Here is a 120902-nt window from a genome sequence, read left to right on the forward strand (position 1 = left end):
TGAAGATACCATCAGTACCCAAACTTATACTCCATTGTCTGCGTGTAGAGCTCAGACAAGCTCACCTGGTGTCGCAGTGCCCCATGCAGACTTTTCTGTGACAATGGGAATTGGATGCAGTTCATGCCAACATGAACCTTAAAGTTCAACACTTAAAATGAGAAACTCAGGCCTTGTTTACCAAACATACTGGTATCTCATTGGCAGGAAGAGTGTTTCATTTACAAGGGTGAAATTAGCACAGGAAAAAGCACTTCCTAAAAAAGCAAACTGTACTCAGATGTATGTTTATTAATGTCGTAGACAGTAATGCATAACAATGAGCCGGCAGTCACCTTAGACCTGTGAATTACGGAAAACAATTACTACTTTTCAGCCTGAGCTCATCACTCTTAATCCATAAGCTACCATAGAAACAATTTTTATGTAAGCAAAGGAAAATAAAGCATCATTCAATCATAGCATCCACTCGTTTCCTTACTTTTAATAACCAAGACAGAAAAAAGTGACTTGGCAAGCCCAAGCTGATGCTTCATCCTTATAAATTCCGTTTTTTCCCAACTTGGCAACACTTACAAGGTAAAAACATCAGACAATATCCTGTAGTTTTTGCTCTGGTCAAAGTTATCTTAGAAGAAATTTTTTAAACTGTAAAAATAGAAATGATTGCAAAGAATTTTTTTTCTCTCCTGTATTTCCTTATGGCATGGATCTATAATGATCTCTTATTTGCTACTGTTAACTTCTTCATTCTCCTCTGGTTTATGTTAAATAAAAGTTTGTGTTTTCCTGCAATATTACTAGAAGATTCCTTAAGTAAAGTAATTTTAACCAAGATAGCAAAGATGTTAAATGCTTCAGAAGGTAATATTTCTCTGATGTAATCTTTAGGAATCATGAATTACAAAAAGACAATAAAGGATAATAAGCAGCAAGGTGCTTTGCACATGTACACCAGTGTCTCAGTAAAGTCAATACACAGAAATGGACAGGACAACTCAGTGATCATAATGAAAATTCCTTGCCCCTGCAGTCATTCAGTTTTCAGTCCAGATGTCACAATTCAGGTTCCAGTAGTTCTCTATGCCTATGCTCCCAAACAGTTTTGTAGCAATAAAAAATTCAAGGTCCAATACCCTTTAGACATACTCAATAGCACCCAATAGCAAACTTCATTAACTATTAAAAATTCTGTAATGGCACTAATTTCATCCTAACTACTTTACATAAGGCTTGATTATGTCTCAGTGATTAGTTCCATATACATCAAGCATAATTTAATATCATTACATGCATTAGTTTTTTTTCCTGAAGGTGTTAGATTGTGGACATAGGTTTATATGTGAAACCAACATGATTAAACACATACTGATTTTTAACCACAGAAGATATGAGAACGTACAACTGCTAGACTTGCCCTTTAGAAACCTGGGATTTTGAAAAGGATTGTGTGTTTTGGGTTTCTTTGTTTCTCGATTTCAGTGACAGCAAAAAGCAGACCACATATCTGCAAGTTATCAGATGTTGAATCTTCTTCAGGTAGCTTAGACATTTCCACTTTATCTTAGTGGGAGCTGGAAAAGAATGACACAGTGCCAATGAAAAACATGTATTAAGATGTTTCATAAAGAAAAAACAGGAGTCCTATGATTCAGTTTAGACTCCTGGTTTTATGGTTTTGGAACATACATGTAGAACACAAAAGAAAAATCCAGGTTTATTGTAACTGTCATAAAGAATATGAAAAGCTGTCTGTAACCATATCAATATTAGCATTGCTCTGCAGTTGATAAAGTTATTATCCAATTTATTTCCAAGATTGATAACTGAAAGCCTGAGATGTTACAGAAGCTTTAAATACATAAAGAAACTTCCAAGACTGAGTCGTTCTAAGAGTGCAACTGCCTAGGATTACATTTTTTCCTCTAGATTTTTTCATAGGACATGGGCTAAAACTTTGATTTGTGACACAACATAGACATGTAGCAGGTAATATAGCGTACAGTGTGAATGGATTAAATGAATAACTTTTCTGTCTTGTGTGAAACTGTCTCAGTCACAGCTCAAGCAGACTTAAAGATAACTTCCTTCTAGTGATATAAAGCTTTGCTTCATATCCTCCTCAGTTTCATTAGCAGCAAGAATGAACTGCATTAATTGTTTGCTAGACTTGCTGGCAATTTTAGTCCTGATTGATGACCTACTCTTGCAGTGCTCAATAGCTGTAGAAAATAGATGTAAAATGTTTGTCACTCTGGTGTTTATCACAGCTGGTTTGATTGTTTATAAAGGGAAAATGAGATATGTAGCAGAAAGAAGTAAACATTTTTATAGAGTAGTGTAAACTTCAAATTATCAGTCTGTTTGTGGATGCTTAATATCTTTGAGTAACCAAGATGTAGCCGCTTCTGAATATTTTGGGCAGGCTTTTAACTCCATTAAAACATTCCATGCCAAAAGATCTCAAAATTAACTCCAAAAGAGGAATCTAATTATTTTCCCTTTTGTGTGTGAAATAGACCCTATCACAAATTTTTCATTCTCATTTATTTTAAAACCATTTGCAAATGAAAGAACAAAAGTATCTGTGCTCTTATGCAAAGTACAACCGACTCTAGTTAAATGTAAATGATACAATAGAGCTTATGCTAATGAAGAATTGCAGCTAATGGCAATATGTGAATTTGTGTTCCTAAAAGTCTGACTGACCTTTTCTGTTCTTCATATTCTTAGGTTGTAAACACTGCTGAGGCAGAAACAAGGATTTTGTTCTGTCTTTGTGCAGGACCAAACACAAAGAAAACCTTGTGGGTGGCTTAAAATACCATCAGCATTTTAATAACAACTTGTATACTTGATTACATTAATTTAATTAACAGTTATACGCAGGTAAAGTAGTATTTATGTGCAATGTGTAACATTAATCACTATCAATGTAATGAATACTGTATTTTTTACTGTAAGCAAAACCTTTGGTTTGACTCATCTTAAAATTTCCATGGATAAATTCAAAAATAACCTTGTGAGAACTGAAGAAGAATCAAGCTCTTTAAACTTAAATTTATTCTGTATTTATTTGAAATCTTCATTTGGATATCTGTAGAACAATCATTCATACCTTTTATCACCTTAATAATAAACATACCATTTACATGAGAAAATATTTATTTTTAAATATATCGTCTCTCTTGTATAGATTCATTGATTTTCTGTGAATGATGCAAACACTCATATTCAGGATATGGTATAATTGTTCTTAAGGAACGCTTTCTTAGAAATTAAAAGTTATCATGCTCCTTTCCTTTTGTTTCACATGCATGTTTATCATAATGAGTTTTATAGCTTTTATTTGTTACAGATCTTAGTATTCATAACCTCCAACCCCTCACAATTAGTGTCACTGGGAGGAACGTAATAAAGTTTTCTGAGAAGGTGTAATTAGTTTTGAATGAAAGCATTGGGATTTTTTTTTTGTCAGTATCTTTAATACACTTAGCTTCTCAAAAAGGTTTTACAGCTGGCATATACAGAAACAAAAACTCTATGACTCTTCACTGAGACTTCAAATTTGAACAAGTAAGTCTAAGAAGGAAAGAAAGCAAATCAAAAAAGAATAGTTTCTGGTACAACCTCAAGCCCTCTGTCTTACTCTCCTATAGTTATACTAATCTAATAGCAAACAAAATACCAGATCTTAAAGTGGAATTAATAGCTTTCAGTCAAGACTCCTTCTCCTCACAGTGTCTAGACATTCGCCAGTGTTTTTTGGAAGACTCTGAATACAAATTGTAAACCTTGTTCAATAATGAATAAAATATAACCCTTCATAATAAAGACTCTGAAACCTCATGCACATTAAAATAATTGGTGATACACTAGTATGTGTACATCTTTCATAAAAATCTACCCAAAGTTTTGACCAACATATTTTATGTTTTCTTGTGAATATTGGGATAGCTTTATTTAAAATAAGCGACAGTGCACTTCTGCAACTCAGATGGATTGAAGGCACAAATGCAATGAGGAGACTTTACATTCTCCAGATCCCAAAGTGGTAGGACTATTCCGAAAGTGCTGCTACCTATTTCCATTCTGTTCAGTTGCGTTTCACCAACCATGCATGTTCAAAGACACTCTGGCTAAAATTCCTAACAAATACTTCTAGTAAGCTCATTAAGCTTGGAGCTGAAAGATGCAAAACAGTTATATCATAAAACCCTGCCATATATCACAGGTGATTATAAATCAAAACTATTAAAAACAAAAATCTAGACTCCTAGGGTGAGACAAGAAAAATCATTCAACTAAAATAAAAAAGGGGTCTACCTCATTTCATGAACTCAAGAAGAAACATGCAGCCAGCAACATCATCATAGTGTTTCAGTTAGCAGAAACAGTAAAAATATACTAGACAGAAATAAAATCCCATTCACAAAATATCACCTATGAATTTTCATTAAAAATTATCACCACAATTGTCTTTTTCTCCTGTCCTTATAATGGATTTCTAAGCTGAAAAGGAGCTTAGAAATTGGCTGCCTCAGCAGTCATAGAGGTGACTGAAGGTCCCACTTGGGGGCAGAATAAATCTATCAGTAGATGACCAGGGAAGTGTCCTTGACTCCTTTTCCTCTGTACACACTTCATTTTACCCGTTTTAGCGGGACATAAAATGGAGATTAATAAATATCATACGTCATGAAGAATCACATTTATTTTTAACTTATTAGATTCAATTGGGGTAGATTAGCTACCAATTCAAGAACTGTTTTATATAACTAAAGGTAAATAGTAGAGGGAAAGGTGGGAGGCTTTGTAGGTTTCAAAACCCAGGTCACCGAGACAAGTTTCCTGAGTTTCATCACAGGATTCATAACCCTCTCCGTTTCACTTTCCTAAGACAATACTTTGTCCCAGTCTCTTTTTACATAACAGGCTTAATTTTCCCTGCTCACCCTACCTTATCTCTGCACTGGCATTCACAAGGTTCATACCACAGATAACTGCGGAAACACCATGATCTATCTGCTTGCTGCTAAAAACAAGCAAAAATTAAGCAATAGTTAGAATATACTATAAATAGGTCTTAACTGGTCTACTTCAACACAGCTGTAAGTTTCAATGAAAATTAACAGAACACAATGGACTTTATTTCTACAGCTGTGTGATCAGAATAAGCCCCAGATTTCTCGGCAGATCTGAAGCCAAATGTACTGCACTGAGGTAGACCAACTAGTATATAACACATGACAGAGATTCAGGAGTGAACCTTCAAGTGCTATTCAAACATTTTCAAAGGGATATATGACAAATTAAATTTATTCCTAGGAGAGGTTCAGTCTAAATATGCAATTACTATTTAATGTATTTACTCTGGTTTTACCAGAATTTATCAAATGCTTACTCAGTATGTCTAGTACAGGGACATTTAGTGGTAAGCCTGCAGCCTCTTTGTGGACAAAATGTACTCATTTCAAGCAAGCAAATTAAAGGGAACGTTAGCTGAATTCACTGTACAATGTTACAGGAAATAATTATATAGTGCAAACTCAGATGTCCTATTCTGTATAAAACCTCAAATATATTCTGTTTGAATCAGTAAAGTCATAAAACTCCTACAACAAATGTAAGGCACAGATTAAGTGGCTAAGGATTCAGGGTGTTCTTGTATTTTTCAGTAGTCTCGGGGCAAGATTCATCCTTATTGTCATTTATTGGCTCTTCATCTTTATGTAAACTCACCAAAATCAAAGGGTCATAATAGAGAGAACAGTACTGCTTCACACAAATAGTATGAATGGATCCTCAGTGCAAAGAACTGCATTGGCTAGTATCTGCCTCAACACAACTAAAGCATGCAAGGTTAAATTGCTACCTGCACGCTTAAAGAGGAAGATATATAAAAAGAACTATACCTCTACTGAGAAATTAATCCATTTCATTTTTTATGAGGAGACTGGATGAAGGCTGTGCCCAGAAGATGCACAGACATGCCCATTCTTTGCTATCCCAAAGGGTCCTTTCTGTTTGCTTGCCACTGAGATGTATGCTATTGGCGTCAATTCCTTGTATAAAAAAAACCTGTTCCTCACCCTGTGCTCCATGACTTCTTTGTATTGGATGAGTATATGAAAGCAGATGGAAAGTAACAACTGTGGCCTGCAGTCCAGAGGTTTTAAGAAGAATGATTCAAAAAATCGTGATCTATTAAAATAATATGCTCAAACTCATAGTTACACAAAAAATAGCTGATAATTTCATAAAAGATAATTTCTTCTCCAGAAGTGAATGCTGAGCTCCAGAATTAAAGCTAAACTAGCCATAAACAAGATACTTGCATTACATTGGAAATACCTAGAGCAGTGGTCCTACAGAACATACATGTAGCAAGACTAAAGTTCTAGTTTCACAAGCTGCTCAGAAATTCTTCCCTTCTTTTTATTTTGCAGCTACAAGCTTGCTGCTCACATGACATGCTCTAAGTCTCCCCACCACTAAAAGTGACGTACCTTGTGTGTCAAAGGAAATTTGATGGAAACTGCTGAGTATCATTTAGACTCCACCCAAACCTGGATACCTCTCTCTGTAGAAGTGGAATCTGGGTCACAAGACATTCAACTTTTGCATTATCATGGACTGATTTGTGAATTTTAGCAGGTTTCCAAATCCATACAAATTTCTCCAGCTTGGAAAACAGTGCTGATACACAGATTGTTGCACGTGTTTCCTTTAGCTCTCCTGGCCACTGTTATCAAACATACCACTTATCTGTCACATGAACCTAGAATATTTTCTCACTTTTTGTATTTTGCTTAATAAAGAATGAGATGATAAAACTTGCAGCAGATCTGTTTTCCATTTCCAATAGTGCCTGCTTATTAGTACTTCTTCAGAAAAAATAAAATATTTTCTGTCTTTGATCTGTTTTTTAAGCATTCTGTGTTTGAACAAAGCAAAATATTATTTAAGATGTGATATGAAGTCTGCCTACTGAAAGGAGTAGGAGTCTTCCTGTTGTTGAAATCAGACCCTCAAGGATATCTGGCTAATACAGAATTACCACAGTGAGTGAAAGAAACAACTCTAAGCAATTCAGTTCAGATTTACTGCATTAATAAACCAGTATTTAATTTGTGAATTTCCTGGAAGAAGGAAAAGACCTCAAATACGCCATCTTTGGATGCCGATAATTCTTTCCTTATATTCTGCTTTTTCATCTACAGGGGTTAACTGGAAATGGAAAAATACTGAAAGTGAGTCACATGGGATCAAGTCATTTCATTAAGAACATTTGCTAGCAAATTCTGCAGAAAGACAAATTTTACTATTTCTCAGGTCACTCTTTAAAGTCTACTGCTACTGCCATTAGGATGAAATAAATTACAATAGACAATATTTCTATTTCCTTATCATATCTGTTTTTTATCACTGAAAGAAAAACAGTCACTAAAATCACCATAAAACAGAGGAAAACTTTTGAACATGAAAAGCCTCATTGAATTTGCTGGAATTTAGTTTATTTCTGAGAATACACACATTGTTTAACCTATTTGTTTAGACAAAGCAAAAGGCAGTCTTTCTGGTTCAAATTATTCCTGCACAGGGAATTGTCTCTGAATCTACAGATTTTTATTTTTATATTTTTGTATGCAGAATCTTACTGCACAAAGTCATGCCAGAAGAAGTTGTAGGACTATTTTCTGAAAAAACAAGAAGACCATTTTGGTTAAAATCCTAATCTTTTTTTCTTTCAGGGTCTATTAGTTTATAATGACAAAGTTTAACAGATTCCAAAATAGAAAATCATTTCCTCTCAAAAGAAAAAAAAGAAGTCTAGTGAAAATTAACACATTTCTAACTATCATTGGAGTAACCCAGAACAGCAAATACTAAAACCAGATTGTTAACAATCAGAGTGAGTTTACTGTCAGTACTGTCTCCAGGGTGGTGTGAGAAGCAGCCCATAGGCTGTGGGGGTGAAAGGTCTGCTAAAAGTTGAACCTGACCTCCTGTGCAGGAGCTGGGCTGCGCTTTCTGAAACTGAGCTGAGAAAACCTTTTCCTGTCAAGTTAAGAGATGGTTGGTACCTGCATTCTTACCGAGCTTTTCCTGAAGGGCCCAGGTCTTCAATTAACACCCTTTCATCAATCAGCTACCATTCTGCCTAGTTTGTTCACACAGGTAGCGGACAGCAAGCCTTGTCTGTGCTGAACTGTCCAGGCTGTGACTCAGCACCCAGCAAGGAGGTTCTTGCTACTGGCAGGCTGCCACCGCCGCTGATTTCACTTGAGAGGATCTACAGTAACAGGAGGAGGCTGGACTGCTGCCCACAGCCCTCTGCAGCAGAGTTAAAAACACTTTGGCCTACATATTCAAGCACATGCAGCCTTGACCTGTATGTGCACAGAAGTGGAAAAGAGTATAAATCAGGGTGCATATTGCAGGGTTTGCAAGCACGCGGTCAGCAGCATGCATGCAAGATTAACCGTGTGTGTGCAAAATATATCTAACAAAGTCATGGATTTAAGTAGAAAAATATTTGGATATGAACAAATCTTAACTGAGAAAAGAACAGAGGGAACGATTAATTTACTTGATAACTTAGCAAAGCACAGGAGGCTGATGCTATTGACTTGTCTGTCACTGGTCTTGCAAATTAGTCTAAGGAAAAGGGCAGCAGGGAATTTCATTCAGAATTCAGACTTTGAAATGTCTTTTACAGACAAGAACGGCAGAAATTCCAGTTAAATAAAGGCACTCATCTGCAATGGTGATGCTCTTTTAATTACACCAAGAACAGTCTCTTCCTCTTCCCCACCAGAGAGAATTTGATAGTCACTCAGCATCACCAACATCTCTGCAAGACACCTATAACTACAAAATCATGAAGAGAAAAAAGCAGAATGTGCTCACAACATCCTCTACTTCTGTCTCAGACACATCTTCCTAAAGACATCAACAATCATGACTAACGCCTTCTTCATCCAATTTCATTTCCACTTTCTGTCCCAGCTGAGCTGTAATGGGTAGTAACATAAACACATTATAGTCCTGCTGTTATTTCAACCTAGATTGATTTAATGGGCATCTTGACTCCACTGTACAAATGTATCGGTACCAAGACCTCTATTTAGCTTCCTTTATACTGTTATTTCAGAAAATCTGCATCTGTTAAGTCTCTACAACATGAGTTTTTCTAGTTTCTGCAAGGTCCCAATTTGTTTAATTTTTCACGTACATTTAAATTTTCTGGAATTTTTAATAGGACCTCTCCAGTTCTCATAAAAAAACAGCATACCCTAGAACTGACTCCATTGTGCTAAGGAGAAAGATAATGTCCCATATGAGGCTGTACATTGCTTTGACCTTAATTCACTGAAGCATTTCTACTCAGAACAGTACACATGCCACATTTTGAACATCAGCCATATGTTTAAGTCCCAGTGAAGTTTAAATAGATAGATTACCTGAGACTGAGATGTTTTAAAGCCATCAGCATAAAAGTGGTTAACAGTTAACATTATGGTGGATAACTTCAGCGCATCACACAGAATCACACAGAGTCACGTAGGTTGGAAGAGACCTCCAAGATCACCCAGTTCAACCTCTGACCTAACACTAACAAGTCCTCCTCTAAACCATACCACTAATATATATCACCATATCACATAATGCACATCTAGAAAAAAAACACTTGAATTATTCTATTTTTGTGCTTTCTCATAACATAAAAAAGACATAAGTACCACAGACAACCTAAAAAGATTTCAACTTTTCAAGTGTGTCACTGTGTTAATGTAAACGAGCTAGCACAACTTATGAAGGGTAAGACAGAAAATAAAGAAAACATTCTATGAATCAAAAATTTTCTATTAACTGTAACAGCTGTGGCCACCATATTTCCAAAGAACATATAACAGATGCATAAAAAAACAAGTTGCTATTACATAATGAAAAAAAATGAAAATAATATCTAATTATATTGAAAGACAGCAAAACTGAACAGATGGAATTAAAAGCACATTAACTCATAAAAGGGAAAAACAACCTGGTATTCTTAAGCTATCGGATAGTACTGGGACCAATGTCATGCAAAAGCAAAAAAGTAATTGCCAGGAAACTTACAGTATCTGCATTTGAGAGTGGGTTTAAAATGCAATAAGGTAGAAGTCATCACTATAGTGGGTCACAGTCCAGTTAACACATATTACAAATGAAGTTCCCTTGTACACAAACACAACAAAATTATTTAACTTTCAAGTATTTATTTTTGCCCATTTTAAGATTTAACTGTTAATTATAGCAAATATGAAGATTTGTCTTATTACCTACAGTTTTAAAATCAACAGATAACCGCATTTTTCATCTTTTTGTTTGTAGCATCAAAGTATATAAATACCCTTTATTTCAGAAAAACGTTTAAACAGGTAACTGAAGTCATGATGTGATGTGATGTTATGGTGCCACCTTGTGAGATTTCATCAGAAATGCCTCTAACGGGTAAGCAAACAAATACTAGCCCTGGGAAAAAAGAAAAGGAGATTGTGTATTTCAACAGCAAGCTACACTGCAAGCTTACCAATCATTACAAGTTCCAAAGTAGAGAGCATTATCACACCTACAGAAATGGCAGAAGGATTAATTTCTATATTTTATCAGCTATTTCAATAAGTGTAACATGTTTCAGCCTTTGAAAGATTTAACTTTACAGTAGTTGGAATAATGAGTAGAATGGAAGTTAATGTGCTTAGCCCAAAAATTCTCAAGGCACAACAAAATGCGTCAAAAGTTTTAATTGTTATGACTTTGATACAGAAGCCATGTAAGTGACAGAGCCCTTCTATTAACTGTTAGAACAGTAATACATGTATGATTGTCTTCAGGCCGCAGTACCTAAACAGTACTGGAATAAAATAAAAAGAACATAGCTGATTTCCAGCTGAAGAGGAAGGAGAAATACAGAGCTGCATTCATGCATTTTATGGGAAAGATTGCATAGCTCATTTAGAAAAAAATGTCTTTTCATGTCCTTAGTAATAGTGCTGTGCTTCTTTAATTTCTTCATAGGTAACAGATGATCGTATTCTTCTATTCAACACTATCAGCCCATAGAATCAGTAAAATGCAAGACTTCCTTTGAGATTAAGGACAGTTTTAAAGTTAATCTTGGAAAGAAATGAATCACATATGCAGTTATCATAAACAAAAGGCAAATATTTCAAGTTTCATAAGGACATGACAATCCATAAAATATTGGTTGAAGGTAAGCACCAAACCCAGCACCTGCCATTTCAGCGACTGAAAGGCAAATCTGGGATGTGGTTGTCTTCAACACTGGGAGTTTGATCTTGACTGCAGTTCTTTCATGTAAGAGTATTTCCATGCAAGACCCCCAGCTGTACACCACAGTGATAGAGGCATCTCATTATTTAAGGCCCATGCTTGCTTTCTCTTGGAAAAGTCACCCAAGTTCATCTTCCTGTCAATCTTCTTTTTTTTTTTTTTTGCTTTTAAGAATAGTATTAAATATTCATAAATATAAAAACTATGTGGAAATACCTTTAATAATACTCTGATGATATTCTGCCTGTTTTTAAAAAAATAACCACAACCCAACCACCTTTGCCAGAGTACTTGGCCAGCAGTGAAGATAAAAATGCAACTGTTCCAAATATCCTGTAGATCAAATGATACTTCTCTCCCTTTGTGCACCAGAATTATTTCAATACTTTTTGCGTTCTAAGAAGCCACAGTTAGAGGACAAAAGTCCCCAAGGCGCCTGAGATTCAGGAAGGCTGGACTGGCAAGTCATTTCTGATAACACCGGCTCACAGAAACATCTTCAGATTCTTATGTGGAAAGTACTGCAAAGGAAAGAAAAAGATTAAGAGAGATACATAAATTTGTCATTATATACAATGCTTTCATTAGAGTATATAAAGAAAGGTGCTGCATAACAAATCTGAATCTCTGGTCTTCTTTGTCCTGTCTCCTAGCAAGGACATTTGAGAAGATGAAAAATTGAAGCACATTCTCATTTACACTGAAGTATTTCAAGATGAAATGCATTTTTAAACCTACTAAATTCTGCTTCAGAAAGTACAATCATTCTTTTACTGAATGCCTAACAATTAGGAAGATCAAGTACTAAAATATAAAAATAAAAATTAGAACAATGATAGAATGAACAGAGACTGCATTTAGAGAATTTCTCATTTTGAAATCTTTTACTTATCAAAGAGGCAGATCTAATACTTTAAACTTCAGTTTTATTAGAAAGCTTAAGATCTTTTGGACAAGGGAGACATCTTCTATTTACAATCACGAATTGTTGATAAAGACATGAACAGACTGGCAACAAAACTACTCAATGACTTCCATACATCTATACCATCTCAACTGCAGAAATCCTGCTCTACTGTTCTGGTTTCAGAACATGTCAGAAGGACAGATCTTCCCATAACCTAGAAGTCACCTGCAGAACATTGAGCTACAAATGCAAGGATTACTAATATTCAGGCATAGGCAGGATGCTTGGCAATGACACAACAGTCAATCGTAAGGCCTGATCTAACCTACAAGAACAACAGCGAAGTGTTCAGGGACTCTTTTCATCTGTAAATTACCACCATTTCAATGGACCTCTGCTTTGTTGTGATAGGAATAATCTAATTTTTCTTATGATTACAATAATACAATATTAACTCGAGAAAACTGCCAGAAAACTACCACTGATTAAGTCACTTGGGCAACTGCTTATAACATTAATATATCTATTAATATCTCTATTATATCTAACAGAGGAAATGAGTAGCTGACAGAGCAAAATGTTAACTCTCAATAGGCAAATGGACAAATCAAGCACCTGGCAAAGCTATAGAATGTTGGATAGGTCACTATATTTTCCATTGATTTTGCTAAGTTTCTCCTCTGGTCAGGCACAGGCAGCGCATGAACAGAACCAGTCAGTGTGTTGTTATACTGCGAATTTTTGTAGACCCACAACTATAGTACTTATGGGGGAATGATCCCAAAAAGTTTTTCTTATCCTATATAGTAAAAAAAAATAAAAAATAAAAAATACTCTGCTTAAGTGACACTTCAGACGTCAATATTTGGAAAATAGTAAACTTACTCAAAAAGCAGAAATGCACTATAATCTTGAAAAAGATGTAAAAGTATTATTGAAATTCAATATTCTGAAAACCTGACTTTACAGAAACTGTTCTGCTGAAGATCCTACAGTGACTCCTCTGGCTGGAATGCCAGCATTGTAAGAAAAAAGCATATACTAGTATGCTCATCCTTTCCTTGCATTTTGCAATAACAGTGAATAGATACAGGACGGCGATGCCACTTTAAAAACATACCAAAGGTAACCTTCTGGTCTTCTAGCATAGCAGCATCACCTCCACAATTTCACAGAATAGTAGTGAAACAGAATAGTAGTGATTCATCTCTCCATTTCACAACTTCATTTTACAGTCCGCGTTTAATTGAAACTGAGCTCCAAGCATTTCTCAAATGTACTGTCCCTATGTGCAAAGTATCACACTGTCAATTAGACCTAAAAGAACTTCAATTCTAGTTGCAGACTGAGACGGTAAGGTTAGCTAAATCATCATGTTTCCTTCAATCATGTAAAGTTTCATTAGCCAGTCAGCAAGAAAAAACTCTGTGTCTAGAATGACCTCTTTGTGTGTACAAGGTTCTCATCACTTGTCTAACTATAGAAATTCAGAGGTACTCATAATATTTCTTTCAGATAAAAAAGTTTATCCCAGAGCACAATATACAATGGGATATTCATATCATAAGAAAAATTAAATCTTAGTGCAGGAGAGATGGTCCCAAAGATCTGTGATGCGGATATAACAATATCTGAATCTGAAAATGTGCAAACATCTTGCAGTCTTTAGACTGAGCCAAACCTAGATGCTAGCACTGGAAACCTCAAATCTTTCTGTAACAGAGAAAAGAAAAAAATACAAGAATATCTACTTATTTTCTGGTTTGTACGACAGCCATAGAGTATAGATTAATTACTGACGTTACAAATTGTCCCATTCTCTGGGACAGTTAGAATCCATGATTGGCCAATGCATTTATGACTATCAGTTATCTGCAATAACAAGTTTTCTCTCACAAAGATTTACATCTCTTGAACACATTAGATCACAGGGCAGAGCACAGTACTGGATTAAATCAATTATCCATTGGCTTACTTATTGGATATACAGCAGAGTGCCATTTCCCAGTTGCACTTTTGATATAGCACAGCATTTGGGTTTCTATGCACATCACACTAGGTAGATAAATTTATCATTTCTCTTGCTAAGGAACAAGACATTTTGATTATTTATCCATGATTTGCACTGTAATAGAGGTAATTAGCACAACACATCCTACAACTACTATCAGTTTTCAGAACTCTTGAGAAACTTTTCGGGATGGTAAAAGATACAGGGAAGGCTTTTCTACTTGCCCTCTAGGTGATAATCTCTGCCCAATGTTGTGACAGTGCCTACAGTGTTACAAACTGGATGTTTCCTTCTTGACTGATATCAGAAGGTATTCATCACGTTTATTTACATGCAAAAACTGTAATTTTGGTTCCTATATGGAAGAAAAGAACTTTAGAGGTTTGGAGCATTTGAGAGGCTGAAGTGTTCTGGACATACGGTTTTGGATTATTTTCCAGGGAGGCTGCAATATGATTACAGCTATTTGATTTGAATCAGGAATTCACTGAAGGAAAGCCTGTGGTATGTATACAGAGGAAATAAAATTTTATGTTCACAGTAGTCCCCAGGAACTTCATATCTTGAAATTTATTCAGTCTGGGTGACACTGAAATGCATAGAAAGCATATTGTAATGCAAAGAGCTTACCGATATTAACACTTCAGAAAAAAAGAATAGTAAACATTTAGTTCAGAACTCAAGAGATGTATAGAGACCTGCACTAATCTAGGATATTTAAAATTTAAGTCACATTGGCAATATCTACATTCTAAAAATAAAATTTAAAAAATCAGCATTTGAACACATTTTTACAAATGACACCTTAAAAAATTCATGTAAATCTACTTCACTGGAAAACTGTTTAAGGTTGGGTTTTTCTTGATATTTCTATCAGACTGTCGTTTTGGCCTTTGGAGATAAAGCATTTTACTAATGAGAAACTGAAATACATTGTGAAAAATACTGATAAAAATCATTTCTTGTCATTGTTTGCTCACTAATCATCTCTTATCAATTTGTCAATAGCTTTGACTTTAATCCTTAGAAACTAGATCATCTGCAATTTAGGACAGGTCTTTTGAGATGCACATTTCTTGAGAGAGAGCTCCAGTCACATCAGCTTTGGGTAGGACTAGAGTCATGACATGGCCTGTTACATAGGTAAAGGCCCACAAAGGTTTCACAACAGTGCATATCCAATGAAATCTTTGTTTTATCTGTTGTTTCTGTCTAGTTTTGGCACCCCCAAGGTGGTGTTAATGCCATGGTCTTCTCAAGCTCCATTTTAAATTGTTATAGTATGTTTCACCCCTGGGCCTTCAAATAAGTTTAAACTTCCAGGATGATTTATAAACCAATTTCCTGTGGAAAACGTACCCAGTCTTGTAGAACAGAACACTTAGCTAGTGCCAGTTCAGAGTGCAAACGCTTCCATTAAACTGCAAGTGGCTTCTTGATAACAATTGAGTGAAATAAACCTACTGCAATCAAATTGTCTGTACTAGCGATTGTCATTATTATTTACAGCTTACTCTACATTCAAGAATAAAAGCCAAAACTGTATACATCATCTTCCCTGGTCTACAATGAGCAATATTTTCTTCTAGTCTTAAAAAAAAAAAAAAAAAAAAAAAAGTGTCATCAACAGCAGCAGCACAAATCAAGCAACAGACTTTACTGCGTCTTCATTTATTTGACAGCAGCCCAAAGCTTGCAAAGACTGTCTGTAGGAGATTAAACCTACATGGGGCCATTAGAGGTTTGAGAAACAAGTGGTGAGATAATGAAAATCAGTCAACACAGAATGGATGAACTTTAGCTCATAGCAGGTCAAAGCCTGGATCATAGTGCCAAAATTAATGGTTGCTGTATATATTATATGCTGTATATATATTATGCATGATAGTATGGCAGCTTAAAAGATAATACATTGAGCTGTGTGAAAAAAGTGCTTCAAAATAGGAATTACAGAAAACCTTTAAAGGTAAGATTCTTATCAACAGGGTAAAGATATTCCTCCTCAGTAATTTTATACCTCATTTTAATGATGATGCAGATTTTATAGTTGGACAGATCATCTTATAAAAGTTCTCAGTGTCTGTCAGAAGTCAGGTAAGCACTGGACCCATATAACAACAAAGGGAAAGTAATATCACCTATGGCTTAGCAGCAATCACATAGTGAAATAGTGGCAAAGCCACAGAACAAAAAACTTGCATCTAAGCTTCATAATCTTTTGTTTTAATGAAGTGGTTTTTGAAGACAGGAAAAAGGTAAAGAATAGAGTAAGAATTTCTTTACTGATAACAAAAATCATCTAGGGTTTGGAAAAGCATTTAACATTTTTAAAAGGATCCCATATTAGGTACCCATGTGGTATTCTAGGATCCAGTATTAAGAAATACTGTACATAGTCTCTGAAAACTGCAGTTGCCCAGCATCTCCAGTTGCTCACTGGCTATCATTTTCAAAGGCGGCCATTGCTTCGATGCATTGGTGTCTAATTTTCAGAGCTGCCGAGCAGCTGAAAGTATAAATCAATAGGCACTTTGTTTTCCCTGAAATTAAAGTTTGGAGTGTATTCAGCTGGGCACAAAATGTGGAGATACACAAAACCAAATTAAAATTACTGCTGTCTCTGGACATGTGTAGGTTGGTGTTTCTTCCATGCATCTGCTAAAGACTTCAAAAGAAACAATTTGACTAAGATAAAAAAAAAAAAGTTTTCATATTTTTTTGTACTATCAAGAAGATGGTTCAGGCATAAGTTTAGCATTCACTTGGCAGGGTAGTTCATGCCTGCACCAACACATCAAAAGCTTGTAAAAGAAAAATAATTATAACAGTCATTCCAGTGGGTATGGTGGAGAATATTCTTCTTCTCTGCCACCTTCTCAGGAAATGATTTGGTTGCACAACATCCACAGCTTGGATTTCAGTCAGCAGTTTGCAAGCTTATACACCACAGCACTAAAGTCAGTCATGGCACAGGAAACCTCTGAAACTACAGCTTCTGCTGAGTCTTTACAACGGTCTTCAATTCTTCACATTTGATCTGTGCTATCTACCAGATCTGTAGGTACATTTCATGGCCTTTTCATTGCTTAAAAGAAATTCTACCTGATCCCAACAGTTTCTTTATGGAGAACAGTGTACAGAGAACATTTTTTTAACTAGAAATATGTATAAACACAACATTGGAATGCATACTCAGCTGAACCTCACCATAATGATATGTACATGTATCTTGTTTTAAAAGAATTCCCAGAGACACACTTGGATTGTCAAGTAGTGCCTGATGTGTTTCTATAGTATAGAAGACACTCACATTGACTTGTAACGTATCCTCTTGAGATGCTAATGTTTCCTAGGATTCAAAGGAATGGTGTCCTCATGCTTTACATATCATTTTGTTACAATGCCTCTCCTCAGAAATTTAATTTACCAAAGAAAAACTCTTCTGTTTTCTTCAGGACGCTTCAAACTTGAAATCATACCATATACCTGCCTGCAGTCCAGATGATTGTTAGATTCTTATTTTCCCAAATGTTAGAACTTATGTTATTGTCAATTATCACCAGTCACACTACCAACTTGGCAATAATGTGTATGAACAAAGACTTTGAATTTTTTCAAGTTATCATGCACTTACTATTAGATGAAGATAACACAGCCCACTGATATTTGGTGAAAAACAGACCTAGGCTTTAGCTTCAGCCTACACTGCCAATAGATTCAAAATCCAAATTAAACTCTTCTCAGTCTTGAAGTATCTTACTTTTGCTGGCTGTTCCACTGCAATTTCTTAAAGAGGCTCTATCCTTGTATTACTTGAGTAAGTCTTATCCATAACTTATGTAGAATGTTTCATTAACATGTAAAAATTAGAAGCCAATGGTATTTTTATAAAAGTTCTCTTTAAATATGAAACACGAAAGAAAAGTTCTACCTTAAGAGAACTGGGTTTTGTCTACAGAACATTAAGAACAGACAGAAATCAATTAAAAAATAGTAAAATAGTACTTTTTTTAAAGTATTATTTAACAGCACATCCAAAAAAACCCACAGCAATAGATCATTTTAATCAGTTTTCTGCTACCAGTATGAACCTCTAGCTCTCACCTTCTCAATGAGAATAATCCATGTTTCCATGTAAAATGTATTTATGCGCATTTATAAAATCTACGTAGCCTTCACCAACAAAGCAATACTTTGGTATTTTCCATTAAGGGAAAAAAAAAAAAGGGAACTAAACCTGCCACGACACTTAACATGTGTAATTTTATGAATAAATTTAAAAAAAACTGGCACATTGGACACACTGTGCCACACTACACAGTCATCACCCAAAAAGAATACCTGAAAATACCTAGTGACATACTTTTTCTTAAGGCAATACCTGAGAAAGTCTGGTGCTTTGGAAATCATGTTTTCAAAATCTGCAAATCCTAGCTTCCCATCACCATCCATGTCAGCTTCTTCTATCACTTTCTCACAAACTAAAGTGATTTCTTCTGCTGTTAGCTCTTCTCTAGTTAGCTTATTGAGGGTTTTTTCCAGGTCTGCTTTACAAATGAAGTTATCTGTGTTAAAATCTAAACAGTAAAAGAAACAAAGAAAAGATCACCAGCAACTCTCACTTTAAACAAGCAGGGCATACAAAAGCATCTCAATACTGTACCATAGATCTTAAAGGCATAGATTGCTTTCAGCTCTCTGGGAGCCATTTCACTGAGGACAGAGAACATGTCCACAAAATCATTGAAGCTGAGGCTCCCCTCTCCATCTTCTGAGAAAGATTCCACAATTCTTTCCTTGAAGGGATTTTCCTGTAAAAACAGAATTATACTTTTTTATTATTTATTATTTAGAACATCAACAAAAACACAGACTCCCTGCAAATAAACAGTAGTCGGATGCTTGAGGATCACTTTCTGAAGACAACTTCTTTCTCCCAAAGCGCATCCAAAAATTGACATTTGCACGCTTTGGCACAAAGTGTCAGTAAAATATACTGCCACCACACCACTTCTCACCCAGATTTTCTCAGTTCAATTGTTACTAATTGTTTCTAAACCGATGGTCACCTCATTTCTCCAATGTGAAACACCCGTTTTGTAAATGTTAGGATAAGGCCACTAAGACTGTGAATATCATTTGCACATAACTGGTTCCAGACCAGCTGTCAGACTAACAGAGCCTAGAGGATTACTGCTCCTGCATTAAGATGTTAGCAGATACAAACAGGGAGTGACACAAGAAGGGAACTGAGAGACCAAGGTGGAAAGTCGATGAAACAAACAGGGTCTTTACATCACCTGGTAATATCTGGCTGGAGGAACAACTATTATTTATGAAAGCATGTTAGGAAGTAAAAATCTGTGCTATCCATTCTGTTTGATATGAAATCATCAATCTACTCATTAAAGATGTAGAGGCATACCCCCAGTAGCATCTTGTAGAAGGTTCTTTCATTTTCACTGTTACCAAATAAATAAATAAATAAATGATATCCAACCTCTGCTTGAACTCTGGTTGAATTCAAGAGTTTTGAACTCAATTTCCTCTGTACAGAGATGATTCTGAGATTCTATTCTGCACCTCACCAACCCAGCTGGTGACCAAGCCACTCTAAAAAAGCCAATATTCTATAACCATAATAAATACAACAGTCAGGAAGCATGAGAAAAGCTGCTTTAGTACTCTGAAGTCCAAAAACTGTTTTCATAGGAACAAAGCAACAACTTTCCCACAGCTATATAAAAATCAAGATGAATTTGTAGCTATGTCTATAAAACTGGCAAAAATTAATTCAATTGGATAGGAATAAAACCAATGAACATCATCTGGACTGCAAGCAGCATCTCATCAAGTCTGTTCTGTAGACCTTGTCTGAAGCCAAGAATGGCAATTAAAATATTGATCTCCTATAAATGCAGTCAGCTTTAGTCATTATTTTTAATATGCTTGCAATGTTTTGTTTGCTTTTAAAAGCAGCAGTATTGTGAAAACTCAAAAGTTCACTCATATCCATTTCAGTTTTTCCCCACAAAAATTTAACTAACAAATATTCATAATACCTTCCAATTATTTTAAATAAAATTCCATAAAACAGCTATATTAGAGAGGTAAATGGCCAGAAAGCGTTAATCTTCAGTTTACTATAATTATTTATTGATAATACACACACAGCACATATGCTCATACAAAACACAGTATTTTCTGTGTGCCCCCGGAGGCTAAGTACCAACAGCATGTACAAAGCAAAGTTACATGAACAGATTGATGCTTTATATTCAAATATCCTTCATCTTACAGGAGCACAAACTTCCTTACGAGAATTGGGTTACTTACTCTAATATGCAGCCACCTCTGAAGTTAAATTCAACAACTGTTTAATGGTGCACAACAGCTTAAAACAAGAGCTAAAGATAAAGATATCCAATTGAAATCACAGGGGGATCTTGGAAGCATAATGACATTTGTCACACATACACATAGATAACATTTAAAATATATTTCGTTACAACCTCAAGTAATGAAAACTTTGACATAGTTCTAATCTACCAAAAATTTCAGATCAAGTTTATGAGGGAAATGAAAATTAATCTAAGCCAACATGGACTGAGATATCATAAGGCAATTTTAAATAAAACTTGTGCCTAATCTTTCTAGCTCATGCTAGTTAGCACAACTCTGACTTATTGCATTTGAGGACACAGCCTGGTAGAACCCAAATTTCAGGCAGATACAGATTTTGTAGTTTAAGTTCCAATAAAGAATTGTAGCTAAGTTCCAGGAAAACCATTGTTCCTCTGTAAGTGTTATAAAAGTGCCTGTTGTATGACCACTATGCGGTTACATAACAGGCTTCTGAGCCTCAGCAGTGACTATTAAAGTATGCTCCCCTATGGCCTCTTTCATGTGCCAGTTACATGTTACATAGGGGCACAGACCAACATGCCATTTATAGATCATTTTAGCTTTTAAGGATTCTTATTAAAAGGCTAGCATAACATACAACAGCATAAATGCTCCAAGAGAAACATGAGGTGTGACTGTGCACAAGGACAACATTTCAAAGGACATCCAGTTCCTGGAAAGCAGCATTTCTTTCTTCTTCAGGTGATTGGTCATGTGTGGACTCTTACTGTTGGATGACTCCTTGCAGTGTCTTGCTCCAGGATGCAAATACAGAGAAGTGGTTAAACATTTGGTTATGTGGCCTGGATTGAAAAAAAGCTGTCCTGTATCTACATACATTTAGCAAGACATACAGCCTGGCAAGTATAAGAACATGTTTTGGCAGCCTTATCAGCTAGAATTTGAAGATACTTTCATGCAGAAGCTAACAGGCTATTCATATCCTCAGAGCATACCTGATTTTATCAGATTTCTCTTCACTGGTATCATAGGACTCAGCATACACTAACAACCTGAGATGCCTTTGAGCTTTTCAGTTTGCACTCTACAACTACTTCCATGGTAGAAAGTGATTGGAGTCTGCCAAAAGCCATATAACCATCCAGTGCCAAACAATACAAGCGTGTTTGTCAATCTTTTGCAGATGAGTGAGGCTCTCAGAAACCAAACTTGGAAGCGTAATTAATCTCTTGGGACAATCAAGATTTACAGCATAGCCTTTACCAGAGATTTTAAGTACTGCTAAATGCCAAGATCTCTCCAATCTTTCTGGCTGAGATAACAGCCAGAAATAAGGCTGTTTCAAAAGATAGCTGAAGTAGCAACCACAGAGCCATGGTCTCAAATAACAAAGCATTAAGGCCATCAATACTAAATTCAAATTCTGCTACATTGTTTAATGAGTGAAGTAACTCCACAGTACAGAGCATGGCTACAGATTTCAAAAGGTAGAAAATTAATGACTTCACTGTGCTCTGAACTTAATATGAGAGTCTGAGCTCACTATTCAGATGAGGAAAATACAGGCCAATTAAAATGAGAGAAATTAAATACAGATTAAAAAAGGGGGATTCCTGAAAATAAAAAGATGTCAAGATCAAAAACGCAACAGGGTCACAGCCGTAAAGAGTTACAGTACAAAAAATAACTCCCCAGAATAAGCCAGGTGGCTGAGAGGAAGTGTTGTAAAAGGATACAAAACGATCCCTCCCATCATTTGCATGATGTATAGAGGAGGTATAGGTGTGCATCAGTGGGTACCACTCAGAGCATCTGACTCAAGTGCTTGGAAGTACACCTGCCTGGGGTATGAATATACATATAGAAGGCCACTCAGTGGAAAAATAGCTGATTCTATAGTTTCAAATGGTCGGTTTATCGTAAAGACAAAGCACGATTCAGTTGGGCTATACAAGATATGACCAGTTTCTTTCTCAAAGGACACAAAACAGCGTGTCTGTTAAACGTGTAGTATTAGGAAATGCTCAGTATCAGGCTGGATGAGAAAACATGTTAGATACACTGCCATTCTGAACTGCTGTATTGTTTTCTTCAAAACCAACTCCATCAGAACATGGTGGCATGGCAACAGCTGGAAACTGGCATCTTATTGGCAGCATAGGGCAACAAGCAGGGACTACACAGAAGCAAATATCCCTATGAGCAGTGAATATAAAACCCAGGACTTTCTGCATCGTAATGTTAGTCACAATCTCACTAATATATTGCAGTTGCTTAAGATAAATTATCTATTTGGCATGTCAGAGGCCTTGAAATTACAGATAGGTCAACAATCAATTAAATGGACCTAAGCATACTTCTTAAGTAACTCTTTGCCAAATGGATCTCTAAAGTCTAAATGAAAAATAAAATCTTTCCTCATATTGATTTCTTTCCTTTAACTTTCTCATATTGTGTGTCTTCAGGCAGTATATCTGCGGTTTACACAATGGAAAGTATTAGTTTACCTTCACAGATACTTTTCACATCCTTTCTGTAATTTCATTACCTCTACTCTGAAGAGCACAGATTAGGCTTCCATCATATTTAAAGGAAAAGCCATGGGGGAAGGGAATAAAGTGGAAAATGATACGGTTCCCTCATAGATTGTTTTCCTTCAAGCACTAATTGTTTAAAAAAGAATCCTTTTACAACTAGAAACCTACATTTATCTTGTTAAAAAGCTTTTTCAGTCCTCTCATAATAAAAATGAGAGTGGAGACAGAAACCATAAAGAACTGTTACAGCTAAAACTTGGCTGTTTTGCTGATTGCTGCTGTTTAAGTGGCTTGAAATCATCTTCCTCAACATGCCATCTATCTTCTTAACCATAGCTTTTTCTACTCAATTGCGTTTCTAAACATTTTTAATATGCTGTTACATCTATTCTGACAGAGACTTAGAACACAATATGATAAATCATGACTGTTAGTTTTCTAAGACTGTGATTATAGGCCTCATGCTTGTGATTACAGTTAAATCTTACTGTGGCATTTGTTATTTACACCCTGTTCTCTCACTTCCATCAGAGACTCAAGGAAAGCACTGTGTTGTCCTTTTGCCCTATCTGTTTTTGTAATCATCCTGCAGCTTGACCGCTGAATTTGAAGCACTTTGTCCACCTATCACAAGCTGACTGCATTTTCGAAATAAGGTGCCGCAAGTATAACTATAACAATTCTCTTTAGATCAAGATAACTAAACTAGAGAGGCCGGGTAGTCATTACAAAATGCTCAAGTTTCAGGAGTTACTCCTAAAAAATAGAAATGTTTTTTTATTAGACAAATATTAACATAAAAATGGCTAAATTGTTCATTACTAGACATCCAAAGGAATGGCTGGCACTATGGAAGAAACATAAAAAGTGCAAGAGCAAATTGTCCCTGGAGCAGACAAAAGCACATTTCCATATTTTTATTTATTTATTTATTTATTTTAAGTCTAACACCTTCCTCAAAAATCAATTACAATTTTTATTTATGTTTAGATTGTTTTATTTATGTCATCCCAACTTCTCTACAGCAGCTACAATGTGCTGCATAAGAAAGTCCTGCACAAACCAAGGCTAAGATACAGCTAGATTGATACATTTACATCTTCAACAAACAACCATATCTGTCTGTACATGCTTAATAAAGCTCTTATGCTTATTAAAACTCCTAGAGTTTCTAATGAGAAATGCAAAATGCATTGAATTTCAGTTTTGTTAAGTATTGTAGATAAAACAGGTGAATGGAGTAGGCGACCTTTTGAGGTCTATTTCAACTACAACTTTAAAAGTCTATAAAATTTAAGCCAAAGTGAATTTTACAAGGTTTTGAGCAATTGCACCTGTGCAGAAAGCAGAGATGTAAGACAGCTTGGCAACAAGCTTACCTATTTAATGATGATTGCACCACGGTCATGAGGGCCAAAAAAACAAAGATGCCAGTTGCATATGGGATTGCTGATTCTTGCAGAACATAGTAGTCCATCATGGCAATATAAGGCATTGAAACAAAACCTGATTCACTACAGCAAGAAAGTGTAGAAAATACTAGTATAGAGCATCAATAGGTACAGATTTAGAATTTAGAGAAAAAACGGCCCTCACTTGTTACACTTGGAGTGCTCAGGGTTAACTTGAGAAACACTTGTTAAAAATGACCTTCAGAAAGACAAAAGGAAAAGTCTAAAAGGCATAAAGCATCCCACAATAACTAGAAACAACTAACAGGATGCAGGGACAAGGATGTCAGGATGAGCTAGAGGCAAACGTTAGCCAGAGCAGGGTGAGGGTCTGGGAAGACAATCAACCTGCTCTCTTGGGTGACACCATCCATTACACAGAAAACTTTAAAACTTTTAAAACTGAGGACAGATCTTTACTTAGCACCAGTGCAACAAAATCATTGGAATGACTTCTAAAACTCAATCCTCTTAAAATTATAGGAAATTATTTTATTTTTATTTTGAAGCAGCATGTATGTGTTCATGTTTAAACTTAGAAAAAAACAGGGTGCTAACACTGATTCTGAAGTGTGATCAATTCTCTGTTCCCTGTGTGTCCTTTTTTTCCCCTGACTGATTCCTGTGCCTGCTGGTCATTCTGTTTCAGTAGTGTGTGGATTTATGAACTACCTCACTCACCGCTGCAGCTAATGACAAGGCCTGTGAGGATCAATGAAGTTACTGCACAAGCCAAAAATGGAAAGCAACAGACTGTAAAGTGAATGAAACAAAAACGGTTCCCCTCCAGAAAGCCCTTTTATGACCTCGTCTTGACGCAAAGATTGCTACGCTGCCACAACCAGAAACAGCCGTATGCCAACTTGAAGGTTCTTACAGTCAGAGATTTATACATCACAAAAACGGCAACCACACATGTAGTCCTGCATCCTACAGAACACGTGTGATCTCTGTGATCAGGTTACATTCCCACATCTAGTTATGTGGAAATGACAGGGATAATGCAAGTGAAATCAGCTGTGTTTTGAAATAAAGGCATCTTCCCTTTTTACATGGCCTCATACTCAGCAATTCGTATTGTTGTGACAAATTTGCAGTATTAATTAGCATAATCTCAAATGTTCTCATATGCCCTTGAATGAACTTATTAGACTTTTGCTTGTGTAGCCAAGATTGTCAAAATTAGAGGACAGAGACTCCAATGGAACAGATGGAGTAAACTCGATCTGTTAACTTCAGTGTAATGGTAGAACTAATCAACTTAAAGTATCTGCCCCTTCTTTATTTATTTGTTTCTTGCCCTGACTTTCAACTTAAGGACCATGAATTAGTGAAAAATTCATTGCCAATTTAAGTTAGTGAAGATCGTTTTTTCCTTTGAAACACAGACATATTTAAAAACATCCTGGCTCAAAACATTAATGCGTGAAGTAAAGATATTTCTTTATAGTAGCAGAATCTAATTTAGAAAAGTGCATTATTGATTCTATCCATTTGTCAGAATCTGCAGTGGTATTAAGCTCAACATTGCCAGTAACTAGAAGTGTAATGTGCATATGAAAAAAGCCAGGTGCATTGAAATTATCACTAATTTTATTAGAATTCAATAGACATTTAGTTTGTTTGTTTCTATTCTGAGATTCAAATGTCAGTTTTGTCTTCACCTTGATGAAAATTTACTGAATAAACAATATCGATTTATTTAGCAGTCTGGGAAAGTTGCAAAGGTTAAGGACATTTTTTCTTTGTGTATGATCTGAAGTCAATACCTAGACTGCTTGGAAAATGAACTATAGGTGAAAGACTTGTTCCCCTGTCTTTATAAGAGATAGGGAAATGCTTCGTGACCAACGCTGGCCCAGGTTTATGACTGAGATCTTAGGTGACATTTTAAAACCTTTAACTGTCAATATTTTGAAAGACCCTGGGAGGTGGGGCAGATCCAGTCTCCTCTTTTAACTGTTATTTTACTGGAAACAAGCTCACCAGCTATGGAAGGTACTCCACAAACTCAGTTCCTGAAATGATTGGTTTGACAGCAGTATTTCTAAGGGTTTTCACAGCCTTGGGAAACTTGGGAGAGAATTATTATTAAATTTGACACTGAGTTTTGTCCTGCCACTTGCATGAAACCAAATTCAATTTGTCTCAGGACAGTCTATAGCTGGGTCAGAAAGCTTCACAGATTTGAAGGGGTGAAAGAAGATAGATTTTGATCCACCTTAAATACACCTATGCAAATTTATTACACCACTACCACCTAAATATGTTACAAAAGTGACATACGCTCTTGTATCACAAAATCTAATCATGGGTCAACATAAAACCTATGTTTTATATCTCAGCTTACGCACCACACTGTCATGTAAAAAAAGCAGTCCACCACTTAACATTTTCACAGAACAGCTGTTCCCTAAGTGTCTCATCCTTTATCTCTGAAGACAAAAAAAGTACGTGTGATTACCATCACTTCTTTTCTTTTCTGAACTGTAGGCTGAAATCAGCCTGCCAATGTCTCACAAAACAACTACCAGCCATCTGGCAGCTAAGCCCTTCAGAGTTACATAACTGAGCCAGAAAATTCCATATCACGCTCTCAACATCCTAGAGATTCTGCTTTGATAACTACGTAAAACTTAAGGAATAGTGAGTCTCCCCACCTGAAGTGCCAGTACAAACACCTAAGATGCTACAGTGATGAAAGAGTTGCAGGCATGACATGATAGAGATATCAAACTACTTGCAACAAAGAATGAGTCAATCAAAACCCCTTAAGAACCATGTATTTTAATCACAAATCTAAAAAATCAATATTTGTGCATAAGCAAAACACAGCAGATGGCTTAATACAATCAGGATACTTCAAGATACTCCCATGTACTTGACCACATGAAGCACATACTATTTTATCCTGCCAGCTACTGGAAAAGCTGATGAGCTTATTTTAATTTTTATTCATATTGGTAAGACCATTAGTAACTTCTGCTATTGCATCTCATACAAGACTAATTTGCATTTTTATATACAGCTGTCCATCCAACATGTCAGCAAGTCAGAAATATATTCATATTTTAAGATAGGTTCCAGGTAACTGGCTGGTTCAGGATAACTGTTAAGAACTGATCCTTTAACTAATCTAAAGCAAATCTCACTGGGACATTAAAAACAAATTCAACTCATCTAGGGATCACCTCTAAGAGAGAAAAAAAGAGTAACCATCAAAATCATCAGTCCATCCAGTCCACCAGCCTAACTCTAACTGGAACCAGCAGCAGATGGAAATAAAATTCAGAAAGAAAGAGATCAGTGCAATGAATATGAGGGACTTCTGAGTTACAGAGATAACATCCAAATCATAAATCTAGTTAGTAATCTGTGGAATTATTCTCTGTACGAGCACTTAAATAGTTTTTGAAGATATCAGTGCTGTCTCATCCACAATGTGGCATCGGGTTCTCATTGTTCACGTGTTGTCAGCCATCTCTCTAATAACTTCTTGCAGTAAACTCCTTGTCTTTCTGAAAAGTAGTGCATAATTGCGCTCAATTCACCTCTCACCACTCATCTGATCCCATCATAACTACAAAAGATAAAGCTTAGAGCAAGCCTTCTACTTTCCAACTTTTAGCTCCATTAGCAATTTAACAATATACTTCAGTATACAGCCTAGGGGCCTAATTAGCTCTGCTTGTGCTAGCTACTTATCTCAGGCTACCAATTTAGATGCCTAATTATGTTTTAAACAATCTAATTCTAGATAATCAACTTAGAAATCCGTGTTGCTATCTCCAATTTAGACTCAATTTGAGAGAGGAAAAATATAAAAAAATACTTTGCATTTTTGCAAAGTATTGCTAACTTGTCCTGTTGCCTAATTTTCTTATCTGTACAATAAGAAAAGAGTATAAAAACATCTGTGTGATGCAAAAACTTGCAGTATATATTTATGGTATCTGAACAGTTAACATATAGTAAGATATTTTATGCCAACTGATGAACTGAAAAGAACATTTCAGCAAGATCTTTATACCATCCATTTTCAAGCTCCATGATTACTTCTCCGGATGCACTTTCTTCTTCATTAACTCCATAGGCACATAATTTAGGCTCTTTCATAGATATTTCAACATATTTACACACATAATATTGTTTAAAAAAGGGTTTATAGAATGCTGCTGCTGTTACAGTTTCATACATAAACAAACCTTAAATTATACTACTTGCACATCCTTTTCCTAATTGATGCTGAGTACTGTAATGGGTGAAGAATAACTTTTTAAAACTGTAATACCTACATGATTTAGTAAATGCCATACATTTCATTAGAGATGAGATAAGAAGGTCAGCTTCATAAGCTGCAGAGGAGGGAATTACACCAATAGCCCTGGCAGTCAAGGACACAGACTTGGAAAATGCAAACAGCTGATACAAAGCTAACCTGTAGCTGAATTCTAATTTTTATGTAGTTTGCATTACATAGCTCTAGGAGTTACAAGGGTGAACAGCTTTCAACTGGCTGATAAAAGAAATATTATAATAACTCCGGGAAAAACTCATTTCACATCTCAGGTTTCAATTTTGTAACTATTTTAACAATAATGAGGTACATACTAACTACATTCCTATACTATACAATATTATTAAGGAAAGTCATCAGCAAAACAACCCACTGGCTTTGAAAGGATATATGACGTGAAGAGAGTGTTTTAGTTTTAGTTGTTACTAATTTCCTTTAATTTCTATCCCAACTATCTCTTCAAGGGAGACATCCACCTAAATATTTTCCATTTTCCGTGGCTGGCTTTGCCCTTGAACAATAACTGGAAGGGGAAAAGATACCAAACTTATTTGACACTATCTCTGGCAGGAAAGCTTTAGAGCTTATCAGAATACAGTTTGTAAGCAGTCAGAAGCCATACCTTTAGCTCAGGCATGTTTATTATAAGCTGCATAGGTAGTTTAACATCCGGGTCCTTTGTATAGTCCATGGGCACAACGTTTGGTGCCATTTCATGGTACCGGCCATGCAACCTGTAAACAAGTAGAAAAAAACAGTCATTTTAAATAACCCATTCAATTCATACAGTAGAGAATCCTAGATAAACCTAATCTGGAAGAGACCCATGATTATCTAAGTCCAACTCCCAGCTTCACAAAGGAACACCCAAAAACCAAACGCTGTGTCTGAGAACGTTGTCCAAATGCTCCTGAGAACGTTGTCCTCTGGAGGGCCTGGTGCTGTGACCACTTCCCTGAGGACCCTGTTCCAGTGCTTGACCGCCATCTTAGTGAAGAACCTTTCCCAGTTATCCAACCTGAGTAATCAAACAAATCTGGCTAATCATTATCTGTAAGTGCATAAGACTGACATATCCAACCCCCATCTTTTTGGAGATAGAGGGCTTTGATGTAGTATCCAGCACAACTGCTGCTAACACTGACACGTACCTTCAGTTTTTTATTAAGCAGGGTTTCACACCATTTGTATATAATTTTTAAGCACCGGATTCCTACATGTACACAAGAAGCAGGCCTGAACCAATGTACTAACACTGAGCAAAACCCAGGGATCAAGATACAGGCATGAAACTGAAAAGACAAATAACATGCCATCTACGCTACGGACAACAGCATCTTGCAAGACCTTACTTCTCAGTAAAAAAAAAAAAAAAAAAAAAAAAAAAAAAAAAAAAAAAAAAGCCCTTTACCTAGCTGTGCCTCACTAGCAAAGTAGATCTAGACTTGTAATTGTAGCACTGTCACACAGACCATTTCCATTTCACTCCATTTCACACAGTTTTGCTTCATTCTTGTCTGAGCTTATTCCTCAAAATGGTGTATTTTAGAGGCAATAAGCAAGTGTTTTTCCTAGAGAAACCCTCAGCAAGCTATTACAATGATTAGGTTTTAGCTAAAAACTTTGCTAAAGGACACAGAATGAAAGCAAATAGCTTTGCTCTGCTGCCACAGAGTATAATAAAACTCCTTTCAAAAAAGAAAGATGAATGAGTTCAGGCCAAAAGTGCTGAGCTGAACAATACATTTGCTGACAGAATTTGCTTAGTTTTTAGATTCACAAAGAGAAATACACGTTTAGGGACAGGAAGTTGGTAAAAACCACCAAAACAAGAAAATAACTCCCCAGTAAGATGTCTCTGCTGTAATATATATATATACACACACATTCCTAGGTATACACGTGAGTACATGCAATTTCTGTTTTATTCAGCAACATCCACAAGAAGTCAACATCCATTTCTACAGAAAGCTGTTAGGACAACCTGTTCCCCGTCAGTCCATTTACAGTTAAGTCTGTTTTGCTTTTTCTCTGAAGCAGAGCATAAAGGACCTGCCAGGCACTAACAACTAGAGAGCCTTCCAGAACACTGCCTCAGGCTCAGCAGGACTCTGTCAGATGTAGCTAGAAAGAAGACAAGGGATGGAAAAACATGCAAGTAATTAACAGCAGATTTGTGGGAAGCTTTCTTATCCTGTTCTCCTCCCACTAATTCTCTCCCTAATTCACCAAATCACACAAAGGTCCATAGGAATAAGAACTTTCCACCTGAGTGGATTTCACACTAAAGCATCCAAATGAGCCTGTAGGAAGTGGCTGTGATCCAGGCTCCTGCAAATAAAATTACAGCAATAAAATAGTCTTTCACAAGCTTTTATCTGTAAGGATCCTACAACTCTATTTGAGATAGCTTTATTATATGGCATTATCACGATGAAAAACACAAAGGTTCTGAAACCAATATGCAGTATGTTACACAAGCACCATTATCCTTCGCAATAAATAAATAATAGTAATTAAAAAAAAAAAAAAAAAAAACAATAAAACCAATCAACAGAACACCACAACTTTTTTTATTTTTTCCTCTGCTGGGAAGTTGTAAAGACAGCTGGAAAGTTATTCAGGGACACCACACGCCATTTCATGATAAACTAAGCACTAGATTGCCAGTCCCTCAAACAACTTTGTGGGTAACTGGTAGAAAAACAGAACTTCTGCAGCCCCTTATAGGATCCTGAGAAAGCCATATATCACATAGTGTGATACAGTCCCTTTTGCATGAATTTTAGTCAAACTTCCATGCACTTGAGTAACCTGCATTACACTGGGTGAGTACTTACTTTTTGGCAAGGGAACTGGACACTTCTCATCAATCATTCTATAACACAATGCAAAGATCAGTGGACATAAAGGTTATTTCCTCAGATGACTACTTGGGTTAGTCTAGAACCACAAACCTCCTGCATGCAACAGCACTACATCGATCAGCCACACCACGGCCATACCTGGACCAAGTACTAAGACCAACACAGAGAGCCAGCTTCAGCAACCATCTCCCGAGAGCTGTGCTGATTGCCACTGTACACGCTGCTGTGCTGACACATTTGACACAATAACATTAATTACTAACTGGAAATGGCATATGAGTAAACCTCCATGCTAAATGTTCTACTATTCCTTCTGTTTGTATAGAAGCAGAAGGCACTTCAGATGATGGCCTGAATTCATACGGAGCTGTGACCTGGCTTTGTGTCCTTTCGTTCAGCATGTCCCCGAACAGGAAGCATATCTGAAAATAATGAAGTGGCTTTGGCTGTCTGCCTTAGTCATAGACACATTTATGCCTTATAAATAGAGCAATGTGAAGCTTTGCAGTGCAATCTAAACACACATAGATTTGGAAAGGCTGCCCTCACCATGCACGGACCATTAGAAATGCTCACAAGCCCAGGGCCTGCAACAAGCCTCACTGCCTTTGCAGCAGTGACTACAGATCCTGATGTGGTATTTGCCTCAAGAAATTCTTCCAGATGCCTGCAAAAGCATCTCTCCATTCCTGGATGCACTCCCCCTTTGTTGCCAGAATGCTGTATTTATTCTGCATGGAAGGAGAAGAAAGGCTAGTAGCATTTGTTAGTGTTTTCCTTCCCACAGATTAGAGTAGAAGAAATGTAATGACAAACGTCATAACAGACAAATGACACTGTTTCCTCAGATTTTGGTGTATGTTTAAGCTTAATGTACCATACCCAAGGACCAAGGCTGTGATTCTCTCACAAATTAATTCCGTCCAAACCCGAACTGCTGATGTGCACTTACAGACTGTTCAGGCCTGCCCATCCACTCACCTCCTTTGCATAAGCAGTAACACTTAGGAAACTGCAGCAAGGTCAGGGAACTGATGTGACTGAAAATACGGAAGTTTCACAGCTCCTTGAGGTAGCTCACAGTTGCAACTGCAACACTGCTTGTGCAAGTAACTGAGGGTATACTTTTTCTATTAATCAAACAAGGACAGATCAAGACTTACCCCTGTAGACAGCAGAAGCTGTTAAATCAACCCAGCTCAGTGAGCAAAATCAAAAACAAACAAACAAACAAAAAAAAATCAAACCACTACAGCACCCTACGTTTGGTTCTGCTATTTCATTCTACCATGTGAAAGTGTTTTAATTGGCAAAAATGGTGGGTCAGATTCCTTACTCCAGTTCTCAAGGGTGTAACACCCTGGAATCACAAAAGGGCATGTGCTAGACATGGCGGAAATGGGATCTCTCTAAGCTCATAACGGAGCCTCTAGCTATACCTGAACAGACCTAAATAAATAAATAAAAAATTTCTAAGCACCCTGCAGTGATTGTTTTAATTTGCTATTGAGCTCGGAATGAAAGTCAGATTGTCCTTGAGGTCACCAGCGGGTATGCTGAGAAACAGAGAAGCTCTTCCTTGGCTTGATACACATCAATCACCACCGTTAAATGTTGCGACATTACAGCTAGCTGGGCTGCTTCTGTAATAAGAACTCTGCACTAAAGGAGTGCTGAAAACAAAAGATAAAAGCTGGTAATGGCTCACTGATTAGACGGAAGCAGAACCTTTAAAGCAGCCTGTAGAACCTAATACCTTAAAACATCTCACCAAGTCTGGTGCTGCCTTCGCAGTACCAGTCACTTCATTTTTGGTATGGAAAAAAGAAAAAAAAAATTCAGGAATATCTATCCTATTTTAGGCTAAATAACATGAATACATTCAAAATACATATGAATGTAACACCACAAATCATAAACACCCCAAAGACTAAATTCTAGACTGCTCTGCATATTCACAGAAAACGAAGAGCAATACGGCAACAAAGCAAGGCCTTGAGTGCTGATGAGCAGTCCCACAAGGAGCTGTACTGGGTCTGGCTGGGATGTTAACTTTCCCTGCAGCAGCCCATGCAGTGCTGTGCTCTGTACTTGGAGCTAGAACAGCAGTGGGATCACAGCAGTGTTGTGTCTGCTGCTGAGTAGTGCTGGCACAGCATCAGGACCCCCTCTAACCCTCCTAGGGGGTGAGCAAAAATTGAGAAAAGAAACATCACCAGGGCAGCTGACCTAAACCAACCGAAGGGATATTCCATACCATATGTTGCACTCAGCAATAAAAGGTGGAAAAAGGAAGAAGAGGGGAGGGGTGGGCTCTCGTTATGAAAACTTCAGTCCTCCTCCCAAACACCAGCTACATGCATTGTTGAGGCCCTGCTTCAAGGACGTGGTCAAGCATCGCTCATTTGTGGGAAGCAGAGAGTAATTTCTTTCCTCTGCACTTCCACATAGCCTTTATTTGTTTTGTTTTTCCCTTTCCCCCTCACTTTTCCTATTTTCCCTTTAGTTAAATTGTTTCATTAATAATAATCTTTCCTTAATAATTATTTTTTCCCTTTAATTTAATTATCCTTATCTCAACCCGTACGTTGTTCTTTCCTTTACATCTTCCCCTCCTCTTCGAAGGAGGGGGAGTGAGAGACCAGTTGTGGTGTTCAGCTGCCTAGCACAGTAAAAGCACCACAGGAGCTCATAGGAGCCACACCTTAATCTAGCCAAATGTCAAACGTACAGAATGGAATAAACAATGAACAGCACATCCAGAGAAGCACTCTGTTGCTGTTCAGCTGCACTTTCAGTTTCCCACCAAAATCAAAGCTACTGGCTCTTGTTCAGATGTATGAGTTATGTGGAAAAGCTGCAGAACAGCTTCTGGGAACATGCAGGAACACTTCAGAGATGAGCAGCAGCAGCGATTTGTCTGCCCACAGCCCTGGGAACGGACAGATTGGCACTTGTGAACTCCCAGAGATATGGACAGCTAGAAGCAAAAGAAGCACCAACATTCAAGACAGAATCGCACAGACTGCAGGGAGAATGCAACATACTGATGGCAAAGCCAGCAGCTGGGAACTGATTTTCAACTGCTGCCAGTTGTTGTAGCAATGCAAACTGTTAGAGTGCACGCACACTTGTCCTACAGCGCTGTTATTGCAGACAGTCAAACGTGGGGTCTGAGAGCTGGGGTGCAGATGACTCTCCATAAGTCTGCCACACACAGAAAAAGTTACCGCAGCTCGAAGAGAAAGAGGTTCGTGGAATCATAGAATATCCCGAGTTGGAAAGGACCTATAAGGATCATCAAGTCCAACTCCTAGGTTCTTCAGTTTGGGGCTGAGAAACGAGGGACTTTCAGGGCTGTCTGCAACTGGTTAAGGAAAGATTCCTTTCACGGTCTCAGATTTATGCCACCGGGCTTAAATGGCAAGGTTTTTATTCTCTTGGCAAAGCCCTTTTTCTCCAGAACTGACAATATGGGCACTTCCCCTTTCTGCACGTGGGCCCCAAACTTTTTGAAAGACGAGATGTGCTAGGAAAACAGAAGCTGTGTTCTAGCTTCTCCCTCCATCTGCACAGCAGCTTGCTCCCAAGGGAAATGCATCTCTAGCCCTTTCCCATATTTGTTCCCTTATAAGGAAGGCTTTCCAGACACTTGGAAGAAACCCCTGCTTTTCTTCCCAACTTCACTCTCAGGCAGGTTTTGGGTTTTAAATCCATCATATAGCTGGATTGGCCAGAATTGGCTCCTCTGTACCTTATCTTTTACCCCTCAAACACACGCCAATGAACACGCAGAGAAGGGAATGCAATGGAATTATAAATGTTCTTCTGCACGAGAAGGTTCAAAGCTTTGCTGATTGTCCAGATAGTGCCCAACTTGGTAATTTAGTGCCATATTCTTCTAGCAGCTGTCTAGCTAGGTTAAGCCAGTCTCAAACTCTACAACTCTAATTTACAGAGTTCATACTTTTTGGCTAGGACAGATATCCAAGAACACCTGTGTTTGAATGCTTGGGTATTTGCCAAATTGTACTAGTCTAGAGGGAGAAATAGAAACAGACGGGTTGGCTAGCAGATAAGCATTATTACTGGAGTAAAAGCTTGGCTGCTAGAAAATCAGATTTACATTTCTCAGGAGGAGAAATACTGCCTTATAGGAGACAAGCATTTGATCCCATCTACAATCTCAAGACAGGCATGTTATATAAACAGATTAATTATTGCCATCAATAACATGTTTTTCCAACCTTTCTTCTTTCTTGTTTTTCCTCCACAAATCCTCTTATTCCTGTTTCTCTCTACTGGACCTTTCCCAATACAACAAATCTCTTTTGAATGGTCATGCCCAAAAGTGGACAGTCTGTTCACACTGAGGTCCCAGAATGACATGCTGACTAGAATGGAATTCTTCCTTTTTACACACGATGTTTAAGTTAACACACCCTAGAAGTACCCCCTGCTCCCATCCCCCCCCCCCCTTTTTTTTTTTTTTTTACAAAGGTATCCAGGGAGGGTGGGGCGGTGTCAGTTTGTTTTTTAAATTTGCTTAGATCAATTAATCCCCTTCCCATATATCTTAACTACTAATGCCATTTACCATTCTGCATTGACAATTTTTTCTCCTATCTATTGACAGTTCGTAATACTTGACTGTATGAATTTCAGTGCAGACTGTTGGTGATGATCTTGGACTTTCTCTCTAATACACTGAGCATGGCTTTAAAAGGTAACGTTGATCTTCATAGTGTCTCCAATCCCCCCTCAGCTCAATGCTTCTTGCAGTTCTTACAATTTTTTTCAAGTGTGTTCACTGGTACCTTAGCCAAGAGGTTAGTGCACTCATACAACAGAGGTAGAAAAGGACTAATGTATGCAGGAAAATGCAAAAAGGCTTTACTACAATAAAGATATGTTGCATCTGTTTCTTCTCTCTTATCCACAAGAGCAGTCACTCATGAAGGAGGAGATTTGCTTTTAGCAAATCCACAGTGGCTGCATCTGAGCACATATTATGTTCTAGGCACTTAAGAGCTGATCATCAACTCAGCGGTCTGGCATCTTTCCATACACTGAGGTTGCGTCCTGCAGTCCTGGTGTAATCTCCACATTCTCAGGCAAAGTGGGGTATGCTTTCAAAGCCCTAACACACACCTATCAACAGAATCAGTAAGGATTCTGAACGTTTGTCAGCTGTCCTGTAAGTATTTTAGATAATATTTTGTCATTGATAGTACGTACACGTCTACATTATCCACAGATCTTCAACATGCTCTTGCCCTGGGTTCATTTAATGAGTTGTGTTAAGCACTTCTCCAAGAGACTTTTTAGATTTTTTGGTGATAAACACTCAACTGAAAAATAATAAATAATTATTTGTTTCTTCTCTTTCACCAGGCATGATTATCTTTTCTGCAGTCCATTAACGTAGTAGTTTTCCCTCCTCCTAGATCCATAATCATGGGCCACGATGATATTTTCATTTCTTCTTCACCTTAACTTAAATTGCACTATTTTCTTATAGTTTATAAACATACTTCCTTCCACACCTAGATTATCGGTCAGGAGAACGTGTCCTCCTTTGACAGCAGCCTGCATTTATGTTGACTTAAACTGATCATGGTACCGAAGTCTTACAGTGACACTAGACTAATCCAATCTAACATCTCACCTCCACTGAAATGTAGAGTCTTGCTCTCCTTTACTTTCCTCATTTTCAGTCCCATTTTCCTGTTCTGGTTCTTGTTCCAGCTTTAACACTCACCCTTGAGAGAGCTGATTCAGCTCATTAAACCAAAAGAAGAGAAATCTGTTGTTTGGGCTTTTTGATAGTTTATTTTCCCGCACGGAAAGATGGATAATATCACTTAGCCCATTTCACCTAATTGCAATCTCATGCTGTTTTGCATGAGTTTAAAGTCATCTAAATTGGAGCTGCCATATTTATTCCTTCATCCCCATCTAAGCAACTGTGTCCCTTTGCTTGTGTCATCACTAACACTCATACTAATAGATGGTGAACCAGCCAGGGAGGCTGACTTCAGCCAAAAACTATTTGCCTTTTTTTTTTTTTTTTTTTTTTTTTGCTAAGTCATTTGTTTACATTTCTGTGCTTTTTAGAGAAGCAGCCCTTATTCAAATCTATCAGGGTTTTTCTAACTTAAATACTGTTTCCCATAGTCATCTCTTTATTGTATTTAAACTGGTCTATTTAAATGCCAGGTGATGATGACACCTCTCATGGACACCACGAGCTTCAGGAAGTATTCAGACCAGCATTTTCACTACAACAGAATGCAAGCCCTATAACTAAGACCATTTTTAGCATTCTGGAGGTAAAATAGTTTGGTTTATTCTTACCAGGAGGAGCTTGCAACCTCAACAATCAAGATAAAAGGAATATTTTCCTCATACTTAAAAGGCACAAAAACATTAAGACAGACGAATTAAAGAGGCAATTTGTCAAAGATGCTTAGTTGCTTACATAGATTAGTGAAGGAGTAACAAAGCAAACCAACAACTTCCAGTTCTACAGTCCCTATCCCATGCATAGTCACCATGTCAAACTTTATTAGATAAATAATCATTATCTTGTTCTTAAGCAGCAGAACCTTTGCCACAGTTCAGTGCTCCTTCCTTTATCAGGAAGTCTTATGAATCGCAGTGACCTCCTCTACTCTGTCACACTTACCATGCGAGGACAAAAAATCATAAATCACCTGTCTGCAAATGCAGTTTCACATTACACAGCTCTGAGACACACCTGAGAATACTGTTACATAAACATTCACAAATCCAGCTCATTTATAATTGCTATTTTTAGAATGTTCTGAAACATTCAGTGCCTTGATATCAAATTTCAACAAGTTTTATTTCAGTATCATGCATCAAGAAAAAATCCAGAATGCATGTAAAAAAAAAAAACCTTAGGACATTTCTGTGAGGAAATCTCTCTTCATTTCTGTCAGTCTTTACCTGCTTGTCAAAACTGCACATTGGAAACTTCTCTACTACTATTTTTTTTATCCACTGCAACCCAGAAAAAAAGAGAACAAAAGTTGCTGACTCCTCAGTTCATAGCCAGATTTCACGATGCTGTAACATTCCTGCTTGCCTATCATACAGTGACATTTTCTGACTTCAGAACACCTTTTCCTGAAATCTGCAGCATATTTTTTCAAAGTACACTTACTGTGTTCTCTCAGTTGCTCGTGATGGTGTAAGTTTTCATTATGGAAACGCTGTTTTCCAAATGTCAAAGTCTGTGTACTCAGATTAACAAGTTTCTTAATTACATCTTCTGGGGAAATATTTGATTCCTTACTTCCTTTCTTTCATCAGCATTTCTTTCATCAGCATATTACAGTTGTGTGTCCATTCTCCCCCTGCCAACATTACAATCTTGCTAGAAAATTAGTTGTGTTTTGTGTCATATTCTTTAATTTGGGCCTGTATTACACATGCTCTAGACTCCTATTTGTCCACAAAGTTTTCTGTAGATGTACCTTAGATGCACAAATACCAAGAACAAAGGTATGTAAGAAATTAGCTGAAATACCACCAAAAAATAAAGCAACCCAATTTTCACCTCAACAGAATTGCTGAACATCAGTCTTACTGAAGTTTACTGCTAAGGCAAAGAACACCTCTCACAGAGACCACATCTATTTCTGATCTCAGAGCAAAGCACTTTCCAATGTTTATGAAAACAAAGGCTGTTTCCCTGATACTGTTTATGTCTCAGAAGCTATTCAAATTTGAGAATCTAGAACATTATGAGCTCCTAAGTTACATGCCATATCATGCATCCTAGATACATGCCACAGATGTAGTCTCACTCCTTATTAGGACAAAAATCCTGAGCAAAAACAAACAGAAAAGCAGCAAATTCTATTCAGAAAGTCACTGACTCCCTACTATTCAATGTCTTCTCCCTAGAAAAGCCTATGTTATTGACGTTAACCCAACAGACATCTTTTGCTTACATACATTTACATATTATACATGTACCCTGAGCCCCATCCTACATTCATTTATGCAAAATAACTGGTTTCATTTGTTTTCCTCACCAGTCAGAAAAAAGCAATTTTGTTTTTTCCATGTGATGACAGAAAAAATAATACCGTTTACTTACCGAAGGATTTCTTTCCGAGTGAAGAATGTGCAATCCTGTTAAAAAAACAAAATGTATTACCATACAAAAGAAATATTGAAAGTGGGTGCAAAGGATTACTTTTTAATGTTTCGGAGAAAACTGAGAGCTGGCAGAAAAACATTAAAGATACCATTTATGTACCATCTGGTTTTGATTTGGAAAGCAATATATGCTATAAAGTAACTCTATAGAAAGCAATGAATGTTATAATATAATTGAAACATCCTAACATGTTGTTTTATTTTGTTTAAAGGGGAAGTTATGCCCTGTATTCAAAACTAGAAACACTGATGATAATGAAATACTGGATGATCAGTTCTGCACATTGCTCAGGCCCTGAGTTTAGAGAACATGCAAGTTTGTGTCTCAGAGTTACTGGCTGATGGGAGGGTGGGAGCGCCAGAGTGCTAGATGCTAGTATAACCAAACCACAACACTCCTGATGATTACCTGCTTCTCTCACAGGCCTGGGTGATGTGGCAGAGCATACGCTTAAGAATTCAGCTCCTATCATAATAGGTTTTCTCCTTTAATGCAAACATTTAAAAAATACATCCTAAAATCAACTAGTGACAAGATAACAGACAGACTTGTTATGCTGTACCTATAAGCACATAGAGCTACTGCACCCTCACCCTGGTCCTGCTCTTCAGTCAACTACTGAAAATGCATTTTGTCCCTAAGGTGAGAATTAATCTGGCTAAATGCCTGCTTCTTCAAAGGGTGAGGGGGGGGGAAAGCAAATGATCACAGCTAGCTGAAGCAATCAACCAGCTCATCTCAGGTATCCAGGTACGGTATCAGTCCTGCCTGGTATCAATTATTGAGTTTGCTTGCTCTCCTCTGCACCAAGCAGGAGCAGAAGCAGCTTTCCCTTCTGTGTATTGTGTAGCAGAATAGTGTTACAAGGCAGGATAGGAAGGCACACCGTGAGCTGCCAACAAAGATGTCACATTGTCTGGAACCGCACAAAGTGAAATAGGAGCCAGCTGGGTAAGTCTTCATTAATTCCAGCTTGTTCACCACTTACAGTCAAACTGCCACTAAAGGATGCATCATTTACTAATGAAAGGCAGGTGCAATCTCACAAATGATGGTGGTGCCCTGAGCAGCAATCATCCTGTAATTATATAGGCTTGAGAAAACAGCAGACACTGTTACTTAACTAGAAAGCTGACACAGAACTGATACACAGATAGAGATAAAGACGAACAAGATGAGTTACCCTTCACCTTCTAGAACTCTTGTGAGAGCACCACTAAAAACCACAGCAAGATGTCATATCATAAACCTTTTCCAATGAACGTCCACATTTATTTATTTTTTTAAATCTGAGTCACTTCACTTCTTTGACAGCAAACACTGTATTAGTTTTATCAAAGGAATTTTTTAGTACTGTAATCTAAAAACATGGACACTGGAAACCTTTATAACAAAAGACAACACAATCCTGTTTCCCTGTAATAGCAAGTATTTGCCTGACCACTGATGCTGACTGCAGTATTCCAAATACGCCTGACAATTACATGGCATTGTGTATTAGGGGTGTCACAAAATTTACAATGATTTCTGAGACCACTTTCAGAGAGCTTAGAGCTATTCAATGTCAAGGCACCAAGGTCAGGACCGTGGCTTCTACTTCCAACCCACAGCAAGACCTTACACACCACTTAAAAAATGCTTTGCCTGGCTGATCCTGAACAGCAAATGCAAAAGCCATGGCTCCAGCCTCTGAGAGGGAAGTCCAGCCAGCTCTCCTGCTTCTCTCAGCTAATTTCTGTTCTTCCTTTATGCTGACTTCATGCCAATGAGTAGTGTAACTGCATCAGAGAATTCAGAGAAGGAACTAATGTGTTTGGAAACTAAACATCCAAAAAGGGATTCGTTTTCAGCTTGGATCACCTCCTTGTTGTGGCTTGGAACAATGTCACTAATTCTAGCACCAGTGTTGAGAGAAGAAACTAAAACAAGTCATTACTGGTGGGAGGGAAGAGGTATAGGACTACCCTTTTTGTTGGAAGCACAGCCCCAAGTTGGATTAAAGTCACCATGGAACCCAGGTCTAAATATAATTTCATTTTGTATTTGCTGTAACTCCATCAATTTAATTCAAATCTAATTAAAGACTTTTGGCCAGAGAAACAAGGAGGTGAATCATCCAATTTTCTTCTGGCTACTTCATTCATACAGAAAACACAAAATGATGGACAATAAATAGTAAATAAACATGTCAAATTAAGTCCCTCATATGGAAATGTGAAATGGGTCCTGGGAAGTATGCATATGCCTACATCAATCTTCCTTTAAGCTATGAATATCATGGAACACATTGTTACCATGTAGACGGTATTTTAGTCTACCACTGATTTACAAAGCAATCTGCCTTATTCTGTTTGGACACTAAAGCCATGAGGAGTTCTGCTAGAAAAGCACAGGCTAAACACTCAAAGGAATGTGACCACAGCTTTCATAATTTGTATCAGTTCTAGATTTCCAGCAAGAACTTATCCTGGAAATGGAGGCTTTTATTTCTAATGCTACACAATGGCCTGAAAAACTACTGCTAACAGGAGGTCCCCTGTGGGTTTCAGATTATTTAGGACAGAGGTCTTGCCTTGAAAGATTACCTACTCCTGCACTTGAGAGAATACCCGCTCCTTTTCTAAGATCAACTATCCCACTTGGTCTGTCCTTGTGCCCTCAGTAATTAAACTAATTAGAAGTGTGACAAAGGAACACTGAATATATATATATATATTTTTGGAGATAACACAAATCTGCAATTACACGCTTCCTTATGGCTAATGACGACTGAAAAACAAAGCAAACAATTTTGTCCATTGATTTCAATTAGATCATTAACTCATATAATGGAACTTGATTCTCAAATGTGGCATTTAGGTAGCTTAACTGGTTCTTAAAATATTCTGCAGAATAAAGAGGCATATAGCTGGTGTGCTTTGGTTTTATGGGTGGCTTTGCTCTTGGCTGGTGGTGTGACCTTCTGCTAGTCACACAGTGCTGCTCAAAGCTAGATTAACAGTCTCTGCTCTTAAAATTTCCTTTATAAAACAGCATAATGTAAAGAGTTTAGCAAAACCAGAACTGGCATTTTATTCTTTCACCTGCTATGTCAGGTGAATGCAAGTTTAGGACAAGATGGTAACAGACAAACACAGCAGTCCACTACCTTGTCTACTAGTCTGTAAGACTTCACTGCAAACTCCTAGATCAGTTCTACTTTATGTTTAGCTCTACAGGGATTTGAGCAAAAAATAGGAGTAGAGTTAACCGTGCTAAGAATGCTGATTAATCAGCATTAATTTTATGTAATGTACACATACAGAGTGTAATGTGCAGTATTATTCTGGAACTGGACCATGTGTAATTTGTTCTGCAAGATCTACTGGCTATCCCAGAGAGCAGAATGCAGTTTATGAGTTTTAGCAGTCCACTGAATAAAAGATTATCACTTACCACCTTTAGAAGCAAAGATTGTTGTGCATAAAGCACAATTTTCAAATAAAATTAATTGTACATAGAGAAGGGCAATATTTATCTGCAGGATGGAAGAGAAGAAAAACTGGATAACAACCAAATGAGAAAAGGGCAGCACTCAAATGTGCAAGTCTATTGCAAAATAGCATTTCATACACCCATTATATTTCTCTTCAATAACAATAGTTGTATAATTGTGTCATTTATGTGCATAATTTCAGAAAGGCAGGATTAGTTTGATCCTGCAACAGCTTCATCAGAACATTTTATAAGTAAATAAATAATACAAAACAGTCCTAGCAATATAAAAGTCACTTCAAATTAGAAGGAATCTCAAACAAGAGCCAACAAGCCACAGATAAAATAAACCAACAAATAACAGGAACTTTAAAAATATCCTCAGTGCAAGATAGATTACATACTTCTAGCTATATTACTGAGCAGCTTTTAAGAAAATGACAAGTACTGAATGCTGCATTTTAAATATTAACATTTTAAATATATATTTCAGGGGTTTCGCTTGTAAGATCACAAATGATCTTTTGCACTGTGACAGAAGTACTCAATGTGCCTAAGAGCCTTTAAATGAAACACCAAGAAAACATCACCTTATGAAGCAATCAGAAACCAAAAGTTAAGAAGACAAAAGGTGATGGACAAAACCTATTCTCATATAGGTAGATGCTCTACTATTAATTTTACTCTTGTAACATTTTTACAAGTGCAGTACTTTATTATTTTTGGATTCTAATTGCCATACAAATAAGAGTGGTATAGAGCTGTGCAAGACTGAGGCATCAGTACATTCATGTATCTTCGTCACTGTAAATACAAAGTTACTGGAAGCCAATGAGACTAACACCAGCCTGGAAGTCGCACATGTGTGCAAGTACTTCAGTAAATCCCAATTTAAATGCTAAAAAAAAAAAATAAAAATGTCACAATCAGTATCTGCACTAGTTACAGTACTGTTATATGGACTTTTATCTTGAAAAATGCTGGTTGCAGCAGACAATATCACTGGAGATTTTCACATTCTCTTTATTTGTAATCATGTTGCTGAACTACAGCCAGAAAACCCCTAAAATCCCCACCAAGTTTCAGTAAGCAAAACCTGCAGCCACAAGAAATAGTTTGTGTATTTGTACTGAGGCACTGGAGTAGAAACAGCTAGACATAAGGAAGTACTGATGAAGAAGCAAACTGTCAGCAAATTTAATTTGGCTCAATCCGTATATGCACCAAACAGTAACATGAAACCGGAATCAGACTACAAGATAATTTCACAAATGCTTCTTCCATCATTATGCTACTTAAAGTTTGCACATTAAAAGCAATTCTTTATGAAACTGAAAAGTGCTTTTAGCAGAAGGTCCTGTAGGACCTGTGACAAGTAGGCTTGTTGCACTTTTGCCCCCAAAAGGGTACATTTTCATCACAGATCCTGACTAAGTCAAGCACAGCTTTTTAAAAAATCCAAAGACAGCTTGATGACCTTTTTTCAAATTTAAAAATGGCATTTACTGACATATAATGTAACTTTTTTCTTCTGGTTTTGCATATTTCACGATATATAGTCGAATCCCACTTTGACCAGAATTTTAGTACAAGGAAAAAAGTTAGCTAATTGACAAATTCTTGTTTAAAAAACAATAATGTTATTTTTTCAAATTACTATTATTTTTTGCAGTATTGCATAGAAGACAACCAACTGGCATAAATACCACTTTCTTTTAGTGCTGTATTAAACATATGGGGAAAAAAAATCTAGTAATTAACAAACACAAAAAGAATTGACTTAGAATAAAAACAGTAATACCTGGTATAAAATATTTGCGCCCTACATTCCTTAAGTTATGTCTATTAAGGAAATAACTGGAACACAATTTGTGTCAAATTCAGGCCACCTTTTCATGTAACAGCGAAAGCAGTGAGATTGCTTGAGGAGTAGTTTGTTCAAACTCCAAGCACAGCTTCTACACATTTCTTACTCAATGTAATCATGTTTCTCAGTGAGAAATGCAGTGCACTCAGGCCAATACATGCACCTGATGTTACTGCTTTGGTTTATGTCTTAATTTTCTCCTGCTCCGATTATATTTATATAGCACAACTCAAGGTAAAATTCCTGGTTAATTTACTTTTCTCATTATGGAACTTGGTATCCAAAAGTTGTCCTGTAGACAACTTTTAAAAGCTTAAAATTAAGACGTTATTTGATTGCTAACACTTACCTTTCCCCTAGTCAGACCTTGGTCAGATTTTGCATTTTATGTAGTAAGACAACAAAACAGTCAAGTACTCTAAGGGCACAGGAAAAAGAAATCCCTGACAGAAATCATTTTCTTACATGGCTAACATTGTAACGAGGTGAATCTCAGTGAGGAAACAAATGCCTGCAAAAGCCTAACTCCTTAGATTTCCCTAACATTTCACTAAGCCTATGCCTATGCAAATTTAAAGAGCTGTCAACTAGAACAGGAGCTAAATAAGTTTCCAGGTGATATGACAAGGTGTTAGAAGATTTGCAAGTTGCCAGTCCTTCTTTAGTTAATGTCCTTCTACCTATTCTGAGTATAAAAAAAAAAAACAATGAGAGGTTTAATGTTACTGAGTTCTATTATTCATCTCTTCCAAGAAAAGCTTCAACTGGCTCTCCCATCATCACTCTTTTAGGAGGCTAATTAAAACAGTCATCTATTTTAAAACATTGGTGCACCTTGCAGCTGACCACATTTACATTTCATTTAAATATAAAGGTTGTGCTAAAAGGTGACCCTACAATATGATCATTTATATATTACAAAGTTTTCATGTGGGCATTTCTGAAAAGTTTAAACAAATCAGGTAGGGAGAGTTATTTTATTTCTTTAATATCATATTGATGATCTGAGATTACTGTATGCTAGCTTTTCATGCAGGTGATTTTTCTGCAGCTTAACTTTTACTCCTGAAAACTAAAGTAATTTGTATGTGGATTTACTGTACTTTAAGCAGATTAACTTCTCACTTTTCCATTTTCCTCTTACTATCGGAAGCACCTTCTATGAAACAAGCTCTTAAAACATAACCTGAAAAAAGACTTCACTGCTAAAGTAACATTCAAATGCTGTAAATCCAGAATAACTTGTGTTGAAAGACAAAAATGGTGCAAGTTACCACCAAGTAATAAAATGACCTTAAGCAAATAAATTACAAGTCTAACCATCAGGAGAGGGAGTTTTTGAACAGCTTTCTAATAGGTGCTGATTGACCCTCTTGCTTCTGACATACTGATATGATTCAGTAACCCTGAGTTCTATGATAAGGAGCAGAGCATCAACTCACAAACATCAAATTCTCAAGAAGTTGCCTAGCCCCCATTTGGGATAAGAAAAGGAGTAACCCATCTTTCAGTTTAAAACTTATTTATAAGTATATACCTGGCTACACACTGGGGCACCTATATGCACAACAGGTTGTTGCACATCATGTTTTACTAATGCTAATGAACTACAAGTCCTCCTGTAACAGAGAAATCCCACAGGCTGACTCAATCCAATCGCCCTAACTACTGCAAGGCTTTGAGATCAATTACCCAGCATTATGAAAGGCAGGGGCTGCAAAAGCCATTAGAGGAAGGCAATTTCTAGATGAAGAATAATGAATTAGGGATGACATTTCGGCTCTTGCATTTGCCAGTTTATGTCAAGAAGATAACATTAATTACATTTGGATTTTGTTTTGTTTCACTGCAGTTGGGCTCTGTTCTGTGTTCACTTTTACTGGTAGCAGAAGACAGACATCAGTGTTTTCAGAGATCTGTGATTTCCCTCTTGCCTATCTCACAGGGATGTAAAAAAAAAAAAAAAAAAAAAAAAAAAAAAAAAAAAAAAGTCTGTTTAGAACTTTGGCAACCCAGTCTGCAACTGGTATATTACAGTGACAGACTGCTGGTGAGGATGAGATGTGTAAGGAAATGGAAATTAAAGAAGCTGTCGTTGTATGAAATGTGAAAATGGAGCAAGAACAATGACAAGTATAAAATCCTGATACCAACAGAACTAGGAAATTAATAAGAACATTTAACTTATGCCTTATTTTCACAATTGGATAACATTTTAGAGCATTTTTAACCTGTATGCCTAAACAGACTTGATGTGGATAAATACTTACACCTGTGAAATGTCCGTGTTAGCACTAACTCCCCCCCAAAATTGGTATTTACAATCATAGTTTCAACTACAGGGATAGAAGTCAAAGTTCACAAAGGCAAATACAATGTTATTTACTTTTGTGTGCCTTGGATCTGTCCTTCGGTTATCAGGAGAAACTAAATGTTGATTTCCCACACTGTTAATTCTGTCTGTATTTATCACTTCTTGTAAAAGAACAGAGTGATGCAGCCAGCCCTGTCTGCATCTCAGAACAGGTACTCAGTGCTTCCGTCTTGAGCATACTTCTATTTTCACATATTGCCTCACTTGCTTTTTCATAAACTTGTTTTAAGTGCCCACTGTGCAGAGAGCTTCTCTCAAAGCATTTCAGTAAGATTTAGAGTATGCTAAAACATGAATGAAGACTGGAAATTATTTATTTTCTCGAGTATTAAAAATTCAGTTAAAAAATTGATGTGACAGAAATGAAGTGCCACCAATAAACTACCTCCAGAAATAAGAAGTGTAATTCTTCTGTCAAGAAAGAAACTACCATCCAGGAGTGGATACGAGCATAAAAATACCTATTTTAGATTTACATTAGGTATATTTCTATGAGTCACTGTTAGAAGTGAAAGTAGATGTGTCCTTTTTTTTCCCCTCACACCTAATACAGCAAAGTCAGCACAGATTAAATAAAAATGTTATAGATACACTTCTTTACAAAATGCTCAGTAAGAAGATTGCACCAGAAATTCCCCTTAAGCAAGCTGGTCACAGATTTCACACTGTTTCCCAGCCAGGACATGAGCGATTTGACTCCTCTGTACACAGAGAAGGAAGAATTAGACTGGGCATATTGAACAACCCATCCTTATTATACAAGTATGAGGAAGGAACAGTAAAATATATACATGCATGCTAAAGAGCAAGTTTTTGTTTCTATTTGCAAAAACACTCCCCAAACAAAAACAAAACAAAAACCCATCAACCCACAAACATGCTGAGGTTACTCCTTTCCTTTCAAACTAAGATATCTTACCTGGTAGGCATCCAGCTGTTCATCAGTAAATATTGTCTGCTTATTACCCATCTTAGAAGAGGAATTCTTCCTTTATGCAAATGCATCCCATTAGAAGTAGCTGGATTCCTCTGTGTTGTAGGCATTTAGAGCATGTATACACTGTGAAAGTGCTGAAAAAATCCCAAAGCCTGCATTGAACTGTTTTTGCCTGCACCTGTCCAGCGAGGAAGGAAGCGGTACTGGAAAATCTTTGCAAAGGCTTGACTTCAGTGTGCCAGGAAGAGAAGTGTTGAAGTCATAGGCAGGTGTCACCCCAAAACAATGATGCCTATTTTCCCCTTTTTCAGACGCTTTTTTAACTGACACAGAGCTTTCACGACTTAAAAAACAAGCAGGAAGCACTTGAAGAAATCAGCTCTCTACTGCCTCAGTGTCTCCTTGCTCAGTCTGCGAGTTCAGGGTGCTCTTGCTCGGCACCTTCACGTTTCAGAACAGCTCTGCGTCACCTGATGGCGCTCGGTAGCGCAGTCATGTAACGCACACGCGCAGAGCAAGGCTAGGAACTGGAAGAATGGAGTAGCAAAGCAAGCGTTTCTGCAGTCATTCTCCCCTCAGATCAAAGTACATCCTCATCACTGCTTGGATCTCACCTGCTGTAGCATGCTGCCAAAGTGGGAGCCTCCATCCAGCGGTGTTTAAGTGCCCAAAGCATCCTCACAACACCACCAGGTGCCACGTGGGTTCCACAGTAAACATTTGTGTTCACACTGCGGCTCCATCAGCCCTGGCTACCCAGGGTATAAGCTCGCTACCAGAGGTGCAATACTCTCAGACAGACCAGGAAACGCGAGTATTCCTCTCACGTTAAAGAAACAAATCCGGAAAGTTTAATTAAGTAGCTTAAACAAAAGTTAATCTGACTCTTTCGGCTCAGGCAAACAAAGCTGGGAAGAAAAAATACGCTACTACAGCCTGAAAGAGAGGTGCAGAAAATGCCGCTAGAGGGCTCACAGCATACGTTAAAACAACACGACCCTCCTGTATTTCCTGGAAAGCGAACAACAACAACAACAACAAAAAAAAAAAAAAAGAGCACGTAAGAGATGCAGGCAGGCAGAATGAATGAATAAACTCAGAAACAAAATCATATTATCTAACGTCTGCAGAAGGATGAGCTCTTATAATACGACCAGGAGGAAAGCTGGGTGAGAAAGGATGTGAAGATGGAGGCAAGACCTGTTACAAATAAGCCTCTTCAGCCTGCTCGCTGCCCAGTCGTAAGCATAGGCAGAGCAGAAGTTTTAAAAATGTTTAATAAAATTCCTTCCTTTACCTATAGCTCTGACCATGGTCGTTATTCCTTCAGCAAGTTAGTATATTTAGTATCTGGAGAATTACCTTCTGCTTTTTTCCTACATCTAATGACCCTGACCAGATAATGGCATCGGATAATAGGAGTTGAGTTTACCTTCACATGCAACAAGGAACAAATATTTCACAAAAACACTGAAAATACATCTATCGTATACAGTGTAATGTTCTATGAAATGTGTTGGGTATGTAGTAAAAACATCCAGTGAATGGGGAACAGTCTCTAAGAGACCATTTATTTAGATTGCAACATTTAGAAATGCAGATTTGATTAACTGTAAACCAGCACTGCCTGGTGCTACTAAAACACAGTATTAACATATGTACAAAATTAATTTACTGGGATGAGAATGCATTCAATAACACTTGTTATTAGTGTTAGCTAGCATCAGAATTTTATCAGTGACAGAAATGGACACCACCAACAGAATATATTGCAGCAGTTTCAAAATAAGAAAAAGCTACACTAATAAGGGTAACACAAACTGAATGACCGACCTCCAATCAGATCAACAGTGCAGCAAGCATCTATTCAAATAGCACCCACTTGAATCAACCATTCGCTACCTGGCCAAACTGACCTCTTTTTTATCTAGTCACCAGTTTTTATTTTTTTCACCAATGTATAATGGCGTTGGATTCTTCTTCTGTTCCAAAGAATTACCCCCAAGACAGAATATAAAGAAGAAAAAAGCAAAACATACAAATTAGAGTATTTCTATTTCAACAAACTTTTTGAAACTGAAATCCACCACCCATAATGGCCCTTTGAGATTAAGAAGTTTAAGAACTTCCAGAATGTCCCAGTTCTTACACACCCTCAACTCTGAATAAGTTGTATCACTGGCTTTAGTGGTTAACCATAACATTAAGCACGTTTCTTACTCATGATCTGGTGCTACTGAAATGCACCAACTAGCAGCAGATTGCAGTCATATCAGAACAGTACATAGTCAAGTGATCTGTGTGAAACAGCACTCCTTTCACAACCACCTGATTCAAGCTGCCTGTCTATGCAAATCAGATTAAATATAAACGACCAAACTATCCTCAATGCCATCATACAGAAGTGAATCAACACCAAAGATGGATTGGGCTCCCTATCTTTTCATCTTGTGACTCGGCATACTTGAGAGTGTTATTACAGTGGTAAGACTGACATCTCATTTCTTACCTGCTGTTACATTCTTGGCTTCTTGGTCCCACTGTATCCTAGATGACACACATCAGCCAGTCTTTAGAAACCAAAAATTAAAAATAAAAGAAGAAAGGCTAAATGGAAAGCACCAAGTAGATATGACTTACTTGTGGATACAAAGCAGGCTAGAAGTAGAGTTCCTGAAGTTCACACATTCCTGTTTATTCTTTTGCACCCTCTTCCCACTCTGTCCTCCTCCACTTTTCCATTTAAAAATGCTTTGATTTCATTCTAACATAGAGAAAGTACGTAAGAAAACTAGTATGGCTGAAAGGGATGATTGCTTTAAAAGTTACAAGTTCTTGCTTAAAAAGAAATACATCTTACAAAGGCAATGGCACCCACAGAGCATATGGACAGAAAGCAAACTGTTTCTCTGCATATTCTGAAGATTTTAAATTGTTAAATACCTTTAAAATGTACAGGATTTTTATTATTATTATTTTTTTTACAATAACTTCCAAATACTGATTTTTGAGGGCTCCTGTATACTAGCTAGCTATTTCTCAAGCGTGCTATAGCAGTATCTATATTTCATCATGTAACGATCTTGCTACACTAACCAGGTAAAATTTCAAGACAGCATAAAGTACAAACTCTTTTTCACTCCTATCTCCTCATATATATCAAAGCTCAGTTAAATTTTTCAGTTTGCTCTTTTTCACTTCTTCTGTTTGTATTTTTCAATGATTAGTATAATCTGCCAGTTGAGCGTTAAGCAATATTTACTCCTAGCACATTACTGCCACAAATCAATACTTCTCTATATACACAGCAGACTCTAATCTTAATGTTATCAGTGCCAATTTTGCATCACTTCATGGTATTTGAATTTCCCTAAACTGTTTGTCAAAGGGACTGATTGTAAGCTATTTAGCAACACACAACGTATACCTTACAAAGTTGCAAATTAAGTTTAATGAAGAGGACAAAATATATAAACATAGTAGTCTTGCCATTATACTGGCCATTATAGCAGAGATTATGCTTATGTAGCCACTCCCCATCTATTTCAGAAGTTTAATTAATAGATCAGAAAATAAACTATCAACCACATACACCAGATTTAACATTTTATAGCAAGGCGGCTGTCAGCTGCAATTGCTTAACACCCATCTAAGGCTGCAATCTGACCCCAGCTGTAGGGACTTGCCTCCACAGCCCAGGCAGCTGAACAGATCGTTCTCACAGTTCTGAGTCCCTTCAGTGTAAAGTCTTCTGCTTTGAACTGTTGCTAGCTGTGGTTGCTAAACCAGGTGACTTTGCTCTGATTTATTAGTAGAGGTCTAGGTTTAACAGCCTCCAATAGATAGGTCATCCTACCTTAAATTGCCTCTATAAATTATACAGCAGGAGTTTGACTGTAGTCTAAGAACGAAAGCTCTTATTCCTCCAAGGAAGATCAAGCTACCGTGAACCCTGGCCACGTTACCTCTGAATGCCTCATTCCATGGAGAATTTTCGCATCTGCACACAGTTAACAAGCTGCATATGAGCTGCATTCACTCCCAAAGATCACCTGCTATAAACTTTCTAAGTTTTCATACACAGATACAACACAAAGTTAGGCTTTAGACTGGGGAAAAAAGAACCCGCAGGTTTTTGTGCCCATTATACCAGATACACCAAATCCCCTCCTGCACAGATGCTTCCTTGCAAGTTACCTCTTTGTAAAGTTCCACTCTACTTGCAAAATGGTTTCAATCCAAAAGGGCAGCCTATACAGTTATGTTGTTGCTACTTGTCATGAGTTAAGTTAGGGCAGAATATTAAGAATTAAAAAGTTACCGATTTCCTGAGGTGACATTTGATACCAGGAATTCCTTTAAAGTAACTCTCAATAGAACGAGGGTAAAGAAACTACTGCTATCTCTACAGAGGCATCTTTTGCCTAGGGAAAATAACTGGTGTTTTTATTACTGTGTTGTTTGGCCCTTCTCAGAAGGGATGCACAGCAGCCACTCTTGTGCATCTTGCTTGTTATTGTGGTGTAATTAGAGTAACACCTACGCTGCTCGGGGCTTTAAATCAAAGCTGACACAGTCGTTTGTTCCTATAATTAGCTTCTTGAACTCACAACAAAGCAGCTGACATAAATTGTGTGATAATTAAAAAAATAAAACAAAAAAAAACCGTGCACACTCTGGCAGTACTGTTATTTAAGACAGCAGAGCCTACCGTGCCGCAGCAGGCTGCCTCCACACAACCGTTTGCCAGCAGACCACACGGAGGCTGAGACGATTCCCCCATCTCCCGGGGGCCAAGCCCCTCAGAGGCCGCTACCCCTCGGCTGGAGGTGCCTCCACGCGGTGCCAGGCTCCTAGGGACGCTCAGCGCCCCCAGGCACATGCCCGCAGTGGCCTCTCCCCCTCACCGGGAGCGCTCGGTGCCCCTCAGGGCGGCACCAGGGACTGAAGGGCTCCAACCACATCCCGCCACCTCAGCGCGACCACCGCGAGCGCTGGGCGGGAAACGCAGCGCATGCGCACGGCGCTGCCGGGGCCGGGCTGCCCGGGGCGGGGCGGGGCGGGGCTCGTCCCGGTGCCGGTGCCGGGCTCCTCCCGGTTGCGGGCGCTGTGGCCGTGCCTGCGGGGCCTGCTGGGGCGCGGCGCCGGGCGAGCCATGGCTGCAGCCGCGTGGATGCCCGCGGTAGGTGCGGGGCCGGGCCGGGAGAGCGCCGCCGGTTGTGTCGGGCTGAGGGGGAAGCGCGGGGCTGCGACTGCCGGTTCTGAGGGGAGCGCGGGTGGGGCGGGCGGGGAGGGGGCCGCTGGGCGCTGCGGGGCGACTCCCGCTGCCGTGACCTTGAGGCGGCCCGGCCCGGCCCGGCCCCAGCAAGATGGCTGCGCCGCCCGCACGGAGGGAGGGATGGCGGGGAGCGTGGCGGGGCTCCGAGCGGCCGGGCACGGGGCTCACGCCCTGAGGTGGGACCGAGCCGCTCCCGGCGCCGTGCTCGGGGTGTGCCGCAGCCTCCGCCCGAGGCCCGGTGCCCGCTGTGCCCGTCCGGGGCCCGGCGCGATGCGGGGCCGGAGCCGCGCAGGCAGCGGCTGCTCTCGCCATGGTGAGCGTGGCCGTGCCGCGTGCCTCGGGAGGAGGCTTCCGCACCCCGCTGCGGCACCAAGGGCACGGGTGTGGGGCAAGGACTGAGGCACCCAGCGTGCCCTGCAGGAATCTGCACCGCTGGAAAGCAGCTGTGGAAGCGTGACCTCAGCACCAACGTACTGCGGGTGAAACAAACCTTTCGCTTTGCTATCTTAAGCCGCGTTGTATCATCTCCTCAGCTGGAGTTATTGCGGCTGCTTCCCCGCTGTGTGGCACCTGAGGACTCGGGCTGCTGTGCAACGGCTTCCCCGCACCTCCAGGCACGGAGCGGCACTGCGGCACGGCGTGCCTGGCCCGGCCTGACCCTGCCGGGAACACCCGTGTGCGGAGTTGGGTACACTGCTTGTGGGCAGCTTGGCAAGGCACCAGCTGCTCGCTTTCGAGTTGTGTGCTGGTTTGAGACTGGACTTTAAAGTGACAGGACTTTAAAATGCATAGTCGCTGCACTATTGTTAACTGTTTAAAATCCCTTTGGTGCAATAAGTTAGCAGCTTCTTGTTCTGTGTTTCTGCAGGTTTCACGATTGCTAGGTGCTTTCAAAAACCAAAAACAGGTGACCAGAAGTTTTGGTAGTGCTGTGAGTATGATAGTACCATTTCCTTTTTCTTTTAAGAAGTTTCTCAAGAAAGAGCCCCAGAAATTGACCTTTATAAGATTGCTGCTATTAATTTTATCTTCTCAAAAATAAGGCCAGAATAAATGAACATACAGGCTCTTAATGCCATACTGGATGTATATTGGTTAATCACTGTCTTTGGCTACTTTATATAAAAGAGTAAGTGCTAATTTAAAAGACTCTACTAAAAAAAAAACAAACACCTTTTCCCAAAATATGGGTGTCATAAGCCAGTCTTCTGAAACTCATCAGGATATAGGCAAATTAGGAAGGTTGTTGAGAAGCTTCTCATCTTTATTTTGCAGACATTCTGCTACACGCTGGATTTACTCTAAATCTTGCTGCTTTTAGAGTACTTTGCGTTTACAATTCTGCCTTTTCAAGGCCCTCTTTAATGTATTTAGACACCGGCTGTGTATTTCCCTGTAGATGTTTTACCTTCTTTTTGTGTGTGTTTGAGGTGCCCACAGGCCTTTTTTCAGTGAAGATGGCCTTGAAAACTGCTCAGGCAGAAGCAGGGCTCAGCACCACTGCATGTACCCTTAAGCAGGACTTAAGTTTAAGGAAGAATTGTGGCTCTTAACTCTTAAGTTTTCTAGAACTGATGGTGGAGAGAAGAAACTGAAGTGTAGCTTGTGTCTTACACAGTATAGAAAGTTGTAGAAGGTAAGGCTCCTCCAGATCTGTTTATACCACATTATTGTTTCAGATAAAACCTTCTGAAATTCTGAGTATCCTCTTTGGAGGAGGATGGCAGCATATCTTGTCATTTGATTGTAGTTGGGATTTGACACGTAATGCTGTATCCGAGCTGCCTTTTTGTAGGTAGTAATGATTCCTTACAAAAATATTGGAAATTTATAAGTAAAATCAAGACTTAGGGCATGGAGGATGAAAATAGCAATGATCAATATATTTTTTAATCAAAGCAGAGTACTTTCTTCCCCTGTTATCCAGTGAGCCTAGGGTTTGTGATTTTTTTAATCAGTTTGAAGATGACATAGGAGAGAAAACTGAGAAAATCATGGCAGAAAAATAACTTGACAGGATTAAAAATGAGTGTGCATTTTTTAGAGAACTGCTTGAGAAGTTTAGATATGTTTTTGTTTTTATTTTCTATAAGCTTTACATAAATTAAGTCTTTCCTAGCGTAGGTCAGTATTACACAGCATGTTGATAATACTGGAGATGTATGGAAAACAGATGACAGTGCTGTCTCCTCTCCACTTTTCAAGAAGAAAGCATGTTGAGATCACTTATTTCAAGGAGCACTGAGCAGGAACCTGTCTTTCAAGTTAAATCTGTGTTCTAAAATAAGAACAGTAGGCAAATCTTAAAAAAATTCTCTTAAAATGCTTGCACGCTCCTTTTGAAAAAAAGCTTGTCATTCTTGCTTCTCTGTTCAATACTGCTACCCTTCATAGTGATTTTTGGTAACTCAAACTTTCTTTTCTAGTAGTTACTTGGTTTCTGCAACTTATGAAAATGTTTCCTGCATTGAACATAGCATTCATTAGCTGTGCTACTGGTATTTCTTTGCCTAGGTACAAACAGTAACTTTAATCCCAGGAGATGGCATAGGACCTGAGATTTCTGCTGCTGTGATGAAGATCTTTGATGCTGCCAAAGTAAGTCTACTTGTCTTGCTGTGAGCACTGTAGCTTTAACTACCACAACAGACGTTATCTAGGTTATAGTTACAAATGTTTTTAACTTCCAAACGATTGAGTCATGTTTAAGCTATTAAAACTTCTTGGCAATACAAACAGTCTGAAGCTTCAGATGTTAAAAGATAGTATTGCAATATGGCAGTGTTTGAAAGTGTTAGCTGGCAGAGTAGTAGTGACTTGAGAGCAAATGTTGCACTTAAGTTCTGGAAATGTCAACTCAATGTATCATGTGAAATCATCTTGTTGATGTAGCAATCCTGAGCGACTGATAGGACCTTCTTTGATCCGTTGTGACTTCTCAGTGCAGATCAAAGCATATGTGAAGGGAAGGAACTATTTTATTATTAGAAACCTTACTGCAGTTATTCTGCTGCACTGTTAAATTGCATTCACCTTTTGTGATAATGAAAACAGTCCAAGAACTGTTTTCCTACTTATCCCAGGAACTTCAGGAGAATTTGTATCATTTGCTTTGAATAAAATAGTGCTCTTTCCTGAAGAGCTGTTAAATTGCTCCCTGTTAGCAATAGTGTCAAAGCATATTCACTTTTTGTTGCAACTGTCCAACTTAGATTTGGAAAAGGTGAAGTTATCTTTAATTACACGTGAAAGCTTTTAATAGCTATGGCTGTTTTGGGGGAGAGAGGCAGGAGGTATGGCAGAGTAAAACCTACCTTTGTGTATGAGTGCAGGTTTTCAGTCCTTACTCTGATCTGTTCATTTTAAAGGAGATTCTTTTTCTAGTATGTTAAGCCTAGATTGGTTCTGTTTGCTTATGTAAGACCTTGCACCTTTTCCTTTATGGCCTTCCCTGATGAACAGGTGGCAGCCTGTTTCCTATTAGAAGAATCCCATGGTGAACGAAAATTCAGAAAGCACTGTGGAACACTTGCAGATTCCATTTAGATAACAGATATATCCATGTTATGCACTGTCTTTCAGGCAGTTTGTATGATCAGTTCTCAATGATTTCCATTTTCAGATGTCTTGTGCCTCTTGAATACAGGGAACTTGAGAACTCTTTAAAGGTTAAAGGAATTAGCATGTAAATGCAGTTCTCATGCTACCTGTATATCGTTACTAGGGAGGCATCTTGTGATGGTGAAATTTGTGCTGGTATAGTATATTGATCGTACTATTTCATTTGCAATTACTTGTGTTTTAGAAGTTCTTATTCTCAAGTTCAAGCATCTAATGCTTTCTGTCACTCACCAGAGAAAAAATGTTTAGGAAGGTTTGGACAAAATTCCTCGAGCACCTTGTTGTGAAAAATAAGCTAAAAGTGGAAGCAAAAGTCTTGATATTGAAGTTAATGTAGAGAAAATGTGTTTAGGCTCCTATTCAGTGGGAAGAGAGGAATGTTACAGCTATCCAAGGACCAGGAGGAAAGTGGATGATACCTCCGGATGCCAAAGAATCCATGGATAAAAACAAAATGGGATTAAAAGGTACTTGGGGTTTAACACAAAGGTATTAAGTATTGATTAAGGTGAGTTTGGGTTAAAGCAAAAATCCTTCATCAATAATATAATGGCTAATTCTTGGGGACAGTCTGTCAGGTTGTCTTCTGTAGTCTTAAAACAGTTTGTCATGTCAAAGCTGTGTCACAGATTTTCTAGGACATATGTTAAAGGTGGGCAGTACTAAATATCAACTTTACACTCTAAACAGAATGCATTTCCAAGGTAGTTGATTTACAACAGAATGTAATAATTATACTCTCAATTAATAGTATCTTCATTTCAGTAAAAACCTTTTATAAGAACTCCTGTTCCACGTGAATGAGGGAAACAATTTGGCCTTTGAACAGCTGATTTATATCACTCTGTAGTATTTTTGATGGCACAGAGAATTTCTGTGGCATTTCAGTGTAAGGGTTACAGAGGAATTTGGAGTTCCTCTGTCAGAGTGCCACAGAACTTTACCTAGAGTTTCAACTCTGAAATTTGTAGAATAATATTATCATCTCATTTGTCTTATTATTTCTTGCCTTCAGGCCCTTTAAAAACCCCAATTGCTGCAGGACACCCATCAATGAATCTGCTTCTGCGTAAAACCTTTGACCTTTATGCAAATGTACGTCCCTGTGTCTCAATTGAAGGATACAAAACCCCTTACACAGATGTAAACATTGTCACGATAAGAGAGAACACAGAAGGCGAATACAGTGGAATTGAACATGTGGTATGTTGCTGGAAATGTTGTATTTCTGGAGGGTTTCTATGTTTTGTTAATAACTTTGCCCATCTCAGTCGTTTCTTACTGAGAGGCTGAGTGGTGTTTTTTAAGTTCTTTACCCACAAAAATGGTCTTTTATTGTGGTATGCATTGTGCAGACTGTCTTGCTGAAAATTCTACTATTTTGTTGTTCCAAAGTTTGAAAAAATAAGCTTCTGTTTCTACTAGCAATGCAACTGTTGTCTTTCAGATTGTTGAAGGTGTCGTACAAAGTATCAAGCTAATCACAGAGGGAGCTAGCAAGCGTATCGCAGAGTTTGCTTTTGAGTATGCCAGAAACAATCAGAGAAGCCACGTTACTGCTGTACACAAGGCAAATATTATGTATGTTGAAACTTCCTTTTAAGAACAACAAAAAATAATAAGCTTTTATAAACCGCTTTAAATTTTCCTCAAATGTCTAACATTAATGCTAGCAAGAGTAAGTAAAATGTTTGAAGTAAGTGCCTCATAAGTAAAATGGACAATATTGACCTACTATTAATAGGTCTGGAGTGACCTATTAATGTTTGTATTCTAAATCTAATTGTAAGACTAATGTTTGTATTAGTAAGTCTGTGGGAGTGCTGTGACTTTCTTCCCACAGCTCTTACTTTAAAAATAAGCTAAGAAAAAGAATTTAAAAAATGAGGATGAAAATAGCTAGTGTCCTTTGTAGCTTCCAAAGCACTTCATAGTGAACTGAGTCACACTGCACGTGATAGATAGTACATGTCACCCATCTGTACAAATTTAGTAAGCCTTTAGTAAAAGAACAAGTTGGTTTGGGAATTAATGCGTGACAGTCAAACTACTGCTCCAAAAACATTTTAGATGGGAATACAAAAGGGTTAACTTCTTTGACTGTATCGTGTTAAAAATGTTTGTATTTAACATAAGGGATTAATAGTCAGCAATTAGGTGTCTGCACTCTAATGTTTTTCTTTATTTAAATTCCTGTTGCACGCATTCTTTACCTCAATATTTTGTTTACTTTTCAGTAACAGCCATATTCTCTCACTTAATTGCAGGAGAATGTCTGATGGGCTTTTCTTGAGAAAATGCAGGGAGGCAGCAGAAAACTGTAAAGATATTAAATTTAACGAAATGTATCTAGATACTGTGTGTCTGAATGTGAGTATTTATCTGGTTTAGTTATGGTTATTTTTTAGTTTACTTTCTTAGCCTTAATAAAAATATACTTCTTTCTAGATGGTTCAGGATCCGTCACAATTTGATGTGCTTGTTATGCCAAACTTGTATGGTGACATCCTCAGGTATGGAGATTTTGATTTAAACTAAATCAGCATGTAAAACACTGTTCGAGAAAGTTAATCCAGTTACATGCTAGCCAGATGAGTGACTAGTTTTTGCATCCAGAGTTCTTCATGTTGTGGTTTAACCCAGTCGGCTGCTAAACACCACACAGATTCTGAATAGGAAGAAAGGATGGTATTATTACACTAATATTATTACTATGTAGTTGGAATGAGCTATATGATGAGAATATGCATATTACTAAAAGAAAAAAGTTTCTGCAGATAGAGGCTAGGAATATTACTCAAATGGGGTTTGGTGTAGGAGAAATTCCTCCAGAAGCGTGAAAAAAGTTAATGACTCAAATTGTAGCACAGAATGCTTGGGCAGACAGTAGGAAAAACTTGCTATTTTTAAGCATTAGGAAAACTTACATAAGATGACTGTGGGAATATCACATTTAAAGCAAGCTATCCATAGAGGTAAATGATTCTGAAGATTGAAATGTATGGCCTCTTACTATCCTACCAGCTTTTGGGGTTTGTATTGTATTTTTTTTTTCACTTTGAGATTAAATTTCATATTTAAAAAACATTACTACAGTTACTTGATGTCCTGAAAGCCAAGTCAATCAGCAGACATTTTTTCCGTTCTGTAAAAATGTTTAAGTAGAATGTAAACTCAATTACTACTGCTTAGTAAAATTAAGTATCTTAATCTGAACTTTTCCAGTGTATAACAGAGCACTGCTTCTCTTTGCATGTCCAAGGAGAGATTGAAGAAAACAGCCTTGGAGTTTGATTAAAAGTTAAATGACAGCTTAAGTCTTTAAGTTCATCTCCTGTTTTCTGTACAGATGAGTGTAAAAGTAACTGATGCATAAGAAGAAATGTTCATTCAGCTTTTCTTAAGATAGCATTCTCCCTCTGATAAGGACATCTGTCACCTCTAAGAAAAATCAGACTCCAAGTAATGCTTCTTGTTTTAAGAACTGGTAGAGAAGTCCACAGGGCCCTCACAGCAGACATTGCACTATTAATTGCAAGATGTCAGATCAGTTTGAGTCCCATCATCGGTACTATTTCAACTTACTTTACCTAGTTCAGCATTGCCGGTTTTAAAGTTCTTGTGGAAATTCTGTCAACTTCATACTTCCAAAAAGCTTCAATAAATTTGAGTCTTTTTTGAAGAAGTGCACTTGTGTCACTGGAGAAAGTCACCCCCTGTGCTTTTTTAAAGCATGAGCATAATGCCAAAGGTTTCTTGGCCTGAATATACAGAAGGAATCTCCATCCTGAAGCATTAAATACCTTAAGTTACAAGTTTAGACCGTATCTGTTTTTATTCTAAACTATAGTTGATCAATTTAGGTTAATTTAAAAGATAGTTCTGCAAGCTCATCCAAACTTATCTGCTTTTTATTCATCTACTAGGTACCTTGTAGACAACAAAACAGTGTGCTAAAATATTAGAGTTTTAAGAGCCTTATCAGTTTTTTCAGCTTTGAGGGTAGAGAATGAAAACTGTAGGCAGAGTTGGTTTGTCCTTTCCTATGCTAACTTTGGAGGAAACTACATGCAAATTACTAATGTCTGATGGTCTGCTGATGTCAGATTTATGACTTTCAGGCTGTTCAGTAAAGAGAAGGGTAAAGCCAGTCTTGTGCCACTTGGAACATATTCCTTAAGTCTCACACAATAAACTTTACTAGTATTTCCTTAACTGAGCAAAATTATTCAATTTTTTCTAGAAGGTCTTTATATACAGTAAGTGGTTCTGTGGCTTCTTCAAGGGAAATAAGACTTAGATATGTACGTATGTGTAGATAATACATCAGAATTTTTGGTAGTTCTTGAGGCTTTTACAGATTTCTTGTGCTTTGAGTACCTTTTGTTGTGCCTGTGTCTTAATCAGCTTTATTTTACTATTTAGAATTTCCTTTTTGTTATTCCTTATTGAAACTTCTCTTGCTAGTAGTTCTGCAAGTTCTCAAATGTTCCAGTGGAATACAAGTGGCTAACAGGATCTATACTTTCATAATATTATTCTTAGACTGTCTTGTTAGAATATTGTCAAAATAAAATGAGAATTAACAAAGCTATTTTAATACATTGCTGGGAAACAACTATGTGGAAAGAACTTGTGGATTTTTTTTTTCTAGTGACTTGTGTGCTGGATTGATTGGGGGTCTTGGAGTAACACCGAGTGGGAACATTGGTGCTAATGGAGTTGCAATTTTTGAATCGGTAAGTCTTCTTATTAGTGGTCTAGTAGTAATAATTATTTTGTCTCAACTTGAGAATCTAAAACTCCCATGACACATAATGTGACTATTAAAGTAAAAATTTTACTCAAAAAACAGAATATGTATTACATACAAACTTGTGCATGTTCTTTTATGGACTATTTGTTCAGTTTTAAGTTGGTCGCATACTAGAATTAACTAGGACATTTTTATCAACATAGTAACTTTGTAACAGCAAGGCTCACTTTTCTTTTCAGGTTCATGGAACAGCACCAGATATTGCAGGAAAAGACTTGGCAAATCCAACTGCCCTTCTTCTGAGTGCTGTAATGATGTTGCGTCATATGGGACTACACAAGCATGCCACAAAAATCGAGACAGCTTGTTTTGATACAATTAAAGACGGAAAGGTAACATGAAGATGTGGAAATACATAAAGTGAATTAAAATAATATTTTATCATAGCTAAACTTAGAACATCAACACCAAAACAGCAGATGCCCTGCTTTGCTGGCTTGAATCTTGAGCAGTACTGCAACTGTTCTCTTATAGTAATTATGTTACCCTCAGTGGTATCAAGTTTGCTCAGCTCACTATGAGGGATACTCTGTAGCTCTCCTTGTGTCTCAATTTCCACTAGCTCTAAAACTAGAACTGTATCTCTGTTTTTCATGAAAGGGATTGGACATTCAAGTAGCTAGTGTTACTTTCCTTGTGAGGCCTGTAATACATTAAAATCAGGACCTTAAAGTGAAGTATGCTCAGTTGCCTTTTACAGGCTTAATCACTCATTTCAGTGCTGACTGTAATACTTCTGCTCCTATTTTTCAGGTCACTTATTTTCTTTTTCACTCCTAACTACTTTGGCTCCTTTTTGGATTACTAAATAACAGTTAAGGGCAAAATTATATCCGGTATTTACCTTTTCCCTTAACACTGTATGCAATTTCCCTTGGGCAGTAAACTCTCTCCAGATTCCATACCCAAAGGGGATTGGGGAGGAGGGGGGAGGAAAGAGTTCTGCTCTGAAACCTGACCTGAATTTCTGCTCAGAGTTCTTTTGGTTCACTCACCTACTTTGACTTCCACCTTTTCGAAACATAACTGGAAAGATCCTGATGATTCTCTTTAAAGAGGATTAGTATTTAGCCATGCTAGTGCAGTTATCTGGGGCAAGAGCATGAGAAGCTGCTTTGTAATTAAAAGTAACAAGCATGCTTAAACAAAAAGCTGTCATCATTTCATAAGTGGTCTGTTTGCAGCTACCTTGCTGTGTGTAGGAGCCAGTTAACAAACAAACAAACAAAAAAATAAACTTACAAGTGAATAAAGAGGTGCTCCTGTAAAGTTTCCATTTACTGCTCTGGAAATGAAATTCTCCATCTGCAGGTCAGTAATTCTACAGAAGATAACAGTGCAAGTTTTGTGACATGGCTACTTGTTTACTAGTCGCTTATGATGTTATGATTACATGCTCACAATGGAGAGAATCTTTTTAAATTGAAAAAAGCATGATGCAATTAAAATTACAAGATTCTAAAATAGTAACATTTTATTGCCTCTCATGCTTGCCGTTTCTTCCCTTCCCCACCCCAAGCTGTTTAATTGGGATCTGTGTGTGTGTGATATAAGGGGAGAACTAATGATTTTTAAATTACCTCTTAGGCTGCTTTAATCTGACTAGGTTGGACAAGCAACGTTGCCCACTTTCTTAAGTATTATTTTACAATCCTCATGCTGGCAGACAGGAGTTGTACTTGAAGAAAGTTTAACTGTCTGTTTTTCCATCTCTTAACTAAGCAAACATGAGACAATTGTTAACGTGCAGCATTTTGAGAGCTGTCCGTGTGCTTTTTCCATGTGGAGTTCCTTGGAAAAATAACCCCCCCAAAAACCTTACTGAATAATACTCTTAATTAGTTAGCTTTGTGCTGAGTCCTCATATATGGATTTTACTTCCAAAGGACAAACTTGTTAAGGAAAAAAAAAGTTAATACTTAACTTGAGAGCGTTGGCCAAATTTGCTTTCTTCCTGTAGTTAAGACAAAATCTCACACTGAGATAACAACGCTCCATGTTCGTACTCACTTTTCTCTACTGGCCTCAGTTTGCATAGTTGTTATTGATGAAAGCTATATGGAATGCAGAAAAACTCATATGTGATGTAGTCTCTCATTTGTATTCAGTACCCATGTACAACATGTAGAAGATAAAACGTTTAATGGGGGTAGTCCTGCCTCTGCAGTTTTATTAATACCATTTTTTCTTCCTTCAGGTCTTGACAAAAGACTTGGGAGGTAATGCAAAGTGCTCAGAATTCACAGAGGAGATCTGCCGCAGAGTACAGGACACAGACTAAACATCTCATACGGCTTGTAATAACTCTGAGAGGATGCATCACAGTAGTACGTTGTGTAACCTGGTATCTATATGCATATAACTTTTGTCTCTTAAGAGAGCAAACGTTTTAGGAAGGGTCTCTTCATTAATAAACTTAGTCCAAATGGCTACAGAGGATACTTGTGCCTGCTTTCGTTTGTTTCTATCTGGTGAAAGTTTTCATGTAAGTAAACTGTTTTCTTTTCTTGTAACTGTCTACCATTTCAACTAGCTGGTTTTCACTTTCCACAAAGCAAATTTACGTGAATATAATATTAACAGAATCAGTGAATTCTAATAGCACCTTAATTCTTAAAGCCTACTTTTATTGGTCTTACTGAAACTTAAATGGCAGATTTTCAGCCTAACAGTAGCACAAGATAACCTTTATAAAAAGAAAAGGGTATGAAATAACAGCAATTTTGCATTAAAAGCAATGAAAAAACACTTCCAGATGGTCTGATTCATGAAATACAGCTTTGCCTTTGAAAGTCATGAATAAAGAAATGCAAAAATCTAGAGATTTAATTTATGTACATAAAGAAACAACAAACCAGCTAGGTGTGAGAACTAATACTAACAGAAAGTTGTTTTTCACATCTGTACCAAAGTTGTTCTTAAATGTTTTCCTCTCTCAAGCACAGTTTAATTTATAACAGAGTTCTAAAGAGAGAAAATTATAAAAACTTACTTCTGCCATATATTGTGAAGGAAAAGTACTAACTTTGCCAATTTATACTAAATATTTTATGGCTTCTGCTGTATTGCTTTTTTGTGTTGTACTTTGTTTTTATGCAGTGTATCTCATTGCACTGACTAGTAATTTTAGTCTATAAACTCGGAATGTAAGGGACTGGTCCTAAAGGGATTAAGACAGAGTTAAAGGCTTGGCTCTGGTACCTACATTTCAGAAATACATTTCATCCCTATTGGAGGGAATCTCAAATTCTTTTTTTCTTACTGCTTACTAAGTCCAGTAAGCATAAAAGCACCTTTTTTTCCTTCCCTCCTTCATCACATACAGTTCCTCATGAGTCACTCTGACCGACATGTCTTAGGGTATGCTTTCCATTAGCATATCCTACAAGGAAATGCACATTTTTACAAGTCGTGGCTATAGCATGGGATTATACCTAGTGCCAGAACCAGACTTCTTAAAGCTTTATTGTGTTAATAGGTATTACTCCTCTTAGTTACTTCTCAGTGAGACTATTTAGGCTGGTTGTTTCAGACTTGAAACTAGTTTGGGTAATGTCTGTCTTCTAGCATTGCTCTATATAGTAAGCATCTCAGCTATTTTATACCACCTAATGCCATGGTGGTAGAGGGACAACAAGCTTTATTCCTTATGTACTCTGCTTTTGGTGAATAGGATGACAGTTCCTTCTATGTTTTGCAAGCTGCTGGCTGTGTTGTTTCCTTTAATATTGTTTAAGAACTCCTGAAGTACCATTACGCACAAAATAGGGAAAAAATAAAGTTTTCCAAGTCCAATTGCTTGTTGTTTTTGTAATCCTAGATTGCTGTCATGGCTTGTGTATTGATCTGATTGTTGGTACTTGCAACAAACTGAATTTACAGGATGTTTAAGACTGATCATGGAACTTTCATAGAGAAAATAGCCTGTTCTGCAAGGTGTTTTTTGTGTTTTTGTTTTTAAATCAAGAATTGTAGTCTCTGTTGTTGTTCGCTATTATAACTCTGCCAAATATTACTCACTACCAGACCCTTTAGCCCTTCATGTGATGTGATTTATATTTTATAAGGGGAAGAAGAAATACAGTTCCCCTTTGTAAGCATTAGTACAACATTAATATTGAAACACAATGATACTGTTGCAATACAGATAAACTTTCCTTCTAAATATTTTTGCTTTAAAGAGTCCTGTGAACTCTTTAAACTATGATTTAGAACACAAACTTATTTTTATGCGAGAGCTCTTATATTACCTAGTTTGTCTTTCACTCTTAGGAAGCTATTCCCCCAACTTCTTGGAGTGCTTGTTTTTAGGGGAAATAACGCTTATTTCAACATGGATTTAAAAAGTGATGACCTCCTGCTTTCAGAGAAGTCTCACTGAAGTCTAGCCCTTCAGAAGAGTGTTGGTTAGGCTCCAAAATGGTATGCTAGTGAAAATTTGCTTCTCCCTTGGACAGAAGAAAAGAGGCCTTGTGACTTATTTTTTTTAATAATCATCTTTATCAGTGGAATGGTATAACAGTTTTGTTTAACACTACTGCTAACTACTGATCTACTGAAATAAAACATGAGCTACAGCGAACCTCCTACAGAACAACACAAAGGTAAATCACTGCATAAAGATTTTCCTTCTGTTTCAGTCTAGAGGAATTAATTAGTTATACCCACTTCATACATAACATGCAGGTGTCTTTAATCTTGTTCATTCAGGACATAAAGTAAAAGCTATATTAGAAAAAGGACACACTGTAGATGCTGCTATACGAACAGGACAAACTCTCACGTGAGTATCAGAAATAACTAAATTAATAGAGCAGTTTTCTAGTGAAACTAGACTACATAACAAAAACAAATTTTCCTTAATGCTTATGATTAGGAAATACTTTCTTTAGCTCACAGGTCTTCCTTAATGGTTGGATGAAAGACTTCTTATTCTTGATAGAAGGAGTCTACTTCTTTTCTGTATTTCTCAAGCACAGTGAGCCGTTTTAACTTCATTGTCGGACCTTAAGAGAAGATGTTAGTCACAGCAGCAGAAACAGAAACAAAAATTTACTTTGTTTAATCTTTCATTCATAACATTTCCTACTGAATAGCGTTGCATGGGAGAGTATCTACTTTGTTAGTGTAGATTTCTGCTAAAGGAGAAGCAATTGTATGTAAGGTTGCCTCCCGCTAGTGAGCACTTCAAAGGCAACTGTGTGTAAGGGAGTGATATCTGACTACTTCCAGGTGTCCCATTGCCCGCCCTGACCCCGAAACTAATTAAAAGGCTGATAGTTTTGAAACCTTTTAAACAATTCCCAATTTATTCCCAAAAGCCTGTGTTTGGGGCTCTGTCAATCCTTCACTTTATCCTCCATTTTTTGTTAGGATGACCTTTTGGTATCATTATTGTGAAATTGGATTTGAATGCTCTTAGATCAGCAGCCCCATTACAGTGTGTGCTCATTAGGATAAATCAACAGATCTTACCTAGTTCTCCCCCAGAAATGGAAAAATCTCTTGGCAGAACTATCCATTTTTGAATACAATGAACCCTATTTGTAGCACTCATGTTGACTTTGTTGATTCCCTCTTGAATGGCCTGGTAGATTGCCTGATCCCTTGTAGCTACTATCTCTGAAACTTTAGTGGCTTTACTACCACTCTTCTGGCAGAATTCTCTAGCTTGCTCAGTGAGGAGGTCAGTGGGATCTGATGTATCTGGATCCAGTACGCTCTAGAATATCAGATGAAGAAAATCATTAAATGCTTATTCTTACAAGGCATTAAATGTTTATTAAATCAATGATCATTAACTGATCACGTTCTCCCCAGCTTTTAAAAATCAAAGCAGCCAAACACCAACACCCAAATATTATTTAAGCCTGAAAAAGCAGAAATATCTATCTATAGATGGTAATGCTTTATTTTCTTTCTACTTAGCTATCAAATGCAAAAAAAAAAAAAAAAAGCTTAAAAGCAGAAGACATGAACAGACCTGAAACACGTCAATTAAAATATGTCTAATGACCTTGAATTTCTACCAGACCTACCACTTATTTCATCATTACAGAGAAGCATTTAGCTCAACACTGCACTGTTTGTCATTGTATCATCTAACCATAACAAGTTCAAATCATGATGATTTGGTCTGTAGTTCCCATGCATTTTTTTGTTGTTTAACCAATGCCCTCCTATCAAATTTTGTGTCTTTCTACCAATGGTTCACAATCCTCCTCATTTTGTTAGGTGCAGGTATAACAGTTTCACTGATATGAGTATTAAAACTAACGTACTTTTAGGGTCAACAACATGGACAAAAACTTCTTTTTGTCTCCAATCACCATGGCATTACTAACAATTGGGAGTTCTTTTTTCACAGCATCTTCAATTGGAACTGGAGGCACATTTTCACCTCCAGCTGTAATAATCAAATCTAGGAGAAGAAAAACAAACAAACAAACAAACAAGGGCTATTAGTTGAATTCAAATAAACTCTAAAGAACAGGTTAATTCCTGGATGGATCCACATTTCTTATTCTGACATGCAGAAATTCGTAGTTTTCAAAAAGAACCAAACCTATTAAGTTGTATGATTCTCTTCAAAATAGCAATGCTGATAATTTCGAGTATGTGCTCAGATTTTCAATTCTCCCTCCACGTAACACATTTGCTCCCATGTACACACAATGCAAATTCCATTATAACAAGCTCCAGATACAGAATAGTTCAGTTAGAAGGAGACCTTCAGAGATCATCTAGTCCAACTGCATATAGGATAATATATTTTTATACGATCCAGTAACCGTTACATCTCATAAGTTGTATGATACATACCTTTTCTCTGAGCAGTCATCTCTTCCCAACTAGTGTAGGATTCACTCTTTATTTTACTGTTGTTGATTCACCAAAAAGCAAGTTCATGGTTAACATCATATTTAATTCTTAGAGTCACCAACAGGGGCCAGACAAAAGCAAGTTACTACTACATGAAGGCTCCACAGAAGCAACATGGAAAGAAGGGAAAGGAATGTGAGGAGGGAGAGGTCAAGATCTGGGAGAGGAAATTCACAGCGGAAGCAGTCATTCCTGCCCTACTCTTGACATGAGAGGAGTATAATGACAGACTGGAATCTTAGTATTTTTGAGGTTTGTAAACAGTGGTAGGGATACTGACCATTGACAAGGGCATGTATAACTATTTGAATGCATTCATTCTTAAGTATAATACACCTATTTACTGAAATTTTCATGATTCAGAATTATCCTATTAAGTTTCAACCCTGTTTTCATTACACTGTTGAGTTCTCCCTGCCCTCAAATAATAGTCTTGGCAGGGTTTTAATAAGTAACATGCTTCAAGAAATAAATAACACAGGACAATGGCAGACCAGTCCTTTGTGTAATAATGCAGATTATATATGAAAGATTGGGTTGATTCCCAATCCACTGCCAGTGATAAAAGAATTTAGATGCAATCAACGGAATATGACACCCTTTCAGCGCTCACACGTGTTCTTTACCATCTCTACTGCTCCTGAACAGCAATGATCAGAAGTAACTCCCAATCCGTACTCCACATTCTGGTAAGGAGTACACATTCATCTCATAATTACAAATGTTATTTCTCCCTAGTCAGCACAGTGAGTGCATTTGAGGAAGCATGACGTGTTTATAGAAAGAGAGATTTCTGCCAAACCACATAAATACAGCAAAGCTGTTGTGTATCCAAACTTGTAAGGTTTTCTTTATTTCCTTTCCTTTTGCCCTAATGCCATTTTTTTCCTAGTTTTTCAATCTGAAATGTCAGCTTTTTCCCAGCTGATCAGGAAAACTGTAATAATTGCAATAACTTTTTGCACAACTATACAGATACTCCCTGTATGGGCTCCTCTAGCAAAATCTTGGTGCTTTGCAACTTCTCTGGATCTCAGATATCAAAAAGCAACTTCTACTGTTTCATGCTTAATATAATGAGTCCTAAAACTTGTAAGAACAAATCAACCAAACAAAGAAGTCACTAAAAGAAGAGCTTCTTTACTACCTTCTATTACATTTTACCTTATTTGGACTTGGATTTAAAACTTGAATGAAACTGGACAGACGCTTATTTTATCCCAGATGTATCCTACCCTGTAATTTAGAGTAATCGTTATTAGTTCAACAATCAAGGAAGATGCGAGTGCAACACAAATGTTATGACAGAATGAGACTAGAAGATGTTAATAACTACCTGAAAGAAAAATGGATCAGATGAGAAAGCAAATTAAAATCAAGGTAACTGTATTTGGTGCAGGCTATTAATAGCATCTACTGACATCCTGATGCCTAACAGGCTACTGTTACGACAAATTCACTCATCCATGTTCTCTCCCTAGTGATTCATCACATATTCTAAGATGATGGTTACTCAGTTTTTAAATCTTCTTCTGTTATGTCTACCATGACAAATCTCACTCTACAAACACACATTTTGAAAAAGTGCTTCCACAGTACCAACAACCAGTGTTATTCAAGCAAGACTTCAAGCTATGTACTGTAATAACACCCAGGTTTATTGCTTTAGCTCTCCCCTCCACTTTCAAATTTCAATAGTGGCCTCTGCAAACAAATTGCCTAAGGCATCAGAGGAACCTAGCTCTGACCTCCAGCAATAGCTTTTATATAATAGAGGGCTGTCTCCTGTTACTGTCTAAACATTCTAATGTGTAATTACAACAACTGGGCAAGATTCAAAGGAAGAGCTTAATGGACCATTAGAATCAAAGGCAACACATTAAACCTGCATTATTATTTTATATGACTTAGTAATCATGAATAAGGGCCTGGGAAATGAAAAGCCTCATTGTAGGAACGGAATTATCCCCACCTATCACAGATTAGAGGAAAACCTTCCCTAAACAAAGTATGCCGCAGTTTCATCATAGGAAAGTTTATTTTTCTTTCCTGTTAGACAAATTCTGCTGGCATTAAAAGAAAAACACTTATTTAGATGCACCACATCTGATATATGACTGAACAGTGATGAATAGTTACTACGAATATGATACAAGATTTTGCTTATTACCTTTAATTCTTCCAGTGACATAGAGAAAGCCATCCTCATCTAGTTTTCCTAAATCTCCAGAATGCAGCCACCCATCCTCATCAAACGCTTCTTTTGTTTTGTCTTCCATATTTAAATAACCCATGAAAACAGTCCTTCCCCAGAAACAGATTTCTCCATTGCCTTCTGTGTCTTCATTCACCAATTTCACTCTGCAGCCAGGTACTGGTTTGCCACAGCTATTGGGAAAGAGCAGCAACACACACAGGGAACACAGCAATACTAAATTTAATATCGGCAGGACATCTACAATACCAAATCCCTGAACCTACCAATGTATTAGTGTCAGTTTTCAGTTGTGTATCTTGCCTTGTGCTTCCTGTTCCCCCCACACACACCCTGCGCTGTACCTTTAGGCATAAAAATACTTTTCTCTTTGAGGCCTCGTATCTGAAAGTTATCCTGCCATGGGCCAGGGCTATGCTACACGTCTGATTTAATAACTATGTCCTACATAAAATGCTTTAGATCACTTTCAGTGCTCTTGACTTGGCATGCTATGGAGGAAATGTGTTCAGTTTCTGACTTGAATGTTTTGTCTCCCAAACTCACAACAGACTGGCAATGCCTTGAGAGAAAGTAAGTGGTAAGATCATTGCTGAACTCAGCAAATACTTTTCTCATAATGAAATATAACACATAAAATTAACTATAAAATTACCTGTGCTGCCTGTAATTATATGGCCCAGACAGGCAATGTGGGCCTGTGGTTTCACTCATTCCATAGGCCTCATATAAGGTGATGTTCAGACCCAAGAAAAAATACAGTGTTTCTGTATTGAGTGGAGCAGCACCACAAAAGTGCTTCTGACAGCAAGAAAAACCCAGAGCGTTGCGTATTTTAGCAAGCACCAAGTAGTCTGCTAACCTTGTCCAAAACTGCTTTAGGTCACTGCTGAGTACAAAACACAAAAGAGGAAGAGATAGTAGTAAGTCAGATGAACCAACAGAATTTCCATAACAAAATCAGATGCAAGTTTTGTTTAGAGATATATTTGCCTTTTGGTTTTGTGTGTTGTCAGAAGTCACATCAATAAGAACAGGAAACTTATTTCTCCTTGTTTCATTTATTTAGTGTCTTTCATTGCAAGTGAACTCCAACTCCTAAGGTGTCAGAATACTGCAAATTGAAAAAGAGGCTACAAAAATGTACTGCATAAGACAAAGTTCTGGTATTCCTGATTTTTTTATCAGTTAAATGAACATTTGAGAAACACTAAAATCTGAAATTTACACAACTTATCTGAGCAGTTGGAAGATCAGACAAGGAAATCAGTACCAATGTGCAGTATCTTTGGAAATTCCATTTTCAGTAAGTAATTTCACACTTCATATTTCACATTTTAAGAACTTTGGAACTGTGAATTAAGTTAATATTTGAATTTATACAATATTCAGTATCTGTGTACTCTTATCCAGGAAAATACCTGTTATTCAGAACAGACTATTTAGAGCTCACAGAATTCAGGGGGTTGGGATAGTCCCTGAGTTTGTATCACGATGAGGTATCCTTGCTCCCGTGGTGCATACTCCAAATTGTCATGAGAGTTTATGTTTGGGCTGCCCTCAAAATGAGAATTTTCCCCTTCTCACACGGATCCTTCAAATTCATGCCCTTTCTTCATACCAGTAACTAGTACTTGCACAGTCACATGGTAGGCTGGACCTCTCCCAGCTGAAAACTAGCCAGTTCAACTCACAGAAGACACAGAGTTCAGGGAGGTGATAGTGGAAAAACATCCTTGGAGAAGATGGAGGGACCCATTTAACAGTCACTTGGGTTTATGATTAGGCTACTGTAATTGATAACTATATCCTCCCTCTTACATTATATTTGCAGTGTTGTTAGGCCAAATTTTACCTGTTTATATTTCGAGAGTCTCACTGAGGCTTGATATTTCTTTTAAGCAGACAGCTACTTCAGGGATGATGGAGATCTCACTCGTAATAATACTTACCTGCTTGAGCAGTTCAGGTTTCTCTCTAAGCTAACTGACATAGCCCATGACAGCATTTTCCTCTTCAGAAATCCTGACTGAGCAGAAGCATCCTTCAACTTCTCCATGACTTTCTCCCACACTCTGGGAACTCCCATGTGAGATGTTGGCCGCACTTCTTTTAGTGTGTTGATCAAGCTGCCCTGTTAAAATCATTTCAAAACGTTGCAAAAGGTCCACATAAGTGAAAAAGAGGTTTGGTGATACAGTCTGCATCTTGCAATAACAATATGTAGAACATCACTAAACATATAGGATATGAACAAGGACTGCTGAACCTATTTCAATCAGGTATACTCACTAACATGGATCTGCTCTTACACATCAGGGGAAGCATGTACTCCAAAAGGAAAAAACACAGGTGGTTTAGTTCCATCTGCCTCCCTTTCTCCCCCAAAAATCTTATACTTCTTCTGCATTAGAGGCACACTTCTGCCTTAATTAAAGCTTACAGACCTGGACTACCAGATATATATACATTCAGAATATTTTGAGTACAAATTGTTAAGTTAGCTGTTAAATTACGGAAAACACTGGAACTAAGATCTTCTCAGTCTCTGTTGTATCATTTATGCATTTATGAGCTTTTTGTGGGGGGAGGTAAGGGACCAGTTCCAGGTACACTCTTCTTATAGCAGTTTATGGACTCATAACTACAAAGAGACTCTTTTCTATGCAGTTTCGCCACATGGGTAAATGGAGTCCAGGGCACTGCATCTTGAGTCTAAAGGATTTTAGTTTTCCATAATTCTTAAAATAATGGACTCTCCATCTTCTGCACCTCTTCAAAAAACACATTTCCTCCTTTGGATGTTTTCTAAGATGAAAAAATGCAAGCTTAATCAGGTGCAATGCAAGGCAGATACCTTGAGAGCATCTGGCTCAGCAAAGTAAACTTGTTCTCCCCATTTGATTCCAGTCCACAGGTCATATATCTGTGCAGCTATGTGGCTGAGTGGAAGATAACTGACTATGGACTCTTGTTGGACCTCTGCAGGTTGCATATCTCCTGCTCTGCTGCAATGTGCTGATGTCCAAGTTATCTATTTAAATAAAAAATAAGCAAATTAGATTTGTTTTTTTCTTTTAACACAAACTAAGGATCCTTATGCTATGCCAACAAACCTATGACAAGTCTGCTTACAGAAATTGCCGAAGACACTTCAATCTTTAACAACATACCAGATGGCCATTCCTCTGGTGCCATCCAGCCAAAAGCAAGATGAACTCATCTAGTAGCAACAACAGCCTGCAGATAACAGAAGTAAATGCAGTCTTTCTGCTGCCTGACCTGCTGTGAACACTACCAACTCCCCAGGTCCTAGTGGTGCACTAAGTAAGGCAGCTTCAGCCTGGATGGACAAGAAAACTGATCAGCCCCTTCATTTGCAAGTCTCCTACTGTGCACGCTTTCTATCTAGCTGGCACTTTTCATCAGTGTATGTCTATATGTTTACCTGAAAGAGAACAATAAATACTCAGTGATCAGTGAGCTCACAGGACAGTTGAATATCTGCAAGAAGCTCATCACATTGTATTGATCACCACATGATTAGCAGCTGTATCCTGTTCCTCTGGAAGTCTCTGGGAGATTCACCACAGTGGTTCACAAGTGACATCCACACACACACCTCCCATAAGCAGAACTACATACGTGAATAATGGTTAAGATTCACTGCTTGACTTCTTAGTGAAACTGTGTTTCCCCCTTTTCTTCCCAGTTCTTTACGTCAGAAGATGCAGCCGAAGGATGATAAATACACGTATATTCATTAACAGAATACAGTATATGCAAGATCCACAAATATGTGTGATGGTAAGAGGAAAATAAATATATGCATATGCACAGCAGAAAAAGAGGAGATGGCTTTTTCAGAGGAGTCTAATCTAAACTAGGTAGGATAGGACACACAAAAAAAGTTACTCAGCACAGCAGGGAAAAGATATAAATTGTGCAATACCTGCTCTCACGGTACGTTTCAGCCAGTTGCTTTTCTTCAAAATAAATTTTAAGGTTAACATGAGAGTAGGTTTGGTCTAAAAAAAATAGCAATTCTCCAGAAAAGCTTTTAAGGAGCAGCATGCTGTCAGGACAGGCCACTCCAAATTTAGGTGGCAGCATTGGTCAAGGAGCTATTGGAGACTTAAACACGGTAGGCAGAATGGGATGTCTTTGAAACGTAGATATATTGATTGCTTATCCTCTTTATCCTCCAAAGCCTCACAGCATGCAGGCATGCTCACAGTAGATCTCTGTGGGTGCATATGACTGACTCAGCATTGGTTTTACAGATGGACAGTGGCAAACTTTTTTTGACTAAAGAAGGCAGCAGCAGTTACAGGCAAGGAGTGTTTTCCACTGTTGGTCAACATAAAAATAGCCTGTTTGTGATCATCAGCCAGAAATAGTTTGGCAGCTAACATGGAAATGACACCAGACTCCTTTGAGACAGAAGAGCATGGAATTTGCAATGTCAGATCAGTCTTTTTGTCTATTGACTACACTATGTTCTCCTTCCAGATATTACTGTGCTGATTCCCTACATTTGGGTGAATTGCTCACTATCTGTAGTAGTTTCTGCATTCTTCTAAGAGGAGAGGTGACAACTTAGGCCAGCCCTTTCACAGAGTAAGTGTTCAGAGAGGCTCTCTACCACTTCCCACTCCTGCTCAGCCACCTTAAGTAAAATAAATCAACTACAGTCCAGATCTTAGCTAGTAGACCTATGGAGAGCCATTTTTGCAGTTGGCTTTGCTGTTCTCCATCAGTAGGCAATTTACTATTCACAACAATACAGCTAAAGTGATTATGAGTACTTGAGTACTAGGACTTAAAATAAATAAATAAAATTTGCAAAAGTAGTCTGTCTCAGGCTCTTACAGCAGCTGGCTGATGCATACGATTTGTTTTAAGATGACAAAACATCATTGAAATGTTATGGCTATATATAAATTATTTGCAGAAGTAAAGTACTGTATCTCACAAACAACCCAGCAAGTAACAAAACGCATAGTCATAATCTACATTCGTATTTGTGAAGTGCTACTTAGAATGTAGTTTTATTCTTCACTGTGCTTAAACATAATCAAAATCAGATGACTCCATTTTGAATATTGCTTTGTAGTACACTACCCATGTTGCAAAACCAGGGAAATTTCAATGCTCTTCTATTATGCACCAGTCATTTAAAAAACAAACAAAAAAAAAACCACCAACAACAAAAAAACAGGAATAAGTATCCTCATACTTTGCTATTTTTATACTAAAGGAGGAGTTTAAATTACATACATTGTCATGACTCAACATGGCTCCTTTTGGCTTCCCAGTTGTTCCGGATGTATATATTAGTACACAGCATTGATTCGGCTTTTGGGAGTTAATAATATCATCCAAAGTAGCATCAGATATGTCATCTCCCAAGTCCAGAAACTCTTCCATCTAGAGCATGTAACAGAAAATAGAGGGTACTGTGAACCTCCTTGCAAGTGGAAAAGATGAGGCACCTTACCAGCCTAAAAAGAATGGCAGAAAAAGTTTAGTGCCTTACTCTGGACACATTTCCAAGACAAGTTTACTTCAGGTCTTGCCTATGTAAAGAACATAAGACTAGCGTATAACTTTATGTGGAAACGGCAAACAGACTGTCTGAAATTATGCTGCTACATGTCTTCCCAGTGCCTATGAAGGGAATGGTAGTTCCATTCCTCATCTAAGACAGATGTTACGTACAAGTCGTAGAGGATAAAATTCTGTTACTATCTTACACCTAGAAGGACTGTGATTCTTATTTAAAAGAATCTGGATCTACATTTTAAGAGCACACTTATGACATTCAACTTATAATTCACCGTTCTTGTACCTAACTATATAAAGCAAAAGAATGAAAGCTTCTGTGCAAAAGCATCATCATCTAGATGTGTGAGTGCTTGCCCAAATTCCCTGCTATTTAATAGCAAACAGAACATATAATGCTGGTCACAATCTCCATTCAGATTTGGCTCCATCTAGAATGAGCTAAGCTTTTCATGATGGTGGACTTTTGTGCAGCACAAATTGGTCCCAGAAAAATGCTGAGCCTGATCGTCTATATTTTATTGGTCGTCCTCAGATGCATCTACCACATGCACCTGATATCCTGCTGGGTATGCCACTGATTTCAATGCAATGAAAACTAGGGTAAATAAAAATTAGTCAATAACCCAAGAGTCAATTTCCCATTGAGATCCAATGATTCAACCAGTGCTACAAAACTGTATTATCCAAGAGCAAGATGCAGCACCTCTGTTCCACAATGATTTCTTGGAGATATATCTAGGACCACAGAGTAATGAAGAGGATGACGCAAAGGACAGCAGAGGTTAACACCTCCCCTTGTGCATGAGGGGGAGTTCATTCCTTCCTTCCTCTGCTCTTTGCTAGTGTGCTACTAAGGTTACAATAGCTAACCTCTGTGGCACCCAGACTTCCTTTCCTTGGGTGGCAACACTGTCCTAGCATTCTGCTAACCACCAGTGACAAGCTTCATACGTTCTTCCACCATATCATCTCTCTGGGAAGAGGGGGAGTACAAAGCACAGCTCCATAGCAAGAAAGGATTCGTCACATATTATCTCTGCCCACACAATACAGCCATATCTATTTCACCAGCTCCTGGAAAGCCTGGAGGTGTCAAGGGCGTAATTGTTTCTATGTGACTTATCATTTGCTCCTGTTTCCCTGACCTTACTGTCTTCTCATACCAGAATGCGTTAATCACTTGTGCATCTGTTGCCCAGGCTTTATTTACTGAACAGTACCTGCAATAGCGAGTGTTCCCTGTTCGGGAGTATGAAAGGTACAAACAGCCACACACATTACTGACTGCATTTGGCTTCTGGTAACACGCGCTGATAAGAGAACTAAAGCTTGGCCCCTACTGCAGCAACTGCTCATTACATCTCTGCTGTCAACTTGTAACATAAATGTCTTTCATCATATGCCATGTGGTTTGGGTGCCCTGCTTTCCATCCAAGTTATAAAACCATTTCTGCCTTTGGTGATTTGATCTCCAACTTTTCCTTTACACAATATAAACTAAGGCAACTGTCAAGACTTTCTCAAAGCTACCCTTCTCCATTGAGAAAACATGTCTGACCTGGCACTTGAACAGGGCGGTTTTCTGATGTATCTTTCAGTAACAGAATAAACATGCATTACTTCTCTCTTCCCAAATTCTCAAGCATTTAGGCTTCAGCAACAGAATGCTGTTCCAGAATTAACTGCTAGCCTTATTCCTTTTACTATGAAATATAAGTAGCAAAAAAGTAACATTTTTATTATACTGGGATGTAAAGCATACTCCATACTGATATGTACAGTGTTGTAACACTGGTTACTGTTTATAAAGTTTATGAAATTCAACACAGCATAAGTATTGCTATGCTGTTCCCTCTTCATTAAGAGGTTTTTCAGACTGGAATCTGATAATCTGAAGCCAACTAAAAAGAAAGGTTTTGTAGTCTTATTACATTAATATTTTCAACATATTGAAAAAAACATTTTTACAAAAAACAAGTCCTAACATTTCTTAAGTGCTGGACTTCTACGACTCAAATTTCTGATCCTGCATTTGTCCTTTTTTCAGCTTTCTTTTTTACCGTGTGACCCGAAGATTCTGGACATGCTAAGAAAATGCGCTCTGCTTTGTGTAGCTTGTAATAATTTCTCTTCACCTGTTGCCTGACACCAGAAATATTTGGTGCAAACATGATGCAACTATCATCAGTAGAAGTACAGACATTTTCATGTCCTTGGATCCAGTGTAACCACCCACAATGCAGCTTTCGCTACAGCCAGTGTACAACTTATTTTTAATGGTTTGAGAGTACATATTCCGACCTGAAGCCTACAGGTGTTTTGTTAATCCAGTTAAAGAAAAAAAAAAAAGAAAAAAAAACATTACAACAAAAGACAGTCAAGCAAGGTAACTAATTTTAAATGTCAAGCATCAAAAACCAAGTTACACTTAAATTCAATAGAACGCGCTCATGAAGCTTGTGAATGCTTTTGCTGGAAGACAGCAATGCATTCTGAATGGCAGACATTCCACAGATCAAACATAGTAGAAATTCATTAAATAAATAATACCCTAATAATTGTAACTCTGTTCTAGCATTTCACATACCGTATACAGATTTGGACATCTCTCTGGAATGGAGTCCTTGTACAGCACAACTGCTTTCAAGTGTGGCAAACGATTCCAGATCTGTTAGGTTTTTTAAAAACAAATTTATAATTTGTTATTCGTATCTTGTGTTTTTCCCCACTGAAGTACTGCCAAAACTGTAATTGGGTCGACAGTCAGAAGAAAGCTCCTGTTTCCCTCCTCCCTCAAGTATTCTCCCCTAAACTCACAACCAACTGGCTCAAAAATAAAAGAGGGGGAGGAGGAGATGCTACACAGTCTGCTAATCTGCTAAGTCTGGTTTCAGCCAAAAGACTTAAATTACACCAAAAAGGTTCGTCAGTATCCTTTCTCTTATTGCATCAAAGGACATCAAAGGCCAACCGTGTCCTGGGGTGCATCAAGCACGGCATCGCTAGTAGGTCGAGGGAGGTGATTGTCCCGCTCTACTCTGCGCTGGTGCGGCCTCACCTCGAGTACTGTGTGCAGTTCTGGGCACCACAGTATAAAAAGGACATGAAACTGTTGGAGAGTGTCCAGAGGAGGGCTACGAAGATGGTGAAAGGCCTGGAGGGGAAGACGTACGAGGAACGGCTGAGGGCACTGGGCCTGTTCAGCCTGGAGAAGAGGAGGCTGAGGGGAGACCTCATCACAGTCTACAACTTCCTCGTAAGGGGGTGTCGAGAGGCAGGAGACCTTTTCTCCATTAACACCAGTGACAGGACCCGCGGGAACGGGGTTAAGCTGAGGCAGGGGAAGTTTAGGCTTGACATCAGGAGGAAGTTCTTCACAGAGAGAGTGGTCGCACACTGGAACAGGCTCCCCAGGGAAGTGGTCACTGCACCAAGCCTGACTGAATTTAAGAAGAGATTGGACTGTGCACTTAGTCACATGGTTTGAACTTTTGGGTAGACCTGTGCGGTGTCAAGAGTTGGACTTGATGATCCTTAAGGGTCCCTTCCAACTCAGGATATTCTATGATTCTATGATTCTATGACATATCAAGGAACAGTCAAGCTCAAGCTGAAAGTTGACCATAGGTCCTGTGGTTCCCAATAAAGATAGAAGAAACCATCCCCAATAAAAACTGTTAAACTGCTAAAAATAAATAAATAAAATGTTTTATCTTCCTAAAAGAGAAGAAAAAAAAGGGAAGCAATTTGCATATTTTAAGGATAAATAAAAATATAAAGCTGCAGGCTTACAGTCTTTCTCTGCTTTGGATGGCCTTCAGAGAGCATTAATTTCATTCAACTTTGTGAGACCCAGTGGCTCATATATATCTTTGACTTTATCACAGAACTGAACTGATCAGTCTGTGCTTTTACAAATGGAGTGGCCTGGCGATAGCCACTATGCATATATCATTAGAAGTATAACAAGTTATACTTTTTTTTTTTTCTGAAAGAAGCAAAGACTGAAATAATAGCTCCAAAAAACCCTCAGATGGATACAGCAGTGATTGCCACAGCTGTTTTTTCCTATTTCTAGAAAGAAACATGTATGAACCAAACCTCTTGAGCTCTACAATTCCTATTCTTCTATGTTGATGACAGCATAGCCTGGTATTTGGTCAATTAATTTTTGAGCCACTTCATACCTGCATTATCTTGTCCAGTTGTTTCCGATTTTCCACAACCATGATGTTGGTTTTGCTATCATAAGCAATGTAGTGGCAGGCCTCTGGTGAATTGGTTGTATATATTCCTGTGACAATTCCTCTATATCCAAAATTATATATTAGAACATATATTTATATACACACATACATGCATTTAACATCCAGAAAGAGTAAGAGATCACATGAAAGATGAAAATATGAGGATGTGGAGGTACACATCAGCACAGCTATCATGTTTGTTTCAAGTATTCAGATATACTTGGATGATATATGCAAAATAAATCCCTGAACTCTATGCAGTAGGAGATGCTGTAGGCTAGGATTCATTATTTTAGCCTACTTGAGGCTACAGGGGAGTTAGCTCAATAAGTGGTAAAACAAAACAGAACAAAAAACACCATGTGCTCTTTTTGTTCAAGCTGCACACAGATACCAGTTTGAATTTCACTGGCAGAGAAACAGACTAAGAGGTCAAATCCAAATTGTATTAACACGTATCAGGACAGAAGGAATCAGGCTAGCGAGTATTTTATCTGTCACTTCATTCACTTGAAGATATCGTGTATCACTGACATAAAACTGGGACTGTCCTCTGTATCCTACATCTTCCAGTAAGAGAAGATATGTGACTGTCACAATTAAGTCCATAGCAAACAGGTTCAATTTATGAGTGTCCGGACTATTCCAGATACACTCAAAGCTATGAGACTCCAGTAGGTTGCTGAATAGGCTAATCAGCTGCAGCACAACTTCCAGGATGTGACACCAAATAACAATTTGCTACATTTCTAAACCTCACACAACTGAAACCTTGAAATCCCTACACAAAAGGGAAGCAAATCCTACCCAGCAAAAACAGCTCCAACAGCTGAGATGAACCATTCCGGAGAATTAAATCCAAGGATTGCTACGCTGTGGAATCGTTCAAGACCAAGCTAAAAAGTAATAAGGATGAAGTTATACAATATAGGCATGTTGGAGAGAAACATACAGCACAATTTTTATTTTTTGTCTTAAGACCTCATGATGAACTTTGTACCTATGCCTGAATGAAACAGTGGCATTTACCTGCAACGATGGAAATATTATCTCTTTGACTGAAAACAATTTTAATTATCATTTATTTATTTATTTATTTGAGGAGACAAAGGGAGAAAAGGGAATTGGTTGTGTTTTCTGTACCTACCTTCAAGAAGCTCTTGGCTGCTTTCCTGGAAAAGCAATAATACTCTGAAAAAGTTATCTTCTCCCACTTTCCATTCTTTCTGCTTGCCAAAGCATTAAGAGATCCGTATTTTTCTAGGCTCTCCTTGAACATCTGATGAACTGTTATGGGAGTCTGCGGACATGTGTTATCTATTCTCAGTCTGACTCTGCCATCAGCAAAGGAAGTCCACAAAGTCTCTGGAAAATAAAGCATTATGAGGGTATTCTCCTAGTGAAAAATACTGTGTGACTATACCAAAAGATAAGAGGACTGAACATAATTCCATCGATTCCCATCTTTTGAGAAAAGGGCTTTCCAGTTTTATAACTTTAATGAATATTCTATGTAGACAGAAAACTATTTCTTATACTTTGTTCTGTGTCTTGAATAGAAGTGCTAACATCATTCAGAATTATGCTGATCTTCCATGGTACAGGCACACCACCAATTTGTGAAGACTGTTCATGCTCAGCACAGCACAATCCACTATCCCTTGAGCTAATGGAGCAGCTCTTGAAGCAGAAGGCTATGTGGCAATCTGAAATCCCTGTTCCTGCCCAGCATCCCAGCTTCTTTTGCTCATCCTAGCCCTTTCTTCCCCTCTGTTCTACCCAGCTGTTCTGCTCTATCCTGCCCCTACCCCCCCCCCCCCCCCCCCCCCCCCACTGCTTTCTACAGTTTTTTTTCCTGTGGTCATCTGCCCTATGTTCTAGTATATTTATCTATGGATCTCCACTCACCCCTGTCTTGTCCCATTACCACATCAACTTTTGCCTTCTGCTCTTGCCTTTCTCATGCTAACCATCTTTCCACCATTCACTTAAAAAAATAAAAATATTTTCTACCCATTGCTGACAGGACACAAACAGGGAACACCACCAAAGTCTTTGCTGCCAAGGACTGTAGGTGTCCCTGGCATTCACAACAAATGGCTGCCTCAAAGATCCTGCTTAGCTATTGCTGACCCCGCAAGAAGCAGGCTTAATATCAATACGTTCTTTAGAGAACTTAGGGGTTAGTAAATTGGCAAAATTTACGTGTATTCTTCTTAAGAAAGACAAAAAGAATGCTCACAACCCCCCTGCCAAACAGCTAGTTCCCATCCTTCTGGATGAAACAGTACAAGAACAGTTTAAGAATATTTTTTTCCTTAGATTTACTTTCATAAATGAAGCTGGTTTGCTGCCAGCATTCAGTGAAACTATTTCTAAAGATTTCACTGCCCCCATGCTTTGTCTTAACACGTAGAAAGCATTTGGAAAAAAATACTTAACCTTTCTACCCCTTCCCAGGCAAGGAGATACTAACCCTGGTGCAGAAAGTAATTAGAAAAGTCAAAGCCATGATGCGCGTCAATCTGGGATTACTGTTCCTGACTCATATTATGCTGCATATGCAGCAACATATATGTTCCTGACCCATATTATGCTGCATTCGTGACTCACACCCTAACATTTGTTCTCTTGACCATCCTGACAAACAGAAAGTAATAATGACAGAAGTAAATACAAATAAAGCTGCTTAATCTCCATGTGCCTTAATTTTCTCATGTATAAATTGTATATAATGATTTCAAAATATAGGTGTGGAGCTTTACCAAATATTCTCACGTGTCTTAAGGTCAATGGATAAAGGGCACCACAAATCCAGGCAGCAGTAATGGAGGAGGTTAGGTAATGGACAAAGAGACTTCATTGAAGTGTAAACAGTGGCACCCAATAAACATTTAAGTGTGAGGGCAAAGCAGGTGTTTCTGCTTTTAACTCCAGTCCTGGTGTGAATAGGATGAAATGAAACCTGTCAGAGAAGGAAGCTACTGGTAAGCCAAGTGCTTATTTTCTGCACGCACACAAAGCCTGGGTGAAAAACCCTCTATGATGTTCTGGCTTCTAAACCAACGAAGATGGGAAGGATCACAGGTGTGAGTGGGCACAAAATCATACCATACAGAACTAAATTACAACATCTCAGTTTACCTCTTACAAAAAACTCTTCAAAGTCTCTTTCTCGCTCTCTCCAATGGAACTAAAAATATTAACAGTGTTCCTAGAATAACATTGCAAAAGTTGCTGAATCACAATATTTTCACTGCAGATGTTCAGCAGATAGTAGTTTCCAGACAGGAGAGCAAAAGATCACATCATTGCAATATCTATAAATGAAAACCAAAAGTGTACTTTGAAACAGGGAATCGTTTTGTTTTTATTTAAGCAAATTTTCCGGTGTCAAAAAGGCTTCTTTGACTCACACCAGAAAGCCTAAGAACAGAATCACTTTCACAGAGACTCAACGAGCCACCTTAATAATACAAAATATATACTGCAAAGGAATATAAACTTGAACACTCATTCAGTATCTGTATTTGCATGTATTTGCAGGTAAAGCTTAAATCTAAAAATAGTCCTTAAATCTAAACCTAAGCCAAAAATAATAATAATAATCTAAAGATTGCTCTCCCACGGAGTTTCTAAAAACAGCAGAAAATGAACAACATGCTCTTGTACGTACACAAAGGGATATTAAGCAGAGGGCTCGTTCTTCCCAGAAAGAGCCTGGGAAAGAATGCCTGGCTAAATACTGAATGAACTGATTATAAAGTGGGAAAAGCAAAATAGGTGCCCTGCCTCACTAGCAGCTGAAAGCTCAACTGCAATGCCCATGATAGAAATGAACTCATCACCTGAAACGAAGTGGAAATCAGAATAAAGATCCTTTAAATAAACTATGAGCATTGATGCATTATACATCTGTAGGTTTACATAGAACATAAAAAGAAATAAGACAGGATTCCACCTCAAAGTACTTAATGCCACTGATAGTTCTCTATATGCAAGCAGAGAGGAGTATTTGTTCCTTTCCTCTTTCTTCTAGTAACTCCTGCTATCTGCATTACACTCTGTACCCCAAAAGCTTCTTTATTCACTAACATATGACCTCAGCTCATGTCCTGCACATGAATTCAGTTAGTCAGAGATGGTGAGAAAATATCTGCTCCTAGAAAACCTATTTTATTAGATAAAACAAATGAGCACAGATTTTATTCAGATAGGTACTCACCTTTGAATATCTGAGCCCCTTCAAGTGTCCCTATCCCACCCCCTCAACTCCACCATTCTCCTCCAAGGCACAATTCCTTATCAGACTAATTTTTCCATGTACCATTGTCTTTGCAGCTGGAGGAAGAGGCAGCTCAGAGTTGCTGTATACAAAGCGTGTAACAGGATGATCATTTCTGCCTTTTGTCTGGGAAATTGTTCTAATTACATCTGATAAATTATTCTGAATTTTAAGCACACAGTGTTTCCAGTAAAATTAAAAAAAATCACTATGAAACTTTACAGGAAATAAAAACAGTTTAAAACTGTTTTCTATTTAAAAAGTACTTTGAAAGTTTTCAACTGATCTTTCGCAATTCAATCCTGGACTTGTGAACCATCTATAAGTGAATTCTAATTTATGAGTTCATTTGCTAATAAAATATTTCCTACCAAATTTGAAATAATACATAATATAAACATATCAGAATTTTTCTATTTTTGTAAGCCAATTATTTCTTTCCACTCTGTACGGCTGAACAGTTGCAAGATGGTAGAGGCTGTCTCTTCCAGACTAGATACCAAAAGACTGTTTTTAAATAGGCAAGCAAATAGCAAAATGATACACTTTTCTCACATGCATAGTATATCTGGCTGAAATGCCTGCACCTTTGGAATATATGACAGAATGTGTGCTATTAAAAAAAAAATAAATAAATTGCAACTAATCCTATAATTTAAAGCTAATACCTGAGACCTCCCCTCTGTTCACTACTTGTCTTTCAAGTACCCTGGTGACTGACTGCCAAAATACATTTTGGAATGTAAATGAAATCTCATGGAAGAACTCCAAGCTGTAGGAAATGCAAAAGAACCAAGGTCACCTTTCACACAGGGAAACAGGTAATAAAGGCTGATTGTGGAACAGCCCAGCTGCATGACCTCAGTTCAAATGGTTATGCCATGGATGTGCCTGAGAAGCAGAAACTAAAACAATAATTAAATTTCTGCTTGAAACTCTTTCAGTTTTAACTCACAGAACAGTATCTTGATTATATGCCACTTCCTGCAAAACATCACTCTGCTCTAATGACAAGAGAAGGTATTAGGCTCTTAGCTGGAGGCATTTTTTTTAATGGACAGTTGTCATCCCAGATTCCACAATTGTGATGCCATCACATTCTGCTGACAATAGAAATACATCATTCCTCCTCTCACCCATTACTGTTGTTAATTTTCTTCAACACGTCTTTGGCCCTGAAAAATAAACTTATTTTTAGCGAAAGCTGAAGTTGAATAGACAGAGACTGGAATAAGAGAGCTTGGCATCTGCACCAAATTTTCCCTTGTGCCAATGAACAGATTAAACAGAAAAATACAAAACTGAATTTCAAGTGAACCTGAACATATGAGCCAGAAAACATGCACAGTGATACTTTAAAAAAATAAAAATAAAAGAATACAGCAACAACCTTTCCCTGTTTCCTGTATATAGCTTAAACTCTTAAGCAGAAAAAACTGAATAAAATAGACAAAATATTTTTAAATTATCCAAAAACCACAGGAATGTTTTAGTTCATGGAAGCTTTTACCGTTTCCAGTGGACAAAAAGGGAACGTCTATGAATCATAATAAAATATATTGCTCTGCAGATGCAGGAAGCTGCTACCAATGTGGATCAGAGATGAGAGATATCCTTCAAAGAATGTTTTTACAAACTGACATGGAAGGAGTGATGCAGCAGAACAGACAACTACGTACAAAACAAGCTTTGTAACAATTGTGACACTTCTAAAACTGATGGTGATGTACCAAAACAAAGGTGTGTGCATAATCACAAGGAAACATCACTCCATAAACATTGCCCAGGCATGCAGAGATAGAAGGTCCAAAGTCAGATGGAGATGAAACTGGTAAGGGACGTGAAGAGCCACAAGGGCTTCTGCAAGTACATTGGAAGCCAAAGGGATACAATGGGCAACTTACTGACATAGGATGTGAGGAGGACTGACAGACTCAGTGCCACCTTTGTCTTGGTCTTTACTGACAAGGTTTTCTGAGCTCCTGTGCCCAGTGGCAACAGATAAGAAGTTCTACCTACCATAGCAGAGGAAATTCCAAGTAAAATCCTCTAATGCAGAATTCCGTGTTACACATGCAAAAACCTCCCTGGGCCCAAACGGGATTCTTCAGGCTCAGAGAGCTGGTATCATGCCATCCCTAGGCTGCTCCCATCATCTTTGAAAAAGCATGGCAATCAGGTGGGATCTCTAATGACAAGAAAAAGGCAAATGTCACATCCATCTTCACAAATAGGAAGAAAGAGTACTTGAGTAACAACAGGACAATCCGAATCACCCCAGACTGTGGGAAGGCTATAGAACAAACCCCCCTAGAAATCACTGTGAGGTATAAAATGGTTACTGAGACCAGCCAGAATGGATTTACCAAACCCAAATCAAGTCTGTCCAATCCAACTGCCTTCCACCATGAGATGACTCGCTCTGTAGGTGGGGAGAGGAGAGCTGTGGCAGGTCATTTACTTTAACAAGGTCTCCCACGGCATCCTTGAAGGCAAACTTGGAACGTTTGGACCAGATGGAGTTGGAGTAGCAGGTGAAGCAAAACCAGGCAGGATAATTAGTCTTGGAGAACAGCGGTCAACATTTCCAAGTCTAGCTAGCAGTCAATTACAAGTGGCATTCTTCAGGGGTTAGTCCTAGAAACAATATTGTTTTAATGACTGCATTGCCGTCTTGAGCAATGGAATGCTCCCTCACCAGCTTCAATGACGACACTCCACATGAAGAATTGGTCTGGCACAAACCTCAAAGCCCAACAATGGTAAATGTTAAGTCCTGTACATGGGCTAGGATAACCTCATGCAGCAGCACAGACTGGGTGCTGGCTGGCTCAGCAGAAAATTCCCTGTGGCTCCTGGTGGAAAACAAGCTATGTAAGAGTCAGTATTGTGTTCCTGAAAGGCTTGTTCCTGGGCTGCATTAGCAAGATAACAGCCAGCAGATCAAAGGAACTAATTATTTCCCCCTACTCAATACTCAATGAGGTTGCCTCTGGAGCAGTGTGCAGCTTTGGAAGTTCCAGTGCAAGAGATCCTGACAAACTGAAGGAAACCTAAAGGAGGACCTCTCAGATGTTCACAGGACTGGAGCACACCTCACACAAGAAGCCCTTGAAAGAGATGGGGTTCTTCAATCTAGAGAAGACCAAGAGTAAATATAACGACAGTTTGCTACAGACTGGAGGCAGGGCAGGTGGGCTATAGAGAAGGCAGATTCCTCTCAGAGACACACAGTGGAAGGACAAGAGGCAATGGACATGAGATGCAGCAAGGAAAATTCTTGCTAGATAAAGAAAAATAATTTCACAATGCAGGTGGCTAAGACCAAGAACAGTGTCTGAGCGACTCTGAGAGGAACCCTTGTCTTCAGAGGTTTTTAAAACTCTGCTGAATAAGGGCATGAGGTCATCTTTTAGCAGGAAGCTGGACTACCTGCCCTCCAGAGGTCTTTTCCAGAAAGTTATTTTGCAATTCCATCAGAATATAACCAGCATGCATGAGTTCTCATTTACTTTTACACTGGTTTATAACCAATATAATGCTTGCTGCCAAGAGTGAGGTTATTCTGGTTTTATACATGCACTATTACGAAAACCAAAGTGTGGCTTGGTTTCACAAGGATGAGCTTCTATAAGGTGGTGGAAAATAAATGGTAGAAAATTCCAAAAGCAACTTGAGGTCTTCATTAAACATATTTACATCTGAAATTGCAGAACTATCAATTATAAAAAGAGACAGTTCACAACTACAAAGCATCAGAATCTCCTTTTCACCTAACATACGAAGCAAACCCACTGCAGCTGAAGACTGATTCATCAACTTAGAAATGTACCTAAGCTCAAATAAAGGAACTGCTCAATTAAGATGAATGGGGCGTGACTTGTGATTGCAGAAAAATTATCATGGAACAGCTGGAGTGGCTTCTACCCTTTGTTGTTTGCCTCGCCTTTCTTCAGATGCCACAGGCACCTAATGTAGGAGTGGCTGAGGTGGCATGTACACTCCTTCCTGAGCACCGTGGTTTATAGACCAGAGTACTACGTAAACTGGAGCCAGTAGCAACCTCTGGGAGAGAAGCGGGACGGATAGCTGGTGACAGTAACCAGCGTCCCAGATATATTCTCTTAGAAAAATAGGTCAGAGCCTTCACAAGCACACAAGAAGGTACTCTGCAGAATCACAGCCTCAGCAATAATCTATGCACGCAGCGTGTCTCCAATAGCTCAATAAAACATGCTAAACATCTAAAAAGAGAAGGTAGTTGTCACCTTTACCCATACAAATTTCTCCCCTGCTTACTAAACAACAAAATGCAAATGGCTGGCAGTGCAATTCTTGGGAAAAAGAAAAAAGACAAGCAAAAAAAAAACAACAACCAAACAAAAAGCACTGTTGTGGATTAAGGAATTGCCTTTTTAACAGTATATATACACACGTATGTATACAAGTGCATATTCATATGTGTAAAGTCTGCAAATCAGATTCCTACATAAATTTGTTATTTCTTCAAGATCTGTTTGTAGTCACTACTCCATTTGTCTCCTAGTACAAATAACACCATATTTAAACAAGCACATTTAGATAGCAGTCTCAACAAGGCATCAGAGAGCTCCCTTGGGGCTGCAAATCTTCCAAAGCAGCTGCTTATATTCTGCTTGCAAACCTCCCTTAAGCTGCATGGTAGCAGAGCTCTTTTAATATAACACTGCACTTGGTTTAAACTTGCAACAGTGTGCATGTGCTACAATACAATGCAGAACTGACCCAAGGACAGGTACTCCTTCACAGCCCCCAGTTATTACAGCATGGCAAATTCTCGATAGCTACTAGCTGGTAAGCAGGCTGTAATGCCAAAGAACACCAGGATGGGGATGGCTTTGCTGGGGATCAGGCTACTTTTCACTTTTATATAACAATCATCTCAAATACAGACAAAAATCATGAGAAGCTACTGAATTCATGCAAGTTTACAGAAAACTCCTGAAAAGTTTCAGTTGCCTGATTCTTTTTTTTTGGTGGGTTGGGGAGCGGGGGGTTTGCTCTTCTTATCATAGCCCTGAAAAACAGACAGTTTGCTAAAACAGAACAAACGTTACATGTAAAAATTCTAAAAGGGGTTCCAAGTTTCAAAAATCACCTTTCGTGTGCTTACCTGCTGGCTCTTCTTGGGTCCCTTCTCTTGGGTCTCCTCTCTCATCTTGGGTGTCCTCAAAACAAGTCAGCAAATCTCTGCAGATAGGCTGTGTATCTGTAGATATTCTGAAAGGAGATATAACTATTAAAGATGTAACGCTTAAACCCACATACTAATATACCCAAAGGAAAATAAGAACACACCTGGCATACAGCTGCAAGGAGAAAATACACTGCAGAATTATGGTTTGTTGGTAAGATGCTCTATCAACACCAAAATGTTGTAAATATCTGGACTTTGGCTGCAACAGTTAAGGCTGGTGTTCTGCATAAATCATTTAAAGTTATTAGTACAGGGACAGCATGTTCCCAAATTCAACTACCAATTTAAAAGGGAATTTCCTATATAAAATTTTTATTTAACTAAAGTGTATGATTACAAAGGTAATATGTAAAAACCTCTACAAAACACACACAAAAGATTTGAGAGTAGAAGTCATTTTAGCATGCCAATTACAACAAAACGAGTTCAAGTTACACAGTGCTGACCAGCCAGAACTCAACAAAGCATACTCCTGTGCAACTCCATTAGCATGAGGGTTTTTTGAATGACAGTACTTCCTGACAGGCTGGGATTTAATGGTGAGGTACCATCCTATCAAATAAGACCCTGTCAGCTGCCTGAAGTCAAGAGACCAGCCCGCCCCTGAGGCAAAGGCACAGCAGGCTCAGGCTGGCTGGCCCAGAGCCTGGCGCAGATCCCAGAGCAGCTCCAAGTGCCTGCAGCTACCGCCCTGTGCTACACCAACTGACTGCTAGAGCATACTGAAGCTCCTCTCACGTATCAGGTGAACCAACAACCGAAATCAAGAGTCTGAACATTCCCTGTAGTGGATTAACAAAGGGAAAAATTCCATTCGTTGTTTCCAAGACCGAATCAGCTCCAGTCATTTCTGTCTTTGCAAACCAGCAGAAGTAATGCATGTGCAACAGGGTACGAGCACAGCAGTGACTGAAGTAACTGACAGACCTCCCGAGCCCTTGCTGTGGGTAAGGATTCTGCAAAATAAAGGCAACCAATCTGAGCTTGCTGGCAGAGCAGTTAGCCTACGGAGAAAAAAAAACAAAACAACAACAACAAAAAAAACCTTTGAACAAATCCAGTGAATACAGCACTGTTTCTTCTTGGAAACAAAGAAATTTAATGGAAGAGCTAAACCTCCCCACTCTGATCATTATGAAATGGCAGTCCTCATGTGCTTAATGTTATACATTAGGAAAAACTGTTATTAGTATGATACTGAGTGTCTGATTAATGACAGTCCATGTTGTGACACTAATTTCTTCCTTTTTTTCTTTTTAAAACTTCAAGAAACTTTGGAAGCACTTCCACAAGCTCTACTTTTTTTGCCCTGATACTTGGAATTTCTGCATACATCTCACATCCTAGGTCAAATACAGTCAGCTCATTTCCTGTGCTTAACCTTCTCTCCTGATGAAAATACTAAGAATAAAACCTAAAAGAATGAATAAAGTCAACATTTAATATGATAATGAACTGATGATTTCTATGGAGAGCAAAAGTAATTCTTACTTTAACACACCTCACAAAATACACACATTGTCCTATACAATTTGGTTAGAATCTTTTCTCCCGTATTTCAAAATGAGGAACTAGTTCAACATATTTTGGCCTTAATTCTGCAGAGTGCTTCCTTAGATAAAAAACTGTACCAATGAAATCTGAACTTTGTTACACAGCAGTCAAATTATCATGAAATTTAAGGGGAAGTTGTTAAACTCTATGTGTAGTGGCAAACAAACAGAAAGCTCTTATTCTTTTTGTATTCTTTTGTATATTTTATCACAATTGCTCAACTTCTGTAGCCTTCTCATTGTTAGATTTTTACCAGTGAGCATTAGGGTTTTTTTGTTTGTTTGTTTTAAAGTCAGCTTTCTATAAACTTGCAAAAATATGAGCAGTTGATCAAATGATAAAAGTCTGTGTATATTGTTGATATATTATTCAGTACAAGTTACTTTTTTAGGCTTCAGGATATTTAGTCACAACCCCTTAAATATATACAGAAAGTCAAAATACTTTAAGTCTGGAAATCACATTCACAACTGGTAACAAGGAAGGTTTGAACAAACAGGTTTTTTTGCAGTTTAAACAGTCAGTAGTTTGGGCTACGTTTCCATCCAGAATCCACTACTGCTGTCAGGATTTAAGATGATGCCACCATCTCTTCCTCCCTTTCCTGGTATTTCTAATGCAGAAGCTTCTCCCATTGCACAGCTGCTCAGCTCTCATCTCATTCCTGAATCATGTTGTACTACATGGATGGCGTCACCATACAGTGAAAACATTTTTATTAATAAATTTTGTTCTCAGGGAGATTCTTTGTTATTTTAGGGAGAAGATTGTGCAAATCCCCATTTGCGCAAGTATTTATTTCTCAAACACACTTTTGTTGCCTTATGCTTTCCCAATTATTAAAAATTAATCTTATTTTAAAACATGCAAATGAGACTGAACTGGAAAACATGCATTTTTTTCTAAGGCAGAAACCTCTTCATAAATTTCATTTTCACCTTTCATTGCTTGCTTCTTCTGAGGATGACTTGTAAATTCTTATAGTTTGGTTGTTTAATTTAAACAGTAATAAAGCAGGTGAAAAAAAAATCTTTCTTCCAATTAGTCTGTGACCAGTGTTATGAAATATTTGTCTGTTTTAACAATTGGACTTTTTTTTTTTTTTTTTTGCCCCCTAAGCTTTTGTTGCATGGGCAACCTAGCTATATATAGCAGGGCAACCTAGCTATATATAATACACCAGCTTTAATCTACATTGGAGCTGTTTTTGGCAGTATGTTTCGGGTCTGCATCTGCACTTTCCAAAGTACTTTTCATGGGGTGTTAGGCATTTTCAACAGGTCACTTGGCCATTTTAAGTTAAGATGGAATCATTAAGTAATCACTTGACAATTCTTTTGGCAGCAAAAAGCAATGGGCCAAATTACCTCTGGGTATCTCTGAAAACTTGAATAATCCTGGCATTTTGCCCAGAAACTTCAGCCACTAGCCATCACCATCTGGATCCCATTCATGAGTAATCCTTTCCCGATTTCCCATGCGTCTTGCAAGTGCTGACTCCAATATTTTAAAACAGAACTCTGGGGAGAGGATGTGGGAGGGAGCACAGGACAATAAATTTAGAATCATGAATCTGTCAGAGATCTAGACAAAGACTGTGAAATTACTCAGATTCAAATCTGAGTCACACAACATAACTTGGCCCCCAGGTTTGATAGCTCATCAGATAAATCAAATTATGTGAGCAACACAAACAGCTGAGTAGCAAATACTACATCTCCTGACTGAGAAGCTATTAATTATTTCCTAAAACACTTTTAAATGGTTTCTCATCTTCTATTGCATCAAGAAAAACAGACAGTAATGGCACACAATACTAATTTTGTAAATCCTAATTTTGTATCACATGCAAAATTGTTCCTATGTTAAGGAGCAAAGTAAGGAGAGTCAGAAGATGTCCTTGTGGTCCTTTACAGAGGCACTGCTGTCTATTATGAGTGGTCTTATTTACCAATTACTCCTCTTTTTAAATTAGGGAAATATTATAATACATTCCTTATTTGTTCTATTTAAAATTTCCCCTTCTCCTTGAAGAATGGGTTACATTCGGGTTTTAATTAGTTTCATGTCCTTATGAGACTTAAAAAGGGGGCAGCCCAGATATGTGCCACTCTTGCAAAAAGGCTCAGCTGATTAAACAATCAGCTTTCTTCTCAGAGTGCACAAGAAAACCACCTTTCTCAAGTTACTAATATAACTTCTTCCCACACAAAGGTATCTTTAAGAGCAACACAAAAGTTTAATAAAGAACAACGAAGATAAGAGCTGAGACCTGTTTTGCCATATGCCAGACTTGACACACACCTTCTAGTAAAGCCTATCTTTGTTTGCAAAAATAAAACTTCTTTTTATCTTTTGTATGACTAATTTCCCTCCAAAAAAAAAAAAAGAAACAAAACAGGCCATTTATTTTGGCAAGCAGACTAGTTCTACAGATAGCTGAGAATTGTGTGGGTGAATAGGAAGGAATACATCAGCCTTTTTACTCTGTTCTACCCTACCCAGCAAAATCCCCCACCTGAGCCTGAAATCTTCCAGTAGCTGCTTCTGTACAGCAATCTGTAGGGATTAAGGCAAAGTTAGGTCATGCAGAACTCATTATTTCCTCTCTTTCTCATTTTTGAGGTCATGCTGATTAAGTTTCAGACTAACCGAAGGTCTTTTTATCTCTGCACATTTTTGCTAGAATCTTATATTTTTGTCTAGTTTTCTCTACCTGAAATCCTACTGCCAGCATGAAAAAAGAAACTTTGCCAAACTTCAAACCACACCAGGGGAACACCACCACTTAGCAGGACAACAAATATGCACCAACTTCTTCAAAAACAAGAAAGCATTTAAGCAAAGGAAACTGAACACATCAAAAGCATTCAGAGTTCTGGTCTGACATTCTTTCAATAGAAATTCAGAAACAAACCATATGCCAAACATTTTTTATTGAAATGAAGTAATACATAAGACACTTAAACTTCCTGTTTGCAATGGTTGAAAACCACTATATATTTTAGAATTCTTGCAGCAGTTTTTTTAAATAATGGAAACCCAGAACACCTTCTTTATTTAAGCACGTCACAAGTAGAACCATGCTTGGACTAAAACAGAGGCATTGTTACTAATTTACAAAAATCCTACCTTCCTCAGGTCAGTGTGTACATATATCTACACCAATCCCAAATCAAACTGTTTCATGGGTTTGGTGCAGATTTAAGAATGTCAATCTTGTGTTAAATATTTTACTACTGCAAAAGAAATATATATATATATTATCAAAAGCTTTCCAAGATTTCTTCAATTTTTTTCTTTTCCATAAAGTCTTTTTCCACAGTTTACTCCTGAGTGTGCTTATCTGGGATTACAAAGCCCTGAATAGAAGAAACCATTATGATAAAATGGACCCCGGCCATCTGTTTACCTGAGAGGATCAAGCAAATCTTTCAAGCAATGTAACATGTAAGTTCTTATCTAAGTAAAAGTGAAGTTAAATCTAACTTAACAGAAAGAAGTCTACCTAATACGATAGTTCAGTACATGGGAATCAATAATTAGTACTCAGTGATACTGACAAACTTACAATAAGAAGCTAAAATATTTCCTTTGAGATTTGTTCATCTATTCTGAAAATCTTGGGCATTTTGAAAAACTCTAAATAGAGATGGGGAGATTTTCTCACAGGAAATATGATTACAGCAATGGAGTAACAGGAAAAGGGAAATGTTTTTTCCCTTTTGTGTTGGCTACCTAGGACAAAAAGAAGAGAGCAGCCGATAGGGTTGTCTTTCATGTAAAAATGTAATATCAACTCTGAAGTAAACTCTTTTAAAAGCAAGTTCCCCACTCCCTGCTCAAAGAGATGGGATACATTTTAAGGTATCCCATGATTTAAGTTCAGTTGCCTTTGATGGAAAGATGATGCTCAACCACAAAGGCAAATTACGACCTAAGGTTTATTCCCTCAAATTTAGCAGGGAAGAGAGCTCTACATTCATAGCTGCAGCAGGGTATTTTTGAAGGTCCATTCAAAGTACATAGTATGAATGGTAGTATGTGCAGAGCAAACAGTACCGAACTTTTAGTCTTTGTTGCTGCTCTATTCATTGGAGACACATGAAGGGATGGTTCAGGAACATGACCACTCTTTTCTTTAAGACTATCAGAATTTTGCTATTTTATGGTATTTAAGAATGTATGTAATCTTACCACATGGTTGGAAAGCCATTAATCATTCAATTTACTGCAGTATAAGAGTCTAGTATCTTACCAGCATTTTCAGCTAGCATTCCCTGTCTTTACTAAGCTGTGAGCAACCGAGCCACAGGAACTCAATGTACCTCTTGTTGGAACTGCTATACACAAACCTCTGCTGAGCCCATTTCTGGGACTCTGCGCTATAAAATGAACACTACACAATTAGATATAGGCAAATAGGATACAAGCAACGTAGTTCATACTGAGTGAAACAGTTAGGATTAATGCCAAACTAGAAGTTAGCATAGGAGAGTAAATCCATTTAGAATCTTCATTACAATTTTCTCTCATTTTAGCCTCAAAAGATACTTCTTATTCGGAATCAGATTGAGTCACTATTAAGAAAGTAAGGTTCTTGTGGACCCACATGGTGGTAGAAGATGAATTTAAGTCGTGAAAAACTGGAAAATCAGTTCATCAATATAAATACGTAAACTACTTTACCCATTTTCATCTTGTGATTTTTTCGCAAGAGTCTCTCCACTGTTAGGCATGCTGACAAACCCTCTAAAGCTGGTGACAAATATGCTAAGAACTGTGAAGGTTGGGCATAAATAAGCCACTTGAACAACAGAAGAAACCAACACTAACTGGTTATTTGTTAGAAAAAAACAACACGTAATAAAGAGGAGGAGACTACAGCTACAAAAGCTGTTTCTTTCTGATTTTAGCATGCTTGAAATGTCGCAGTGCCTGTGAGCTGCTTACTGCTAAACTTTCTTTTTTATTCAGTTTTCTTTAATTATCCATGAGAGGAATTTTAATGAGCCTACAATGCTTTAAGATGCAAATCATTTCTTTTGCCAAGATTTTTAACAAATTAGTTCACAGAAGTTGAATCAATTCTGATTTTTATTACCTCTATTTTCAAAAAGGAACATTCAGCGAAGTTAATTTCTTAAAGAAAACACAGATTAATTACATTAGGAAATGCCTGCAAGTCAATTATACCAATGAAACCCAGTACTGCAACAGCCAAGCACCTCCTCCAGCATCACAGCTACCAGCACTTCATTCACTTCACCAAACGAGGCCTACCATATATTGTAGGAGTTTCTACACATGACTGAACCAATTAGTTCCCAGGATGTAATAAAGTCCAGTTTGTCCACTTAGGCTACTTCTCTACTAATAAATAAAAGCCAGGGAATAGCTCAAGCCACCCACTGTGAGGATCTTCCCTGCAACAGCTTTGGTCTGAGCCAACTGGTATTTCCCCACACAACTGCCACAGACAGAGGGGTAACTTAAGCCACGGGCAGTTACTAGAAGACTGTGTTAATGGCAACCCTTCTCAAAGGAGAGAAGGATGCAAGCTGTGCCCTGCCATTTCCCTCAGAGCCGCAGAACATGCTCAAGAATGTTATTTACTGGTACAAAGCCACGTTGATTAGGAAAATGTAGGACTAGTATACTTTATAGATGCTTTATAGATTGATATTTTATTCCAGAGTATTTGCACCATATCCAAATGCCTAATTACTCATAGTGAAATTTGAAATTAAAGGAAAAGAAAGAAAGCTTCACAGTGGGATTTTAAGTGCCCTATTTTCACCACTCACAGAAAGTCACTTTGAAAATCCCTGAACACAGAACAGGGGATATTTCAACTGTAAAAAACACTTTACCTCACAGAGATATGTTTTGTTCTGTTTTTGATCAGGGCTGATTTAATTCCTTTGTTCTGGAATAATTCTCACTTTGCTCCAAGGACTGTTTTCAGAAAGCCCCTTGATATCTTACCTGAGCTTGCAACTAGCTTTCCAGAAGTACTTCAAAGAAAAAAAAAGAAAAAGAAAGAAAAAAAAAAAAAAAAAAACACAGATTTGAAACTCCGTTGCAAGAAGTCTCACTTTATCTTTTCTTCTGGTCATGTGAAATGTTTTCCTTGCTATGTTAGAGGAAGGAATCCAAATAGATGATCACATTACCTTGTATAACTTGTATCTTGGTGTTGAACAGCTAGTCTCATGGAAGAGAAATGGCTGTTTATGCTCCAAAACTTGTGCTTTCATTTAATAAACAGAAGAAAACATTTCTAAATAGAGTATATAGAGAAGAGATCTCTTCTATAACTTAATTTTAACTACAGAATTATGAATGTCATGCTGTAAGAAAAAATTCCACAATGAAATTGTCTTTGCTGTCCTAGTACAACGTTTTTCAGTACTCTTCAAATACATCTAGTAAATGAGGATAACTTATGTAAAGCTCAGTAAGGAATCTTGACCTTCAAACAATTTTTACATGCTGCAGTTTACACAATGCTGTTGTTAGCACAGTGTTTTCTTTGATGCCTGTATGCAACACGCATGAGATTGTGCTCAACTCACAGACTGAATTCTTGCAATGGGACAGGCTGCTTCTTCCAGCTGCAGGTGAAGCTTTCTGCGGATTGACAGGCTCACAAAGCTATGAAGGAAATGAAGAGGTGAATAAAGCTCATGTGTTGTTTATGTCCTTTGTTTTACAATCATGATTGGTACCTTCCAGGAATTAGTGTTAAGACACTGTCGCTGCAAACTTGTGCTGTCACAAGATCCCAAACAGAAATATTACACACGCCAAAACAAAGCCGTGCTGTTACCATGGCTCGTAACCAGCTCAACCACAGTGCAGAGATCAGCCGACAGGTGGGTGGAGTGCTTGGCACTCCATTCATATTTGGGATGGGGTGTTTCAGGTTTAATTCACACTGTTGCCATGGCAACATAAAGTTGTCCATTGCTGCGTGCTCTGTCATTTCTTCCCTAAGGCAAGCGTGTTTGTCTCACTACAAAACTTATGTTCATTTAAAACAAGTGGAGAAATATACTAATTCTGGATGCTCCTTGCTGTTTATCCCAGTTAGTTTAAGCAGGCCGTTGATTCATGCAGCTGAACAACTATGCGTGATTGGCTTTTTTTTTTTCTTGATTTCGTGACTGGTAAAAAAGCTTCTTAATGTAGAACAATGGTTTCTGGTAGAAGCATGATGCTAACCTGGTGGTCCTATTGTTATTTCAGACTTCCAGCACTGAGTCTAAAAACAACAACAAAAAACATAACCAGAAAAAAAGGTCTATAATACTTTTTCAGTTCCTACTTCAAAGGCTTGATGACATTAGAACAAAACTCTAAGCCCAAACAGTACTTTGGTTATGCTGCCAGTAACTCTTACTAGATAAATGTGTACTAAACCACTCCTGGAAGATCAACTAATTTAAGTTAGCTTGGACTAAGCAGTAGTTAAGAGTAGGTGGTTCCATAATGAAAAACCCTAGGCAAGCAACATCTTTCTAAACTCACGCATATGTCTTCTACCAATTCACTTCTAATGAACAAATTCTGATTAAAAATAAAATTAAAAAAGGACAACTTTTACCCTTAGATGAGTTTCCCTACACTTCCAGAACTGAAGAGAATTTATCTGCACTCAAATCAGCATCTTCTTTACCATGAGGGTTGTGAGGGACTGGCACAGGCTGCCCAGAGAAGCTGTGGCTGCCCCATCCCTGGCAGTGCCCAAGGCCAGGCTGGATGGGGTTGGGGGCGGCCTGGGCTGGTGGGAGGTGTCCTTGCCCATGGCACGGCAGTAGAATTAGATGATCTTTAAGGTCTCTTCCAACCCAAACCATTCTGTGATTCTACAGTCTCTAGGCTAAAATGAGGCATCTACTTCACAGACATTGGGCAGGAAAAACACAGTTTAACCCACAAAACACTTCGCTATCCACAAACATATCCAACTGCCATGTATTTGTATATCAAGAAATTTCCAGTAGCAATCTCTAAAAATGTTTTCTCTCATTGGCCATGCTACAGTGACAGGAATTTCACCTTACCTTTCTGAAAAATGCACTCTGCTTTTAAGGAACTGTTCCACAATCAGAAAAAAAACACCACACCACAGACCAGTTCCTGTAAAGCTGTTGGAGCATCTATACCCAAAGCATCAAAGTTTGCTTTCAACTACAGTTTGTACAGATGGAGGAAGAAAATTGTAAGAAAAAAGCAGTTGTGAATGCACACAAGGAAAGAGCTATTTCTGAGCACCTAGAGAGAAGAATGTGACCCATAAGGTCAAAACAACTGTTGGTTGGTGGACAAGCACATCTAGAAACAATTTTGCTGCTTCCTTCTGAGGAAAAGCCTGGTTTAGACTGCAAGCAATGTACAATCTCACAGTTACTCACAGGTGTTTATGTATCCAGTTTCAAATTGTATACAGGCCCAAAACACTCACAGCTGCACAGCCTTAACCAATTAAAATGGTACTATGGAAACAGGTCTCTCTTATTCACTTTGTATTACTATCACTTGAAGTTAATTACTTCAGATTGTCATATATTTTAATTAAAACTTGGCTCTGAAAAATCCTCTGAAGATGCTAATCACTCACTACAAACTGCCCTAACATCTTAAAACAATGCCATCATTTCCATTTTCTTACAGATATTAGTCTTTTACTTTTCACCAAGAACAAAAATGCTTTCCTAAGAGCTGATTTCTGCCCAAATTATCCTTTCAATATTTCATTCTGTGGAAAGAATTCCAGTACCACTTGAAGTCCACTACATGATACTGTTCTAAAACTTTCTGAAGCATATCTTAAGAAAGACTAAAAACTATAGGTTGAGTATGTTATTTAAAAGGTATTTTTCCTAATGCACTGTAGAAATCATGATATCTGTTTAGGTTTGGATACTGGAAAAATCCAGCTCAGCAGCAAGGAAGGTTGTTGTGATTCAGATTTCACCTTTGTGAGGGACAGCTGAAGCTCCCTTTATGCAAATGTCAGTGCCTTTGAAAACACAACTCCCAAGCACCCAGATTTACCTTTTTTGTTTGTTTGTTTTTAGGTTATTCTTGGAACATCTTTACAAAAAGTCAAGGGTGCTCAAAGAAAGCCCTGCTGCAGACTGGACTCTGGGACGCCACTTCCAGCAACAGCTTAATTGTTTAGAAGGCACAGTTCACTACATATGGTGTGGCCAGGTAAGAGAAACAAACACAAACAGAGAGATTCTGTGAGTATTTCATAAAATGCATACTTCTTACAACCTATAAAGATGATGGATGTTCCAAAAGTCAGGATGGAGGGAATGTTTTGACTCATTTTGTGCTAACAGTGAGAATACCTATTTTAAAACCAAATACAGAGTCCCCTGGTGGTTAAATGAAACAGGCAGTAGGAGCTAATTATTCCCCAAGTCCCAGTCCAGTCCAGTCTTCTTGGAGAGAACAGAGCTTCTCTGCTTTTTTTTTTTTTTTTTTTTTTTTTACACCTAGACACAGACTTGGTAAGTAAGAAGTGACAAGGTGATTCATAGTGTTGCATGCAGCAGGAAAAGAAGGAAGGAAAAGGAGAGCAAGAGATCGGGTGTTCATCTGAGAAGCAGGTAAGCAACCGCTGGTGAGGAACAACCAGCTAGAGAAGCATTGTGCTCCCCTCAGGTACCGCAATCACTGTGGTTGTCAGAGTAGAGGAATGCAAACAATAGCGATGGACTGACACCACTTCCATTTACTCGAACCCCAAACACCAGCCCTTGCTACTTTCCCTGCTAATTCTTTGACTAAATAATGAGTTAGGTGTCCCAGCTGGCTCCAAAGATGGAGAAAACGAATGCTTGATAGTAACTATAACCTGATAGTTGATTAAAAGAACACAAAGCAAGAGGCCCAATGCTCTTCAGCAAAAACCCACAGCAGAGCAGCTTCTGGCAGGGTACTCACCAACAGCTGTGACTGTGAGCGCACTGACCAGAGCTCTGAGCTGCCCTGTCCTTACAGAGGGTTACATTTACGCACACAGGGGTTCCTGCCCCCCGCAGCGATGCACTGCCTGCCTCTTTGCAACTTGCTTCAAATTGACCTTTGAAATTCAATTTTTGGTGAATTCACGACGTGCTTGCAAAGCCTCTGGAGCATTCAGCTACTGCAAACCTGTTAACTGGTTTAACGTTACAGCCAACTTATCTTCAAGGTAAAAACCATTGAAGATTATTTTTTTTCCCCAAAAAATTAAATTCCCACCATACAATTTTTTTTCTGTAGTCATTTTTGGAAGTTTCTTTACTTGCTTGCCAGGGCAACATCACAATTTTACGATACAGATTTAGGTGCTTTGCTGTTACTAACCACGCACCCAGAGGACAGCAGTTACTGACGCTGACCCTGTGGCGCTGAACCGTTCCCTTGGTCACTGCTTGGATTTTTCCCTGTGGATTTTTCCCTGCTCCCCGCCCTCAGGAGCGCCTGCCCGTTACCAGGAGCGGGACACACGCCGAGCAGGCGGCGGCGGGGCCGGGCAGGGCCCCGTCACTCGGGCTCCGAGCCCGCCAGCCCTGACAGGAGCGGCCACGGGGCCGGGCGCTGAAGGGGCCGGGCCCAGCGCAGCCCCCCCGAGGCCCCGACGGGCGGTGGCGGCGGCTGAGGCCTGGCCCGGCCCCGCCCCGCCGGTTACCGGCGGTGACGTCACGCGCAGGGATTCTAGACCGTTCCAGGGCCGTGACGTCCGGCGGCGTCATTCCAGAAGATTCGGCCGGCGCCGCTATAAAAGGCACGGAAGAGGCGGGGCTCGCGCAGAGCCGGGCGGGCGGGCAGGTGGCGGGGCCGGGAGGCTGCGGCGCTGAGCGGGGCGGCAGCGGCGGGCCTGGGGCCGTGACGGGCGGTGAGCGCAGAGCAGAGCAGGGCACCATGGTGAAGGAGACGGAGTACTACGACATCCTGCAGGTGAAGCCCACCGCCTCCTCCGAGGAAATCAAGCGCGCCTACCGCAAGCTGGCGCTGAAGTACCACCCCGACAAGAACCCCAGCGAGGGCGAGCGGGTACGGAGCCGGGGCCGGGAGCGGGCCGGGGGGCGCGGCGGGGCTCGGGGCTGCCTGGGCCGGGCGGGCCCCGCGTGGCCGCCGCCTGCAGGCCTCGGGGCCCCTCCGCCGGGGGTGCGGGGCCGTGGGGCGGCCTCCAGGTGGCGGCTCCTGGGGCTGGCGCGGAGCTGCCCGGCTCCCTGCCGCCCGGGGGAGCTCCTCTGCTCCAGCGCTGCCCCAGCACGACCACGGACGCAGCGCCCTTCCTGCGGCACCCGGGATGAATGAAGGGTGCGGGTGTGCAGAGTGGGTGAAGAGGCCTCGGCTTGGCAGCAGGCCTGGTGCTCGGCCGCGGCAGGAGGGCACGATGAGGAGGAGAAGGGGGTATCGAGGCTCCTTCCCCTGGGCACTGCTCTCACCATTCCTTACAGCTGCCAGGAGTTCACTCTTAGCAGTGATGCTTTTTGAAGCAGGTGAAGCTAGAAGGACTCCTGCTGCCTTAATGGTCATCGTGCTGTATTGGATGTTGTGAAGGTCAAAGCTGGATCCACCTGCCAGCACTACTGTGCTCGTTGGGGTTGCAGTGGATGGATTTGTGCTTACGAACAGCATGAGTTCCTCTAAAGAACCACAAATGCAGGTGGATAGGGTAACTACCCAGAGGAAGCCATTCCATTGGGCTGAGCCATGAGTGGACTGTTTACAGCACATCTGTTTTATTTAAAAAGAGAGACCCACTCAGCTTCCTACATTGTGTATGAGAATAAAGGAGCACCACAACTGGAGACCTATGGAAAACAAACTTGATTTATAGGTTTATTTACATAGAAATGGGTCTGATAATTAATACCCTAATGTAAGAAAGGAAACACAATAATTGTGCATGTAGTATACTAACTCACAAACCTAAACTAGTTAAATAGTAACATAGGCCAAGTTAACTTCCAATGCTTCTGTTTTTGGTCTGCAAGTTTACCTGGTCATAAGCAGATCATGTTGAAAATGAGCAAGCTGAACAAGCCATTTCAGCCCATTTTTCAATGCTATTTTCTATTACTATTTTAGTAATAAGATTTAGTAATAGAAGCCTTTGGATGGCTTTTTAAAGAACGTCACATCTGGATAAGGGTGATGTTTTGATTTGTATCCTAATTCGTTCCATTTGTAATTACACCAGTGCTTTGTCACTTAAATATTTGCTTAATTTTAGCTGAATATAGGAGCTCAGCAGCCATTAAAGATCCCTGTGTAGCTCTAGAATGACTAGTGCTGCTGTGGCCAGTGAGCATCCAGGGACCCCAAAGACTTAGGGGATAGCATCACATCCCTTCCTAAACAGGTTTGTTAGAGGTGTATGATGGCTGCAACCCATGAGCATCAAAGGGGCAGTTTGCATATGCCTGTAAGTTGGATGCGACTCCAGGTTTGTGTGTAAAATGCTGGTGGGTGGGAGGGAGAAGACGGCTATTTTTCCTGGACAAAAGTGTATTATTAGGCTCTATTGTTGAGGGAGTTTACTCTTGGAAAAAACAAACACTGCAAGAGTATTGTAGTGGCTCAATCTGAAGATTGAGTTGCACGTGAGAGGGTTACATTTCCTCTTGGTCATAGTTGTTCAGAGCTTCTTTTTTCTTTTTAGTTTAAACTCATATCCCAGGCATATGAAGTTCTGTCGGACCCAAAGAAAAGGGACCTCTATGACCAGGGTGGGGAGCAAGCTATTAAAGAAGGAGGCCTGAGTGGCGGCAGCTTCTCTTCACCCATGGACATCTTTGACATGTTCTTTGGTGGTGGAGGCCGAATGAATAGAGAGAGAAGAGGTACACAGTTCTAAACAAGTTCTAGAAATTCTAACCATGCACTTAAGCATAAAACAAGTGTGCTCTGGTACTGCTGTTCTGCTAAGTGCACGTAGTGTGGGTTTTATTAGTTGAATTGATAGATCACGTAATCTATGAATTTTAGTTAATCTAGTAGTAAGATTCTAATAAAATAGATAACATGATGTAGCCATAGCAATCTTATTACTTGTGCTTATTTTATTTTTGTTAAAATGGGTATGGGTAATTTTTAGGGGAGGGGGGAAGTACTTGTCAAGGTGGCTAGCAGATAAGTTTTAATTTATCTTCTTTCTAAATTTGTGCCTCACCTGCTCATATGCTTTGGGCAACTTGCTTCAAAGGACACCATCAACTTAAGTTAATGTTGAATCCCATGAAAAGATTTGGGAGAAATTATGTGGCACTAAGTACATACTGTTGCCAAAAGCACAATGATTTCTTCTTGTTCATTCCCAATGTCTGTTGGAAGAGCAAGTAGTAACTTGCTGCCATGTCTTTGAAATCATGCTATGAAGTGGCATGTAAATATATAGGTAGGCCTAACAGCAATTTCTAAATTGACTAGATCTGAAGCTGGTAGTGTCCTTGCATCTTTCTGTTTTGGTTAAGCTTATAAAATTATGGGGAGAAGGAGGGGTCGGGTGGCTTTAATGATGCTTTACTTAACTACAGCTCAACTTTGTTCTGACCTAAGTGGGTGCAGCTTAGTGGAAGCTGATGGAACTGCACATGCTTTTAAGGGGGCTGAGCTCTGTTCAAAGTCTGGAATTAACATTTCTTCAGTGAGACTGCATGTATGGACAAGTATAGAAGCCTTTAAATAAGCATTAGTCCTCCCAGTAGCTGGGAGGACTAATTTTTCTTTCTCTGTTTTTTCTTTCTTTTTAATTTTTCTTTCTCTGTTTTTCCAAGGCAAGAATGTTGTGCACCAGTTAGGTGTATCTCTTGAAGACTTATATAATGGTGTTACAAGGAAACTGGCACTGCAGAAGAATGTTATATGTGGGAAATGTGAAGGTAAAATAAGCAGTGGTTTCAAGCACCTCTTTTTCCAAGATTTTCTTGAATAACATAGTGGAGGGCTGGGAACGAAGTATGATTTTTTTAATATATTTTTCTCTTCCCCCCGCCCTGAATCAGGCTGCTTTATGTCAATCTTTATTCAAGAGTAAGGCCCTCTTCCTAGACAGTGGCGTTAACCTATTGCTCTAATGGCAGACTTGAAGTCTATAAATTGTCATCAAGAGCACCTTTATTACATACTTGAATCGGAAGCTTTAATCAACAGCTGTTTTGTTAAACTTTTTCTTGAATAATTGGCAGTAGAATTGTAGCTAGGGTTGTGCAACTCGTTTTACACCTCTTAAGCATCCATAATGCCTGATCTTCACTGAGGTAAATCTTAATGTAGCCTTGTATCTTAGTATGTTTTTACATTTTTACTGAACCAATTCTTACCAAGGCATTAATGGAAAATGTAGCTGTGGAAGGCTGTATGTTGATGATTCATTTCAAAACCAAGATAATGGGGGAAGGGGGGGGGAGAGAGCTGGTGGTGCAGGGACACTATTAAATGAGCTGTGAGTAGAGAAGTTGGCTTTCTTTTGTATGTTAAAACTCCTAACTTGTGGGACACGTTTGTCATGGAAACTAAATTCTAATTAAATTGGAATTGCATTACAGAACTACTTAAGTTGCCTAAAGGTTCTCTTGAAGTCAGTGAGTTGTAGCTTGACTATTGTAGAATAACTTTTTTTTTCCCCTGAGATCACCTTTAACTTCTTCTGTTAAAGGCTATGGTGGAAAGCGAGGGGCAGTAGAAAAGTGCCCTGTGTGTAAAGGAAGAGGAATGCAAGTTCTAGTTCAGCAGATTGGACCTGGCATGGTACAGCAAATCCAAACTGTGTGTCCAGAATGCAAAGGCCAAGGTGAAAGAATAAACCCAAAGGACAGGTGTGACAACTGCAATGGCTGTAAGGTTGTAAGAGAGAAAAAGATCATAGAAGTTCATGTTGATAAAGGTGAGAGACGTTTATTTGTTCTGCATCCCTAATCCCATTTTAATAATTCTGTTGAGAGTTCACTGCTTTTCTTCTGCAGGTATGAAAGATGGTCAGAAGATAGTATTTCATGGAGAAGGTGACCAAGAACCTGATCTGGAGCCTGGTGATGTTATAATTGTACTTGATCAAAAGGATCATGCTGTCTTTCAGAGGCGAGGGCATGACTTAATTACAAAAATGAGAATTCAACTCTCAGAGGCTTTATGTGGCTTCAAAAAGACTATTGATACTCTTGACAACAGAGTTCTTGTCATATCATCTAGGCCAGGTAGGTCTTCAGAATTCTGATGCCATGCAAACTGCTTGTCTTCTGGACTGTGCTAGAGCTGTTTCTTAATCAACTGTTGCAACAAATCTAAACTGTACTTTTGCAGTCGCAGAGTCAGGAGTGGCAAAACTATGAACTGAAACTCTGCATGCAGAATTACAGCTAGCACTGTCAAATGCTTCTTAGGAAGTTGCTACTTCATTTGCAGGATAGACAGGCCATGAGAGGCCAGAAACTTACATATTAATCTGTGAATTCAGCCTGGAGGCTGTTCTAAGAAAAGCTGATTTGCCTACAGTAGAGGAAATACTCAAGATGAACTTCTATTTGGTGTTTTGATCCCTTTGCTTTGTTTTAGTGTGTTTCAGTATGCGTGGTGTTCTGTAGATTGCTCTGTAACCTAAAGTTTATTTTTATTGGTTACGAAACTCCTGTCATGTAAGATTGCTTACAACTCCTGACCTTTGTGCAGGTGAAGTGGTAAAGCATGGTGACCTAAAGTGTATCTACAATGAAGGGATGCCTATCTACAAATCCCCAATGGACAAAGGCAGCTTAATTATACAATTTTTGGTAAGTTAACTACTTGCTTTTTATAGCAAAGAAATCTATTAGCATCAGGAGTAACTATTTGTTTAAAAAAAAATTGTAGGTCCAGTTCCCAGAGCACCACTGGCTTCCAAGGGAGAAACTCAATCTGCTGGAGGCTCTGCTTCCTCCACGAGAAGATGTTATGATTACAGATGAGATGGATCAGGTAGACCTTGAAGATTTTGACCCTAGTGAGCAAACCTACCGTAACAGTGGGGGAGAAGCATATGAAGAAGATGAAGAGGGTCCAAGAACAGGTGTACAATGTCAGACATCTTAAAGCAAGGTGGAATGGCTATCATCTAAAATGTAAATTTTCACAATGAAAACTGCATGGCTGTAATAGCCACTGCTTCTGGTTTTTGTGTTCAGCAAATTGAGTTGCTGCGCTGTCAGTATCACTTTTTTTGTAACTAATTTATATTGTGTTCTTGTCTTTATATATAAAGCAAACGTCACACAGCTGGGAACCAACTGAGTTGGTATACATTTTCTTGTGCTGTGAAGGTTCTCACTTTATTTCACCTATGCTATTTATATAAGACTGGCAATACTGCTAAGAAGTGGAGTGTCTTATGTAAATATTTTCATACTGGAAATTAATTTCATAGAATAAAACATAGCTGAAGTTACTTCTAATAAATAGAACTTCACATTTTTTTTCTCTTCGTGCTTTGTAAGCTAGTCTTCTTAAACATGTTTCTCTAAGTTCCTGCTCCTTTGTTCAACTAGTTCAGATGTCTTTGTGTATGCAGTCCATTAACCAGCTAACTGTATTTCAAGAGTATTTTATTCCTGCCCCACTACTTCATAATACTGTTCTCCTGTCTCTTCCTTTTCTACAGATGAGAGTAGGCTTTTTTCATCACCTTAACTCTGTTAAGTGTAACAAGAAAATTATGAAGTATTTCTCTCCTGTGTATACAGTGCTTGACTTCAGAATGATTTAACCAGAGGTACTTCCCCCCTCAAAAATGACTTTTTTCAGAAACTGATGCTCTTTATCTCAGGCTTTCCTAGAAGGTGTTGTGGCTGTACAACAGAAGGCTATGCCTTGCATATACTGTTGGTGCTTTGTACTGTGCCAAGATAGCAAAGTAAAATTCCATTTTATCTGTTTTTATAAAAGCAGACTTTGTACTGAAGTAGGGTTGAGAACAAGTAGTACCCATTAGTGAAATTAAACCATGATGAAGGTGCCACCTGTCACCATACAATGGCTGGAACAGGTGTTCAACTTAAATGACCCTATCCCACACAGAGGACCAACACTAAGATGAATGAAGGCTATCATAATCTCAGTCACTCTTCCTTTTCCTAAAATAAGCTTGTTCAAGCTGGTCAACAATTTCTAGCTCTAGTCTATTTATGTGGGAAAGCCAGGAAGCTAGATGAGATACCAGTGGTAGATTAACTGAGCAGTTACCTCACCCATGACTGTATATTTCCAAAAATACATTTTTCCAAGGATTAGTTACAAGTTACTTGCAACTATAGCTTTTATTTTAAAAAAGTAAAGCTTTCTTTCATGCTCAACAATAAAGATTGCATATAAATTTCTGATTTTCAGTGGGAAATCAGATCAGCATTACTAAAATGCTTTTTATAAAATAAACAAAAAAAAACAAAAAAACAGGATTGCAGTGTTAACCAAAGACATTTAAACAGGACAATCATAGATATGGATTTCTTTGTCATTTCCAACAGATACAATTTTGGACCCACTTCCATTGTATTTCACTCCCCAAACCTGCAAATAGGACATAGAGAAGATCATAAAGGGGAGGTACTGAGACAAAGCATTTATTTATCTTTGCAACAAATAATGTATATCAACTACAAGAAGCAAAAGAGGATTATTTAAGAACATCCTCTCAGAGCTGATACAATTACAATTCCTGCTTTAACAAGTGATAAGGCTCGTAAGGGGATGAGACCTCTAGCTGCCTGGTAAATTCTTGCTTTCCACTTCCATTGACTACAGATCATGCAGCCTTAAGATACTTGGAAAAATACCAAAGTGTACTTGCCCCAAGTAGCGTAAATCTGTCTTAACGTTATTCACTCTTGGCTCCCATCTTTTCCTGAGTGTATTTTGAAGTGCTTTTCATGCAGACTGAGAAGCAGTGTATGATAAAGAATGACCTAGTTTATCCTTGGGTTAATTGAGAGCCATTTACTTACCAATGCAAAAGCAAGAGAAGTTCAGGTCAGTCCTTTGGCTTGAGCTAAAAACTTATCAACCTGTAAATGACTCTCACTCATCCCTTTTATTAGGATAACATCAGGAAGAATGAAGTCCATCCAGCACATTAATACAAGATTACAAAATAGCTGTATCAACATGTTTTGGGGGAAATCTCATACGCCACTTTTCTATCTAAAAACCAGAGGGATCAAGTGTTTCAAGGGGCTGACATATCCCTGCCTTCCACAAGTCCATGTAATTACAACTAAAACAACACTAGAAATCCAGTTATGCTTGGTATCAAAATCCTCACAGATGTAGATAACTGAAAAAGGGGTTACCAGCAAAAAAGTATTGTGGAAGAAAGAGTCTAAATAAAATATGCAGGAATTTCCATTCTTAAGTCTTCTCTTAAACATTAAAATACAGCCTTGTTCTACTTAACACCTGGCATTTGGGGAAAAAATAAGCTGGTACCTAACCTCTTTACTCAATTATAGCTTTTCTTCAGCAAAAATAAAACAGAGTTTCAAGGATGGTTTGAAACATTTTTTAAAAATACCATCCGTTTAAATAACTCCTTCCCCCTACACCTGCACACACTCTGTAAGTGATAAAAATAAATAAGACCATGAAGATAAAAAATACAGTCTGATAAGAATCCATTTGGCCACTCAGGAGTGCCCTTGTTTGGACCTGTAAAACTGGGTTCCGTGAAGAGCTCAACCTATACCACTCTTGGAATATTAGATTGATATTAAGTGCCTAAACATAGCAGCTTTTAAGATTTCATTATAGTAAGCTGAAGTCCAGCTCCACTTTTAAGCACAAGCACACACAACTGCACAACTTAAGTTTTCCTGTTTACAGTGATTTAGGTAAAGTGATGGTAGACCAGACAATATTAAGCTCGTAACATACCTGATCTTGGTGGTCAGAGAAAGTGTGAACACAGGTTCTTGTTCCGGCATCCCAAACTTTTACACTTTTATCAGATGAACTGGAAAAATAATCAAAATTTAAGTTAATAGATTAACTAGTTTACTTCAGAGCTTAAAAGATAGGGATAAATTAACAAAGATTTGCATCTTCTACCAGGTCCAGTAACCTTTAAGATACATCACTGTTTCAGTATCTGCAGTATGAAAATGAGGACTCCTGTTTTAGTCAGAAAATTCTTTGAAAATTCTTTATCCAGAGATCAAGAAATGCTTATTACATATACCAGGTCTCCCAACTGTCTAAGCTGTTTTAAGTGGCAGTTCAACTCAATCAACACGTACTACATTAGGTTGTACTTGTTTTTTAACAGCAGCTTTTCAGATATTTAGAATCAAATTGCCCTTTTTTTTGTTAAAGTATTTTTCACTTGTAGGGAACTACACTGCAGTGAGATGACTTACACTATAAAATAGTATTGACTACAACTGCTATTACATCACAAATCGGCTTGAGTCTTTTATTGTTATGTTTGCTATTCCATTACAAATTTCACTGCAATTTGAACACATCTACTTTCTGATTAATCTCCATTTATAAATATAAAACTTTTTTTTTTTTTTAATAAGCGTAAGAGTTTAAAATCCTCATTACCTGGAAACAAAATGGGTATCATCAGGACAAAATGCTACATTTAATACCCAGGATCCATGACCACTTAATGTGCCAGCCAAGTTTGCATGCTGTCTGTAGAAAGAACAAATTTAGAACACAGAATTGTAAGATCAACATTTGGTTTGTGAATTCCAGGGAGAAAGCAACTAGAATATACTGTAATCAGTGCAGTCACGAATAGTTCAATGGAAGGATCACGGAAGGAGGACATTTTTTCAACCAAGCTGTCTTGTGTTGCAATAGGTTCTGGTTTTCCATTTCCAAACTTAAAACCAGGTCACTACAAAGATGCATAGGTGGACAAAACAGTTTGGCCTGGAAAACTTCTACAAAGAATGCACAGTAATGCAGGTATAGAGGAGGGAAGATGACTGAATCAGTGCCTTTTCCTTCCCAGGAAACTCCTCCAATTTTTGGCACAATGCAAGAGAAAAAAAAGTAAACAATGTCACTTCAGGTAGGTACAGATGTTTCTGATGTGTAAACACAAACACACAGGACAGATATACAAAACAATTAACCTGTTGCTTACAGGGGCAAATATGAGGAAAACTGATTTCAAACTAAGACTATCATCTACCTATGTACTTCTTAAAAACTAGAAGATTTAATATTTTATTATTTAAGCTAAGGTTACTTATTCAATAAAGAATTGTCCAAAAGACGAAGGGAATTTTACATTTTTTACATCCTCAGCTTTTTGGAACAGTTACTTTACTGTTAGCATATCTTGCAAAATGAAAACTCACACATCGTAGATTTTGATATAGCCGTCATCTGAAGCAGTTACAAGTAACTGAGAATCTGGAGAAAATGTCAGTGAACGAATAGGCATCGCATGACCTGAAATTCAAAGTTTTACATGGCTCAGAATTTATCTCTACTGCTTACTAATGACAGTAATAGTAGTGAGAGTTACATCAGAACAGCATTCCCTGTTAAAAGAAAGCAACTTCTCTATGCGTCTGCTGGCTTCTTCACACAACATACAATGGGAACTGGCAATAATTCTGAGCTTTGAATGTTAAAGCATGTCCAAGGCAACACAAAAGTACTCTTTTCAGCTGAGGATCTTAATTAGAAGTGATGTAGGAAAACATAATTTTCTGATCTCACAATGCTTTCTAATATGACAAGCGTCATGTTTTCTAACATGATTTAATAACGTTTGAAGTTGTTGGGTTCTATATTATGCACTGGGCAGAATCTGCATGAACAGTAAAAGCTCACACCTTAAAAATGCGTATCTTTTACAACATAGTATGTTCAGTTGTTTTCTGAAACAAGAATACTTTGCTATAAATCTGATACCATATTCAAAAGAAAAATCACATATAGCAGCATAGATTCGGCTTAGTCTCACTTGTAGTGCACTACAATACAAGAAGCAACTGCAATTTGAGAAATGAGTTAAGCATTACTGACTTGATATTTTAAGATAGGGATGGGATTTATGCTACAAGCCTGAGTTTACAGTTTGCCTCTTATTTTGCAAATTAAGTAAATGAATAAATAAAACCTAATGGACAAAAACATAAATTCATTTATGCTGTGGCTGTTGTATCCAACTCTGACTTATATCTTTCAGTTTTCCTGAATGAAACCAGAACTTAGGTACTGCAAATAGGCAAACCATTACCTTCTAGCGTGTGCAAAAGTTTTCCAGTTGCAATATCAAAAATATTGATAATGCCATCTATCGCTCCACTGGCTAAGTATTTCCCATCTGGACTCTGTAATAAAACACAGCAAGTATGCATTTAACAACTGTATGAATTTATGCTATGTACCTCCCCTCCCGATGCTCTTAGCGGCTTGTCACAAAGCACGGTCGACAATATCACGTAGAAATAAAGTGATGAAAGAAAAAAAAAAAGGTTTATAACATATTACCACATATTTCATATAAGAGATGATCAGTTGTTCTTACATATGCAATGCTAAGGATGAACTTTCCTCTGGTATCCAGAGAATATTCTTTTTTTCCAGTTTCAGCACCAAAAATATTTACTTTTCCCACATGACTTCCTGTTGCAAGGTACTGGGAATCAGGTGAAAAAGCCAGAGACCAAGCATCAACTATATTAAAAAATAACAACAACAAAAACAAACAAAAAACCAACATTCAGTTATCTGAATACTGTTGTTAGTCCTTATCCAATGTCAGTTCAGAACGCATATGTTTAGACATTTATCCCTGGCTACTCTTAATACTCCAAACTCTACTAAATACTCCAGGAGCATACAAGCTCATTAATGTGAACTTCCTTTTAATGGAGTAAAGCATGAGATATTTATTTAAGTTTAGTGAAAGATGACATTTTCTACTAAGATCTCAAGTTTAGTAGCCCCTACTGCACCAACAAATTTAGCATTTAAGGCTGCATATGTTAAGTATAAACTCGTTCTTTTCTCCTCATGCTGACAGGTATTGAACCAGTGTAAGAAAGCAACAACTAGCAGTTAGCAATGCACATAAGATGGAGAAGAATCATGCAGATATATGAATTTAACGTGGATCAACATGTGTTACAAGTGAATTAAAAAACCTTTCAGAGTAATATAATATATTTATCTGGCACAACGTAATTCACAGATTTTTCTATATTCTTATGATTAATTACCTAAAACACTCCAAGATTGTTCTTGATTAAGGGACTGCCAATGGATCAATGAAGTAACAATAAAATCTTAGGCCCTGTGTTCCAACTCAGAGAATGCAACATCAGTCTAGACTTCAGCTTTCCCCTACTTTGACTTGTTCCCTTAGGCTTGGATGTACTGCATAAATAAGCATCACATATATGGCTTAAATTCAATTCAGATATAACTAGAAATCAAGACTCAGACTTTCTTTGTAAACCAGTCTGAGTAAGTGTTTGGATCATTTTTTAAAATATCTTTATATTAACGTATGTGTAAGAGCAAGCTGGTTTCCATTCTGCTTTATCTAACAAGAAAACATATCTAAAAAAGGGTAAATAGTGTACAAATGTAAAATCATCTGATATTACTTTATGTTGAGCTGATAAAAATCACTCAGATTTTAAGATTCTGCAAATCAAGAAAGATTTTAAAAAATCCCAGTCATCTCATATACCCTAATTATACAACGTACAGTAGTTACCACCTAGGTTTAGGAAATTTCTTACACACAGATTAACACTGATATCTTACCAGGTCCAGCATCTATTGACTTGATCTGTTTGCCAGTTTCTAAATCCCAAAGGCGAATATGGGCATCTAGGGAGCTGGATGCTGCAATGGAACCTGTGTGGCTGATATCCACAGATACCACACCTAGTTGGTGACCCTCTAACGTCCACTGTAGGTTCAATTTTTCACCATTCCTTTTGTTAAAGGGAAAGAAAAGGCCAGTTATGAATAGCTGGAGGTACTTAACTGAAATCCAACCTCAGATAAAACAAATAAACAAATTAACCCACACTTCTCAATTCTTGTCAACCAACAGAAGTAACCATGGAAAGTGAGGACAGCTATGCACAAATTGCTCACTGTACTCAAAGGAAAGAAACAACAAATCATTTATCGTATTTCTGAAAAGCATGTACTTCATTTTAAGTTTGCAAGGAGTCCCACAGAAATCTCCATCACACAGCAGTATATGACTACTTGCACAGCAGACCCAATCTGCCAGCTCAACATGAAACAATGACTAACATTTTTAGAATATCACACAAAGCTAGTCAAGTAACTAAAGTGAAGCACAGACTTAATATTGCCCTGGCTAAGAGAGAGGAAAACATTGCAAAAGTACACTTCAGTGTCACTTGTATGAGGATTATGAAGATATATTTCTTTTTTTTTTTTTTAGTAAGAAAGGAAGGTAACATTTTCTCTTTTACTTTGTTCTCATTATTCCTTTCACAGTATACATGCCCCCAATGCATTGTCTCATAAAAAGCTTCATTTCTAATTCTTTGGTTTCAAAATGCATCAAGTTCTACCATTCTCTAGCAGAAGACATATAAAATTCAATGTATATTTTCAGAAGGGTTTGTGTTCTTCCCAATTTAAAGCACATTGGAACGCTACCACTCCTGTAAAAAGCATGTACCAATGAAGATAAGCTTGCTCAAGAGCTGTGCCATGCTACCTGTTGTGGAAATTTAAGGTTGCTTTAACTCCACACTGACTACTTCCCAGGGTTAAAACCGGTTTTAACCATTCAGTATGGAGCAGTTCACTTACCACTTCCAGACCTTCACTAGATCGTCCAAAGAACCAGAGATCACAATTTCAGAACCATCCTTTTTGTTCTTTCCCCAGGCAACTGACCAGATGTCATCATCATGAGCTAAAAGAGAATATAAACATAGAAACTAAAAGTTAAAGTGGTTTCTTTTGATGGAAGATAACAACCAATTTTTACTTCCCATTATAGGCTGGACACCTATGTAATATTCAGAGCAGATAGCCCAATTAATGTCTTAACATGACACAGAGTAATTCAATTTAAACCAGGAAACTGCCCTTTTTTGTGTTCTTTTACAATTTTAAGATTGCTCTGACAAAGGTCTATATTGTAGCTGTATTTTGACATTTTTATGAAAGGAAGTTTTAAAGCATATGCAGCTGGTTTATCAGGCAAAAACCATGGAGTTTTTTTATCATAAGTCTATTGCATCTGCTGCAGCAAGAACGTGCTACTCTAGTCACAGTACCTACAGACTTCTCCTGGGACTACTTCAGTATGAGAGTCCAATCACCAAAAAAAGTGACGTAGGCTTTGGTAATGCTAAAATTGCCTGTTTAATATTAGCAGCAGACCCCCTTGCACTTCATGTCTATCAGTGCTCTGGGAGCCTTATCACTGCTTTTATTGTTTCAAGGCACACAAGGTCTATGTTTACCAAGGTCACTGTTGAAAAACTGCACAGATATGTTTAAGCTATTCAGATTTACATGTCATATAAACATAACCCAGGTGATCTCAGACACATATCTGCTTTACATTGCCCAAGGAAGCCAGTATTATTTAATAAATATTAGCATCTTCTCACCTTGCTCTTGCTTGAAGAGAATACCGTACTAGAAAGAAAAAATAATTAGTATTATGCATAAGCAGCCTAAAAAATATATATATAGTATATATATCAAACCAACAATTACTTCACTTAAAATTAAGTTCTCATTTACCTGCGTGGTCATGTCTTTATGGAAGCAATCTTAACAGGAATGCTCTGGAAGGAGAAAACCCATTAGGCTCAACAATAAGACTCAGGCTCAGAAACACCGCTCTGCAAGGACAAAACGCGGTGGGCACAGGCGTCAGGCGTGAAGAAAGCGCTGCCCTTGGGGCACCCCCGCCTCCCCACGGGACCCCCACCGCCACCACCACCACTCCTCCTTCACGGCCACAGCACGCCCTGAGCTACCGGGCCGAGCCGCGACGGGCCGCGAGGCACCGGGACGCGCCCTGAGGTACCGTGAGGGGCCGTGAGGTACCGGTCCGAGCCGTGAGGTACCGGGAGGGGCTGAGCCGGGCCACCGGGCTTTCTGTCGCCGCCGTCGCGCAGTGATGAGGCCTTCTCGGCGCCGCGACGATAGAGAGGGGCGGTGGCGGCGCCGCGCTCTCTGCCGCCGCCATGTGGCGATGGAGGCTCCGCTCCCCGCGCCTCAGCTGAGCAGCGCCGCTGAGGTAACGCGGGGCTGAGGGCGCCGCGGGCTGGTCCCGCCGCCTTCACGCGTCCCCTCCGGCTGCTGCAGGTCCCCGGGGAGCGCCTGTCCCTCCCTGGCTGCCTGGCGGCGTGGCCGGGACGCTGCCACCTTGCCGCTGATGGGCAGCAGGCTGCTCGCCGCCCGGCCGCCCCCGGTTCTCCCGCTCGTCACACGCAGGCAGCGACCCCAGCGGGCTGAGGCATCAGCCACTGTGCTTGTAGCTGTCCTAAAGCAGTCAGCGTTTTTTGGGTGACCTATAAAAAACAATAATGCACTTCAGTGTCGTGAGGGCAGCTGTGGGAAACGTGAGGGACTCGGGCAGCAGCAGGGCTGGAAGTTGCTGACTGAAAAGTGAGGCTGGCTGGCTTTTGTCAAGGGTGTGGAGGAGCAATGCCAAGCAGTCAGGGAAGACTGAGCTCCAAATTTACTTCTTATCGTAGGTATTGGGTCACTTCGCAAACAGCCGTCTCCCAAGGATCCTGGAGCTGCTGTAAATGTTGAGCAGCACTGCCCGTTTCCCCAGCCAGAGTGCCGAAGTTGGCTTTAATTTCACGGGAGGGAGAGGAAGCTGGTGACAGAGGGTGACAAAAAAGATAAGACTTTTCTTGGAAGCTGACTTTTTTCATGTTGCATTTACTGCCTCTGCTTAAGTTAGAGCTGGGAAAAAAAAAAAAAAAAAAAAATTAGAATTAAAGTTCAGGAGAACAAAGCGGCTTCCCTGAGGCTTTAAGCTAAAGACAAAGGATCAGTGGCCTTTCACAGTTTTTAATCAGTCTTTATGTGTACACAAAGCTCACCGAGATCAATAGAGCTTGTCAGAGTAAGCAAAGTAACAACCAAAACAGGAATTCTGAATGTGTCTTAACACAGTTCTGCAGTCAAGAATGAAAATCTGGGTAAAACTCTTACAAGTAATTACAGAATCCTTAGTTCTCTTATTATTTAGATTGAGCTTTGAGAGGCTTTTAAGGCAAGCTGCTTTAATACACTGAATTTCAGTTACTAATGATACACTGGAAAGCATTGTTTCAGTAGTCAGGTAAATTAGTGTATTTATGCATCCTACCAGGATTCTCCTAAGAATTTTTCCATTTAAATTTGTGCTTAAAATATCCCACTTTCACCCTATGTCCAAATGTCCATGACTGGGTTCTGCAATTCTGTGGTACTGTCATGTAATCTTTGAGAGTCAAAGTGTTTCTAATCCCTCCAGAATTTTCACATCACGCAGAGTTCTCCTATGTACCAGTATTAACCTTGTACACAGACCGTTAGACCTTCACGGGAAATGGTTGGTATTGTTCTCCTGCAAGTGCAGAGTGAGACTGTGGGTTATTTCCTACAACACTTATGACACAAATCTGTATTTGTTAAGATTTAAAGCTGATTAGATGCTGCTTTGGTGCATCAAGAGGATAATCTGAAGCAGTGTGCCACATGTTTGATTTCTAGATAAACTGCCTTCTTGGAATGGTTACCAAGAGTGTGTTTCTGTATGTTTGCCCTTGTTCTGGAGCACTAGCATGCTCCATATCTGTGTGGATATTTTAACCCTAATCAGAATAATACTTTATGAGTGTACATGTGTTTAAATGCATTTTTCTTAATGTTACAAAGGAAAACCTGATGTATTTAAAAATACAGTACAGTCACCTTGGTATTGTGAACAAGTACAAGTGATTTAGGTCAAGATATTATTTTTTTTTTCCCTTGGGATGCCATACAAAAATTGCAAAAGGCAGTTCCCGAACAAAAGCACAGTTGCAGAGGACAAACTGAGAGCCGAACAGCTAGTTTCAGAAATAATAGGTTGAGTGCCCTTGTGGCCAGCTATTGCAATCATAATTCAGGATCAGCATTCACAATTCAACACTTGCTTGGCCTTTCTCAAAAGCCAAATGCCAAGTGAGCCTTGATTTATGAAGGTCTTAAAGACACCTGAACCTCCATAAAGCAGAAAGGCTGGGTAGTTAATTTAGAACTTCAGTTCTGCAGTTAGATGAACACTGCAGTATTCAAATGTTGTCAGACATGCCAGCTCTTCTCTCTCATCCATGCTAAATAATTCCTTAACTAGTGGGTTTGAGGAAAGTGGTAATGGTATTTGCAGTTATGGGTGGTGTGTGCTGAAGTGGGCATGTGTACAGAGATGACATGAATATGTATTCTCATGATCATCAAGATGGAGCAACACGGTCACTTTGGAATGGGACTATGTAACATAACTACCTGCAGAGGGCTGGATTGGATGACAGGTCCCTTTCAGGGCTGATCTATCAATTTCAGGTTTGATTTTCCATGTTAGGGTTCTGGTAGGATCACTCGCAGAAACTGTAGCACCTGCAGGCACTGCAGAAACAAAGAGCTTGGTGTCAGCGTGCAGAGTTATACCATCTGCCCGTTGTGGGGCAGCAGCATCAAGATAATCTCCACCTCCTTGTAGTAGCAAGGGGTTGGCGTACACAATGACACATTAATCATTCTGAGTCCTTTACCCTTTAGGGACTCTGAACAGTTGTGGCAAGGAGAAAGATTCCTCTGTTTACATTACCCGGTGTGCCCCTTGGAAACTGCTAAGAGACTGTTCCTGGGAGCGAATTGGAATGATATTTGTACTGTTTGCTCATTCATTTCAGGTATTTGTTCCCTTCACAAGCTCTAGGAAGACAGTTACACATAGAACTTGGATGTTTTTCTTGAAAAGCAATGTATAAACATGTATAATCCACACACCAGCTTTGTAGCATGTTACTGTCAGGGTAGTTGAGACAAAAGCAAGAGCCACAGAGAATCAGACCCTAATACAGTCTACAGTTCCACTTTAGAAGTGATCCCTACACATTGACATTGCTTTAAGATTGCATTTAAATACTGAATTGCTTCTCTAGCAAGAAAGCAAGCCTTTCTATGTATTCAGTCAACAAGCAGTGAAAAGTTTTTGAGACAAACGAAAATGGAAAAGAAAATCAAAGCCGCCAGAGACTGAGCCAAACAAGAATGAAAATAATACTTAGCACTTGCAGGAACAAATCTCTCTGACTGGCACCCTGCAGTTCCACCCCAAGGCACCTTTGTAGGGTACTGGTGAGAGGACAGCTTGGCCTGGATTTCGAATGGGCGAGGTGGGCAGTGAGGCTAGAGAGAATGAACAGTTTATTCTGGGAATAAAAGAGGCATATAAAGCAGTTAATTAAACCAATAAATCCTAAAGAAACAGACTCCCTCCTCCATGGAAGCAACCTCATCCCCACCATTGCCTGCAGAGAAGCCAGAATGCTCAGATGTAATTAC

At 38.5% G+C, this 120902-nt stretch overlaps 5 protein-coding genes across 43 annotated transcripts; 2 read left to right on the forward strand and 3 right to left on the reverse strand.

Annotated features, from left to right (window-relative positions):
• Positions 1-10778: 10778 nt before the first annotated feature.
• On the reverse strand, positions 10779-54581 carry CIB2 (calcium and integrin binding family member 2). Of its 13 annotated transcripts, XM_013107253.5 has the most exons (9): positions 53337-53477; positions 51266-51389; positions 51135-51172; positions 49240-49636; positions 39911-39945; positions 29535-29646; positions 18925-19072; positions 18643-18838; positions 10779-11864 (listed from the first exon to the last, which is right to left on the reverse strand). In XM_013107253.5, the coding sequence occupies exons 4-9, from the start codon at positions 49249-49251 to the stop codon at positions 11843-11845; spliced, it is 525 nt and encodes a 174-aa protein (XP_012962707.1). In that variant the 5' UTR covers positions 49252-49636; positions 51135-51172; positions 51266-51389; positions 53337-53477; the 3' UTR covers positions 10779-11842. The 13 variants fall into 13 exon arrangements, with proteins under 13 accessions (XP_012962707.1, XP_012962708.1, XP_005027987.1 ...); XM_013107254.5 differs by lacking the exon at positions 51135-51172; XM_005027930.6 differs by lacking the exon at positions 49240-49636.
• IDH3A (isocitrate dehydrogenase (NAD(+)) 3 catalytic subunit alpha) lies at positions 53651-64779 on the forward strand. Of its 2 annotated transcripts, none has more exons than XM_027465914.3 (11): positions 53651-53807; positions 54772-54810; positions 56418-56501; positions 57877-57991; positions 58540-58727; positions 58972-59105; positions 59792-59894; positions 59973-60037; positions 62179-62263; positions 62520-62672; positions 64538-64779. In XM_027465914.3, the coding sequence occupies exons 1-11, from the start codon at positions 53781-53783 to the stop codon at positions 64619-64621; spliced, it is 1077 nt and encodes a 358-aa protein (XP_027321715.1). In that variant the 5' UTR covers positions 53651-53780; the 3' UTR covers positions 64622-64779. The 2 variants fall into 2 exon arrangements, with proteins under 2 accessions (XP_027321715.1, XP_027321714.1); XM_027465913.3 differs by having other exon boundaries at positions 53652-53807; positions 54772-54834.
• A 2031-nt stretch (positions 64780-66810) lies between these two features.
• On the reverse strand, positions 66811-103005 carry ACSBG1 (acyl-CoA synthetase bubblegum family member 1). 21 transcript variants are annotated; one of them, XM_021277766.4, is made up of 17 exons: positions 100397-100732; positions 99555-99594; positions 98906-98984; positions 93695-93847; positions 90690-90796; positions 82400-82617; positions 82060-82148; positions 81193-81313; positions 79593-79673; positions 76718-76867; positions 74295-74471; positions 73390-73571; positions 72093-72326; positions 71393-71610; positions 68622-68761; positions 67816-68062; positions 66811-67346 (listed from the first exon to the last, which is right to left on the reverse strand). In XM_021277766.4, exons 6-17 carry the CDS (start codon positions 82529-82531, stop codon positions 67270-67272), a joined length of 1848 nt encoding a protein of 615 aa, XP_021133441.1. In that variant the 5' UTR covers positions 82532-82617; positions 90690-90796; positions 93695-93847; positions 98906-98984; positions 99555-99594; positions 100397-100732; the 3' UTR covers positions 66811-67269. The 21 variants fall into 21 exon arrangements, with proteins under 21 accessions (XP_021133441.1, XP_071899315.1, XP_071899313.1 ...); XM_072043214.1 differs by lacking the exons at positions 99555-99594; positions 100397-100732 and adding an exon at positions 102703-103005; XM_072043212.1 differs by lacking the exon at positions 100397-100732 and adding an exon at positions 102703-103005 and having other exon boundaries at positions 98906-99594.
• A 118-nt stretch (positions 103006-103123) lies between these two features.
• DNAJA4 (DnaJ heat shock protein family (Hsp40) member A4) lies at positions 103124-108795 on the forward strand. Its single transcript, XM_027465915.3, has 7 exons — positions 103124-103385; positions 105004-105184; positions 106118-106222; positions 106999-107226; positions 107306-107536; positions 108009-108109; positions 108189-108795. Exons 1-7 carry the CDS (start codon positions 103254-103256, stop codon positions 108405-108407), a joined length of 1197 nt encoding a protein of 398 aa, XP_027321716.1. The 5' UTR covers positions 103124-103253; the 3' UTR covers positions 108408-108795.
• Positions 108796-109608: 813 nt separating this feature from the next.
• SKIC8 (SKI8 subunit of superkiller complex) lies at positions 109609-117683 on the reverse strand. Of its 6 annotated transcripts, none has more exons than XM_027465921.3 (11): positions 117399-117683; positions 117090-117133; positions 116954-116981; positions 116142-116247; positions 115107-115279; positions 113860-114008; positions 113569-113662; positions 112679-112772; positions 111909-112001; positions 111237-111315; positions 109609-109877 (listed from the first exon to the last, which is right to left on the reverse strand). In XM_027465921.3, exons 2-11 carry the CDS (start codon positions 117099-117101, stop codon positions 109788-109790), a joined length of 918 nt encoding a protein of 305 aa, XP_027321722.1. In that variant the 5' UTR covers positions 117102-117133; positions 117399-117683; the 3' UTR covers positions 109609-109787. The 6 variants fall into 6 exon arrangements, with proteins under 6 accessions (XP_027321722.1, XP_027321721.1, XP_027321719.1 ...); XM_027465920.3 differs by having other exon boundaries at positions 117419-117682; XM_027465918.3 differs by having other exon boundaries at positions 117090-117190; positions 117419-117679.
• Positions 117684-120902: the final 3219 nt, after the last annotated feature.

Source organism: Anas platyrhynchos, chromosome 11 (assembly GCF_047663525.1).
Source record: "Anas platyrhynchos isolate ZD024472 breed Pekin duck chromosome 11, IASCAAS_PekinDuck_T2T, whole genome shotgun sequence".
NCBI lineage: Eukaryota > Metazoa > Chordata > Aves > Anseriformes > Anatidae > Anas > Anas platyrhynchos.

Coding starts and splice junctions, on each gene's coding strand:
- IDH3A (XM_027465913.3), top strand. CDS start 53,781: ATGGCTGCAGCCGCGTGGATGCCCGCG. Junction 58,728..58,971: donor ACAGTGGAATTGAACATGTG/GTATGTTGCTGG, acceptor GTTGTCTTTCAG/ATTGTTGAAGGTGTCGTACA. Junction 62,264..62,519: donor GAGTTGCAATTTTTGAATCG/GTAAGTCTTCTT, acceptor TTTTCTTTTCAG/GTTCATGGAACAGCACCAGA.
- DNAJA4 (XM_027465915.3), top strand. CDS start 103,254: ATGGTGAAGGAGACGGAGTACTACGACATCCTGCAGGTGAAGCCCACC. Junction 105,185..106,117: donor AATGAATAGAGAGAGAAGAG/GTACACAGTTCT, acceptor TGTTTTTCCAAG/GCAAGAATGTTGTGCACCAG. Junction 106,223..106,998: donor TATATGTGGGAAATGTGAAG/GTAAAATAAGCA, acceptor CTTCTGTTAAAG/GCTATGGTGGAAAGCGAGGG.
- CIB2 (XM_005027927.6), bottom strand. CDS start 53,507: ATGTGCCTGGGGGCGCTGAGCGTCCCTAGGAGCCTGGCACCGCGTGGA. Junction 29,647..39,910: donor ACTCGGAAAGAAATCCTTCG/GTAAGTAAACGG, acceptor ACTTGTTTACAG/GTTGCATGGCCGGTACCATG. Junction 18,839..18,924: donor CTATGCCTTTAAGATCTATG/GTACAGTATTGA, acceptor TTTACTGTTTAG/ATTTTAACACAGATAACTTC.
- SKIC8 (XM_027465921.3), bottom strand. Junction 115,280..116,141: donor CTAGTGAAGGTCTGGAAGTG/GTAAGTGAACTG, acceptor CTTTAACAAAAG/GAATGGTGAAAAATTGAACC. Junction 109,878..111,236: donor TCTCTGACCACCAAGATCAG/GTATGTTACGAG, acceptor TCCTATTTGCAG/GTTTGGGGAGTGAAATACAA.
- ACSBG1 (XM_021277761.4), bottom strand. CDS start 97,246: ATGCTAAAATCAGAAAGAAACAGCTTTTGTAGCTGTAGTCTCCTCCTC. Junction 73,572..74,294: donor CTGAGCCAGATGCTCTCAAG/GTATCTGCCTTG, acceptor TGATTTTAACAG/GGCAGCTTGATCAACACACT. Junction 68,063..68,621: donor CCATGTTGTTGACCCTAAAA/GTACGTTAGTTT, acceptor CTGATATTCTAG/AGCGTACTGGATCCAGATAC.